The sequence below is a fragment of the Haliotis rubra genome, unplaced genomic scaffold, assembly GCF_003918875.1.
Source record: "Haliotis rubra isolate DU_JTF1 unplaced genomic scaffold, ASM391887v1 Scf32, whole genome shotgun sequence".
NCBI classification, from domain to species: domain Eukaryota; kingdom Metazoa; phylum Mollusca; class Gastropoda; order Lepetellida; family Haliotidae; genus Haliotis; species Haliotis rubra.
Genome location: NW_025766991.1, coordinates 851,153 through 995,331, shown reverse-complemented (window position 1 = coordinate 995,331; position 144,179 = coordinate 851,153). Strand labels below are relative to the sequence as shown.

Here is a 144,179-nt window from a genome sequence, read left to right as displayed (position 1 = left end):
CCCCTCGTGTACCGGTATCAACTGTTACCCACACAGTTTTCAGTGAGTGCCGAGAGTAGGAAGGTGTGAAGGTGCCATGGATGAAAGTGGAGAGTCATATTATTCATAATGTGAATATCCTTGTAAGTGTCATAACATTGGATGTCATTATGCTTTACGTTGACAAGTGACGAGTCATATTATTTTAAATACGAATCTCCTTGCAAGTGCCATAACATTGGATGTCATTATGCTTTACGTTGACAAGTGACGAGTCATATTATTTTAAATACGAATCTCCTTGCAAGTGCCATAACATTGGATGTCATTATGCTTTACGTTGACAAGTGACGAGTCATATTATTTTAAATACGAATCTCCTTGCAAGTGCCATAACATTGGATGTCATTATGCTTTACGTTGACAAGTGACGAGTCATATTATTTTAAATACGAATCTCCTTGCAAGTGCCATAGCATTGGATGTCATTATGCTTTACGTTGACAAGTGACGAGTCATATTATTTTAAATACGAATCTCCTTGCAAGTGCCATAACATTGGATGTCATTATGCTTTACGTTGACAAGTGACGAGTCATATTATTTTAAATACGAATCTCCTTGCAAGTGCCATAACATTGGATGGCATTATGCTTTACGTTGACAAGTGACGTGTCATATTATTTTAAATACGAATCTCCTTGCAAGTGCCATAACATTGGATGACATTACGCTTTACGTTGACAAGTGACGTGTCATATTATTTTAAATACGAATCTCCTTGCAAGTGCCATAACATTGGATGGCATTACGCTTTACGTTGACAAGTGACGTGTCATATTATTTTAAATACGAATCTCCTTGCAAGTGCCATAACATTGGATGGCATTATGCTTTAGGGTGACAAGTGACGTGTCATGATATATAAAATGCTGATCTCCTTATAAGTGTCTCCTTGGCTCAGTGATTTCAAACATTTATGTCACGATCAGACATTAGTGATGGACGATTTGTACCACGTACGTCGAGCGGAGCATGCATTCAAAATTGTCCCCAATCCTCGAGGTGGTGGCACGTTTAAGGGCGCCTTGAACCAAAAGGAAGGCATCGATGGGGACGATTTGGAAACCAAAGTTTCAAATACATCTCTTGACTATATCCAATGGTCCTGGGTCCCGAGGTCTTAAGGTCAATGTTGTCGATGTCAACCCCAACGTTACATACCGGCAATTGCACCCATGTAAAATGTAGGGAAAATAACTGTAACACCATTTGGAGAAATATACCTGCGATATCTATGCGAGCCTATTTCAGTTCAACAGACACAAGTCAGGCATGCATAAGAGTTAGTTTTACTGGTCGTGCAAAACTGACTACCAACCATCTCTTTAAAGAACTTTCTCAACAACAAAATTCTGATCCAAACGGTGAGATGGCAAATTGTCTACGGTTAATGTAAACACGCGCCATCTTAGACAGGTGAGTTATGAATGGAGGTTAAGTCTGGAGTTAGGTAAATAATTTAGGAAATGAGAAACAAACAAGCAGCCAATCAAAGGATATTTCTATATTTTAGAAGATAAATAAAGTACTCGCCATCAATTTGTAAAAGCAAAAGATCAGGTAGGCCTGTGGTTAGAGTGTTCTCTTGTCCCGCCGAGACGATCAATTCTCAAATCTCTAAGAGGCCATAACGATCCTAAGGTATATAAATGAGTCTGGTGTATTGAGGCTTTGGACGATATTTCTATCTCATCACGGCTTTCCAGATGAATCAGAAAATCCCAAACTGTCGCAGGTGGTTGATGCTAAAGTCATTGGTAAGCCCCCTAGAGTGAGTGAGTGTGTGAGTTAGCTTTTACGCCGCTTTTAGCAATACTCCAGCAATATCACGGCGGGGAACAGCAGAAATGGGCTTCACACATTGTACCCATGTGGGGAATCGAACCCGGGTCTTCGGCGCGACGAGCGAACGCTTTAACCACTAGGCTACCCCACCGCCCAAGCCCCATAAGAAAGACTACCGTGCTGAAAACCAAACATTGTGATAGAGCAGTTGTGAAATTGGAAAGCCGGATCTAGGATCGTCAAAATGACCTCATTCTAGACATACACTCATAGCAGTCTTAAGCACAGTAAGTTCGTCCTGCAGAGTTGCGTCCCTTGGGCACGCCAGAAACCTGTGATCGTTTGAATCACGATGCGCCCCGAATATGTTTTAGTGTTTCCCAGTATCATATCCGCGCTCTGAAACCAGCCGTGATGTTACTGTAGCAGGGAGTCATCTCACAGATGGCTCCTTACCTTGTCAGCTTGATAACGCGGTTAACCTCCTTGGTCATGTTGACAATACGCCTGACTTCGGAACAGAGGGTCCGTGGTTCGAATCCCACCAGGGTCTCCGACATTATGTGGCCGCTTCCAATTAGTAAGAAAGGATGAACAAGTATCATAACGGATCAGTAAGAAAGGATGAGCAAGTATCATAACGGGTCAGTACGAAAGGATGAGCAAGTATCATCACGGGTCAGTACGAAAGGACGAGCAAGGGTCATAACGGGTCAGTAAGAAAGGATGAGCAAGTATCATAACGGATCAGTAAGAAAGGATGAGCAAGGGTCATAACGGATCAGTAAGAAAGGATGAGCAAGTATCATAACGGATCAATAAGAAAGGATGAACAAGGGTCATAACGGGTCAGTACGAAAGGATGAGCAAGTATCATAACGGATCAATAAGAAAGGATGAGTAAGGGTCATAACGGATCAGTACGAAAGGATGAACAAGGGTCATAACGGGTCAGTAAGAAAGGATGAGCAAGTATCATAACGGATCAGTAAGAAAGGATGAACAAGTATCATAACGGATCAGTAAGAAAGGACGAGAAAGGGTCATAACGGATCAGTAAGAAAGGATGAACAAGTATCATAACGGATCAGTAAGAAAGGATGAGCAAGTATCATAACGGATCAGTAAGAAAGGATGAGCAAGTATCATAACGGGTCAGTAAGAAAGGATGAGCAAGGGTCATAACGGGATCAGTAAGAAAGGATGAGCAAGTATCATAACGGATCAGTAAGAAAGGATGAGCAAGTATCATAACGGATCAGTAAGAAAGGATGAGCAAGGGTCATAACGGGTCAGTAAGAAAGGACGAGCAAGGGTCATAACGGGTCAGTAAGAAAGGATGAGCAAGTATCATAACGGATCAGTAAGAAAGGATGAGCAAGGGTCTAACGGGTCAGTATGAAAAGATCATAACGGAGCAAGAAAGGATCATAACATAACGGATCAGTACGAAAGGATGAGCAAGTATCATAACGGATCAATAAGAAAGGATGAGCAAGGGTCATAACGGGTCAGTACGAAAGGATGAGCAAGGTCAGTACGAAAGGATGAGCATCATAACGGGTCAGTAAGAAAGGATGAGCAAGGGTCATAACGGATCAGTAAGAAAGGATGAGCAAGGGTCATAACGGATCAGTAAGAAAGGATGAGCAAGTATCATAACGGATCAGTAAGAAAGGATGAGCAAGGGTCATAACGGATCAGTAACGGTCATAACGGGTCAATAAGAAAGGATGAGCAAGGGTCATAACGGATCAGTAAGAAAGGATGAGCAAGTATCATAACGGATCAGTAAGAAAGGATGAGCAAGTATCATAACGGGTCAGTAAGAAAGGACGAGCAAGGGTCATAACGGGTCAGTAAGAAAACATGAGCAAGTATCATAACGGATCAGTAAGAAAGGATGAGCAAGTATCATAACGGATCAGTAAGAAAGGATGAGCAAGGGTCATAACGGATCAGTAAGAAAGGATGAGCAAGTATCATAACGGGTCAGTAAGAAAGGACGAGCAAGGGTCATAACGGGTCAGTAAGAAAGGATGAGCAAGTATCATAACGGATCAGTAAGAAAGGATGAGCAAGGGTCATAACGGATCAGTAAGAAAGCATGAGCAAGTATCATAACGGATCAGTAAGAAAGTATGAGCAAGGGTCATAACGGGTCAGTACGAAAGGACGAGCAAGGGTCATAACGGATCAGTAAGAAAGGATGAGCAAGTATCATAACGGAACAATAAGAAAGGATGAACAAGTATCATAACGGATCAGTAAGAAAGGACGAGCAAGGATCATAACGGGTCAGTAAGAAAGGATGAGCAAGTATCATAACGGAACAATAAGAAAGGATGAACAAGTATCATAACGGATCAGTAAGAAAGGACGAGCAAGGGTCATAACGGATCAGTAAGAGAGGATGAGCAAGTATCATAACCTACATCGAAACGTCGCTCTCACTGCAATAAAGAAGTTGTTCATCCATATATTGTCATCTTCCTTATTCGATACTAATGGTACCTTGGCGGGTTTCACGTCCAATACCACCTGACATGGATTAAGCCATGAATACACACACCGGTAAGTAATAGGTGAGTTAGCTGCACAGCTCGTCCAGGATGGTTGATAGACGGTATACAATACAGTGGGGATTAACCACGGGATTATCTTCATATAAATAATGACAATTAATTGATCGAGACATATAAATGTCAGAGCTACTTTGTAATTAGCCTTTGGAAGGGCCCAGATGTCCATTCTGAGAATGGCTGTTCTGAATTATTACAATTACAGAAAGAACCCCATAGCAAGTGGCAATCACTAACACGTGTAGAGACAGGTGTAACTTGACGCTTTGCTCTAAAAACCACAAACCATTCTGGTGAAATGTCACGCCGAAGCTAAAACTGAACTGGTAAGAATTTTTTGACGTCAGAGTTCTTCCAGGTTAGACATTGACGTCATCGCCAGTCTCAACGTTGCCTAGCAAAATGAAATACGTCATGGCTCTGTTCGCGAATGCTATGAAATATTCATAAAAGACACAATCTATAACAATTCGCCAGTCATTTATCTCCGCAAGCTCTGAAAACCGTGACAGATGTAAGAACTACCTTATAGACAGGAGACGCCGATAGCTGTAGAAGTGTGTAGTTTAACTTGTACTTTCATCAACACATCGAAACAACACAATGTTATCACTAGAGTACGAGTTCATCCTGGCATTCCCCGACGTTGAGATTCACGGGCGAGATTTGTGCCCCGTTGAATGTAGCTCAGGTTAAATTAAATTAAAAAGTGATATTTTTAAACGAAAAATCAAGAAAAATATATCTATAAATGTATTAACTCGCGAAAATACAGGCAGTAATGGAAACATATTTATCACACTGAAGTTCAATAGTTATTATGACTAGTTTCAAATGATTTGCGGGTGGTGTGAGAAACATTGATTTTTATTTTAAAATATCTCAAAATACTTCTGATGTTACGACTACAAAAATCATCGTCAAGTATAATCAGGTCCAAGAGTATGCGTTTTGCGACATGGATGGTTGGCTGGTTGGTTGGTCAGTATTATTCCAGTTATAAGGCGCTGTCTATAAATGTTCGAGTCTGGACCAGACAATCCGTTGATCAACAGCATGCGCATCAATCTACGCAATAGTGATACGATGGCATGTGTCAACCACGTCAGCGAGTCTGACCACCCGATGCCGTCAGTAACCCCTTACGACAAGCATGGGTTACTGAAAATCAGTTCTAACCCCGATCTTCACGGTTCGACATGGGGGGTAGTACAGGATGGTGGACGGAAGACAAAAGTAGTGAAGGTTAAGACGACAGCAGCCAGGTCCATTCAGATGCGGAGAGATGGTCAGAATGGTACATCTTAACGGTAAACACGTGTTAGTACGCTCATCGGGACCCAGTGGCCAATGTTCCTGGTGCAAAGACCTGTGGGGGGTGAGGGTATATGATAGGAGGAGTTACACCGAATGTTTGCTGAATTGAACAAAGGAGATAGAATTTCGTTGCACATTGGAAGCAGTTCTTTTGAATCAGTGAGTGAGTGAGTGAGTGGCAATCCAGTGATCAACAGCATGAGCATCGATCTGCGTAATTGGGAACCGATGACATGTGTCAACCAAGTCAGCGAGCCTGACCACCCGATCCCGTTAGTCGCCTCTTACGACAAGCATGGGTTACTGAAGGTTCATTCTAACCCGGACCTTGACGGGTCAGTTCAGTTCCATAAGTTGTCTGTAGGATATTCGTAAAGAGCGCTCCAAGGGACATAACCCTATGGGGTTCGCATGAAATATTGTTCGGCGCGAGAGTCGATTTTAATGCAACGCGTACGTTGCGTTATTTCATTCGAACTTTTTAATTTAATATTGTTATCTAAATGCGTAATTTTTGGGGGGATGAATTATATGGTAGCGTCCTTTAGGGCTGATAGTTAGTATTATTGAGAGAAATGCATTACATATTTTTAGAGTGTTGTGTGAAATAGTGCCTTTAAAGACTAAATCACCCCCAGTTCGTCTGTGCTCACCTTATATTATCTTGATTTATCAACACCATCATCAGACATTATTAAGTCTGCAACATTATCGATTTACCTGGTTGTCATTTTCAATAATTTATTAACTGATTCACGAATAGACAATACAGAGTCTGGAAGAATCTTTTAAGTGAATTGTCCATGGTGAATGTATGGACAGCTATGTACCATCATTAATTACATTTCTGGACATCCAGGAAATGCAACAAACATCTGAATGTGTCAGGACAACAATGATTAGGTTCCAAAGGATATGCCGCTAAACATAAATGATATTGCCTTCGGTCGAAGCACTGATAACGCTTGTGTGAGTGAGACCTAATTGTTGTTTCTCGTTAGTTGATTCAGAGGTAATATCTGAGGCCGGGTAAAGATTGAAAACAACTAGCTTTATTGGCTGTTAACACCTTTTCCTTAATAATAGATATATAACACATGGTTATACGAATGAATACAATGAGCAAACCATACTTTACGCCGGAACTGAATTGACAAAAGTTGTTGTACTAAGGTAACCTGCTCGTCGCCTGAACACCAGAGTAGGTGTTCTCTGTCCACTTTTGGTGAAAATTGAGTTAGGAAGCGCAGGGTATGTTTTACTTTATATTCTTCTCCATGCACAATTTCACCGAGACATTTTGCCTAAAAGTGGTTCTCCATTGTTTTATCTCCATAAAATACGACTTGTTAGTTCCAGAGTATCCTAAGTGGTTATTGGACCAATCAGCAAATCCAGTTTCATCACGTGACATGGAGATGGAACAATCTGGAAGCTATTATTATCATTATATACATACAAATGAAACATTGTAACATTGCCCTTATTTATGATTTATTTAATGTAATTTGTTAGCTATGGAACTAAAGCAAGTTAAAACAACAAAAATACAAACTGGTACGGGCGAAACAAGCATACAATAATCGTACATTAATGATTCAGCGGCATTTCTGATGCACAGAACACTCTGTTACTGAACAAAATTACACATCTATTTGACCGAGCGTTCAATCTCCATGCGTTTTTTTTGTTAATATCTTATCTATTTCAAGAGCTTTAACATAAATTTGGTTATTTACCAGGTTTTTTTATGTAGCACATGTATGTGCACAATTCCAAAGAATTTGATCGAATAGTTTTGAAAATATTGTTTTTCTAAACTTCAAGATCGATATTCTAGCTTTTAGGACCTAGAACACTCTGGTTTTCAGGCGACGTACTTTTCATTCATTAGGTGTGTGATTGCACTCGCAGCTACATAGTGTCGTGATGCCGAGAAAGACCGAATATTATTGTGCGGCAAAATTAATAAAACAAAGCGAACAGAACTGGTAGTTGTGTAACTGATTTGGAATTGCTCAGGACATACAAGATCATGCATATACTTTCTCAGTTTCTGTTTCTCAGTTAAATGAATTGGTGCGCTATCGATCATTTTCTGTGTGTCATTGCGACCATTTTAGTGAGTGAGTGAGATCAGCGATCCTGACCACCCGATCCCGTTAGTCGCCGCTTCCTACGACAAGCATGGATTGAAGATAAATTCTAACCCGGATCTTCACGGGGGGAGACCATTTTAAGTTTACAATTGTCAGAATGGACATTAAGTTCCAAACGCTAATTACTCTGTAGATATGACGTGTATAACTCTACAATAACTAAGCTGTTTGGTCATTGGCCTTTTGGAAGAGTCACGGGCTGCTTAAGATCCTTTCTGGATCAGCAAGAAAACCATTGGAGATGTGGTGCCCGGTGATTTTTTTATTACATTTCAGGAGCTTCTGAGTCCAATTTATTGATAATATTTTCATTGCCAAGGTTCATGCGTTGAAGGTTTTGTGATAAGGGACATTTCTTTTCCTTTCTTCATGTCAAGGCCTTCTGAACGAGCAATACGAGGCTCAGTCATTCACCGGTCTGTCTTCACCAAATTATCGATAATTTCAAATGTTGTCCTTCTGGGACATGCTTTCCCTGTTCAAACTCCCCTGACCACCTTCTGCTTACGCTGGCATTGGAAAAGACACCATTTCCTAATGACCCCTATCTTAACAGAGTTTGGTGATGAGCCTTTGTCACTGAACGTTCCTCCGCCTTCGATATTCTCAAGACTAAAGTCACACTTAAACAATTCGCTTAACTTCATCAATTATTTTATGGTCACTTATGCCTCTGATACAATAGAAATTATTAACGAATCTCATAGAAATCGTTTCTGAGTATAGCAACAGACTGGAGCATAAACTACACAGCATATTTAGGGTTACCCACAGTTCTAACATTACAAGCAACCTACAGTGGTGTGGCTTATGGCCTATACTGGATTATCGAACTATCGTTAGCCATGTACAGCAACCCGACAGGAAAGTATAGCATTACCAATAGCGTGGTTTAGCTTTTCATACAGTGTAGTATAGGCTTGTAGAATTGCTCGCAGTGAGGTACATCACTGCATACAGTATATATATAACTAAACTGGTCTTTCTACAAATCACGAAATTACTGTACAGAGACTATGAGAGACTATACACATGGAAAAAAGTATCGCGACGCCTATGCTTATTAACCGCCATATAGCCATATATATACAAATTATAATTGTTTTTGTATCATTATATTGACCACCACCATGCATATATATATGGCATTACCTGCCCTATTGTGTCGACTTGGCTACACAGACCCATTGCATGATCTACATGATGTTATACTCATAATTATATTTGTGGTGGCATTTGGTCCTGTGCATGGAACCCAGGTCACAAATCATTTGAAGTTAAGCAGTGTTGGTCACGGAGAGTTCTTGGATGGGTGACCATGTTTGGCAGCTTGGCTCCTGAGAGTTTCTAGGACTTTAGTGCTGCCCACAACAAATCAAAATTTTGTTCCAAATTACCTCTGTTCAACCAGCAGAAAATGGGTACCCGATGGGATAAGCCATCAGACTGTTAACCTTCTAGCGCCTCACAGCATCTTGGGTTATCCGGGGTAATAATGTCCATCATATTGTATGCGATCAGAGCATGTCCCTGCGGTGTGGAGTTCAGCGATATATAAGTGGCCTTATTATATTATTATTATTATGATTTAGGCTACCTGTCCTCACGGTTGAGTACAGCATTATCCACGGCTGAGTATATCACCGCCTAAATCATTTATAGGCTACATTAAATGCTTTGTTGACTTAAACACACCCTGGTTATTGTTGGCACAAAAACAGCCACTCCACACTCCAGTGTTGGGTTTAAAACCTTTTCATTGATAAATCGAACAGTGCCTGATAACATTCGTATACATGACTCCGTGACCATGACCATGCATATTGTTTCGAGCACAAATTTCCTGGAACTTTTTTCTCCATTTAGTCATCTCAGTTTTCAATCCGCTGCTGATGCTGTTAAACCGAGCATTTCATCTCCACTATGATGCTGAGGGGGTAACCCGGCACAGCATCCTTTAGTGGAAGGAAACACGCCTGTCAGTTTTACCAAACCACCCGGATATGTAGCTCTTTGCTGTCGGAGGTACATTATAACTACCATTGTATAACCCTAACCAGGGCTCTATTTCGCTGTGAAGAGCCCTGAATATGGATTTCATTTCTTTCGTTGGCATTCCGGCTACAGTTATCGAATGCGACCAATCGTATCATATTCTAGTAATTTCATACACGAATACCTTGCTAAACTGGTCTGCGTAAAAATCATGAAATTACTGTATAGAGACTATGAGAGACTATACACATGGAAAAAAGTATCGCAACTCCTTTGATTATTAACCACCATTTAGCCAGATATATACAAATAATAATGGTTTTTGTATCATTATATTGACCTTCACCATGTATTGTTTTAGACATGGACGTGCAACAATCAAAAGCCTACATCACGTGCAACACGTACACCCGTTATAAAGCAAATATCAAGTTTCAGCAACAACTTGCTCCGTTACAAAATCAATTGAATCGTTGTTGCTAAGCAAATAGGAGGCTTCCTCAACAGTCAAATGCCCAAATTTGACAAGGTATTGGCATGCGGAATGATGGCATGTCGCAGAGTGCTGTTGCAAAGATCCAGCGACGGTCAGCCTTTTGGCCAGAATACATCAGCTATACAATGACGATAGGACCGTCAACGTTCAGGTCGACCACAAGCGACAACTCATAGGGAGGATATAGCTCTTCTCAGCATCATGATAATCGCTTCATGTCAAGTGGCGTGTTAAAGTGAGAGTGGCTTCAACATCGTCGTTTATCCAACAGAAGGTCCGAAATTGCCTAAAATCGGTTGAGTTAAGGGTCAGACGAGAAATCAGACGTCCGTTGTTATCCCCAGAGCACAAAGCAGCACGACTGGCTTGGTGTCAAACTCGACGTCACTGGAATTTAAGGTCAGGGGGTATGGTCCACTGGCAGCCTAATGGCCCATAATACAGTTACATAATATAAGGTACAGATGGACAGTGGTCATTCTCATTAATTGCATTGTAGCTTTATATCTGCAAGAGAGTATTTGGTGTATAAATAAAGCAGTAATGAATATAATACGTGGATGTTTAGAGCTTAAAATATTATGGAGTGAGAGTGGGCCCTTGTATACAATTCTAAGTTGGATGAGATATTTTTCGCGGAAGTGTTGGTACTGTTTACAGGAAAAGAAAATATGTTTTTCGTCTTCAGTTTGTGGGGAATTGCAGAATGTACAGTAGAGCTCTTCAATAGGCACATCCTGATGACAAAAGATGTTGACTTTAGAATCGTTGTGGGCAATCCGAAATTTGCAGAGGACGTATGAGATCTTTACTTTTTAGTTCTGTGATGTAAGGTCATAGAAACACTGCATACGCATAAAGGAATACGCAAGTAGCCTTTGGCGGAGTTTCATTGATGATGTAGGGGTGCCTCTCACATAACTGTAAACCTGACCTTGTGGCGATCGGACAAATTCTGCATGGACAACGGTACATCAATGACATCCCCGAGGGTCCATTAACCAGAGAGCAAGTTCAATTGAGGTTTGGATAAATTCCTTTGCTATGGGTAATGGTAGCATATTGACACTATGAAAAAATACGAGTGTTGCGGTATTTTTCCCCGTGTGTATATATAGAGACTATTGGAACCGTAGTTGGAACAAGAAAGAACAATTCAAAGATAAGCAACAAATGTCAATGATTTACTGAAAAGTTTCAACATTTCATCGATGTTTATTGCATCTCATTAAGACTGTACCAGCAACAAGTGAACATCCAATCGGTTAGAACACATAGTTTAATATGTTTCCCGGTGGAGCGTTATTTATTTTACTGACGACCTTAAGAGCAGGCGGACAATTGTCCAATATCACCCATCAGAGAAGGGAAATTGAACACAATTTATTTACACCAACATTTATTTCAAAGCGTACAGCTATTAAAAAAGCGGTCCATTCCAACGAATGGCCACTCGTACCGTTTGAAAGCATTGCATTCAGATTTTCAAATTACACTTCATACACCGATCCCGTTTTCTCGTACAGGTCCACAATTGCTTCCAACAGCCGCCCGTCGGTACTTAAGGCCAACTGCGGGGGAGTATCGATCAGATGGGCTGTGTGGCGGTAAAACAATTAGCCGCTCACGTCGTACACTACAGGGCTAGTCCCGCGAGAGGAATGGTGTAGAGCTCCAGTGGAACTGCTCAGCGCCAAAGGGTTCGATTAGCTGTGATCTGTCAAAGCGGCCAAAGCTTGTGGCAAACGGTGATTAATTGGAACTTGTCTCGTTGTCGCATTAAAATCTTCCAGGCTCCCTCCTGGAACGTCTATTTTGCAATTATTTTGATCACCTGTGTGTAATTAAGATTGACAGAGCGCTACAGAAGCGTTGGTGGTTGTGACGACCGCTTTTCATCACTTACGCACCTTTAACATGACAAGTCTCTGTAATTTGTTTAAACATTTAACCTTCCATGACATGAATTACGACTTCTATGGATCCCAATTTCATATCATGGTTAACTTGAAACAGAAAAATGGTACATTTGATAGCTTGAGTGAGTGAGTGAGTGAGTTGAATTTTACGCCGCTCTTGGTAATACTGCGGCGCGGGCTGCAGCCATGGGCTTCACACATTGTGCCTTCGGCCTGACTGTCGAATGCTCTAATCACCATGCAATTCACTGGCGCTTTAGGCAAAAATATACTTTTATATTAATAATGAGTGAGTGAATGAGTTTAGTTTTACGCCGCACTCAGCAATATTCAAGCTTTATGGCGGCGGTCTGTTAATAATCGAGTCTGGACTAGACAATCCAGTGATCAACGCATCCAGTGATGCATAAGCATCGATCTGCGCAATTGGGAACCGATGACATGTGTCAACCAAGCAAGCCAGCGAGCCTGACCACCCGATCCCGTTAGTCGCCACTTACGACAAGCATGGTTTACTGAAGGTTCATTTTAACCCGGACCTTCACGGGTCTAATAACGACACTTGAGAGGGACATGAGAACTGCATTGCGTCAAGACTCATATTCCTTCTTTTATCAAGGCGGAAGACCGACACATGGTTTGAAACGGGATCAATTCTAGCTTACTCACTCACTCACCCTTAATACACACCTCGCAGGATTAAATGACTACAACACAACTGTGTTTATATCCAACTTTGAATCAGCCAAGCCTAAAAGAGCCTGACTTAACGAAGAAGCGTTCACCGTTAATCTTCTGGATGAATTTGTCTCCAATGTTGAAAAACGTTGCGATTGGAACCTGTGGCAATATTTAAGTAGCTCTCACAAACTGACAACGTAACCAACCTTGACACAAGTGGATGATTCAGACTCTTCCTTTACAAACAATTCATTAGTAAATTGTTATTGATATGGATCATCTGATAAAAATTCATTTCGCAAACATCTGATAACGGTGCATACGTTTGATCCCAGACAACAGACGATTAAATAGATGGTACACGTTGATTGCGTGTCAGTAAGTTTGATGCCAAACCTTTTAACGTTCGTAGTCTTTTTTAGAATTGTGTAACGGAAATCTAATTTCCGGTGATCGGATTCGAACACGAACTTTCTGATCCCATGCCCACATGACGACAGAGGTTGACCCCGTCGACAAGCCAACAAGATAAGGGGGTCAATTTGTGGGAAAGTTCCACGCCCTGATACAACTGATTGTGTTTGGCTTATATTGTTTAACAGCTAATGCGTTCATCACTTACCGGGTGGATCTGTCGGGCTGTAGACGTGGCTTCAAATCCTCATCTCCCCATTCACCACAATATGTGACTATGTACAAGCCTACGCCGTAAGAGAGGCGTTATTTATGTGTGTGTTCAACAACGGTTTGGTTTGGTTTGGTTGGTTGTTTAACGCCGCACGTCAGTATACCAGGTATATGGCGGCAGTCTGTAAATAATCGAGTCTGGACCAGACAGTCCAGTGATCAACAGCATGACCATAGATTTACGCAATTGGGATACGATGACATGTGTCAACCAAGATCCCGTTAGTAGCCTCTTACGACAAGCATGGGTTGCTGAAGAAAAATTCTAACCCGGAATTTTACGGCTCCGCAAGAGAAGGTAACAATGGTGAGGCCGTTCATAGGCGCCCCAATTCGTTGTGAGGAATGGTCTCCATGACACAATGCTATGTTTGTCGATTAGCCTCTCAGATTCATCCTGATTATAAATGTAAGCTTGTTATCACCATATTCTATCATTAATTTTTGGTTTCACGGAAGTAATAAACATCTAAGACCTCTGTCACTTCCTCTTGGGGTCGACCCGTGAAGGTCCGGGTTAGAATTGGCTTTCAGTAACTCATGCTTGTCGTAAGAGGCGATTAACGGGATCGGGTGGTCAGGCTCGCTGACTGGGTTGGCACATGTCATCGGTTCTCAATTGCGCAGATCGATGCTCATGCTGTTGATCACTGGGTTGTCTGGTCCAGGCTCGATTATATACAGACCGCCGTCATATAATTCCAAAACAGAATTCATGACTATTAGCTTTTGAAAAGTACAGTCCAAAATCCGAGATGTGACTCTTGAGATTAGTGGCATATCAAGCCAAGCAATGACGTGCGAAATCTGGCAGTCAAGTTCGACAGAAACATGACAATGAAAAGCCATGTCAAGTCAACATGCAGATCTGCCTTCTTCCAGCTATTTAAGATCAGCAGGATCAAGAAATACCTTGACAATGACAGTCTGAGGACAGTAATCCATGCCTGTGTCACATCACGTCTTGACTATACCTCCTCAATGGGACTACTGCCACTAACATCAAACTACTGCAACAAGTACAGAACAGTGCTGCGAGGATGCTTACTGGTACCAAGAGAACTGACCATATCACCCCTGTCCTGAAATCACTCCATTGGCTACCCGTAGAGCACCGCATCACTTTCAAGACTCTTTCTATCACATATTTAGCACTAAATGATGAAAACTCCCCAACTTATATTAAGGACATGTTACATCACTACCAACCCACAAGAGCTTTAAGATCAGCCGATGATAAACTACTTCATGTTCCTAAAACTAAAACAAAGATGGGCGAAGTGGGTCCATGCTTTACAGCTCGAAAATTGTGGAATGCTCCACCACTGGAAATCAGAAACTGTCAAACAAAAGACTCTTTTCTAACTCATCTGAAGACATTTTTTTCCGCTCACTTCAACAAGCGCCGTTGAGCAGTCATGTTCAATCTGGAAACCAGGCGCTATACAAATCAATTATCATTCATTCATTATCATTCATAATTGGAAAATTATTGAGCGCGGCGTAAAAATAAACGCACTCACTCACTCCTCTTGGGGTTGCTCTCCCATAGCGAACAGATAACTGTCATTAATACAAAACAAAAAGTCCAGAGCGAAGTTAAATCCATCTTACTCTGCCCGAAAGAAGAATGGGTTGTTTCGTATGCCGCTTTTACAAAATTCCAGCTAAGACGACTCCAGGCATCAGTAAATGGACTTCGCACAATGTACTCAAATGCCGAACGGACATTTTAATTCCCCCGTCCCACTCCTTCAGTTCGTGCCACAGGTGTTGGCATTTGAGTCAGTATTCGGAAAACATAAAACAACCATCAACTGGACACTCAGGTGGTCCCGTGCACGTAGGTATCACCCTTTAAAGTAAACCTTCAATAAAATAAGTTTTACTAACTATTTGATAATGTTTTGAATTAAAGTAGTTTTACTCGAACAATGTTTGACTGTTTCCTTTATAATCGTTTACCTTAACTTTTGACGTCATAAGTCGTCTAATGTTCAGTAAGTCAATAGTAGATTCGTTCGTATTTTCTCTTTAGCATTTACGTTAATTTTTTATTAATTTTACAACATAAGAAACATGTACATGTATACCAATGACACTATTACCCATCTTTACAGCAATACCGAGCGTTAAACAAAAGGGCTCAGGTAATAATGTTTGGGTGTAATTTCATTGTTTCAGTCGGGCTAGGGATTTTGCACACGCCAATCCTCTCGACAGAATCTGAACTGAAACAAACTAACTGTCAAAATAATGAGTTCCGGAAGTATCTTCGAAGTTATAATCAATAACTTTTGGACATGTGATTCAAATTGTATGACCTCGTAAGAAATCACCAATATCTGCGATAAAAAAATAGTATAAATTTCATTGTATAACCTACTGTATGGTTCATGAAATTATTCTTTAACTGATATCCTATCAGGTTTTATAAAATAATTGAAAGACAACATGATAACCCAAATGTACATGTGTAACTTTAATGTATACTGTATTTTTGAACAATTGACTTGCCCATGCAAGTGTTTGTGGTGCCACCGGTTAGTCAAGGCTTAACTTTTTTTCGATCATCTCGTATCATCCCTATTTGATGCTGATACTTTTCCAGACGAAGAACCTGCTTTAGTCAAATAACACCGGATCTGAGGACAGTCATGCGTACGACAAAACCTACATGATTTTTCTTTTGTGTAAACAAATTCTATTTATATAACCGGATTAAATTCGGTTTCCACAATTTTATTTATGACCCAAGGCACTGTGAACCTGAGTATATTAAAACAGGTTCTGTCATATACGCGAATGCTTTGATATGAAATATTATACTGCAACAAGATAACAGCTACAAGAACAATAATCTGGACAGTTTCATAGAAAATTTGAAAAAGTCGTTAAGTTCTACGTTTCATTAATATATTCAGAATGGCAATACTGACCCTATAAAGATGCGCTGAGTGAATTGGCGTCACACGTTCTAAAGGACATGTGATAAAGAGCAACAACGTTTCTTATTCAGGTTTCGTCGACAGAGAATTCAAGGCGACAAGTGTTCTTCCAGGTTATTGGTAATACGACTGGTGCTACAGATACTTCAAGGCGACTGGTGCTACAGATACTTCAAAGCGACTGGTGCTACAGATACTTCAAAGCGACTGGTGCTACAGATACTTCAAAGCGACTGGTGCTACAGATACGTCAAGGCGACTAGTGCTACAGATACTTCAAGGTGACTGGTGCTACAGATACTTCAAGGCGACTGGTGCTACAGATACGTCAAGGCGACTAGTGCTACAGATGCTTCAAAGCGACTGGTGCTACAGATACTTCAAGGCGACTGGTGCTACAGATACGTCAAGGCGACTAGTGCTACAGATGCTTCAAAGCGACTGGTGCTACAGATACTTCAAGGCGACTGGTGCTACAGATACGTCAAGGCGATTGGTGCTACAGATGCTTCAAAGCGACTGGTGCTGCAGATACTTCAAGGCGACTGGTGCTACAGATGCTTCAAAGCGACTGGTGCTACAGATGCTTCAAAGCGACTGGTGCTACAGATGCTTCAAAGCGACTGGTGCTACAGATACTTCAAGGCGACTGGTGCTACAGGTACTTCAGAGTTTTTGGTGCAACAGGTTAAGTACCACCAAGTTATTGGTGATACAAGTACCTTCAGGTTTTAGTGCAACAGGCTAGGTACCACCAAGTTATTGGTGATACAAGTACCTTCAGGTTATTGGTGCAACAGGCTAGGTACCACCAAGTTATTGGTGATACAAGTACCTCCAGGTTATTGGCGCAACAGGCTAGGTACCACCAAGTTATTGGTGATACAAGTACCTCCAGGTTATTGGTGCAACAGGCTAGGTACCACCAAGTTATTGGTGATACAAGTACCTCCAGGTTATTGGTGCAACAGGCTAGGTACCACCAAGTTATTGGTGATACAAGTACCTCCAGGTTATTGGCGCACCAAGACGACTGGGTGTAACTAGAACTTCTACAGTACAACCAGAAATTATTGAGAATTTAAAGATTGTAATTTTATTTTATTTCACTCTTTACTCACGTATTAAATGTGAATATTAGCAGAACATAACTCCAGATTCAATGACGGGTGAACAGTTAGTATTTTGTCAAGTCACCATGGGCAGCAGGCGGGGCATACTACTGATCAAAGAAGTTAGAAAGTCGTGGTCCATGCTGTCTCAATATCGGACCACCTCTTCTTTTATTTCAGCAATATTTGTCAGATTTTACTTATTGACACTTTCCTTCATAAGTCCCCAAACATTTTCTATTGGATTTAGGTCAGGGCTATAGCTTGGCCGATCTAATAATGTCATATTTTGGGTCCGAAACCAGGCCTGTGAATGCTTTGAACGATGTTTTGGGTCGTTGTCCTGCTGGAAAATCTAAACATTTCCATAGAACACGTGAGCAGATGGAAGTAAATGTCCCTCGAGAATATCTGTGTACCGCTCACTGTTCATATTCCCTTCTAATACACAGAGGGGCGTTGCCCCTAACACAGATATGCCACCCCGCACGTTAAATTTCGGACTGTACTTTGGGCGCTGATACAAATGTTTTTCAGTTTGTTTGGTCCAGAATTTCAGTGTATTAGGAAACAGCCACACAGAAATTTCATCTGAGAAAATCACATTGTCCCAGTTAAAATTCCCATGCTGTAAGCACCAGTTCAACCTTCGCTCCTTTTGTTCAGGTTTCATGATCGGTGATGGAATTCCTCGACTTTTCTGCCAACCCATTGCATGCAGCTCAGTTCTAATTGTCTCCTTACCGACGGCCACACTTCCTCTATCAATCATATCCAGCCTTAAGTTTTCTAAACTCCTTCGTTTGTTTTTAGAAACAAGAATACCAAGCCGCCTCCTGTCACCGACAGTCAAGTTTCTGGGCCTACCTGCGCCTCCCTGGTGCTCAATGCCATATCCATTTGCAATATTTTTAAAAACACACGATAAACAGTGGACAAAGGGATGCCTGTTCTACTTGAAATCACTTTAGCTGATCTGATGTCCTTGTTATAGTACCCTAAAATCAACTTCCTCTTCTCTAAATCATCCATACCGAGGAACACTGAAAATGTCGTCTGCTAGCAAGTAAGCAAAGGGGGATAACTCTTCACAAACTATTGAAAAAGGATTAACGGAGTTGTCTCTCTTGAATGAAACTAAGCACTTGATAGCTGGTCAAAGTTGTTTATATTAGAAGTCCAATTTAACATATTCCTAAAATTCTCAATAATTTCTGGTCATACTTTAGGTCATTGGTAGTACATGTACAGGTATTTCGAACCCTGTGTTGCTACAGTTAATTTGGTGATACGTAAGTACTTCCAAGTGATTGGTAAAGCATAATGATGCTGGGGCGGTGGGGTAGCCTAGTGGTTAAAGCGTTGGCTCGTCACGCCGAAGACCCGGGTTCGAATCCCCATATGGGTACAATGTGTGAAGCCCATTTCTGGCGTCCCCCGCCGTGATGTTGCTGGAATATTGCTAAAAGCGGCGTAAATCCCAAACTCAGTCAGTCAGTCATAATGATGCTGTGTAAAATATTCCTGTAGAGATAAACTATTTCCTATGCAGACTTTTGTTGTTACCAGCATTATTTGTAATAATAATACATTTTTTCTTTAATCCTAATAAGAGGCCATTGTGCTATTCTGTCATGCAATTATGACACGTATATGTCAAATACTGATGATACCACACGAAGTAAAAACAGTGAATGATTACCAGTCATCAGTAGCTAATGAATGGGATCTTCAAATATTGTCTTTCTATGTATTGTATCTTTGAATTCATTAAGTTTGCAAGAAATAGACACGTAGCTATAATTTACATTAGAAAAGGAAAAGTATCTGATAGTGATGAATTTGTAATCTATAAAATGCTAAGGCCTCAGGAATTGTCAAATGCTCGTCTCGTATATATTCTTGTGTATTCCCTGACATAGGAGGCTCCAGATGGGTGGGTGTGTATAGGGAAGATTATAGGGCACGTATATTTTTGTTAGTTGTCTTGGGTCTAGTCTGTATAAATGCATTCTATATCATATTGCTACATGTTACATTTAATAACTGATTGATTATTCTGTATTTGATAAAGGATTGGGTATTTACATTGCATAACAGTATACATATTTACATTTCATAACGGATATTAATATATCACATCGGTTATTGTAAACTACATAATAAATGAGGCTATATGCATTAAATAACAAATTATATATTTTATAATATCTAACAGATCGGTTATTTTAATAATATAATACATTGGTTATTAACATTAAATAGAAGGGAAGATAGTTATTTACGCTAAATATCAATCTCGTTATTTTACATTAATCATCAACTTATTTATTATATATGATATAAAAAAAATGTTATTTTAATGTAATAAAAAGGTGGTTATTTTACATCAAATACCAGATTTTACTTCAATAGCATACTAGTAATTTAAGTTACTAGCTGACTGTATATCACACACACGTACATCTAGTGGTTAAAGCGTTCGCTCGTCACGCCAAAGACCTGGGTTCGATTCCCCACATGGGCACAATGTGTTAAGCCCATTTCTGGTGTCCCCCGCCGTGATATTGCTGGAATATTGCTAAAAGCGGCGTAAAACTAAACTCAGTCAGTCAGTCAGTCAGTTATTACAAATGTGATACTTAACAAGCTAAAAAAAAACCAACTCAGAAATCTAATATTAATGTGGGCTGTTGCCATGTAACTTAGATATATGTAACGTGAATATAAATATTTTTTTTTTCGCCAAAGCAAATACTGTTATGTCTTATAACAGTAAGTCCTGCTAACTGTTCATCCTCTATACAGGGCACGTCATATACACACTACCGCCGGTTCATTATAGATGCATTAACACCCATCCCTTCCAGCCGGCCGACTGAAAGGGACTGACCGGATATCAGTCATTAAAACCCGAGAGAAACGTGACATTTGTCTCATAATCTAAAATTGTCTTTGACATATATTTAAATACACTGACGTTGTTCACAACTGTCCTTATATCTAAGCATTAATTCCATCAATCACAATTTCCTCCACATCACCGTGAAAGAAAATGTTGAATATATTCAGAGGTACGTCTTCTATAGAGACCCGTAAAGATCCGGGTTCGAATTAGGGATGGGTATTGCAGAGAATTTTCATATTGCGATATATTGCGATGCGAAAGCATGTACTGCGATATGTATTGCAATATATTGCAAGTTTTTTTAACAAAAACTACTTAATGCTTGATTTATAAAGCAAAAACACAACAAAATCACTATGCTTGACTAGGCTTTGATAAAAACCATGTATGATGAAAAATTAAAAATGTAAATAATGTTTGGCACAAATGAAACAAGGAAAGGAACGATTTAAAAAACAAAAATATCCGAAGATTTCCGAGTGTTACGAAGTATTCCGAATGCATGTCAAAATGAGTTTAGTTTTACGCCGCACTCAGCAATATTCCAGCTATATGGCGGCGGTCTGTAAATAATCGAGTCTGGATCACAAAATCCAGCGATCAACAGCATGTGCATCGATCTGCGCAATTGGGAACCGATGACATGTGTCAACCAAGTCAGCGATCCTGACCACCCGATCCCGTTAGTCGCCTCTTACGACAAGCATGGGCTACTGAAAACCAATTCTAACCCGGATCTTCACAGGTTCCGGTTAGAGAGGTGCCGTCCCAGAGAACACACAACGTCTTCTGTTCCAATAATTTTATCAGTATGAAATTCGTAATAGGAAGTCATAAAACGTCATGCATTATGTTTCCAATAAAATGATGTACTTTTCCTGCATTGTACCCTCGATAATGTTATACAAATTCATTTCCATAACTATGCACACACTCCTTCCATTATGGGATTCATTTCAACAAGTGTCAAGTGTCAAGTTTTAGATATCTATATATCATTATAACCTGTGACGTGCAAACAGCTATTTATCCACAATTGGCAATGATATACATATAAATAGCTTACAAAACAAGTCGTTTATCTATTAATTTGAGCAATATGGAATCAAGTACATTGACATTTACCAACAGGTATAATGCCTGGAAAGGTATAGCGAAATGAATCTGCATGGCTTTGAAAGAACAGCCATACGGTCTGATAAATATTAACCTACTCAATTACATACTCAAACGGCACTCCGCCCACACATCTACCCTCACAGCCACCCACACACTCAGTCATAAAATACCCGTACAACTTGTAAACTGCCATGTATTACGAGTAGATCCACAGAAAAATTATAATGATAATTATAAGTCATCTTCTATAGCACACAGTCTCCAAACACCAAGTGATTGCTGGCGGCACTTTTTCAGAATCTGATTATTATTACCCCGGATAACCCAAGCTGCCTGTTAGGCACTAGACGGTTATAGTCACATGACTATTTCCAACCGGGTACCCATTTTGTGCTGGGTGAACAGAAGCAATTTTGAACAAACTCTCTTGCCTTAGGTGAGAGACCATTTGTATCACATGTACTTCGTTGTGGGCAAGGGCTTAAGTCCTAGAAGCTCCCAGGATTCAAGCTGCCAAACACGGTCACCCATCCAAGGACTCTCTGAGCTCGACGTTGCTTAACTTCAACTGATTCGTGACCTGAGCTCTACGCACAGGACCACACACCGCCACAAAATTATCCACTCATACCAACGAGAGATCACACAACAAAGAAATCTAGTTTTAATTGTGGCAGTCTATATACATGTACAAAGATGAAAGGCAAGTATAAGTGTAAATAAGTGTCTTACTTTGTGGTAAGATCTTCCTTGTTCCATATAGATCCTCAGAATAATAACAGACATAAATCCATCTTATGATGCAGCACAACGTGCTTAATTCACTCAATGTCGACGTGGCATATTAAGTTCAAACTTGCCGATATGGCTTGTCCTTTACTTACACTCCCAACCTGGGTCGGAGTTTGGGTGAATAGGTATTTTCGGAAAAATAAATATATTTGAAAATCACTTCAGTTTTATAAATATATTTACAGATTTTAAAGATATATACATGTAAGAGATTCTCACAACACAAGCAAAATACAGTATATATCCTCAAACACCGATGGTGGCTGGTAATGAAACAAACATTGAATGCATGGGCGGATCCAGGAATTTTGAAAGGAGGGTTCGAACCCCCTGAACCCCTGAACCCCCTGAACCCCCCATTGGCTCCGCCAACGCAAACAAAATATTCAATGTGATCTTAAGTCATTTTCAAAGGGGGTGGGGGGTGGGTTCGAACCCCCTGAACCCCCCTCTGGGTCCCCCACTGGAATGAACAAACAAAACTGGATGGTGGTGTATCTGGTGCTGGTATCAGATTTGTTTTGAACCAGCCGTTTTCACTGTTTCGGCGACTCTTTCGGCCTTGTAACGTTTTGACAACGTTTACAGTGCTCTAATAAAATCCAATTTTTAAACTCTACAACTCATTCTTACCCGGGTGGTTATTTTCAGCTGTAATCCTCTTCAAAAATACTCAACGTATTTACATACATGTTTCAGCGTAACCACAAACTACCAACTAATTAAAAAATAACAGGCAAAGCCGTGCTATAGTCAATTTGTATGATTCCGAGTTTGTCGCGAGCTGTCAAATAGTGATAATACCATGTTTTCGTGAAAAGGTGAGGGTAACCTTCTCCACCTGTTCTACTCGTCACGGAAACATGGCGAGGTAGGTTTTCACCTTCTAAAACACGGAAGTATTATTACGGCACTAGTCAAAATAGGGAATTGTTTACGTCACTTTTGTTATTGATGCGTCAAGTCTGGAAATATCCAGAGGTGTTTGTGATCAGCAAATTGTTTCGGCCTTGTATATGTTGTAACCTTGATCAAACATTTGAGCAAGAATTGTACGAGGCGTCTTGACCACTGAGCAGAAAAAGCAAACTCGAAGGTACTTTAATGTAGACACAGAATGTAGGTGATGCTGGAATTGTACTCGACATAAAGGAAGTTGAAGCATTAGTTATAAACTGAGTACGATGGGTTTTTTTAAAATATCCCGTATCTGAATATAGAGATGTAATTTGTGTATGGTCACCACGTTGAATAAAAAGTGTTTTGTAGGTGAAATAATAAAGCTAAAGTGTGGATAATGGTGTACAGAGTTAAAACGCAATGTAGTGCGTTTTGTTTGAGTTAAGACCAGGATTCGAGCCCACACACTAAGCGTGGGCACTTAATCGACAGCACACAAAGTTAGAGCTCTAACTTGCTCGGCTACCCAAGCTTCTATACCAGGTTAGAATCCTGGCTGGAACACAGACGTCTCCCCACTCCCACCCCCACCCCACCACCCCCGCGGAATATTTGTACTGTACTAAGAAAATGTAATACAAAATATAACATATGTTGTATTATATATTTACATATGTGGATAGGCTCAGCGTGACCTTTCGTATGTTCTTATCTCACTGACGTGGATTATTGGTCATGCTTTGTGCCTTCAGTTTGGCATACACGTCAAGACATCTAAAGGTCGTTTTGTTGGTTTTCGGACCATGCCATGTGCGTTGAATAGTATGTGAGCTCCGATCATTCATTCTCTGAATTGATGGAACCGTTTCAGTTCAAAGCATTTGTTTTAAAGCAAGGCTTTTGGTTTTGATGCCCTAATTGTTACTGCATATCTCTGATTGAACAAACAAATTTAAATGTCATAGTCGTACACTCATATTTACTTCAGACCCGTGGATCAATGCTCATGCTATCGACCACTCTATGGTCTGGTCCGAACTCAAATATTTACCAATCTGCGTCTCATAGCAGGAATATTACTGCAATATAACTTTTAAATATGGCCCGTGCAGTGAAATAAGATTGGTATTGTAACATATATTATTAATGTATTTGGGGTTACACTTTCTTAGTATAGAAGACCCGTGAAGATCCCGATTAGAATTGATCTTCAGTAACCCATGCTTGTCGAAAGAGGCGACTAACGGGATCGGGTGGCCAGGCTCGCTGACTGGATTGACACATGTCATCGTATCCCAGTTGCGTAGATCGATATTCATGCTGTTGATCCCTGGATTGTCTGGTCCAGAGTCGATTATTTACAGACATATAGCTGGAATATTGCTGAGTGCGGCCCAAACTAAACTCACTCACTCATTCTTAGTAAAGTACAGATTCTAGTACTTTTATTGGATTGAGTGCCACCCGGGATTCGAATCCAAACCCAAACCCTAAGAGTCAGGCACCAAATTGCCAGCACATAAGTCAGCCGCCTAACCCGCTAAGCCACAGGGGCTTCGACCAAAATGAAGTCGGACAAGTTGTAGTCTAGACTGCGGACTTTGTGTACCCCTCTGATATTAAGAATGATATTCAATGAATGATATCTGCACAGGAGAACAAGAATTAGTTTTATTTGGAATATGATCTAATTTGGAACAATAGTACATTCTAAATGAACCCAAACGCAACTCCCAGCACGTTACACGGTGTTCGTTGTCGTTGTTAATGCGATGTTTATGATCAATGAAAAGTGCTGAAGAAGAACAACTTCGTTTTTCGTGCATCTGCGCATTCGTTCATCTCTCTCTCTCTCTCTCTCTCTCTCTCTCTCTCTCTCTCTCTCTCTCTCTCTCTCTCTCTCTCTCTCTCTCTCTCTCTCTCTCTCTCACACACACACATACACGCACACACCCCTTACATGTATGTGAATATCAAAGGTTGCTGCTGGTGTTCATTTTTTGTGTTTATAAAATTGTAATTTGCTGCCATAATTGTCAATATCTGCGTCTATGGCCAGTGATCCACTAACTGTACGCTCCATTACCAGGTAAACGTAAATGCCAATAAGAATTTTTTTGTTAAAGGTCACATTCAGATTGTCTTGATCTGCAAACGTTGAATCCAGCCTTTATTTACCAACAAAACAGATAGATAAAGACAGACCTTAAGTGCTCATGGTTCGTGGTACATTGACATACCGTGTATATTCAATAAGTTGAACAAATGAAATTAGAAGTTGTTGGGATAAGCCCTGACATCCCAATATCTCATCTGAACAGTACATTGGGGAGCACGATATGTTCGAAAGGATGTTTTACCAAGGTGACACCTTCCCTCAAGCCTGTCATTTCTCCACTGTGACCTTTCGGGTAGAGCTTTCAGCATGAGTTTTCGCGAGAGTTTCTCTTTTGAATCGACGAGACGGGTACTCGGCAAGTTTTTGTATCAGAATTGGTCTTGTCTCAAGGTTGACAACCCACCCACGTGGCTTAAATGTCATTTTCGTCAGGCTGTGAAAGAGAACGATAACATTTGAATTATGTCACTTTGAAAGGCAGCATCCACAACACTGAAGGTCATGGAACGCTTTTATACCCGATATCCATACACATTAAGTCAACGAAATATGCATTAAAACGAAAATGGCAGTTTGCATAGCAAGAAGTGGCTGATAAGATGGTTACAGCCAAGAATTAGGAATCCATTATTCAATAGGATCTGAACAGATACTATACACAATGTTTCAGGTCCAGCTGATAAGACACATTAAAATGTATTATTCTTAAATGACCTCTTGTTATGCATAATTCATTTCAAAATTAACCTTGAGTGTGTTTGAGGGTTTAGGGGCTACGTTTACATTACGGATAAAGTGGCCTTTACACTCTGATTCGACCCTGTTCAGTCTGAAATGTCCCTTGGTTTGGGAACACTATCTTTTTTTACCTGTGATGAGGCATGAGTGAGTGAGTTTGGTCTTACCCCGCTTTTAGCAATATTCCAGCAATATCACGGCGGGGAATACCAGAAATGGGCTTCACACATTGTACACATGTGGGGAATCGAACCCATGTCTTCGGCGTTCGAACGCTTAAACCACTAAGCTACCACACAGCCCGATGAGACATGAATCGCATCGAGCATTCTTCCTATATTTGTCCTAAACCACAGCGTTACATGTAACTCATCAGTCATATCGCAGCGTTTTGATAGTTAATATACACTATCAGTTGCAGCAATTGCAACAATACACACTGTCTGTTGCAACTATAAATAGTTATAGCAAGTAAACAGTTAATTACAGCAATATCAATAAACACAGTTAGTTACAACATTATACACTGTCAGTTACAGAAATAAACATTGTAAGTTACAGTTGTTAATTCAGTTATTTATTGCAAAGAAACAGTCAACAACGGCAATCAATAAACACTGCTGGTTACAACATTGTACACTGTCAGTTACAGAAATAAACATTGTAAGTTACAGTTGTTAATTCAGTTATTTATAGCAAAGAAACAGTCAACAACGGCAATCAATAAACACTGCTGTCTATACTTAGTCATATATAGCTCTCGTGTGTTCAACAAATAGACTTTTCTAGTCACGATATGGCTGAAATACTGCCGATGTGACTCTAAATCGTAACTCACTCACTCATGAAACAAAGATGTAAGGTGGTAATGCTGAAATCGTGTCGCACGACTGCAATAATATATGTAATTGTGAGTTCACATCTCATGTTAGTATTGAGACCCTTGAGTTGAATAATTGTTAAACACTTCTGGATTTGATCATACGTGAATAATATTTAACGTAGTTATTTACGACGAAACTATAACAAAAATGGGAATAAAATCGTACTCAGTTGGTATTGTGTCCAAAATGAACAGAGATGGTTTATATTGGACAACTGCTTTCAAATCCAGTGAGTGAATGTGTGAGTATGTTTTTACGCCGCTTTTAGCAATATTTCAGCAATATCACGGCGGGGGACACCAGAAATGGGCTTCACACATTGTGCCCATGTGGGGAATCGAACCCGAGCGAAACGCGGCGTGACGAGCGAACGCTTTAGCCACTAGGCTACCCCACCGCCCCTTTCAAATCCAGAGGTAGTGTGCTTTTCAGAGATTTGACAATGGCAATGCACGACACGAGCAATGCAACTACTGAGTGTTCAAAGGGTTTGTTATTCTGAGCTTCAATTGAAAGAATAGTGAAATCCTTTTGTGGACGTTAAACGATGTCATAGTGTAGAAAACGTGTTTCAAAACGTCATTTCAGTATCAAGTCAGTAAACTAAGTTGGAACACAAATATAAGCACACACTTGGTACTTTGGGATTATTTTTACTTTGGAATAAATATTTCGAAAGGTGCTTGATTCTGGCTTAAAAGTCACAAACAGTGTAGACAATTGTCCCCCAAATCAGTTGTGTGTTTGTTTGCACGTCAGTTAAGTTGCAGATAGAGTAATCTAACTTCAAAGGCCATTCATGAACATATGAGTACAAAACTAAGGAAATCGTAAAGATGCATCCGTGAAGATCCGGGTTAGAATTGATCTTCAGCAACCCAGGCTTGTCGTATAGTAAGAGGCGACTAACGGGATCGGGTGGTCAGGATCGCTGACTTGGCTGACACATGTTATCGGTTCCCAATTGCGCAGATTGATGCTCATGCTGTTGATCACTGGATTGTCTGGTCCAGTCTCGATTATTTACAGACCGCCGCCATATAGCTGGAATATTGCTGAGTGCGGCGTAAAACTAAACCCACTCACTCACTCGCGGAAAGGATCACAGAGCGACTACCGAGCCCTGGAAGGTATGTCACGTCAACAACGCCAGAAATAACCCAAAGAATCCTGAGAATCAACCTTTTTAGTCGGCATTTCCCAGGAGGGAGAGGACATTCCATTGTCACAGAAACTTTGGAAGGCAGTACCATTTCGTTTGGGTCTAAAGTTTCAGTTGATCAAAAACTCAACAGGCATTACATATCTTGTTATAATTTAGCTTTGGTTGAAGCTGATCCAGAAAGGTTCTTGAAACCATTTGTGACTATGGACGAAACTTGGGTTCATAACTTCCAAACAAGATCAAAACAATTGAAGCATTTGTGTTCATCACCACCAAAGAAGACAAAAGATGTCCCATTAGCATCGTGGTTGCCTGTCATCCAAAACGTCAGACAACACGCTGCACTTTGAGGCAATTACAGGATGAAATCAGGGCTAAGATTGGATGAGTAAAGTTTTACGCCGCCTTTAGCAATATCCCAGAAATATCACGACTGGAGACACCAGAAATAGTTCACACAGTGTACCTACATATGCCGAGAATAGAACCCGGATGTTCGGATGATGGGCAAACGGTTTAGCCACTTCGTCACCCCACATCCCCTATGGAGTCTTTACTTGCTTTTAGCAATATCCCAGAAATATCACGACTTGAGACACCAGAAATAGTTCACACTGTGTACCTACATATGCCGAGAATAGAACCCGGATGTTCGGATGATGGGCAAACGGTTTAGCCACTTCGTCACCCCACATCCCCTGTGGAGTCTTTACTCAACAAGATGACGTCTTTTCTCCTCCACAAACATGAAGTCGGAGAACATTTAGGAAGAAAATAAAAGCATTGTTACTTTTTCTGCTACGTTCAATGGATTTTATGACAAAATAGTAGTCCTCTCCACACGTGATAAACCGACGTTAACGTTAACTTACGATGGGGAAGCCATCAGAACCCAAGCAATGTGATCAGAATACCTTTCATCGCTCACACTCAGTACAGTTACCTCACAGCACACGAAATTATGTTATGCCAGATCAAGCTCCTGAACAAACAACTGATACCACTGCGGCACCAGTCATCGCCTCCCTTCATATATAGCGAGATAACACCGAAACCGGTTTCATGACATCCTTGCCGATCTTACGTTACATGTCGTACTTAGAACCTGCCGATTATGTGAATACCGTAGTGAGAGTCCAACGTATCTAGGCAACCTTCGATATCTGGGGTTTTCCTTAAATATTATTCGTGACCTGTTCATAAAAGCTGAAGTTATATAATCACTGATTGGTTTGCTGTTGAACGCATCACTCAGCAATATTCCAACTATATGGCGGTGGTCTGTAAATAATCGTGTCTGGCCAGACAATCCAGTGATCAACAGCATGACCATCGATCTACGCAATTGGGAAACGATGACGTGTGTTAACCAAGTCAGCGAGCCTGACCACCCGATCTCGTTAGTCGTCTCTTAAGACAATCATGGCAATGGGTTGCTGAAGACCAATTCTAACCCAGATGTAATCACTCGAAAGGGAAGCGAAACGTATATGTGGTTATCAAAAGCGATACGATTGACGTTTCTGTGCAAGATTACAGCGTGAGAGAGAGTTAGGAGACGTCTTCGCATGTGCCAGTTGCACGCACGGTCGTCGTGAAAACTAATACTGTGGTTGTCCCCCCTGAACGCCCTCTAACCTAGATGGCTACGTACGTGACACTTTGTGGAACGACAGAGCTTTCTTCTTGAATTGTTTGACGTAATTACGACTGTCTAGCTCATCCCACAGATGCTCAACTGGATTTAGATCTGGTGACCTTGACAGTCACATCAGTTCGTTGATGTTCTGACCTCTCAGGAAATCGGTACAGACACGCCTGAGGACGACCATTGTCATTCTGTAAAATGGCGTCTGGTGCTTGCAGAGCCGGTAAAACTTAAGGGTGTAATGTTCGTGATGATAACTGACAACTGTTAACTTGCCCTGGATATGAACAAGATCTGTTAATCGCCGATTGGAGATGACTGCCCCCAACATGACAGTTTATCCAGTGAAATTGTCGACATCGGTACATCGCTCATACGGTCTCCGATACACTCGGATCCGCCCGTCTCTCCTTTGAAGGAGGGATTGGATTCGTAACTAAACCAAACGCTACGCCAACGCTGTCGAAACCGATGACGCTGAATCGACAATGTTGCAACCGCTGAAGGGAAATAACGTCAACATAACGCCTTCTTGTTCTTGTTGATTCCAACATCTAGGAGGATGCAGGCTAGGATATTGTGCTGCCGCGCACGTTGAAGTGAGTTACCGGATATGACGAAAGACTGACAAAATGTCGGTGCGACGTAAAAGCAAGGACCGTGGCTAGGGATATGGAGTCTCATTGGGGCCCTTCTGAATAAGGTGACAACTTACTGAATAGTATTTTTTTTTTTTCGTGGCACCTTCCTTGCACCCCTCATCCCACCCATTAACTTGTAGCACATGACAGGCTGCTGTCATCGGTTCCCAATTGCGCAGATCGATGCTCATGATGCTGATCACTGGATTGTCTGGTCCAGACTCGATTATTTACAGACCGCCGCCATATAGCTGGAATGCTGCTGGCGTTAAACAACACCCAACCAGCCAACCAACCACTCCATCTGGGCATTGTTGAAATGACTTGTCACTGGTGCTTGAGATTCATCAGGACACTTCCTCAGCCAATAGGATCAGGTAGAATTTATTAACAAGTAGAAATGCAATAAAAACCCTTTGAAAAAAATTGTTACCTTATACAGTAAATTACGGTTATGTCGAATCCAAAGTAATAATTAATTAACTATAGCTTGTTAAACGCAGTACGACTAGAATATTACACAACAAGTGGCACGGACCAAACAAACAGTTCCCTGCCATTGCACCATAAGCGTATTATTGTATGTTTCTATGTGTTTTGTTTTCTATTGTTTACACTGTACGTCAAACCGCCCCCGGGATAAGGCGCTGTAAGGCCTGTTTTACGTCATTATTAATACGTAAATGTTTAAAGCAGTTTTAAAGTCAACTCATTCGTTGATCCAGTGGCGTGCGTCATGTGGTTTCGCTGTATTCTGTGTTCCAAATTTCAACAGTCTCTCAAGACATCTTTGATGGACATTATCATCAGTCTGTTTGGTTTCATGTTGCATCGTGTTTTGGGCGGATTCTTTTAGTTGAACATTTAAGTAAACCAATTAAGGTGTTTCCCGGCGAGATATCGCTTGCTCAATTGTTTTAAGATGCGTAAAGCCTTATTCAGGGGCTAGTCGACAAGGAAACATTTTTCTCCCGAAACCATGAAAATCCATTTTTTGATGTCCAAACTATCAATCATTTGTTCATAGTGGGTTTAGGCTTATATTAAGCATTGTTGTGCACTGGTTTAACAGGTGAAATACGTTTGCACCACACACAGTTGAAATTGTCGTTTCGTTCTAACAGTGTCCAAGTCAACGCCCAGTTAGAGTTATGCCCCTTGGCACAGCACGAGAACGAATGTGTGACTGTACTTAGGCTTTCTTAACGTAAGGCCGTACAGACTAAATTGAACATCAGCTGAGAATATGAACAGCAGCAAGACAAGCTGTAAACAAGTATGTCACTGTCATTTCAGCATGTCGAAATGTTATTGATTAAATATGGAACGTCAGTGCAAAAGAATAAAAAGTCTTAACTAATTTTGGAAACAGCATTCCCGTTTAGTTTAAAGAAAAAATAACTATAAAACGTAAATGAATGGTTCACTGAAAATCATATCAGTGTATATCAGTGATGACACCAGGTGTTAGCGAGGGTAAGTATATCAGTGATGACACCAGGTGTTAGCGAGGGTAAGTATATCAGTGATGACACCAGGTGTTAGCGAGGGTAAAAATACCCGTGATGACACCAGGTGTTAGCGAGGTAAGTATATCAGTGATGACACCAGGTGTTAGGGAGGTAAGTTTATCAGTGATGACACCAGGTGTTAGCGAGGGTAAGTATATCAGTGATGACACCGGGTGTTAGCAAGGGTAAGTATATCGGTGATGACACCAGGTGTTAGCGAGGTAATATATATCGTGTTGACACCAGGTGTTAGCAAGGTAAGTATATCAGTGATGACACCAGGTGTTAGCAAGGTAAGTATATCGGTGATGACACCAGGTGTTAGCGAGGTAATATATATCAGTGATGACACCAGGTGTTAGCAAGGTAAGTATATCGGTGATGACACCAGGTGTTAGCAAGGTAATATATATCAGTGATGACACCAGGTGTTAGCAAGGTAAGTATATCAGTGATGACACCAGGTGTTAGCGAGGTAATATATATCAGTGATGACACCAGGTGTTAGCAAGGTAAGTATATCAGTGATGACACCAGGTGTTAGCAAGGGTAAGTATATCGGTGATGACACCAGGTGTTAGCAAGGTAAGTATATCGGTGATGACACCAGGTGTTAGCGAGGTAATATATATCAGTGATGACACCAGGTGTTAGCAAGGTAAGTATATGAGTGATGACACCAGGTGTTAGCAAGGGTAAGTATATCGGTGATGACACCAGGTGTTAGCGAGGTAAGTATATCAGTGATGACACCAGGTGTTAGCGAGGTAATATATATCAGTGATGACACCAGGTGTTAGCAAGGTAAGTATATCAGTGATGACACCAGGTGTTAGCGAGGTAAGTATATCGGTGATGACACCAGGTGTTAGCGAGGTAATATATATCAGTGATGACACCAGGTGTTAGCAAGGTAAGTATATGAGTGATGACACCAGGTGTTAGCAAGGGTAAGTATATCGGTGATGACACCAGGTGTTAGCGAGGTAATATATATCAGTGATGACACCAGGTGTTAGCAAGGGTAAGTATATCAGTGATGACACCAGGTGTTAGCGAGGTAATATATATCAGTGATGACACCAGGTGTTAGCAAGGTAAGTATATGAGTGATAACATCATATGTTAGCAAGGGTAAGTATATCAGTGATGACACCAGGTGTTAGCGAGGTAAGTATATTGCTGATGACACCAGGTTTTAGCGAGGGTATAATATATCTTGCCGGTACCTGCCATTCCCAAAATTGACCTAACAATTGAAGCAGTTTACCTGGCGCCGCACAGAAATACTCTTGCCTTGCGGCCTGTAAACAAACCAGACAATCAAGTGATCGATGGAACGGTAAATCCAGTTGGGTAATTTTGAATTACGACTGCTGTTTAGCAGTACACAGACTGAAACGACTGAACCTGACAATGGAAACATCCTATGTTGATGTAATGTTTTGGGAATGAATAGAATTAATGCAATGATTTACTCAAATAGGTTGGTGTATTCATAATGCATTTTAAACATGATATAGGGCCCCGTTTCACAAAGCTCTCGTAAGCCCAAGATCTCGTAACCTTTCTCGTAGTATTCGTACTTCCTATACTGTATTCTGGTGTCCCCCGCCGTGATATTGCTGGAATATTGCTAAAAACGGCGTAAAACTAAACTCAGTCAGTCAGTCCTATACTGTAACATAGGAGGTATGAATGTTACGAGAAAAGTTACGAGAGCTTTGTGAAACGGCGCCCAGGGACATTATTTTGAAGATTCAAGCCTCGGATTTTTTTTGACAAACTGTGACCGATGCGATGGTCAAGTAGACATAGCCGAATTTAAGAAACTTAACGTTTCTGTTTTCAATTTCAAAAAAACAAATGGTATCTATTCTTTAGTCTCCTATATCTGTTGTAGTTCTTGGACATACATAGGAAAACAAACGGGTTCGCTGTAAGTTGGTTGGATGTTTGATTGCTTAACACCGCAATATTCCAGCGATATGGCGGTGGTCTGTAAATATTTGAGTCTGGACCAGACAATCCAGTGATCCACAGTATGAGCATCGATCTATGCCATCGGGATACGATGACGTATGGCAACCAAGTCAGCGAGCCTGACCACCCGATCCCATTAGTCGCAACTTCCGACAAGCATGGGTTACTGAAGACCAATTCTAACCTGGATCTGCACGAGTGCAGTAAACCTTAACTATTGGATGACAACGGCCTCTTTTGTTCTTTAATGGATAGTTTGTCACTTGTAAAAATCCGTCGTCTACCCGTCCATCCTTCCATCTATTAGTCAGTCCGCATGTCCGTCCGTCCATTCATTCATTCATTCTACACATGAAACGGCGTATTCCTTTATGGACTGAGCCCAAATAATGCATTCATATATATTCACAGAAAGTAATTACGACAGCAAATGTGACTGAACATTACACATAATATAGTGTCAGGATCATTAACCAAAGTCATAATTAATGCGAAAACAAGATTCACTGAAATTTGTAACTGTAATCTGGTTAGTCCCAATCATTTCTAATTAACGAGGTATCACTGAATATGGAACCGATGTTTATTGAATCAAATTGTCGAAATCAGAATCTCTGATTTCAGTAAATGTAAAAAGATTACACAGTTTTAAAAGAGAAACAGGCCGCACAATTAAAATTTAAACGTCATGACAGAATAATTCGTTTGGATGATTTCATTCAGTATTAAACAGTATCGTTTGGATAAGCTCATTCCCTGTGAAATAAAATTGTCGATGATGATTTGTTGTCTGTCCTTAGCATAAAATGAAGAAGAGAGATCACATAGGACCAGCGTTGGAAGAGCCGTGTGGTGCTAATTGCCCAGATGTGTATTACAACATGCCACGTTTCAGTGCAACCATTGCTAATCGATAAAACGTGTTAGCGAAGTGTTTGAGTGTCTGTATACATGTATACATAATCATTTCACTGTACAAACTCCAGCCAAATATTCGAAAGAAACGTAAACATGCTCATGTATGTTTCACTGACATAGACGCATGTACATTTCACTGAAATAGGCGCACGTGCATTTCACTGAAATAGGCGCATGTGCATTTCACCGAAATAGACGCATGTACATTTCACCGGCTGAATGTCTACGGTAGCTCTGTCCCACGCCGGCCTCTATCGACCAGCAGTGTCACTATATCTACTCCTACAACTGTTGTCGGTGGAGAAAGCCAGCTCTATCAGTACCATTCGCTTGTTTACACTTCACATGAGCACCAATGAAGCTATGTTGGAGAGGGCGGGGCGAAACTTTACAGCATGTCAATCAAATAATGTTCCTTTTGTATGTTCTCGTAAAGTTAGGATAATATGTATGTGATAAACTACTATGTTATGATTACATTCTGTAGACGTGGTAGGTGTTTACAGTCTGATATTTTCCCACCTTTACATGCGAAAAAAAACAGAATCCGGGCGAAAATAATGTGAATGATAGATCCAGTGTTTATAACGAGTGTTGCACTAATAGTGAATGCAGTGGATCTACATGTTTTCAAACCTCATGGAGAAAAGCATCGTGGAAACTATGGTGAGTGGGCGATACGTGAAGCTCGCTATAAAAGTGGCAGCTCTCTCATATGCAGGTGACATATGACACGGTCGTCTTTGAGATAGCGAGTCTTTGGCCAACGGAGCAAGTTACTTCTTAATCTGTCTTTGAGCCCATACAGGCCAGTCTATCGTTCACGGGACATCGCCCTGTACTTGGATCTACATTTAAAAGACTTTAGCAAATATCTAGCGCCCGGTCTATCTCATGCACACAAGCCTTCCAAACGTGCTTGCCTTGTATTAATTGGTACCCGGAATAAAATTACCAGTTCCACAGGATTGCTCATCAGCGTTTGAAAGAGTCGCGCTTCCCCCGAGAGCGGGACGGTTAACAGTACCGGAGCTGGCCCGTGAGGCGTGTGCGATATCCACGCTGAGCGACGTTCATACTCTCGGGGAGTTTGGAAACCGGCGCCGGAGTGACAGCAAGGAGGCGGGGATAAACGGACGGAAATGGGCCAACATGGCCCCCTCACACACAAACGCGTTGCCGGCTACTACACAACACGGATATCATCGATATAGCTTTACAAAGCGTACATCACAAGATGCACTCATACCGACCATGGGTTGTACATTCTTTCTACCACTGTTACAGCTGATTGTTACACTCCTTGCTCTTAGCGAGTGTCTTCCCATCCCGACGGGAGGGACCACCCCGGGTATCACATCTCAGTACCCCGCCACCAATGCATTGCCCGTACCAATCACAGCTGATGCCACGAGGGCGGTCATTCAAAGCATGGAGAAACTTTGGATCCAAAGATTCGAGAATTCGGACTATTTTAAACAATTGCCGAAAGGTCTCCAAGAGGATGTGAAAGAATTTTTGAACTCAAGGACCCGAAATATTCTTCAGGGGGACCAAAGTTTGACTTCTCAGGAAAATAATTTAAGGAAAAATATCCCTCGCCCCCATGGAGGGGATTCGCTATCTGTAACGGACTCTCTTAAGTCGAACGAAATCACATTAGAAGCGAAACGTAATGGTCAAGATAGTTTGGACAAGTCTAAAAGTAATAACGTAACAGTGGTTGTTGGGCCGACGAGGCCTGGGCATCGGTCAAGGAGGAGCTATGGACGATCGTATCTGGACAATAGGATATCTCCGTACCTCTCTGGGGGCCCCATTGACATAACATACACCCATGTTGTGCCATGCGTGTATGCTGATCGGTACTACTGCCTAAACGGGGGAACATGCGTGTTTGTGGGAGCGCTGGACTTAAAAACCTGCAGGTGAGCCCATCGATGTTTTATGCTCGTAAACTTTACAAAGGTTCTCTAAGAAATTCATATTTACCACCAATCGTGTCCATTGACGCATTTTACCATCTATTGAAGTATCCTGGTTAAAATTCCGTGAATCGGTGTAGCGTTAAAATGCACCAAATATTACAAGTGGGATTTTGTAAGAAACCCGCAACACATACTCGCTGACGTGAAACACGATCCCTAGTTTTGCTTGAATACCAAACATATGTGCTTGGGAACAGGGTCAAGCTTACTGTTGTACCCGTTCAGTTAGTGCCGGGGGTGAACGGCTCTCAAACTGATGCCAGTTTGTTTCATTAACACACTGAGAACCGTTACGCGATACGCTTAGTGTTAATTGACTCTTCTACTCCTCGCAAAATACTGAGTTTAGGAACACCAGTTCCACGTCGCATTCGTTTATTAATTCAAAGATACACATGCAGGTGTTCTTCGGAGTTACATATGTTTCTGCAGCCTCCTTAACGCATCTTTGCATGTTGCATCTGACGTACGTGCCTTTGGGGTTATTTTTGAACCGAAAGATGCCATTTGAATATATACCTAGAAGGCCCTCTCACAGTGACTGTGGCTATTGATTTTAGGTACATTTCACCTCGTTTATGAAATATTTATCCGGGTGCATCATTCAGAAACTAATGTAGAAGGCGGGTGGATTTCCTTTTACCATCTTGCTGCGTGGAGCTTTCTGTGTCCATATACTTGTTAAATAATTAACTATCATTTGTGGTCGATCTTTACATTACATTTCAGTGTTATATATTGGGGAAATTGAACTGCGTTGAGTCGGTTGTGATTTTAGCTAACGATACGTGTTTTGGTTTTTTAAAGGTTTCAAAAGATATCATGTTACCCCTGAGACTTATAAGAGCGTATAATAGCCTCGAATACGTTTACGTCGGTGATAGTTGTTGGCCTTTCGGATAGACTGATGGAATATCTGTCTGTGATACTTCTCGGGAGACGAAAGATTCTTTCAGTTTTATAAATATTAGAAGCGCACGTATATCACAGAAGGATAATTGATCGATTTGTGAAACTGCGAACAGCTCACTTGTCGAAGTGCCTATGACACAATGGCAGAAGTGTGCTCCTTGAATGTTCCACAGTGCCATTCTACATCATTCTTTGCAATATAGTATACATCTTGTACCACCATACCTATATAGGGTACATATAGCTAACAGAAATATTTTTTGTAAAACAGATACTATTTAAACATATTTGTGTCAGTGTATTATTGATAATTATGATGCATCGGATTTATGTCGATTTCAATTTGATCTTAACTAGTTCGTCTTCGGGATGTGGTTGGGAGTTTACATGTATGTATGTATTACAGGTTACATATAATATGGAAGCCAGTGTAGATCGTACCTGAAATCCGTTAAGGGTCGTGTCACCTATTGACCTATTCACCTATTGAATTGATTTATGTTCATAAAATGCTTCCGCTGGAACCCCTTACTTGAATAACGTCAAGCTTGATGTGCGCTCTACCGACGCGCCAGCTCTCCTCGTTGCAACTGGCCGACCAGGCTTCGCGTCAAAGCCGAATACATTGCTTGGTTGAGTAGGTAACCTGGAATCATTAACTGCTTTTGGTAATAATGGCTGAGGTTGTGCTTCACGGTACAGATATGGTGCCATGATAGCATTATCACGTGGAGTAACTCATAGTCTCTCAAAGAATCCCCTTCAATAGCCAGCTTCCAGTCTAACTTAAAAACTTTCCTGTTCAAGAAGCACTATGACGTATAAATGAACTCCTGTTGTAAATATGTATATATGTCAGCGCCATGAGCAACCACTTAGTGATTGGATATAGGGCGCTATATAAATGGACTTATTATTATTATTTTTATTATTATAGCAAATGAGGAAAATCATGAGATCATAAGTATGTACCAAAGATTAACTTTGTTCTGATAGACCATTGCTAGGTCTGAATATCGGTTAACCTCAAGCTTTATGTAAGAATGGCCGCGCGCGTTCGTATTAGTGTGTGAGTGAGTGAGTGGGTGAATGAGTGAGTGGGGATGATGGGGGGGGGGGTGGGGGTGGGGGTCGGATTAATCTCCTTCGGAACAGGTATCGGGTAAAAAAACATCGGTTCCATAAGAAGAGGACTGGCTATCCAATATTCCAGCTGTATGACGGCCGTCTTCATGTATTCGAATCTGGACCAGACAAACCAGAGACTGACCTTATGAGCTCCGATATACGCAATTGGGATACAATGGCCTTCATCTGCTGAGTCAGCGAGCATGACTACTCGATCCGACCCGTGAAGATCCGGGGTAGAATAGGTCTTCAGCAACCCATGATTGCCACAAAAGGCGACTATGCTTGTCGTAAGAGGCGACTAACGGGATCGGGTGGTCAGGCTCGCTGACTTGGTTGACACATGACATCGGTTCCCATTGCGCAGATCTATGCTCATGCTGTTGATCACTAGACTGTCTGGTCCAGACTCGATTATTTACAGACCACCGCCATATAGCTGGAATATTGCTGAGTGCGGCGTAAAACTAAATTCACTCACTCACTACTCGATCCCGTTAGTGACTTCTTACAACAAGCATTTGTTGATGAACACCCATTGTCAACGATGTCTTCAGACATTCCGTGCAGGAAAGTGTGGCATGGATTAAGCATATCAGGGAAAACATGTTGGCATCTGTGTTTTCATTCACGTCTTAATCGAAGAGCGACGTTTATTCTAAGAAACCAACACAGTTCGTTCTATATGGAATCCAGAAAGACGACCAGAAACTATGGTACCAAATTATCGGCCCTATATAGAATCTGGAAAAACGACCAAAAACTATGGTACTAAATTAACGGCCCTATATAGAATCCAGAAAAACGACCAAAAACTATGGTACCAAATTAACGGCCCTATATAGAATCCGGAAGGACGACCAAAAACTATGGTACCAAATTAACGGCCCTATATAGAATCCGGAAGGACGACCAAAACTATGCTACCAAATTAACGGCCCTATATAGAATCCGGAAGGACGACCAAAAACTATGGTACCAAATTATCGGCCCTATATAGAATCCAGAAAAACGACCAAAAACTATGGTACCAAATTAACGGCCCTATATAGAATCCGGAAGGACGACCAAAACTATGCTACCAAATTAACGGCCTATGTGGAATCCGGAAAGACGACCATAAACTATGGTACCAAATTAACGGCCTATATGGAATCCAGAAAAACGACCAAAAACTATGGTACCAAATTAACGGCCCTATATAGAATCCGGAAGGACGACCAAAAACTATGGTACCAAATTAACGGCCCTATATAGAATCCGGAAGGACGACCAAAACTATGGTACCAAATTAACGGCTGTTAGTTCGTGTATCGGATATCGGATGAACAGATGGTAAGGACGATTTTAGTTCCTTGATAGTGGGTAAGGGTAGCTACACACAGTTCGTAATGGGCTCGATATGCTGAGGTCGAACCCTGGAATGACCATGTTAGTCATCGTAGAGGCGGTATAAAAGACGACATTTGGGAGGGTTGAGGGGTGTGGATTTCAGTGTCTAGGGGTAGCAGCCTCTGACACATACTACAGATCAAGTTGTATTGAATTAAGTTCATTGCCTCTATTGCCATAGCCTTAAAATCGATTTGTAAGATATCGCCTAACAGTGCAGGGCATGACAATGTTTGGAGTTTCTTGTGATCACATTTGTGAAAAGAATAGTTTAAGAGACTATTCATTCTAGCAGGCGCCTTGAACGTTAAGATTTCCTATTAGCTTGTCGGTACCGAATATATAGATTAACCGGACCAGTAATACGCCTTAAAACACGTTACTGCGGTCCTGCACCGGAACCGGAAAATCCAGGTCTTCATAAGGCATTCAGGTTTTCATAAGAATGTGGGTAACCAGTCACCTGAGCCGAGCAATTCTCCAGTCAGCTAATAATGTCATATTACTAACCATTTCAGTCACAACTGACATTAAATACACATACCGTATACATGATAAATAGTGGTGATACATACGCAAGAAAGATCCGAGTACTCCACACGTTGTATTGATAGCGGGGATACATAATGTATGACACTGAAGTTCTGGGATCTTGAATTTCGGCATTCAGTATCGAAATCTGCCGTTGAGGACATGATGATAAATCCTAACTTTACAATCAACGGTTTCATCTGACGCATTTGAACCAAATCTTAGACCGTTTAAGTTCAGGTTCAAGTTTGAGAGATTGTAAACACCATTATAGGTTTACCCAAATTGCAAAAATCAATCGAGAAATTTTCTGACATTTTAACACGATTTTAACAATCTGTAGCCCAAAGATCTGATCCTGTTGGTAGAACAGGGAAACTGTTCAGTTTATATATTACAGCGGGTTATTAATTGATGATAAATGAATAATATTTTCAAAACGTTTTATCAATTTGGTCTTTTGCAATAAACCATTCCTCTGTACTTCTCGCAGTGTATATGGACGCTTGGGTTAATTCAAAATTCAAAATAAATATTAAAACATTCCCAAATGTGAATTACTTACATTTGTCAAAAAGGGGTCCTTGAACGTAATCCTTGTTTTTCCAATATTGACGAAATTCAACTTCTTTTCTGCATTTCCTGTTGTGTTTTCACTTTACATCAAAGCGCAGATAACATGCTCTGGACTATTTTATTAAGGGTTACGAAAACGTTTTGAAAGGTTTTTCAGATTGCGTTACTTTGACCAAAAAAGAACATATCGGTCAGGAGCGGAAGGAGGTGAATTATTCATAACATACAAAGTTTTAACAAATTAATTATAACAGAAAAGTTAGTAGATTATTATCACTTCATTTCCAATCTGTATCCCTCTAGTGTACGTACCCGTGAAGGTCCGGGTTAGAATGACCCTTCAGTTACCATCGGTTCCCAAGTGCGCAGATCTATGCTCATGCTGTTGATCACTGGATTGTCTAGTTCAGACTCGATTATTTACAGACCGCCGCCATATAGCGGGAATATTGCTAAGTGCGGCGTAAAACTAAACTCACTCACTCACTCACTCACTCACTCACTCTCACTATAGTGTACGTTGTACGGTATCAGGGCCATTAGTATGGGGTGACGTTGACAGGCTTACCGTATGTATTTAGAGTTTAACGCCAGCGTTCGTGAGGGTTCAATATAATGTTAAAACGTCAATACAAAAGAACCCAGTTTTGACTTATCCTCAGAAATAGATTCTATTTGGAGTAAAGGGCAAAATAGCTTTGAAAGACATATTAATGTTTCAATGGTATGTCATTTCGCGAGATCAGCTTCATGTTTGAGGAGACTCGGGAATGAAGGTATTAAATGTTTACCACTGGTGAAACCCACTAGCACTGGTATGCTTCTGATAAAACTAGAAAACAGGGATTCGAACCCAAGATCATAGGTTTCTAGCATGAGCAGAAAAGGCGAAAACCAACTACAGCCCCGGAGGACTTGACCACTTTCCAAAATACAGCCTATGTTTCGTACTCTCCAGCCTAATATTGTTTAATTTCTGTTTGTTGCAAATATATTTTTTGTAATAATTTGATACGTACATTCGATAAGTAATTAACATGCATGAAAAGTGCCTTCTATTCATCCTGCCAGTGAAAACTGTGGCCTTGAGACACAGAAACGTCTATCAAAACGTTGTCTCTATATAATATATGGTTATCTATTTCTAAGGCAATCTCCATGTCCCAAGTATAACGTGGAATGCGAACAAGGAGACAATGAATTACTGTCACAAGGCTAGTGGACAATTTCGAGGATGTAAATTATTTGCACCGATAACACCGCGGCATTTTCATGTCTTTACCGACGACAGTTCACAGACTGTAGGGCTCGTGCTGGAACCGATCAGGAAATGAGGTTCAGATCATTATCGCAGAGTTCATGTTTTCCAACTTTTAGGATATTTTGTGGTACGTGGGTACGTGTTGCAAATGATTTTCCATTCGGAACTTTAACCGTCTGTGCATATGTACTTATTGTCATCAGTTTAACATTCATAGCTTGAGAGATTGTACACATACCGGTAAACTTGTTGCCATCAATTGAGCATTCACACCTTGAGGGATTGTAATGTAAACCTGTCATCACTTTTGTATTCACATTTTGAGGCATTGTACATGTCAACCTGTTGCTATCAGTTCTACATTCACACCTTGAGCGGCTGTGCCTGTGTACTGGCTTTCGTTCTTCTTTCACACCTTGAGGGCTTGTACATGTACACTTGTCATCACATCTGCTTTCACACAATTGTCATCACTTTGTCATGCTTTTCACACAATTAGGGTCATTGTCTGCTTTCACACTTTGACATTGTATATGTCAACCTATTGACATCACTTCAGTCATCACCTTGAGGCAGTGTTCATGTAAACTTGTCATCAGTTCTCCATTCACACCTCGAGGGATTGTACTTGTCATCAGTTGCATTCACACCTCGAGGGATTGTACATCTAAACCTGTTGTCATCATTTGTCATTCACTTGTGCATGTGTACTTTGAATCATTCGCAGCTTTGTGGTTCCATGTGTACTGGGGAGTTGTAAGGTAAACTTGTCATCACTTCTGCATTCTGCATTCATCACTTCTGCATTCACGCCTCAAGGGATTGTAAGGTAAACTTGTCATCAGTTCTGCATTCACGCCTCAAGGGATTGTAAGGTAAACTTGTCATCAGTTCTGCATTCACACGTCAAGGGACTGTAAGGTTAAATTGTCATCAGTTCTGCATTTACACCTCAAGGGATTGTACATGTGAATCTGCCGCCATCAATCTGCATTCACACTTTGAGCGGTTATGTATGTGTACTGGCTTTCGTGCTACATTCACACCTTGAGGATTGTACAAGTAAACCTGTTGGCATCTGTTCTACATTCACACATTGAGGGGTTCTACATGTATACCAGTTACCATCGGTTGAATATTTCAAGCTTAGCGGTCGTGCATATTAACTTTCCACAGGCTTTACATTAACAGCTTTGTCTAATCAGCATGTATACTTTGCATCGGTCGTACATTCTCAGCCTTGATGATAACGACAAGAAACACTTTGGTCAACATTGATTCTGTATTGACAGCTCTCGTTCAGTTCTGCTTTTGAACCCTGCGTCCACATACTTCGCGACCATACATGCCACAAGCACATGCTCGTAACTGACGCGACACATTGTTTGATATACGAAGATGCACTGATTCTTCGGGACGTCCCTTGACACCCGCCTTTTGTGTTTCACCACACTTCACTAATAGATAGAAATTATTTATGCTGCTGGAATTACGACCGGAAAGCAGTCACGATATTTCACGTTGCATTGTTGTGGTAATTAATAGATATTATTGCAGCAAATTGTTCCCCGAGGACAGAGCATTCCATTGTCAGAGAATCTGTTCTTCTGGATACGACAGAGCACGATTCTGAAATATTAATGTGACAAGATGCAGAGACAATGGCTGCATGGGGATTGATGGATTCATTGATAGGTGGTAGGGTAGTGGTGTGCAACGGGGTTGGGGAGTCGAATCGCGGTGGGGATGGGGTTGTTGCTGGAGATGAGGTCGTATGTCTCCGGTGTTCGTTAAAAACAAAGCAATCATTGCGTCAAGTCTGAGCAAGAACAGTCGGAGCGTCAGTGCCCCTTTTTAAACAGGATCAATTTGATTTCATCAGTAAATACCGGTCTGTGGTAAAGTCATCTGCTGAGATTCGTGGTGCGGGTTCGAATCCTGTACCAAACGTTAGCGCAATGGATATACCTTCCCATGATAACTACTGACCACTGATTATCATTTGATTATCAGATATACCCAAGTCAGAGCTCCGTGCCATAACACAATCTTCGCCATGACCATCATTAACTAAATACATAGCACAGACATGCGAAATACATGGGTCTACGATCCAAACAGGGGGGGGGGCGGTGGGGTAGCCTAGTAGTTAAAGTGTTGGCTCGTCTCGCCGAAGACCCGGGTTCGAATCCCCACATAGGTACAATGTGTGAAGCCCATTTCTGGTGTCCCCCGCCGTGATGTTGCTGGAATATTGCTAAAAGCGGCGTAAAACCAAACTCAGTCAGTCAGGGGGCTTTGGTTTACTAGACGTTAGCGCAATGTATATACCTTCGCATGATAACTCTTGACCTCAGATTATCATTTGATTATCAAGATGTACCCAAGACAGACCACAGTCCCATAAAACAAGACCATTTGCCAAGACCATTGTCAACAAAATACATAGCACAATCTACGATCGCTTAAAGGAACGTTGAAAGACAGACCGGAGAGATCATTAAGATTAATATTCTTCTCCATCTTCTCTTTCTGATACAAGACAATCGTTTATGTAATTGCCGCGATGCATGCTTTGATCACGAAATAATATACAAACATTCACAGATATCACTCTTTCACCGTCTATAGTAGGCGAGCCTCGCTTTCATACCACAACCCAATCTGTGGGCCATATCGCGATTCTGACAGCATATGGTTAGAAACCCACTAAGAACAATATTATCGTTACTCTATGTCAATGAACAAAAAGCCCCCCACATCTGATCCGGAATGTGGATTTTGTTTTGACCATCGCTGATGTGGTCTACTCCTGACCTCACCGCACGGCGTTTACAAACTAGTTGAATTTTTTTATATAAAAAGTGCAGAAACCTAGTCCCGTCACTCTAGGCTGTACCTATGTAAAATAGTTACAATAGCCCTTGTCTTACATAATGTTTCGGGGATTGTTTAAATGTTTATTTAAGAGTAACTGTTCCCTTCACTCCATTGAGAATGATAGAATGTCCTGGTTTCATGCACGCACAAGGCTTTCTAGACTTTGTGATATTATTCAATAAGAAAATAATATATATTTCTGCTTAAAACCAAGGCACTGCCACAACTAGAGATAAAATGGATTAATGTTTTGCATGTTTTTGCATATTTTAAGGCATCAGGTGATTACTTTCAACTCCATTGGTCAATTCCAAATTCCATGTATAAAAGAAGTTTACCACGGAGGTACGTGTGAGTTTTAAGCATAGCATCTTTGTTACTTGATTAGCATGCTTATCTGTACAGAATATTATTAACATCGCGATACGTCCACATCCGATCCGGGGCGGTGGGGTAGCCTAGTGGTTAATGCGTTCGCTCGTCACGCCGAAGACCTGTGTTCGATTCCCCACATAGGTACAATGTGTGAAACCATTTGTGGTTTCCCCCGCCGTAATATTGCTGGAATATTGCCAAAAGCGGCGTAAAACTAAACTCACTCACTCCACATCCGATCCAATCCTATGCGTCATTATCACGAAGAAATCTATAAACCTTCATTTACAATAGCAAACATGTTTGTTAAATTTATAGTCTGTTTGCAGTGAAAACGTACCGATGAATTTCAATTTAAACAAAAATGTAAATCAAATTAAGTGAAATTAAGATTGCGAATCCTCATAATTTTACCTTGCCATTTGAACGTTTAAATCTGATAATTTCATTCAACTTAGGATAAAAGTTGTTTAACAAACGATCATAGTTTCAAATCGTTATTATTGGTTTGTATAACACGGGGGTATGCACACTAAATGAAACACCGAGAACAAGAAAGTTGGTCTAAGTTAACTTCTGCGCTTACCCCTTTGTAATACAAACCAGTAATAGCGATTTGAAACTATGATCGTTCGTTAAACAACTTTTATCTTAAGTTGAAAAAAATTCTGAATTTTAAATGTTCAAATGGCAAGGTAAAATTATGAGGATTCGCAATCTTAATTTCACTTCTTTTGATTTACATTTTTGGTGAAAGTGAAATTCATCGGTACGTTTTCACTGCAAACAGACTATACATGGTTACAAACCGTTATATATGGTTTAGTATGTAATTCTCTGTAAAGAAGACGACATAAAACGCCTATATTAACTATATATGTATACAGGTTTATAGTGGTAATTGAAAGATAAGTAGAATTTCTAAGAATAAGAGTGATACTTTATATGATATTAAATATCTTGAGCGACAAAATCATCAAGATATTTGTAAAAGAGCCAAACGTGAAAGTCGATAAACTGGCTCGTCACATATCTTTGTAGTTAGTAAAAACAAGTCAGCAATTTATGTTTTATCGATTAGACTTTTGACGTCATGCATTCTCAATCTATTTCGGTGGCAGCAATATGTATGGTGTATAGGCGCATCAAATCTTGGCAAATCACTGTGCTTGTCTTCTTCTTGGCACGACTTCCAGACAATACCAGTGTAACCTTTCTTGACCATTCTCAATGACGTCATCTCGATGGCAGCCGAACACTGAGAAACTCTGATATTGTCACATTCCTGTGGATCCAAATACCAAGAGGCTATCGTTTCTAGTATTTAATTGCCCATTGTCACTGTTAAAATGTCCTTGGAGGACTGTAGGCCGAGGAGGAACGGCAAAAGTGATAATTAACAACTGATTAAAGAAAGCACATTGACACCTGTTATATTTCGGAGTCGATTTCAGAGGCTCCCACAACCAACTCCCAATGCGACCTCGTCCTATGCTGAACAATGACGGCATATTTGAAAATACATAACCCCTGCTATCAACTGGTAGAGACAAGGATTATGCTGTTTTGTATTGTATATTAATAAGTTATTAAACTAACATGATATTCAACATCGATTCCAAATGAACCATTTTATAGATCTTCGGCAAGGGATACACGTTAATAAATCTGGCCAACAAACCAGTGTTTTCATATTATTCTAAATTGATTAATTATACTAAATAGATTATAGTGGTAGCTATTATACAAATTGTGATATTTGCAAATTAGGGAAGGATGTTATTGTCATTTCAGAGATATCATGACATCAAATATCGTCCGATACCATTATTTTTTAGACCTAATAACGCGAACCCGAGCTGTAACTGTGCTCTGTCCCAGATAAAATCTTTATTCATATAGTTCCATTGTTTCTGAAACATTTCTGCAAAGCCATAACTAAAAGAGGACAGCATTAATGTAATTTCATGCATCTCGTGTAAGTTTTCATGGCAACAATTCCCGGAATTCTTCCATATGTCACCCTTGATATTATTCTTTACCTGTTGCCATGGCTACGGGGACTTAATAAATTATACCCTTTTTACATCAATTATTCAAAGTCCCTGCCATATTCTAAGCAAGTGTGTTAAGTTTCTCGGGCCGTTTGTTCCTGCAATTATTACATAAATCCGGACCCTGCTAATGTGATCTTAAGAATAGCTTTCGACGTAAGGAAAACGAGCAAAGGATAAGATGCATTAAGGACAGCGGAGACAGTGATGTTGTGTTTCTCGTTGCCGCGAATGAACGTTGCGGGGGTGGAGTCTTCTCGCTGGCTTTAGGCCGCTGTTTGTTGATCCATTGCACTACAAAACAGTTTGGTCGAATTTCAAAGCAACGAGGCTATAAATATATGTGCGCCAAATTTAGTTGTAAGTGTCATAAAGATGCAATCGAATTGCAGCAAGATGCAATGAGGGCTGAGTCATAGCACTGAAAATAAGAGGGAGGTTTGTAATACATGTGATCGTATATCAACCTCGATAAACGAGAGGTCGCTGTAATGTTGTCATATGCCATTTCGTTTTGGGAATCGTATACAGTTGCAAAATAAGGTCATCCCTATCGCCTTCTTCAGCCCATCAAGATGATGTGCTGTGAAAGAAATATGTTTTGATATACATAATTAATGTGGCGCAGGAAATCCAAATGGTAGCTGACAGTCCGTATTGATATTGACATTAATATTGGATTCAAAGTGATTTATTAAATAGTTGGTGTTAGATGATTATAGTTTAGAGCATGGGCGACTGTGTGAGCATGTGTGTGTACATGTGTGTATGTGTGTGTTAGATGTGTGTGTTAATGTATATGATGAATGAGTTACGCTTTTATACGTTCAATGTAACTGCAATTACTAATGCCTTTGTGAATTTTAAAAGCGTTGACATGTTATCCCGTTAGTGAGTGTGGTTTAGCGACACCTTGAGTGAGTGAGTGAGTTTGGTTTACGCCTCTTTTAGCAATATTCCAGCAATATCACGGCGTGGAACACCAGAAATGGGCTTCACACATTGTACCCATGTGTAGAATCGAACCCTGGTCATCGCCGTGACAAGCGAACGCTTTAACCACTTGGCTACCCCACCGCCCCAGCGCTACCTTAAACAGTTTTACCGTTTTATCAAAGCGTGTCAGCTTAATGATGTAGGAAGGTGAAAGTGATACAGGTCCTCCACCATTTTGCTTAAGCCCACAAGTACAGGCGTGATGTTGACGGACCAAGGATCATAATCGGAATGAATCATGATTAACCTAAAACCAACCCACGAGTAAAGGCGTGATGTTGACGGACCAAGGATCATAATCAGAATGAATCATTATCAACCTAAAAACAACCCACGAGTGAAGGCGTGATGTTGACGGACCAAGGATCATAATCGGAATGAATCATGGATCATAATCAGAATGAATCATTATCAACCTAAAACAACCCACGAGTGAAGGCGTGATGTTGACGGATCAAGGATCATAATCAGAATGAATCATGATCAACCTAAAAACAACCCACGAGTGAAGGCGTGATGTTGACGGACCAAGGATCATAATCAGAATGAATCATGATCAACCTAAAAACAACCCACGAGTGAAGGCGTGATGTTGACGGACCAAGGATCATAATCGGAATGAATCATGATCAACCTAAAAACAACCCACGAGTGAAGGCGTGATGTTGACGGACCAAGAGTGAAGGCGTGATGTTGACGGACCAAGGATCATAATCGGAATGAATCATGAAACCTAAAACAACCCACGAGTGATGATGTTGACGGACCAAATCATAATCAGTTCAAACAACCCACGAGTGAAGGCGTGATGTTGACGGACCAAGGATCATAATCAGAAGGAATCATGATCAACGTTAAAACAACCCACGAGTGAAGGCGTGATGTTGACGGACCAAGGATCATAATCAGAATGAATCATGATCAACGTTAAAACAACCCACGAGTGAAGGTGTGATGTTGACGGACCAAGGATCATAATCAGAAGGAATCATGATCAACGTGAAGCATGGTGAAGACAAACCAAGGATCATAATCGAATCATGATTAACGTATTGGAAATGCAACTCTGCAGAGAAAATCATGACGGTGTATACAACAGACAAATGACAGGTCTAAAGAGTCGAGAAGGTAGAGTCGAGAAGGTTAGGGCCAACTGTAAATAAAAGATGCTAAGGTCTCGTTATTTCTTTTCGATAATATAATGTGTACTTGGTGAGACGAAATCTCTTTGACCATCTTCAAACAGTGTCACGCTAACCTCTCCCAGGAACAATGTCTTTGGCACAACATCTCAACACCATAAAGTTTCCTTTCCTTCGAATATAGCTCAGGAGATTTGACAGGTACGGGTGGAAACATTTCCGAAAAAGTGAGTTTGAAGTAAACCAACCATATCCTTGTCTCGCACTTGTGAAGCAGTTACACAAACATATTCACCCATATCCATTGGACGGGCTCACGTATATAAATAGGCACCATGGTTAGAAATTAGTTCAATAAAAGTTCAGAAATAAAAGCGAAAAAATTTCCATAGTATACAGAATTGTCCGATTCCGACTATATAATGAGCACGTGATTATAAATCACTACCAAAGAGTGGTGATACCATGTGAGCGCATCCTGCTCTAGCGGTATCACCCATCACAAATACATGCAACGGCACGTCACACGTTCTCCTCTATAATAGGGAATGCACAATTCAGTATGTTTCTAATTTATCACACTAACCCAAGTGATTGGCATGCTAAATTGAATATCTGTTCTGATTAATGTTATTGGATAAAGTTTGGATTGTATTGCGCGTCTAGCCTTCAAATAGAATGACATGGTATAATTCGGTAATGTCGAAGCGACAAGATTCGTTTACCAGTTTGATGGAATCTGGGTTCTCAACATGGCGTCCCCAGACACAGAACCATTGTCGGACCGAAAATAGGATTCGTACACACGAGAAGCGGATCCTGGAACGACAAGGAACGCAATCCTGCTCAACACTTATTATTAGTTCGGGGCGGTGGGGTAGCCTAGTGGTTAAAGCGTTCGCTCGTCACGCCAAAGACCCGGGTTCGATTCCCCACAGGGGCGTGAACCCATTTTTGGTGTTCCTCGCCGTGATATTGCTGGAATATTGCTAAAAGCGGCGTAAAACAAACTCACTCACCAGTATTAGTTCATTGGGCCTCCTGTGTCTCTACAAGGCACCGAAGATGAGTGAAGGCCAGAAACTCATTTAACGAGGATATTAGTACCAGAGGCATTAAGCAGCCTCTGTTTGACACAACTGTCACACCCCTTCTCAATACGTCATGACTACACCCTTCGCTCATTGCATTCCGAGTATCTGATGTAAATGTTTGAAGAATGTGTGGCCAAATATTGCAAAAATTGAAAGTTTGGGTTGTTAGAGTGCCAGGCGTATTTCAGCATCAAAAATCAACAGCGTTTTTGTCGACTGACCTAGTTTGGTTCTTGTTGTTAATTATCTTCAAATGGTTGTCGTTATTGTAATCATGTTACAAACATGCGGTACGAAGCGATTACTCGTGGAGGTAATCGCCTGTGATAACATATGTACGCCAAGAGTGTATGACACGTGTCCCAAACAGCTGTGGGTGATGTCGTGAAGACGCTGTGTTGGGTCTCCACGGGGTGTTGTGTGTTGAACGCTGGGCCACCCCGGCTTCGCTTTAAGTAATCGAAGAATGCGGAAATTTAGTTGATCTGGTGACTGCCGCCATCTCAGTATCCTTCGAAACATGTGTGCTCATAACCTTGTAAAAATATACAGCACTGTGTAATTATTTCATCTAATTGATACACAACATCCATGCATAAATACATGGCGTCACTGCACCATGCATCACGGCACTACATCATACAGAACAGCAACACACCATACAGCACATCCATGCATAACTACACCATACAGCATATCATGAATAAGTACACCATACAGCACACCCATGCATAACTACACCATGCACAGCACATCCATGCATAACTACACCACACAGCACATCATGCATAACTACACCATGCATCACATCCATGCATAACTACACCATACAGCACATCATGCATAACTACACCATACAGAACATCATGCATAACTACACCATACAGAACATCCATGCATAACTACACCAACCAGCACATCCCTGCATAGCTACACCATACAGCACACCCATGCATAACTACACCACACAGCACATCATGCATAACTACACCATGCATCACATCCATGCATAACTACACCATACAGCACATCATGCATAACTACACCATACAGAACATCATGCATAACTACACCATAGAGTACATCCATGCATAACTACACCATACAGAACATCCATGCATAACTACACCAACCAGCACATCCCTGCATAGCTACACCATACAGCACATCCATGCATAACTACACCATACAGCACATCCATGCATAACTACACCATACAGAACATCCATGCATAACTACACCATACAGCACATCCATGCATAACTACACCAACCAGCACATCCATGCATAGCTACACCATACAACACATCAATGCATAACTACACCATACAGAACATCCATGCATAACTACACCATGCAGAACATCCATGCATAACTACACCATACTGTACATCAATGCATAACTACACCATACAGCACATCCATGCATAACTACACAACACAACACATCCATGCATAACTACACCATACAGAACAACCATGCATAACAACACCATACAGCACATCCATGCATAACTACTCAACAGCACTATCATATGTCACATTACCTCATCAGACAGCACAGCACAATATCATACAGCAGACCCGTGCATAACTACACAACACCACAACACCAAACCATCACATCAATGTATAACTACACAACACTACCATACATCACACCACATCACATCATCACATCATCACATCCATATATAACTACACAACAACACTACCACACATCACATCACCACATCCATACATAACTACACAACACTACCATACATCACATCACCACATCCTTACATAACTACACAACACTACCATACATCACATCACCACATCCATGCATAACTACACAACACTACCATACATCACATCACCACATCCATGCTTAACTACACAACACTACCATACATCACATCACCACATCCATACATAACTACACAACACTACCATACATCACATCATCACACCCATACATAACTACACAACACTACCATACATCACATCACCACATCCATACATAACTACACAACACTATCATATAATCACTTCACCACATCCTTACATAACTACACAACACTACCATACATCACATCACCACATCCATGCATAACTACACAACACTACCATACATCACATCATCACACCCATACATAACTACACAACACTACCAAACATCACATCATCACACCCATACATAACTACACAACACAACCATACATCACATCACCACATCCATGCATAACTACACAACACTACCATACATCACATCACCACATCCTTACATAACTACACAAAACTACCATGCATCACATCATCACATCCTTACATAACTACACAAAACTACCATGCATCACATCATCACACCCATGCTTAACTACACAACACTACCATACATCACATCATCACATCCATGCTTAACTACACAACACTATCATACATCACATCACCACATCCATGCTTAACTACACAAAACTACCATACATCACACCACATCACATCATCACATCACCACATCCATACATAACTACACAACACTACCATACATCACATCACCACATCCTTACATAACTACACAAAACTACCATGCATCACATCATCACATCCATGCTTAACTACACAACACTACCATACATCACATCATCACATCCATGCTTAACTACACAACACTATCATACATCACATCACCACATCATCACATCACCACATCCATACATAACTACACAACACTACCATACATCACATCACCACATCCTTACATAACTACACAACACTACCATACATCACATCACCACATCCTTACATAACTACACGACACTACCATACATGACATCACCACATCCATACATAACTACACAACACTACCATACATCACATCACCACATCCATACATAACTACACAACACTACCATACATCACATCACCACATCCTTACATAACTACACAAAACTACCATACATCACATCACCACATCATACAGCACATCCATGCATAACTACACAACAACACTAAACCATACCATCACAGTACCACACGACATCACACCATTCAAACACAGCACAGACGGTATCTGAACTAAAATATAATTTGTCCTCTGAGAAAGAGGCACACTTAAAATAAAGTTCACTACCTAGAACCGCGTCGGACCCCCTACATCCAAGACAACCGTCCACAGAAACACGGCAGATGATACACCCGCTTATCACCATCATCGTATCGGATCAGTTGCAAACATTAACGCAACTTCACTACAATATAACGTCTTCTACTTTCGAATCAACCCATTCTTAATAGTGTTGTTAAATCCATATATGAATCTAAACGTTGCACTTCCGCAAATGCAAGCTCTGAACACCAGTGGCCCTCTGTATATGTCGGGCGTAAATTCTAGTCCGGGCGTATTTAAAATATGCGCCTGGGCGTAACGCTAAACCGGTATGCATATCTTAGACGTAAGTTACGCCAGGCGTAGCGCTCTATATTTACGCCACCTACACAGCAGGCGTAAGCCAGGCGTAGCCTTGTAATGGCGGCTTCTACAGAAACCTTATATTTAGAGAAAGGTCAAACCCTTTAGAAATATACGACGACCTTGATGTGTACAGAATATTTAGATTCAGGAGAATTGACATTTTTCAAGATAGTGGATACAATCAGGGGAGGTATTGGTTATGGCTCCGAACGCAGTTCCACCCTTACAACAACAGAGATGTGGATTCAGAGTGTTCCATGTTATATATTCAAAACAATTTCTGTACGATGCAGCAATTGTGTTGAATATAACATTAAAGATGTTTTATTGTAATTAACTTGAATTCATACTCATTTCATACAAAACCTGACTGTAAAGTAAGGTTTAAATGCAGTTGAAACACATCAGATTAATGTCAAGTACAGTTTAGAATGCACATATTAATTAATCAGTTAAATTGGGTTTTCTCGTTTTCTTTGGCTTTCATGATTACGGCTGAAACGGGTGAGCCGCGAAGTTGTTTCGCGCCTTTTCCCGGTGGTTTAAAAATGTTCCAAAATCTAAAAATAGCACATTGCACATAGTAACGCCTCGGCTTAACCGACGTTGTGCATGACGTGTAAGAGCAGGGCGCTGACAACCCCGACGTAGTGTGTTACGCCTGACGTTAGCTACGCCCGACATGCGCATACGGCCACAGGATGCTATTGTACAAAGCGACCTTAACCCTCGGGTAACCCTAATACCATACCTTAACGCTCACTTTTGATAGTTTTAGCGCGAACGTTGTTTTTTTACAACCGCCTCCTTATGTAAGTTGGCCAATAACTGCGGTCAGTGATCCATTCGCATACTTTCATAACTAGTTTTCCTTTTACGCACATTAAAATCTGTTTGATCAGATAATGAAGATTGATATTTCTGTGGTGTTGACATTTTGGTACTAGACTAATTAGTGGAAGCCGATGTTCATTAAAATTAAAGAGCACTCATGTATGGTAAAGGTTAATTGCAATACGAATATTCCTCCCTACTTTGAAGAGTATAACGTTTAAATATATGGCCCGTACGTTAAGTTAATATTTGACTTGCCAAGTTCACCTGGAGAATCTAGTCTAGATCTTAACAGTTCTAAAGGTCTGACGTGGGCGTTTTTGACAGGAATTTTCTCATTAGAAACTAAAAGCGTAATTTAAATGTTACCTATTATGCTATCTTACTGCCATATTTCATTGCCCATAAAAATCCATGTAGCCTTTGACAAACTAAGAATAAGGAAAAGCATGTTCTCTTTACAACTTCTAAAATGTCTCTCAAAGAAATTAAACTCAGAACAGAATATGAGGCTATTATGGATAGTGATAAAGACGAACATTGATACTGATAAAGGTGGTGATGGGTACCAATACAGGCGGTTACAGGTACTGATAAATGGGGCGTTAGATGCTGATTATAGCTACAAATGTCCCTTAGATGCAGGAGTGTGTGAGTATGGAGAAGACTCGTGCCGATCACACGTTTGACCTCCTACCATCAGTTCCCTAATTTCGAATATCATCAACACCTGCCCCAACTCACCATTCGCAAACGGCTACCCCAGAACATCCATCTTTGAAGAAACTCACGAGAAAGAGACGTGAGAAGTATGTGTTTCGTAAAGCACAGAAAAGTGAGATGAAGTATGTGTTTCCTAACATATTTACGGCATGGACGGAACATGTATTTCCTAACACATAGACAAATGGGATAAAGTATATGTGTTTCCTAACATATTTACAGCATGGACGGAACATGTATTTCCTAACACATAGACAAATGGGATAAAGTATATGTGTTTCCTAGCAGATAAAATTGGGATGAAGTATGCGTTTTCTACCATATCTATGCATGGGATGACGTATGTTACCCAGCTGATAGACAAATGGGCTAAAGCATGTATTTCACTATACCACATGTAAAAATATTATGAGATATACGTTTACTAACCACATAGAAAATGTAATGAAGTATAATTATTTATTTGATAACATACAGAAAAGTGGGATGAAGTATGTGTTTCCTCACCACACAGACAAATGGGATGAAGCAAGCACTTCCTGACACATATGCAAATGGGATGAAAATTGTATTTCCTAACACATAGACAGTTGGGATGAAGTAAGCACTTCCTGACACATATGCAAATGGGATGAAAATTGTATTTCCTAATACATAGACAGATGGAATGAAGCAAGCACGTCCTGACACATATGCAAATAGGATGACATAAGTGTTTCCTAACACTTAGACAGATGGGATGACATAAGTGTTTCCTAACACATAGACAGATGGGATGGCATAAGTGTTTCCTAACACATAGACAGATGGGATGGCATAAGTGTTTCCTAACACATAGACAGATGGGATGACATAAGTGTTTCCTAACACATAGACAGATGGGATGACATAAGTGTTTCCTAACACATAGACAGATGGGATGTGGCATAAGTGTTTCCTAACACATAGACAGATGGGATGACATAAGTGTTTCCTAACACATAGACAGATGGGATGGCATAAGTGTTTCCTAACACATAGACAGATGGGATGACAGATGGGGTGGCATAAGTGTTTCCTAACACATAGACAGATGGGATGACATAAGTGTTTCCTAACACATAGACAGATGGGATGGCATAAGTGTTTCCTAACACATAGACAGATGGGGGCATGGCATAAGTGTTTCCTAACACATAGACAGATGGGATGACATAAGTGTTTCCTAACACATAGACAGATGGGATGACATAAGTGTTTCCCTAACACATAGACAGATGGGATGGCATAAGTGTTTCCTAACACATAGACAGATGGGATGGCATAAGTGTTTCCTAACACATAGACAGATGGGATGGCATAAGTGTTTCCTAACACATAGACAGATGGGATGGCATAAGTGTTTCCTAACACATAGACAGATGGGATGGCATAAGTGTTTCCTAACACATAGACAGATGGGATGGCATAAGTGTTTCCTAACACATAGACAGATGGGATGACATAAGTGTTTCCTAACACATAGACAGATGGGATGACATAAGTGTTTCCTAACACATAGACAGATGGGATGACATAAGTGTTTCCTAACACATAGACAGATGGGGTGGCATAAGTGTTTCCTAACACATAGACAGATGGGATGGCATAAGTGTTTCCTAACACATAGACAGATGGGATGGCATAAGTGTTTCCTAACACATAGACAGATGGGATGGCATAAGTGTTTCCTAACACATAGACAGATGGGATGGCATAAGTGTTTCCTAACACATAGACAGATGGGGTGGCATAAGTGTTTCCTAACACATAGACAGATGGGATGACATAAGTGTTTCCTAACACATAGACAGATGGGATGACATAAGTGTTTCCTAACACATAGACAGATGGGATGACATAGGTATATGTATTTAATGACATATAGACAAATGGGATGTGTTTCCTAACACATAGAAAGAAAAATGAGATGAAGTGTGTAGTTTTAGTATATGGAGACACAGGATGAAGTATCACATCACAAATCAGTTGCTATATTAAGAGCAAGGCCCAGTCCCAGACCCAATTCCAACCTCAAGGATGCAGCATTCTTCCCTGACGATCTGCCGTTTAATTCATCAGTTAGACGTTGTGTATCTGTGACCAATAATCGTCAGGATGACTTACAGGATAACGGCTTTTAGGAGGTCTATTAATATCAAGTTTCACATTAATCGCGGATGATTGCACTCGTTTGTAAGCGCCTCAGTATAGCGTGTATAATGTATTACTACGCGGGGTTACTTAGGACGCAATATGTTTCCGAGACACAAAGTAATACCAGTGCGAAACATACTCCTTGGTGCATTTTGATGCACTCATAGAGCACTCAGCAAGCGCTGGTATGTTATTGTTAATCAGGACTGATTTACAGCTTCTGTACATTCTCTGGTTCCTGGCAAATGAAATGATGCAGTGCAATATGCAGACATGGCCTAATGCCTTGATCTTATGTGAGCTGTTTCACTATGTGGTCCCAACGCCACAACAATGATCTAAGACCTAAGGACTAAGATCGTTTTTCAGAACGGGTCCTAGAGCCCTGTGATATTGTTGGGGGGGTTTCTATCCCTAATCAACGAATAGTTTTAAACTGTTTATTTTTTTAAATTAAATTCTGGAAGCCTTTTGATCATGCTGCAGGTTTAAATTTCTGGAGTGTTTAATATGTAATCATGTATTCTATTACTTCTCATTTCATAGAAAACAAATATATTGACTTAAAACACTTTCTGTATCACTTTACCATTGTATCCCCATGAGTGAGTGAGTTTAGTTTTACGCCGCTTTTAGCAATATTCCAACAATATCACGGCGGGGGACACCAGAAATGGACTTCACACATTGTGCCCATGTGGGGAATCGAACCCGGGTCTTCGGTCTTAACCTCTAGGCTACCCCACCGCCCGTATCCCCATGAAGAGCGAGGTAAGAAATGCTCTTCAGCATCCCAAACTTGTGGTAAGATTCCATCGGTTGGTCAGCTTCGCTGTTTTGTTTGATGATTGTAATCGTAACCCAAAAGACGTTGATCGATGCTCATGGTATTAATCACATGATTGTTTGGTCCAGACTCAATTATTTTTTAGATCCCTTCACGAAGCTTAAACGTGGTAAAATCTTTGGACCTGTTTCTGTTAATTGTTTTTTTAAGTCGGTGTCACCGACTGGAGAGTACGACTGTCGTTCCTGGAGACAAATCTCATAACCGATGCTGACGTGGAGTTTAGAAGGTCATTCTGAAACCGGACTCTAAATATGACACATTTCTAACGCGGAAAAGATTTTATAGATATATTTGTGTATGCAAAATGGAGGTCACAGCTGGCCTGACCACGCGGATTAAGTGTCTTTCATCTTCCGTTCGGGGTGTAGCGACGCTTTTTTTATAATTAGCCGTAAAATCTTTTAACTCGTGTGATCAAAGCCAGTTTCATTTACACGACTTACGTAAGATCATATAAAATTGGTCGTTGTCCTGTTTCAAGCGTGATGGTAAACATATTGAGAGACTTTCTCGTCCGTTTCCTAATACTCACAATGTATTAACAACCTAGGACCTAGCATCCTGGGTGGTCGATATCTGGGCTTGTGTTTATGTCATACGTATTCCCTTAAGTCTCGCAATAGTCTCGTAAGTGGCCGTATTTATAGTAAACTGTTTTCTAATTCATGCCGGTATCGTTACGGTTTATACTGTACGACAAAAGGCCGTGAATAATAGCGTGTTCGTTCCAAAGCCATCATGCGGACTGCTCAGGTGCAAAAAGAGTGTCAGTGAGTTAAATGTTGAAGAGTAGGTAACCTGATAGACTTGCATAAGTCTCTAAGGTAAAAATTAATAGTTTAAATGATTATTTCTAAAAAATAATAAACAACAGGCTGGAGTCTTATCTAGAATGACTATACCTCCATGGGCTCAGCATTCAGTACAGCCTTGAAGCAAGGCTAGTAACCTGACAATAGTAGCGAATGTGACAGGATCTCGTTGTAATACCAGCAGTATTAGACTAGTACTTGTATGTGCATCAGTAGGAGGACTTGTTGACACTGCAGCAGAAATAATAGCTTGCTATACTCAACAGTGAGTGAATTTAGTTTTACGCCGCCTTTAGCTTTTCAGCAGCAGTAGTACATGCAGCTGTAAAGTACTTGTAGTGCCTGCAGAAGTAGAAGTGAGTGAGTGAGTGAGAGAATTTAGTTTTACGCCGCTTTAGCAATATTCAAGCAATATCACGGCGGAGGACACCAGAAATGGGCTTCACACATTGTACCCATGTGAGAAATCGAACCCGGGTCTTCGGCGTGACGAGCGGAACCACTAGGCTACCCCACCGCTCCAAAAGTAGTAGTAGTAGCAGTCGAAGTAGTAGTAGTAGTAGTAGTAGTAGCAGTCGACTGACTGACTGACTGACTTTGGTTTTACGCCGCTTTTAGCAATATTCCAGCAACATCACGGCGGGGGACACCAGAAATGCGCTTCACACATTGTACCCATGTGGGGATTCGAACCCAGGACTTCGGCGTGACGGGCCAACGCTTTAACCATTAGGCTACCCCACCGCCCCGTAGGAGTAGTAGCCGAAGTAACATGTAGTATGTGAGAATTATTTGTAGCACTTGCAAGAATACTAGTATTTGTAGTACCAGAAGTAGTGGTAGTCGCAGTAATGGCAGCAGTAGTAGTAGTAGAAGTATCAGCAGTAGCAGATGTAACAGGTAGGGATGGCTAAAAGACCGATAACCGGAAATATCGTCGATGGAAACAGTTATGAACGATTTTCGATATGATAATATTATGGATAATATTTACAAAAACATATGTGATGAAAAATAGTTTAAATTTAGTATCACAAACTTAGGTCTTTATTCATGGGCTGCTTCTAAATTACAGTTAGGACGCTGTTTTTGTTAGTTAAAACACAGATATTACATCCGTATCAGATACATCTCGAATGAATTAACTTTTTTCACTGGAACAATGTTGAACATAGATGTGTGACATAGATTGATGGGCGTCATGAAATTTAGAAAAAAAATGGTTGTCAATTATTGAAGTGGAAGACTATTTCAAAAATGTTTAAACATTCACAGCCATGCCAAAACTAAACACTCGTTCATTAACTCTTATCTACATGTACAGAGATATCGTCTTTGATGACAAGGGCGGTAGTTTTGTGAACACATGTCTATTGCGCGTTTGTTGAAATGTACATGCAATTAACAACGTTGTACATTTCAGGGCACGTCTTCGAGGACGTGAGCATGTAGATGTTTCTGACAGATATTTCTGTGAACGTCATCTTTGCGCAATACTCTAGAGGTTAAAAAAGTGTTAAAACATTTGTGATAAAAATAAGAAGTTGATTACGCCTTGTTGTTTGTGCGTTTTTATGTAACTAAAGACTGTTGCAAATTATGGATGAAGTTTCGGCACATCTTGGCGTCAGAAAGCTTTACAATAGTACAACTGACTGTCAGTCTATACTATTCCCTCACGTTTAAGAAAGTCTTCCTTGGAGAATTGTTTTTAGTAGTCTCAGCTACAAAATTGTCACGAGGCCAAGAACGGGGCAGGATCCGCTCACCGTTCCACAAACACCTAGAATCATCGCTATTTGATAGCGGTTCGTTAACAACTGCATATGATATGATTTTATCGCTCATATTTATTTGAAAAACTGAAAGTTGAAGTCCCCCCGAGTTTGATGTTACGCTCATTGTCTGTGTTCGCAATATCCACAATGTTTTACGGAAGTGTCAACCAAAGTAAGACTGTGGTTCTGCGTTAGAACTAAAATAATAATACTAATAGGGACGGTGGGATAGCCTAGTGGTTAAAGCGTTCGCTCGTCACGCCGAAGACCTGGGTCCGATTCCCTACATGGGTACAATATGTGAAGCCCATTTCTGGTGTCCCCCGCCGTGATATTGATGGAATATTGTTAAAAGCTGCGTAAAACTAAACTCACTTACTCAATAACTAATGTTAACATCTGATCCGAACAGTAACTGTTTACGTGACCTCCGTCGGTTGAAACATAAGTAGCGAACCAGAGATACGATGTAGTACTGCTTGTGTATGTACATGTAACACCAACATTGATCTGGAAGTTGAGGTTCCATATTATTGGAATCCGGTTTCAGAGAATACTTTATAATTACTAGAAGGTTGAAACGGTCTCAGAATTTCCCGAAGAATTTCTTACAACCGAGGCGTCTTACACCACCATGCCCGTGATGATCCGGGTTAGAATTGATCTTCAGTAACCCATGCTTGTCGTAAGAGGCGACTAACGGGATCGGGTGGTCGGGCTCGCTGACTTGGTTGACACATGTCATCGGTTCCGATTTACGTAGATCGATGCTCATGCTGTTAATCACTGGATTGTCTGGTCCAGACCGCCGCCATATAGCTGGAATATTGCTGAGTGCAGCGGAAAACTAAACTCACTCACTCTTACCCCACCATCTTTTCTGCTACAAGTTTTGTTTTAAATCTATTCAGGTGATTTCTCAAGACACAGATAAATATGGTCTTCGACTTCAGATATTCTCAAAAATCCTAGAGTTTAAATCTGTTGTTAAGACAAAATATGGACTTTAATAATTGAGCATAACTTGAGCCTTCGGTACTTAATAGTTAATACCAAGAATACGTTATTTCCAGTGTGACAGACTTAACCGATAAATGGTATCAGTTATAGTAGATAATATCTGTGTACTTCAAGACAAACATGGTAGATATGAATTTCAGATGAATGGGAATACACTTTAAAGCGCACAGCCTTATGGAAACCTTTCTTTCTGCTCACGTTCAGTCAGGACAGGCAAACGGCCAAAATGCCTGACATGTTTGACAAAATTATGAAAGCATCCCATAGGTGTACATTTTATGCTAGTCTTCATATGCATATGTATTAAATCACGCCTAATACTCAACATCCCCCACCGCATTCAACCCCACTCCTATCCATTAGGACACTCATTTTTTAAAGGCATGGCCAGATGTTTACGTCACTTCAGACTTGTGTCCTTTACCCGATCCAGAATCCTGTAATTCTTAAGTGAAGCGCTGTTTGTACTGACAAACCAAGATACAGAATCGGGGGACACCGGGATTCGAACTAATCTCATAGGTTTCTGGCGTCCCCAAGAGGCACAGCTACAGCTAATTGCGGCGCCTTATACGACCTGGCTACCAGTGTTCCCGATTCCATATAAAACTATAACGAGACCATGTGTTTCCAGTATTCTGTCAAACCTTTTACATCTTTAGTGAGTGAGTGAGTTTGGTTTTACGCCGCTTTTAGCAATATTCCAGCATTATCATGGCGAGGGACACCAGAAATGAGCTTCACACATTGTACCCATGTGGGGAATCGAACCCGGGTCTCCGGCGTGACGAGCGAACGCCTAAACCACTAGGCTATCCAACCGACCCTACTGCTTTGGAACCCGTGAATGCGACATAGGAATATCATATGATACTGCAGATAATGGGATGACGAGTTCTTAAATGACTAGACGATGTCATTTGTCGCTAAGAACCTTCGTCAAGGTTGTTAAAAAGGTTGCCCTGTATATTGAGCCATAAATGATGGTTAACACAGGAGGATATTTTAGACAAGTACTACAACAATTTACTTTGAACCTAGAACATACTTGAACAAATTGTCAGCCAGGCACATTTGAATCAGGGGATTATATTTCTCTTTTTGGAAAAGAAAATGCTCAGTTTGGTAATACATTCTTAAAGTATCGCGATAGTATATAATATCATGGTTCGAAATACAGCATTCCATAACATTTACGACCGTCGAACTTAATGTCACCAACTACTCGTGTGAATATTTCATTACGGTGATATGCCGATGGTTAATATGGAAACTGTTTCCTTCTTGAGATACGAGAGACAGAGGTCAAAGTTTAAATGAATAATAAATACGAAACTACGTCTCCCGGGTTAAACTGCGTTGCTCCTAGCAACCGCGTGGGTGGTATTGTGTATTCACGTGTGGGTATGTCCCTGGATCGTCCCTGAGGTACAAGTCGATTATGCGTGCCCTCCCTTGTTGATTTCACGTCCGTCCCAGTTTGACGATTTTCAATAGATCGAATGTACGTCACCGTATGGTGATTCAATGCTGTTCTTATGTCAGGGTGGGGTGGGGTAGCCTAGTGGCTGAAGCGTTCGCTCGTCACGCCGAAGATCCGGGTTCGATTCCCCACATGGGTACAATGTGTGAAACCCATTTCTGGTGTCACCAGCCGTGATATTGCTGTAATATTGATAAAAGCGTAAACGCGGCGTAAAACTAAACTCACTCACACACTCTTATGTCAGTGTGCCATGTCACCAAGTGACTTGTGGTTAGATGTGGGGGAAATTGTTCTGGAGTTATCAGCATATATTTTCTTATTAAAGGACGGCATTGTAGCCCGTTGGTTAAAGCGTTAGTTCGCCATGCTGATTGTCACGGTTCGTTTCTCAATATGGGTACTCCATGTGAAGCATATATCCCGTGCACCCTACGTGAAAAATCTACGTAAACCCACTTTCACCTGCACATATGTGTAAGATTGTTGTGAAACTAAAATACGTTCGTGGATCATCCAACCAATTTCAACTCAACATTGACTCAACTTCACAGTATCTTCATCAGTATCCACCAACCCCACTAAAACCCAATACCCTGAGACCAACCCTACGTCTACCTTCAAACACAATGACACCCACCCTAAGTCTACCTTCAAATGCCACGAGACCCACCATACGCCTACACTCAAACACAATGACACCCACCCTAAGTCTACCTTCAAATACCCTGAGACCCACCATACGCCTACACTCAAACACAATGAGACCCACCTACGTCTACCTACAAATACCCGGAGACCCACCATACGTCTACCTACAAATACAATGAGACCCACCCTATACCTTCAAATACCCTGAGACCCACCATACGCCTACCTTCAAACACAATGAGACCCACCCTATGTCTACCTTGAAATACCCTGAGACCCACCATACGCCTACACTCAAACACAATGACACCCACCCTATGTCTACCTTCAAATACCTTGAGACCCAACATACGTCTACCTTCAAACACAATGAGACCCACCTACGACCCACCTTCAATTACCTTGAGACCCACCCTACGTCTACCTTTAAACACAATGAGACCCACCCTACGTCTACCTTCAAATACCTTGAGACCCACCATACGTCTACCTTCAAACACAATGAGACCAACCCTAAGTCTACCTTCAAATGCCATGAGACCCACCATACGTCTACTTTCAAACACAATGAGACCAACCCTACGTTTGCCTTCATATACCCTGAGACCCACCATACGTCTACCTTGTACAAACTTCAAACAAACACAGCCTCTAACCATCCGTGCGATCATCTGCAACCAATTACTACTTTCTTAAACAACGTCCATTCACCATCTACATTGCACCATGCCATATGCAACATGCATATAATTCTTCAACCATGGTCAAACAACCATCACTCGAACTAACTCTGGCCGGTTAACCAAACCTTCTCCGTGAATTCTTACAATCAGTAAGTGAAATCGGAAATGAATACTGGATTCACTGTGTTGAAATATCGGCATGAACCTTACCATTTTCAAATTGACGTAGTGTTGGGTATTTCTTAAATCAATGTAAACTAAAGAATATTAGATTCTGCTTGAATGTTCCATTTTCCTCCAGAGAGGTCCCATGTACAGTTTTTTCACCTTCACCCAAAAACAACATAAATATTAATGGCAAGTTCATTGCCAAACGGACTTCCAGGAATTCATTTCAACACCGCTACAATGAGTTCAAAATGCATATTTAGAATTGCAAAAACTCTCTGCAACAGAGCTGTGATTTGACGGCCAAAGATTGCTTCATAAACAGAAGGAAAATATGCCAAATTTATTAAAGGCTTTCAAATATGTTTCTAACAAAGAAAATTTAAATCATTGACAAAAAGTCCTGATTTATAGACTCGAGTCAGACCTTGAGAACAACGTAGATGCAGATATTCATCTCCACAGCAATCCCATCTGACAAAATGACAGAGCTTTTAGTTTGTCATGGGACATTAATTCCGCTGTTGTGAGTTTCTTAACAAATTCCTGCTAAATTCCTTCATGAGATCCTGTTTTGTAATAGAAATCCAAAGCTGGTGCTGGCTTGACATCCGCAAGTCTTTACAACGAGGTTGAACGATGTCATATGTAGCCCTGTGCTGAGCAGCACTTGTTGGGAGAACCCCAGCATTTCTCAGAGCCCGGACTTCGCATTACACTCTCTATCTCCCACTGCTCGAGCGCCCTCTAGTGGGGAAATGATAACCCTAATCTAGCGTGTCCAGCAGTAGTTGCTTGTGTTATTTCCTAGAAATATTTGCCAATAATTATGATAAATGCTTTACGTTTCTTTACATGTTGTTGTGATCTAAACAAGCCAGTCTCGTAGCGTAGCAAGACAGACTGGCATACCTAGACTACTACCACTTCGTGTTTCATTATGTTATCGCCCAAGCTGCTACAGTCATTCACAGAAGACACGTACCATTATTGTGGATTATTGAAATGATGTTTGCTCAGCAAAGTAGTCATCTTGCTAGCTAGGTAGTTTTTGGAATAGCTGGGATTGGTACGGATATGTAGCTGACTGGTGTGGTTATGATGGGGTTCAGGCGTGATGATGGGAGGTTAATGGGGTTCTAAAGGGGAAAGAGGTTAACCATGCTGAGAAGAAAAACATGGAGGATGGAGACAAATGAAGCAAGGATGTGGAATAATCGACCTGGAGGGTTCATCGTGAAAAAACCGTTTTGTTTTTCAAGAACTCAGGATGGGTTGCAAGCGTTGCAGTTTTCACTCTATGCACTGCATCTCACGGTTCAAATGCGTTTTTTGGACAATATGAAGATGTAGAGAATGTTTGCAATTTTCAATGTAGAATTGAGGAACTTTCGCATGGGAAAACAAACAAATAATGACATTTTCAAGGATCTTGAAACAGGGGTCTTAGAGGGTCATCGACGCGTGATGGTGGCATGATAAGCCTGTATTTGCGTAGACGTTGCTGTAACGCAATTTGAACATAGCTGGGCCTACCACAGAATACTGGTGCATGTTGTAAAAATCATCACCGTTTTAAAAAACACGCACTACACTGCCGTGCAAAAAATGTTTACTTTCGATGGCGAATCTGCCATTACAGTTTAAACAACACGTTAGACTGACGCGTCGTCGAGGCGAAATGTTCGCGTCATAATCGCGTCGATGGGACTCGCGTATGTAATCTAGCTTTGGAGTGTCTTAAGATAGAAATTGCACCGTTCTTGGAGTATCGGATGATTGTATATCAATCAATGTTTAATGTCGTTTCTCTTTCAGAAAGCCATCTATCGGTTCAATTCTTACTTAGCAGGACAGAGATTTGGAGACAATCAGTCTATTCTAAGATGATAAATATATTATTGAGAAGTTCATCCGTGTTAACATAAACATATGCAGTTCAGCCATCTTCGTTCACCTGCACCAGCGCACCTGCCTCAACTCAATGTAATACCCGCCTCCCTCTCAATGAGCTCCCGCTCTTGCTGAGTGCGGCGTTAAACAACAAACAAACAGTCAGCTCCCTCTCAATGCATATGTTTAATGTCTGTGAGGTAATACAAGCATTCTAGTTGCATGTGGGCTTGGGGTGAATCATGCTTTAAGCCAGTGAAGCCTCTACAAACAGTTATTCGTTCGTCGACATCGGCGTTGCAGCTACTCATTATTTTCCTAATTTCGGGGTTGAGGTTTTTCATGATAAACCTCACAGTAAATTATTGTTATAATTATCTCCAGGTGAACTCGATACCAAAGACGCATTACAAGCATACTTATATGAATGGAAATTGTCTTTTGACGTGAGAATGGTTGCCGTTGGTTACATCACTGTACATGGCTGATGAGTTACCTGACAGACTTTAATGTTATCTCAACACAATGAAAAGTTTGATCTTTTACCTGACAGACTTTAATGCTATCTCAACACAATGAAAAGATTGTTCTTTTACCTGACAGACTTTAATGTTATCTCAACACAATGAAAAGTTTGATCTTTTACCTGACAGACTTTAATGCTATCTCAACACAATGAATAGTTTGATCTTTTACCTGACAGACTTTAATGCTATCTCGACACAATGAATAGTTTGATCTTTTACCTGACAGACTTTAATGTTATCTCAACACAATGAAAAGTTTGATCTTTTACCTGACAGACTTTAATGCTATCTCAACACAATGAATAGTTTGATCTTTTACCTGACAGACTTTAATGCTATCTCAACACAATGAAAAGTTTGATCTTTTACCTGACAGACTTTAATGCTATCTCAACACAATGAATAGTTTGATCTTTTACCTGACAGACTTTAATGCTATCTCAACACAATGAAAAGTTTGATCTTTTACCTGACATACTTTAATGCTATCTCAACACAATGAAAAGTTTGATCTTTTACCTGACAGACTTTACTGCTATCTCAACACAATGAAAAGTTTGATCTTTTACCTGACAGACTTTAATGCTATCTCAACACAATGAATAGTTTGATCTTTTACCTGACAGACTTTAATGCTATCTCAACACAATGAATAGTTTGATCTTTTACCTGACAGACTTTACTGCTATCTCAACACAATGAAAAGTTTGATCTTTTACCTGACAGACTTTAATGTTATCTCAACACAATGCAAACGTTTGATCTTATATCTGACAGGTTTTAATGTTATCTCAAAACAATGAAAAGTTTGATCTTTTACCTGACAGACTTTAATGTTATCTCAAAACAATGAAAAGTTTGATCTTTTACCTGACGGACTTGTAATACGATGCAATGTAAATGGAAAGTTTACCTGAGAGTCTCATCAGTTACCACAATACATCGCAATAATTGGATCTTGAGAGTCTCATAACGTTACGATGCAGTGCAAATGGGACGTTTACATGACTGTCGAATGAGGTTTCCATTTGAATGTAAACTGTCTGTGACGTGGACTTCATTGCTATTGGTTACTACAGTGTACATGTTGGATAACTTACCTGACAGACACAATGCAAACGTTTGATCTTTTATCTGACAGTTTGATAACTGTACTATTCAGTGCAAATGGGAAATTTACCTGGCAGTTTGATTAGGTTTCCACAATACAATACAAATATTTTATGTTTGACCCAACAGTCTGATCACGTTACGATACCATGCAGTTGGGTCGTTTATCTGACAGTCTAACCAAATTACCATATTACAATCCAGATATTCTATTTATCTGACAGTCTGAAAAACTACAACAGTACATTACCAACCTATGATGTCTTACCTGTCAGACTTTAAATTCCACTGCCCTTCATGATAACTGAATAACCTAGTACACGCCACCTATTATACCGTAAGATGTTCCTAAATAAAAGACGTTACCTTTATGGCTTAAGGGTTGTCTTATCCTTCAGCTTGACTCTCCCTTTTCTATGTGCAATAGTCTCATTGTCTGTACTCGGTGTATATCACCGTGTATGTACAGACATACACATCCACAATCTTTGGTTTGGACAGGTTTCTTTAATAGCCTTTCCGCAAGCATTACAGTGTGGTAAAGACGTCATAATCCTATTTACAATAATGTAATACATGCATGTTAGTTTTGAATGCAAAATTTTAATTAATTTTAATCTAACAAAACATAAACCATGTCAATAAACCAACTGTTATCACCATGTAGTTTAGTTGATCTTGTTATTGTGATATTGCTTCATTTATGTCCAACACAATCCTCAAGACGTCAACCGTAACCTAAATCACCGGTTACATGTACCACTAAACAATTCTGTAATGGATATTGTTTCCATAAAAAAGTACATTTGGCCTCTTTCTAAATGACATAGTGTATTAATAAAACATGATATTGATGGAATTCCTTTGGCTTGACATTCGAACCCGTGTTTGGTTTTGGACACCAATTGATGTGCCTTTGTGACACTGCAGTCGGGTGTGATACGCTCACCCTTATTTAACATCTGGGTTCAACAATAGTTGACACCGATTCATATGAATCGGAATAGTACAAAATAGCTTAACATGAAAATAGTTGCGAAACATTGTCAGCAAAGATAACTGTTAGGTTACTATAGAGATATTAGCTAATTTGAAAAATATATTTCTATACTTTCACACTGCAACATGATGAAGTCAGATGTGAAGTCACAGTTACCCAAAACCTGAAGACTCCAAACGCATCATTTCAAGTTCTCTATGAGGTGGCTAATCTCCTGTATAGCATGAGGGAGGGGGTTTTCATTCGTTCGTTCGATCGTTTTTCCGTTCACCCATTCATTCATTCATTCATTCAAAAGTGGAGTCCTTTCCCCCTACCTGCAATATCAAATGGTCTATTTGTGCTGTATTTTGGTCGTTTCAATTCGTTTCCTTCTGAATATTTCTAATAAATACATTGTAGTCCCTAAATGTGTAAATTGGACCAATGAAGCTCCAGATGATCTTACAAAGTCCAGATAATAGATGGATACACCGAGGACAACTAATGGTCATCATTCTGTGAGGATGCCTTGTTGATTTGACCAACGAATGATTACTGTTTACAGAGCTGAACTTGAATGATTGTTAGGTTGACAAGAGTTGAGCTTAAATGACTGATAACTTGACAAGAGTTGAGGTTGTACTGGTTCTTCTGTATTATTCTCTGCGATGATATCGAGCCGAAGTTACTCTTACAGGTGCATACATTATATGACGGATCCAATGGTATCGTCGCCCTAATGGTAATTACGTCAATATTTTCTAACGTGTCTGTCATTACTCCTTATTCCATTTACTGGCTATAACGTTCGTATAGAATCATAATATTACAGCCATGCATTTTGTTACATGGTTGGTTACGCACATGCATAATTAACACACAGATAATGCAATTGTAACAATGTTACCGAATCGCTTTCACTTTAGTCCCTAGTCACAGATGACAATACACTCTTGCAAGTTTGATATGATGAAAATCGTTTACTAGGTTGAAAACGGTCGAGAAACATTGCAAACGTGTGGCCCACATCACAGCAACGATACCCGTGTCAAATAAATCCACCGGTGAATAGTCATTCCTGTTTGTTTTATATTTAGCCACTGTCAAACGTGTAGAAATCTTTGTTTTAAACATATTTTATTCATTCACGAAAAGGGCACAAGTTATCCAACTTAGAAAAGCCCTCTCCAGATAATTACACAATTCATCTTACAACACAGTACACAAGTGACAGACACAGGCTGAAATATTGCCGAGGTGACGTTAAATATTAACCCACACTTTTGTTTCGTAGTTTAGTGTTAGTGAAATTATTGTATTAGTACAGTTTGTTAAGCTTGCATTTACATGTAAGGAAATGATAATCTTCACCCTGGTTAACCCATTCAAATCCTGCATGATGAACACTCGCGCGTGTAAGGGTTACTTACGTGAATATTATTTTGTTTGTAGATTGACGTCGCATTTTACAACTACGTGACATCGATCTCTGAATAATCTGGCCTAGACCAGACAATCCAGTGATTGATATTGCCGTCGGAGTACCATGGCATTGCCACCTACAGCGTACAGTTCTGGGGCCCGTTTCACAAAGCTATCGTAGCGCTACGACTGTCGTAATTCCTATACTGTAACATAGACTTACGACAGTCGTAGCGTTACGATAGCTTTCTGAAACGGGGCCCTGGGGAGCAGTTCTATCCAGATATTCCCACGAGAATTGTATTGGCAATGTGCATTGTACTCTCAAATATTCACATCCATACAATTGGTTATATATTGTTGCAATAAACATTATATGAAATGTTGCAATGAAATTTATATGACTAGTAAGAGTGCCCTTGTCAGTAGTAACACTGTTGGTAACATTGGCATATAGTATGGATGTTATTGATCCTTCACGAAGTGATGTAAACCTATACCACGATGAAACTCACGAACATGGGCTTTATGTTGGTAAACCTGCAAATATTTTCAGGATCGGGATTTGAATCCACATTCACTCTGCACAGCGATTTCTGGTAACTGTGCATACTGTAACCGATATCAAACAAAATGTTATATGTGATATCTGTCTGGTATGCTCCAAGACAGCAGGGCAACTGGGGGAATTGCTTCCTGTTACAGGTGTCCAAATTGTAGCATAGTAGACTTACGTAGTAAGATGCCTTCACTTCCTGGTACCCGGTGAAACAAATACATGAAACTATATATAACTGATACGTTTACTTTTAGTGATATATTCGAATTGTTGGGATCATATGATACAGTATATAGCTGGTGATGTTCTGTGATCACACACATATATACTATGCATGCAAACAATGCTATCCCCTACAAACATGATAAGACAGACTGATGTAAGTATAAATAGATATGACGATAAGTTAATGCAATATGTGCCAGGTGCCCAGTGGGTAACATTCATACATGACGATATACCTATAAAACTGCCATTTGTTTCAGGTGCCCAACAGGTACCATTAAAATAATGACGATATACTTATAATACACCAACCTGTTACAGGTGCCCGACTGGTAACATTCAATTATATAACAGCATTAAACTTGAATAGCATATAACTCGAATCTGTTACAGGTGCCCAACTGGTAACATTCAAATGTGACAAAAACCTAATGGGACCAATCTGGTACAGGTGCCCGACTGGTAACATTCATTATATAACATCATTAAACTTTTATAACTCCAGCCTGTTACATGTGCCCGATTGGTAACATTAACAATTACACTATGTATAATCTGTTACAGTAGGTGAGTGAGTTGGGCTTTAAGCTGCTTTTATAGCAATATTCCAGCAATATCATCGCGGGGGACACCAGAAATGTGTTTCACACAATGTACCCATGTGGGGAATCGAACCCGGGTATTCGGCGTGACGCGCGAACGCTTTGAGCATTAGGCTACCCTCAGCCCCTACAATCTGTTACAGGTGCCCGATTGGTAACATTCAAAAGTGACAATAAACTAATTAGACTTTGTACAATCTGTTACAGGTGCCCGATGGGCTACACGGGTCTCCGCTGTGAAATGATTGACCAGGAGTACATTCTCAGCCTTCTCACCAATTCTATCATGTTCGACTGAAGCAACAAGTGGGTGAGTGACGTCATGGGTTCAGACAACAGGTCTTCGTTCCCCAATGCGATCTTAGTACCAAGGCAATCGTAAGTCTGTGTGACTGCATAGCAATTACGTTAGTAGCAGTAGTCAGGTTGTTCTGTTGCCTGGCCATTGTTCCACAAAACGATATCAACGTTACGACAATCGTCGTTACGACAAACTTACGAGTGGTCGTAAACCTACGATCGCTTTGTGCACGATGATCCATATGCCGTACAATGATCTCAGCGCTGCTGTTATAACTATTCAAGTAAGAAAGTTACGAACATGCGAAGATCGCTTCACGCGTAAGATCATGAGACGTCGGCTTCTTAGTAGCTCCGTTTCTTTTGATGAACACGTAAGTCCATCTCAAGAATGAAAAAGAAATATCCCCTTAAGGTAGCTTTTAAGCATGGAGAAGGTATGGGTGTTCTTTCTGAATTATGGTTTGATTCTTTAAAACTTAATTTTTATTTCATTCGTAACATAGTTATGACGTGCCAATTCATGTATAAATTCTAAAAGGAATATTCGGAATTGTATATTACACGTACTTGTAAGACATATGTGGATCTCAATGAAGTTGAACCCGTCGTGAACCATGGATTGCCTATTTCACATAATTGCCAACAAAGTACGTTCAGGTTTAAGGTTCGTTGACTCCGGGATGAGAAATGCTAGCTACCGCAATAAAATTGAGACCTTTTAGTTCAATGAAGCGTTGAGGCCCTGATATCCGAGAAGCTAGTAATGACTTCTGTAGTTCATTTGGTTCAAGACAAGTAAGAGATGGCAATATTTCACGGATCCAGTTACAACAAACAGAAGGTCCTTTTGGAGATCCCGTTTCTAAATCCTAAAAGTAACACTTGACGATACAGTGGGTTTGAAGATTATTCCAATTATGGCAAGGTGCGTATGTTAAATGTGGGAGGAAAACCCGGAATGATGAATACAAATAATTGCTACTTTGTTTAAACACACGGGTATGGTGCTGGCAAAACTAGAAACATTATCGAACCGAATCGGGATTGGAACCAATGATCATATGATCCTGGCGAGCCAAGGGGGCGCAACTCTTCTAAACGAACGGATGCTCCTTAGACGACTACGTCACGCGTGCCCAATTTTTGATGACATAAGGTTATATGTTCCCTATATCCATGACTATACAAAATCTGTGTCAAGAATCGCTTTGCAGAATGGCCCCTGATAGTTTCCTATCAAACTAAATCTAACAAGCCTAAGGATCTCCATGAATCCTTTCGTGAGTTATATATAGTTATATATAGAGAATATATGTAAACATTCGGTTCAGGATTCAATTGTCCCTTTTGTTTTCCTAAGAACTTGAATTATTGAAACGTAAAATCTAACAACGGTCAAATATGTGCACGCGTTTTCTTTTCCCCCTTTTTTCATACGTTTTTTATTAAGTTCATATGTTGTCATTTTGTCAGCTGACCGATTAATGACCATCTCTGTTGGCGTCACCTGGGAGCGGTTGCCGTTATTTGTCTACACGTGTTGCCAGTTTACGGTGTTTTGTCTGTCCGCCGTGAGTCCCCGCTCCTAATACTCACCCCTTCCCCTCCAGCCTTCCCGGCAGCCCCCTCCCCAGCCCTGTCGCTGGGATGCTTTCAGTATGAACCAGCCTCTTCCTATCAAGGCTACGGAAATTTGTAGCGCATTGTTACATCGTTGGTGGCAATGTATATGAAAACAAGTTCTAGAAAGCACCACAATTTGGCCATCCCAGGGAAACCGTCTCAGACAATACAACCGGATAGCGGAAGACGAGACTAAACCGCTTAACGTCTATAGAACAATTTCACAAATATTCTTAAAACAATTCCACAATTATTCTTAAAACAGTTTCACATATATTCTTTGGAAACCACAGTCTGGAGGACGTTAGTGAGCGGTCTTAACTCACACATTTGTACGTGTGTGTTTATCGATAAATAATTACCCTGCACAACTATGGCGTAATGGTTGCATGAAAAAAGTTAGAATCGGAAACATTTTGAAATTGTTATGTTTTGTTTATATTATGGCGGATATGTATGTAAGTAATGTTGTTTGGCTAGGGTCCGCCAGTTTTAAATATGCGCAATAATTGAGTCGCATACAAACAATGTAACCAGTTTAAACATGCATGAGCCGTGGAACGCGGCGCCTGAAATGACATTTTTCAATAGTAGGTCATGGTTAATTGGTGTGCGTAGCTTTCTTTGTTTGCCATTTTCAGTATTGGTGGTGGTAAGCCAAATTTAGGTTCTTATCAAAATACGCTTTCCCAGAGCATCAGGGATTGTACAATGAAACGTTTTTGTTAAGTCTCGAACACGGTCACATTTCTGAGAGGCAACCACGGTAGCCAATGGGCTCTGGCACTGCCCATAACATGCTGAAAAAGTGTTTTCATGAATATTTTTGAAATTGTTTATGACATTGCGTGTTTAGTCGCCATTACCAAAAAACATCCTCAAAATATGCATGATCACCAAATGTTTGTGTTGAATAAATAGAACTGGATCCCTTAAAAGTGGAAGACGCCGATCCACCGAGCGACCCCAGTTACACACTCTGAGTCCCATGCTTTAACAGTAACTTTAAGATCCTCTCCGTCCAAACCTCACTTTCCTTGTGTGGTCCTACAATATGAGGTCTCCGTACATGCATGCCCACATGTACATGCATGCCAACGTGAAATAACTAACCAGGATTTTTTGGGACTTAAAACGATGTGTATCCACCTTTCTGTGAGTGAGGGTTTAATGTGTTTCAGCACAATACATAATAATATTTAGTCACATAAGGAACCGGTACACAAGTCCAGATCCACATGATCTATTAGAATCGGACGTTCGACATGGCAACAACAAACGAACGCTTTAACACCGAAAAAACAAATCCCAAGATAAAAAGATATCTTTTTCCGTTTTTAGAATAAACATCATTAGGAATCATAACTAACTCCACAGAACGCGTTCAAGACATAGTCAGGCACACATTCTGTGGCTAATATCATGCGTCTGACGTTCACATAGTTCTATGTAGGCCACTGGTGCCATGAAACAGAAAATGGAGAAATGCTGCTATTTAAGCACGTGGCTCCCAACTTTACACATGTTTACGTAGAAAACAAAGTTCCTTTTAAACTGAATTTGCTAAATGGGTCTAGCAATTTCTAACCAAAGTCTTTAAATCTGCCAGCAACGGCACTACTTATTGTGTTCTTTTATCAGTCTTTGTTGTAGGATTTGGAGGAAAACAATGCCCCTCCTTGCGAGACGTAAATTATCGGGTTTTAAGTGCAATGTGCGTATTTTGTGAAGACCACAAAGTCAGATGATATTAGTATTCCTCAAAATGAAACGTTAGTTTTACATATTCTGATGAGTATCCATTTGTTTATCAGAGGCGAGGATAGTTTCAAGAAAAACATGATTTACTCCATGCACATCCCATTTGACATTTTCCAAACATACGCAATCAATTTAAAAACAAATGTTTCTTTAGTGTCGTGAGGCTTAAAGAGTCTTTATTTGAGTGTGCTGCTAAATTGATCAACACATTCCGGTACTTTGAGCATGCCGACTCAAATGCCTCTCAAATGCTTTTCTGTTTTCTGTGAAAACCTTACCCCACTTGAGAACAAATGCGACACAACAAACGCGAGGCCAACGGCGAGTTGAAGAAAAATCCAAAGACGTTTTGTAAATTATGATAATGGGGACTTTGTGTGTTTATCAATTGTGTTTACCACAATAACGTATGGCCACACATTCGTGTGACCTATCGCGGGGGGTACTGGTTGCCGGTTTAGACTGGATCTACTGAACACAAACAGAGCAAATATCCGTTTTTCGTTTATGGTTGGTACTTCAAACAGCGCCGCATGTGGGGAGCATCACAAAGTAAAAGCGAAATACATCTTCACTTGAAAAATAAACACCAAGGCCCCAGACAAAGCGGTCAGCGCCGTAGAGGGCAATCAACGACATCCGGACTACGGCAGTTATTATAGCCAAATTACAGCGTGGTTGGAGATGATAGTCAAACACAGTTTGCGCGTTCTTGAAACACCAGTTTAAGACCTACAATTTAGATATTAACCTTGAAGTTTGCTTCATTTTGGATTATCCCTTAATTATTGTGTTATACATGGAAGATTGGAAGTATGCAACCTGTTAACTTAGTGTTACCCATGCGAGGATGTTGGTATTTGTCTTCAGCAACCCATGCTTGTCGTTTAAGACGACTGATGGGTTAGGTACACAAGCTCGCTGACTTGGATAATGCATATCATCCTGTTTCAGATGCGCATGCGTAGATCGTTGCTCATGGTGTAAATCACTGAATTGTCCGGTTCAGTTTCGATTATTTACAGAGCCTTCATATAACTTGGATGTTGGTAATATTCAAGCAATATTCCAGTCATATGGCGGCGGTCTGTATAAAATCCAGTGATCAACAGCATGAGCATCGATCTATGCATTTGGGATACGATGGCGTGTGTCAACCAAGTCAGCGAGCTTGACCAGCCGTAAGTCGCCTTTTACGACAAACGTTGGTTACTGACGAACAATTCTACCCCGGATCTTCACAGGTCTGATGTGCCATTAAGACGGGGGATAAAAATTACTAACCCATCAGGTCAGATAGAGCTGATCACCAGATATCAGCCCAACCGAAGTCTCCGATCTGAAAATCTTGGTCTTCTTGTTGTCCCACACTTTATGTCCAGTACCAGGTTTGGGGATCGATCATTTCAGGTGGCAGGGCCCACTCTCTGGAATCAACTTCCACTGGAGTTAAGGACAATTAACAACCCGAAGACATACCTTTTTAAGAAAACATACAGTGTCTAACTTTTCATTCTCGAGTTGTTCGGAGAGCGCTACTAAGCAGTACTTTTGGACTGGAATTGGCGCTATATAAATGCTTTTATGATGATGAGGAGGAGAAGGATGATGATGATGATGATGATGATGATGATGATGATGATGATGATGATGATGATCTCCTGTGTCTGGATTAACGTCGCTCCTCGTGTCTGCGATGATGCACGTTGTGTCAGTGCATGACATGTCATCGTAGCGGGAGATCCGTATTTGCAGGGTTTGATACGGGCTACACACTATAGAACTATTACAGAGAATCTTGTAAGTTATGCAAGATAAGCATTTGTTGCGGAAGGCCAATTGTAACCAAGACATTCACATTATCAGCGTAATCTAACGTAACCGACTCGACGTATTGAGTCGTGAAGGTTTATTGAAATGCATCTTAATGTATTACATTAACTCAAGCAGTTTAAGTTACGTGACATTTAACGTATACATTACACAGGCAGCTGATTTTATCATAACAAACCATTATGTGGTTTCATGAAGTTCGTACATTTTCGTTCCATATGTAAGCATCATACAATATCAATAATTTAATACAAAGTGATGTGCCCTTATCGTTGATATATAGGAATATAGTGCATATTATGGGGTGGGTATTGCAGAGAATCTTCATATTGCGATATATTGCGATGCGAAAGCATATATTGCGATATGTATTGCAATATATTGCAAGAAGGTTTTTTTTTAACAAAACAAACTACTCATAATCGAGGTAATGCTTGATTTATATAGCAAAAAACAGAACAAAATCATTATGTTTGATTAAGCTTAATTAAAAACTTTTAATCGTCCCGCTTGAGCATTTCACTTTACCATTGCATATTTTACATACCGCGGTATACCGCATCCTATCAATAGTTCCAGTTACCGTGAAGTTTTTCAACCCCAAATGCTGCCATACTGAAGCTTTTGTCCTTGTATTTTGGCACCACAATAAATTGTTCGTTGTTAGGGGTCGCCAAAACTTCCGGTCTGAAAAACGGAAATATCCGAAGATTTCCGTACGAAGCTTTCCGAATGCATGTCAAAATACCGGTTTTCGATCAGTGTATCGCAATACGTATCGTTTTCATGTCTGAACTGGTAAATACCGGTAAACCGGTTATATTGCGCAGCCCTAGTGCATATAAGGCTTAAATAGCGGAATGTGCGGGTTTCTACTTTCTGAAAGGGTTTATACCCCCTGATACTATTACAGCCGTGTACATGAACATTCTAGTCTATGACATTTAGTACACCCCGCTGTTAACACGTGTAGCTTATTTATATATCTATAACATATGTTGTAACCATCATTAGAAGGTGATGTCACATAAAACAACATGACGTCATAATATCCGTAAAGACCGAACGGCGAACTGGGTTTTCACAAAGATCAGCGAGGCAGACAGATAGTGAGATTCTTTTAAAATTATGTTTGTGTCTGTCTCATCCTTAAAGTTACGAATTCTCACACCAAACTGGGACCCGTTCACTCACATACGACAAGGCTATTGAAATGTTGCGCTTAATAAACGTTCAAAAACTATTTTGGGTATCTGTATCTTTTGAACACGGGGGCGGTCGGGTAGCTAGTGGTTAAAGCGTTTGCTAGTCACGCCGAAGACCCGGGTTCGATTTCCCGCATGGGTACAATGTGTGAAGCCCATTTCTAATGTCCCCCGCCGTTATATTGCTGGAATATTGCTAAAAGCGGCGTAAAACTAAACTCACTCACTCACTAAATTTTGAAGACGCAAGTGCATTAATTACTACAGTAAGCGAAGGTGCGCCTGCAGCATCTATATATAGCACACTAGTCACCCAGACATATTAATGAGAATAAAGAATTATATTATTTTTTACCCTATTGCTAAGAATATATAAGTTCTTCCTATTCAACAGCTATTTAGACCCTGTAAGGAGCTCAGGTAGTTACAGATGACGTCATACCCAGTTAATTAGATATCCACCTGTAATTATTCCCACGTGATGCACGTGCTCACCCCAGTTTCCAAAGCTGATATGACCTTGTTAATCATGGAGGTTCCTTGTGTTTAACAAGTTACGCGCAAGTAGCTTCGGTTATTAGGAGTCACTACGTGTGGTTTCTTTTGTGATTCTTTACCAGCACTGTTGCTCAACAAATGTAATTGGTAAGGCGGTGTCGGGGTACGTTTGTATAGGGTGTGGTGTGAGACACGGAGATATCCTATGTCACTGCATTTTTGTTTTGTCTGCAGATGAATCAGAAACCCGATACAATTCCCTGTTCTTAGCTAAAGTTAAACTGTTTAATTTAGGAATTAGAACCCCTTTGCGTTTCGTATCCTGGGTGTATGCCCAATGACCAATTGCTTGTGAAGCTTAAAAGATCTGTATGATGAATATAATATAATGGCGTTTCATCTCAGGGCGATGGCGTGGTTGGTTTGAACAAGTCATATAATTTGCCATTGGATGTAAATTAAAAACTGTAATCATGGTCAACAAGCTTTATTTATCGTCTGGTTTTGTAAGAACCTCTTTAGAAGTTCATTCCGGATACATGATCCGAACACAAACAATTTGGCGTGGTCCTGATGGCTCCAATCTGGGATTTAGTGGTCAAGCTACCCTTGGAGTAGACAAAACAATGTCTGAAAGCGTGATTATCCCTTCTAGTTGCTTGGGATTCTTTGTACCCAAATCAAAGCTCATATTGAAACATACACCATGTGGTGCTACCTTGACTTCCAACCAATCACACGCTTCTTGCAAACGCCCAGTAACGACCCCTCATTTACGACTTCAAAGCGTTTCGACTGTTATATGTTTTGAATCTCTTTCCAGGTGACCGAACGGAAAACGCAGACGACTATTGGTTGGCATCAATTGTGGCGCCGTAGCCTGTCATTCGCCTCACTCGCTCCTTTGCTGTCTTTTGCCAGTCGGTCTGTTGTCCCTGGCAACAAGCTGGACCAGACCGGGCTGCCATCTTCTGGCGAAAACCTACAACTGATGGATGGCGGGCCGTCACTAGAAGACTCCGAGCTGAATGTCTTTGTGATGGGTATCTTTATTGCGACGGATCATGGATGTTGGGGCCTTCTTTTGAAGTGTGGTAATTGCAGCTTCAATCTCGCCACGGTTGGGGAACGCTTGCTGCTGTAACAGAATTTTCCTCATATAAGTCCCTCCCCTCTCGGTCCCCTCCCTTTATACTTAAGGCTGCAAATCGGTTGCATGTTTTGTGAGGAACGGTGATCGTAGTGGACTGAAAACGCCATACAATCAAGAGCGGCCATATTTTCACCAATAAATTTCCCGCCACTTGGCTCACGTGATATGGTGTCGTCTGATTCCCTCCCGATCCTTGCTCTTCCAACCACGTGATTTTCGTGCATCCTGTCTTATTTAATTTGCTGTAAATCAAGAAACTGACCGACCAGTCTTCATATAATTTCTCTAAGTCCACTGAGGAGTGTGTTTGTAGTGATGGAATGTGGGACGGGATCTGCACGTGCATATATACCCAGAGGACATGTTGTGCACGTGAGGAGAAGGAGGATGTCGAAAGGAAAAGGAACTATGGCGTCCTCTCACTGCCGTGGTCATATGGTGGATATATTGTGCGAAGGTGAGGAACTTCATCAATTCAACTTCGTTTTGTTTGAGACCTCAACAAGCATTGCGTGCATAATGACACGGAAGGTTGCTGATTGAGTGCTTCGAGGTGACTTCTTGGATGAACTTGGGCGGACCATTTCAAATGTTGACCCGCCCCAATTTATCACGTGATGTTTGTCACGTGGTTACGGGTAACGGGTACGGTTGTGAGCACACGTGACTCGGTTTGTCTAAGGAAAATGACAATGTCCCGTAGGCTTTTTTTAGGATTTCATAACATGGGACATTGTTCGTATTCACGGATAAGAGAGAGACAGTGCTCATATTGTTATTATTGAAATCTGTTGCTTTCTAAAGACAGAATCTGAACAGTTATGACAGAATCAGGAGGTTCCCTCATGGAATCCGAGACCCTACATCGTCTTTAATTGTATTGATGTCAGTTCTTTATGTTGAAATAACATCATTGGACTAAATGGCGACATTTAGGTCACCTTGACTGTCATATTGACCTGACCTTGACCTGAACTCTTTTAAATGACCAGCTAGGGTCAAGGTGACTTTTTGAGCGACACCTTTCACATGACACGACATCTCGCCTTTGGTGAGACAACAGGTAGATTTGCCTCAGGCTTTAGTCCTGGTTTGACCTTCGATCTGTATGTATATTTGGCTCTTGAGTATTATGATTATGACAAGGGGACGGAAACAATCTGATCTGAATACACTCGCATAGTTAGGTAGAATCATTTCAAAGAAACGGAGCGCACACGAATAAACAACTGTTATTAAAAGATATTACATTTGTGAACAGAAAATATCACATCTTAGGGATAGTCGTTATTTTGTATTAAGCAATACTCAACTTTTAAGTACACACAATCAATAACCACGAGTATCCCTCAGTTGAACATTTTAACATCTTTCAAAGCAAGCTGAAATAGGAAAAAATAATTGTTTGATTCGCTTGCGCTCCGTTTCGGTAGTCTCTGCACAAGATTGATAGTTTTGCAAACAATGGTTGTGACACTTAAGGTGTTAATGTATTGTCGTGAAAGTTATTGGAATAACAATTTACAACACGATATTTGCATATGGCAGTTTCTAGATTGGGTAGAGGACTGTAAATGGCCGAAGTACAAGAGAACCAAATGTGAGTCATATGTCTAAAGGTTATTTTTGTAGATTTAATTACATTGACACCCCCTCGTAAAACTCCCATTTCTTCTCCATACACATTTAACATTAGCTCAACAATGAATTAAGGGACCTACAACTACAACAATATGTTATCTACATGCACATACTGTTCAAAACAAAAGCCCAGTTGATCGCGACTGAATCGCGTCATTTTCGCGCCTCGGTTGCAACTTGGGATTTTTGTAATGGCTGGAAGTACAACCGCAAACGTTCCCACGTTCGCGACCGTGACGCGAAACATTCGCGCCCTGGTCGAGATCGAGAGAGCGTTTGTTTTCAACAGTGTATTCGTACCTGGCTGTAAAAAGTACTATGTTATATTTGTTGGTGTACTGTTTTCTAATATTCAGATTATTTGCCTTGAGCAAAGAGAAGTTGATTTTTTATGACGTAATTTGCTTGTTAAATGGTGTCCCGTCTTCTTGTAACGTCTGGTGTCTCTATCTCCCCCTAAAACAATCCATGTCAACAGCTCGCGCATAAAACTACAGAGGCACGTGCTGAAAACGCTATTTTCACCAACACAAACTGGCCTTTCTTTAGCCGTTTATTAAAATCAGATAAAATAGTATCCACGTTTCATAACATTTGCGATTTGGTATGCCATTTACTTCGCGGAATGTGTTTTTCAGGGCCTCGTTCCGTGAAGTGATTTTAACACTGTGGCTGAAGCATATCTATGATTACCATATGTGAATGTTATGTTAAAGGTAGGTTTCGGCAAGGTGTCAGTGAGAGGATCCGGTAGCATTGAAAGTTGGAATTTGGAGCTTTAGCATCTTAACATCTCGAGTGAAGTACAGTGCCACTGTAGGAATTGGCGTAATATCACAGCTGCTTGGATGAGCGATTCTAGTAGTTCGAAATATACCAGCGCAATTTCTTTCTTAATTTGTATTTATTTTTAAGCTAATGTATCTCTGCATGTTATGAAAATACTAACGATTTAAAAACTTATTGATTACGTTAAGACAAAATCACCTACTTTACTATATTGTCAGGATATGTTTTTTTGAATGTGGATAGGTTCTGAAATTGCTGATATTGCTGAAATTCGTCACCGGAGGGGAAATGTATTTTGGAAGGGGTTATGAGGATTGAATTTTAAACGCGCTGGGTTTGCAGTTGTACGCTTTATATTTTCATACCGAATGCTTTCTTCACAGGGAAATGTTTCTGTTGGTTACGGTTCATAGTATATACTTTATAAAAGTTATAACAATTTACGAATTGTTTAGGTCCTACGTTTGGTTCTGGGTTTATGAAAACGTTTATGCCTAGTGCTTACAAGGTCACAGAAGGGTGGTTGGTATTAAACTACGAAACGACCATCTGCCAAATTCACACCTGTCAACAGAAATATGTCGTTGTTGATGTTGAATCTGTCAGATGGTGCGTTCATACGGATATCTGCTGCTTTCCGATGCTTTCTTTTACTCTTTAGCAGGGATTATATAAACTGACATGCTTGTTCACTCGTGAATGAAAACATACCTGTCATGCGAGTTATCTCCCCTCGATTTGACCTCCAGCGCTCACTGTCAGTTGTCCACCAATTTTACATAGATATCTTAATGTACAAATATCTCACAAATATACAATCTATCGCTTTCATCTGTGTGCAGATAGTGCTGCCTTCCATATCATGATATTTCAGACAACTTTAGTGTGAAGATATTCAAGGGGAGATAACTGCGCTTTGTGCTTCTTATGAACTCTATATGACGAAGATTGACAGAGTGTCTCGTGCTAATGTGGATGTACAAAGTCTTTCTTATAAGGAAATTAAAGGACAGTTAATTTTCTATCTCATTGTATTTTTTCATTTCCACACAATTACCTTAACCGTTGAAAAGCTTCTACATCTAAAGCTTTTGATAGCTGACGCGGGGAAAATTACAATGCTGCTAGTGCTGCCGATGATGATGATGATGATGATGATGATGATGATGACCGCTGTATAATGTTAAAGACACACCACAATACAATAAGTTCCTAGTGAACAAGTGCTTTGAGTACCTGAAAAGTAAAATTCTATTCAAATTGAAGCACGGGTGTTCTCCGTGTTTCTGCTGATTTAAGCCCAATTAAGTTCAAATCAGAAATGCCTAGCAGGTGATTTTGATTTAAAGACAATGTTTCCACTTTGCTAACAACCCACAAACACGCAATCAAATCTGTAGCGCATGTTGAGCTATGCACCCACGTCCTACAAGACGGTTTGGCGGAACACTTATTTCACCCTCAGACTCACGTGTAAAGATCTGTAACCCTCTGAACGTTAACTGTTCTCTGGGAGATAGCACAGATGCTCTTACAAATGTGGCATGAAGCAATTTATCTATGGCTGTGTTGCACCCCATGGCGAGACTCAACCGGAGCAGTTCGTGTTATTATAACGTTTTAAGTCGACACGGCAAAAAAACATCCCTACATGAAATACAGAATATAATTAAGAGAGTCAGCACAGGCTGATAAACAACGTGTTTTCTGAAAGAAGACAGCTTACATAAATTTAAAATATTTGAAAAAACATGCCCAAACCTCTGGTTATGCTTCTGGTGTAATGACCTCGACAAGGCAAGGTCATCTTCGACGTTCCATAATGCGGGGGTGGGGTTGGAAAATGTTAATTATTAGGGAGGGCGGAAAACCAGGAAGTTCTTCGCGTCCATTAAAACGTGTCAATAAAAATGTTAAATATGAAAACAAGCACGAATGCATTGCTGCACAATGAGGAACCTTACCATATATGTAATGATATTTTAATCAGAGTGAGTTTCTCTCTGCTTTGATACTTCATTGAAATGGTACGATTGAATTTATCTGATTAAATGGACATCGTCCATTTGGAAAGATATGGCCCAGCCTGATCACTAAGGGGACGGGGTAGCCAAGTGGTTAATGCGTTTGCTCGTCACGCTGAAGACCCGGTTTCGATTCCCCACATGAGTACAATGTGTGAAGACCCATTCTGGTGTCGCCCGCCGTGATATTGCTGAAATATTGCTAAAAGCCGCGTAAAACTAAACTCACTCACTCACTTATCACTAAGGAGTAATCCTGCGCACGTCAGTCTGAATATTATTATTTTTACCGTTTTAGTCTGGAAATATCAGTTTAACCGTTTTAGTCTGGTAATTTTATTTTTCCCCGTTTGTCAGGATAATGATGTTGTTTATCAGGGTGGTATTCTTCCGTTAGTCTGTATAATTCTAATTAGTCTCCCTGTGTTAGTCTGAATAACGTTAGTGTAATCACCGAATCCGTTAGTCTTTCAGCGTGTATGTCAGTAATGCTTCCTTTTCCCTTGTACGTCTTACTTGGTCCCTGCCTGGCGCTCGGCATTTAATGGGTACAACAAGGACTGGTCGGCTCGGAGTCAGTATAATGTGTCTGTGTGGGGTATTCATGCTTCACTGCGGTATTGTATCTCAGTGGGCTAGCACTATAAAACCAGCTTAAGTCTGGGCTAGTACAAGCAGCTGCACATACACATACACATGCATGCACGTCGTCATATGAGCGAAATATTCTCAAGCACGACGTAAAACCCAAGTTCACCTCACCTCACCGTGTACGTCTACCCCGTTAGTCTCAATAATGCTGGTGTTTAGCGCGATATTTTAAATAATGTTGGGGCGGTGGGGTAGCCTAGTGGTCAAAGCTCAATAATATATGTGTCACCTCCGTAAGTCTAGTAGTAATTGTTAATGTAATTGTTAATTGTTATTATAGAAGGTATAGGTATCGATTTTAAGCCTCATCGATGTGTGGATATGTAAAGAGGAAGGTATGCATCTGTGTCAAATATTAAGCGCTAGAAGGTTGGAAGTCATATGACTTTTCACACCGGGTACCCATTTTCTGCTGAGTGAACAGAAGCAGTGGACAAGCGGCTAGCCGGAGACATGCACGTCGTTGTGTATATGCAATAATCTTCAACACCACGTGAACCCTCAATACACCCCATGGCCGTCTGCCAGTTGTACCCATTCCCCTTTCCATTGCCAAAATGAAATGTCTTGGGCCTATTCCAACTCGAATGCCTTATATAATCTGGTTTAAGTACATTGATATACATGTAGTCACTTTCATATAACTTCCACTCACGAATAACAGAACAACAACACACGGTGAAAAGAGTGGGTCCAGCCCAACGGGAACAAACCGAGTGAATGTCAAGGTCAGTACACAGGACCAAGGAACATTTGTTCTATGAACTGACCCGTTGAGAACGGGCACCGTTGAATCACCACATGACAAAGAACATCATCGCCTTGTGAACTTCAATATTTCTTAACTTCAGTGATTTACTCAGAGAACATTAGAGCAGAAAGACAGCAATATGCATATGGAGGGTAAATAATAGATGGTAAACCAGTGATCAATAACGCGAGCAACGATCCAAAACATCTGAACACGACATGTCACATGTGATACACTGTGACTTCCGGGTCCTTGTAACGTTGGGTCGGGGGTAGCTATTCTGCCCCGTATTCCCACAGAACAACTACGAGGGATAAATTGTGTTTCGTCTTGATTAACGTCATCCGCATCAGCATCAACTTCAGCATCAACTTCAGCATCAACTTCAGCACTGAGAACAACAGCACTACAGCAACGACCGTGAAGATATGACGTAACAAACTCAGGGCGACACAAATTTAGCTTGTTTTTGCAACTTAATCCTCCGAAAGTCGAGTGATCCCCTCTCAAAGCATATGCTGGAACACCACTCGTCTAAAACTCGGGCGGTTTTAACCGAGAAGGGAGAAATGTTTGTGGGTTTATTTCCCAAACAAACATGCTATGTTGAGAACTAACGATGGGGGTTGCTAGTATACAAACACTTAAAATGGGGATAGTGTTTCACATTTCGAGAATTCTTGAAATTTTAAGACCCAATGGGAGGAACGTGGGTTCGAGAAGAAAGTAAATATTAATCACCAGAAAAACGTTAAGCATGTAATACTGTAATGGCGTGCTATAGAAACCGGGACTTCAATAGGAGCGATGTCAACCCTTCAAACCTTTCCAGTGGAACTGTTGGCTTGGGTGAGTGAGTGCGTTTAGTTTTACGCCGCACTCAGCAATATTCCAGCTATATGGCGGCGGTCTGTAAATAATCGAGTCTGGACCATACAATCCAGTGATCAACAGCATGAGCATCGATCTGCGCAATTGGGATACGATGACATGTGTCAACCAAGTCAGCGAGCCTGACCACCCGATCCCGTTAGTCGCCTCTTACGACAAGCATGGGTTACTGAAGATCAATATTCTAACCCGGATCTTCACGGGTACTGTGGGCATGAACCAACATAGTAGACAATGTTACATTGGCATTGAAAAACGTCTTTGAGGCCTTTAGAAACTAGTAGGTCACAGAATATTTTTTGATGGAATATCATAAGCTGTACTATCAAAAATGCTATTGTTTAGTTACAGAATAAATACGTTGAAATCAATGGCAATTGTGTTCATTCAATCACTGAGAGGTGAAATGAGATAGGTTTAAGGTCCCGTTAAAGAATTTTACGTCTGGCGCATATAATAGTCTTGGCTAAGTTTATGGTGCCGCGTCTTGCCATTGGCACCCTACATCCAAACTTGGACATAGTATACCGAATCAGATCCGACAAGTCCTTCAAATATACCTCTTAACCCCGATTCCCAAATTTAGAAATTACCGCTTTTTAATGAGATTTTTTGGTAACACGTGGCTGGGAATCGAACCTGCTCTCTTGGCATACACTCTACCCAGTAGACCACGTTCACGACCAGTGTAAGATATGGATTAAAGCTTATGTTACATTTAAACATCGTTCTGGGTCAACACCTATATCCTAAGTGCAATTCACCTGAAGAATATAATCTCCTCACCATGATATAACTTCATCAGAAACTGACGAAGGGGAAAGAAAGAAAGAAACTCGATAAGTATGCAGAATACACAAGATGTGTCGATATCGAAGGAGAAAGTTTTGTTGTTGTTTTTCTGAAATAACCCGTGAGATGATATTTATATAATAGTTCATGGTGAGGCGGTGAGTGGGAGGAGGAGTGCTGGAAAAAAACAATCAGGAGTAACAGAGACTTCTCCCGGGGGGTTGCATAAAATCGCTTATTGGTCAAGACAACCAGTGGTTGATAACATGAGCAACGGTTAATGTTGATCCACATCAGCTTGGGCATTGTGACAGTCGATGAATCTGAAGACTCATTCTTCCCAGGAATCCGGTAACTATATAAGACAACACAATCAGCCATGTCTAACATCGGATGAACCTATCCTCCTTCCAGTCACATCACGTTGCTACAGTAACGGGTCGTGAAGTCATACTCTTTTCAGGTTATCCCCACGGGTTAATATCTGTCAGTGTTGGGATAGGTATTTTCCAGCTGGTGTTACCAAAGGCGAAAGAGTGAATGATGTTTTACGCTAAGCCAACATTCCCTTGACACATCAGGACGGACTGTTTGCCTGCGCCAGACAATCCAAAGGTTGACATTCGTAACGTTCAGAGTATTTGGGGCGACGATTCAATACAGCTCTCTGTTAAACAAGGACAGACTGCTGAGGATGTATTTAGCGGGATCCCACGGAGCTGTGGAAAGAAAGATCCTGCTTCTTATCTTCTGTCTCTAACATTGAGCAGTAGAGTTGTAAACAACGGCTCGTTTATTGACGGAACTAATACACCACAGATCCGTGACACAATTGTAACATTTTTTGGTACATGTGTATAGAAATTACTCTTAAATATTCAGTTCCAAGAACTGTTGCTTTCCTGACACTGTGATTCTAAGAAAGACAGGAACGATGAGGATGTTCAGAGCCATTTCACCATCCATCCATGATGCATGCTGGGTGAGTCCTCTACTCCACTTAGTCTCACGGGAAAGATAAATTAGAAATTTATTTTACACATTATGTTAACAATAGTACACTCATGGGAACTTTTGCTCGTTTTTATCCTTGGTTTAAATCTTATAAAGTCAATTGTATTTATTCTCAGCAAACAGGTGCATTTATACGTTGGTTGAAACAAGGAATTAGAAGTACTGATTAGAAGTACGCATTGTTCACCAAGGATTCTGTGTTTGTGTCCAACACTAGTGAATGAAACTAGTAACATCCAAATTTAAATATGTTCTTTACATGACATCTGGACGTCTTACACACTTAGTTGTTTGTTTGGTGTTGTTCTGTTGTTTTGATTTTGGTTTTTTGGTAGATTGTCATTGTTTTTAATTTGTTTGGTTTTTGTTGTTGGTTTGCTTGTGGTTTTGGGGTTTTTTTGTGGGTTTCTTTTGTGTGTGTGTGTGTTTGTTGATTTGTTTGGTTTGTTTATTTTGTTTTGATTTTTGTTGTTTTGGTTTTTTTGTTTTGCTGTTTTTTTTGTTTTTATTTGTTTTTATTTGTTTTTTGTTTTGTTTCTTGTTGTTTTTCTTGTTTTTTATGTTGTTTTTGATGTTGTTGGTGGTGGTCTGTTTTGTCTTTTTTTTTTTTTTTGGGGGGGGGCTGTATTATTAGTGACAAGGCAGACATTTTTACACTTTGAAAATGTATGAGTGGCTGCTTGTGCAAAGCCCGGTTTTATTGATAAAACTATAATAATGCCAGATGTTCGATGCTCTCGCACTGAGATGCCCCCGATTCTCCGGACAGACGCTTGTCCACTTGATCACGAGGTGGTCAGTACCAGACACAGCTATGCATATATTGCATATTCACATAATCTTTAGGTTTATTATCGACATGCATGGTTTCTATGGCAGCACATTAACAACATGATGATGCACTAATGTAGGTAACAAGTATAGTGTTCAAAATAACTCGGAGAGACATAAATCCCTACATCATTCAAAACATCGGGGTAAACACAGCAACAGTATTGAGACTTACGTAGTAGCCATGGTATAGAAGGGGAAATGGAAGCATTATTCACACAAACGCAAAAGGACTAACGGATTAGGCGACAACACTTACATTAGTCAGACTAACTAATAAAGATTAGACTAACATTATCTGAAGAGAAACTAACTAAATTAATTCAGGCTAGTAGTGGGGAGACCAACCCTCATAAACACCATCATTAGCCTAACATATGGGGAAGACCAACATTATCAAAACCGAAGGAGAAGACTAACATTAGTCAGGTTACGAATGCAGACTAAGTCCTAACTGATGTGGCGAGATCAGATTAGTGATGGGTCATTTTAATCACGTATCAAAGCGAAGAGGAATTCTACTGACTCAAAAACTGACTGACTGACTGACTCACTCACTCACTCACCCACCCACCCGTTCACTCACTCACTCACATATACTGAACAGCAAAAGAACGCAAGTCTGGCTTTTTGTCAAGTTTTTTAATAGAAGACAACCAAAATTATGTCTAATCATTTATTTTATAAAAAAACTGTCAATTTAACAGCTAATAGTTGCTGTTGACATTGAATTGCAATAAGTTCAAATTGATCACAGTCCGTCAAATGGAGATACCCCTGAACACGAAAAGTGACAGTATGTTTAGTAGCGCGTATAGACACCTTGAGCTTGCTCACAGACTGTTCAACGTGGCCTCATTTAGTTCACTAGAGTCTGAAAGAATGCCTTAGGCAACCGGTTCCGCTCAAACACCAATCTCTATTCCAATTATGCAAGTGTGTGTGTTCGTCAACCTGCAGCTATCCTCCGTCCAATTTCTTCACAAAATGCTCAATGGGAGCCATATCCGGGGAAAGAGACGTTAATGTTGTTCTGAGCCAGATAATCCATCGACACCCTTGCTGTGTGAGGGCTGCAAACGTCGCTGGCGTTGTTGACGTGCCAAAATTGGCCCCACATATGGCCTTCGGCAGTGGATTCCAGCAGCCCGAAGACGACGCCTAATCGTATCGCTTGGCACTGCTTCCTTTGACCCAAGAACAAAGGCTGTTGTTACCGTTGCTGCTTGAGTTCGGTTCCTTAGATGAGTGACCCGGATGAACCTATCTTGCGCATGAGTTGCCGTCCGGTACGGCGACGATCAGCAGCAACTCGCTCTGCTGATGACGTTGAGCAAGTCGTGTAATGGTGGTAAGATGACAACCCAATTGTCTAGCTACAGCGGTTGCAGAGCTACCTCCGTGTACCTTTCCAATGGCCATTCCCCTCTGCTCAGTCGTTAGTCTAGGCATCGTTTGTGTGGCATGTACACCTCCTAGCGTCAATACTGAACTGTTTTTTGACACAAACCTTTATAAAGGATACCTCAGAGTGAAATGCATGCTTTTCATCCATAACCGTCGATGCACGTGCTAAAATTATGGTTTGGCTGCACTGTTGGTGTGTATGTGTGAATGGTTCGTATGGACGTCAAATTGCATGACACCATCTCATCTGGGATCATTACGTCACTTTACCATGAACGTTCCATAAACATGAACGCTTACCTTCATGAGATTTCAGTTTTTCGAAACTTGCGTTTCTTTTGCTGTTCAGTATATGAATGTCTGCTGTAGCACTCTCTGCTATGTAATCAACATTTAACAGATACGAAGACAGTCTTTTGCTACACAAGCAATACCTGTGTAGGCTGAGCAGGTGTTCTATCCTATCTTGGATTGCATACAATAACCTACTTCAACAGGTGCTCATTTGCAGAAGGAGTGTCCAGTTGATTTACCTTATCAAGTGTCTCAGAACAGATGGTCATTCCATTTATACAACTGTTTGCTAAAATAAGCACCTTAAGCGACAAGCGACATGAAATGTTTAAAGAAAATGAGAAAGTGGCAAAACTGAATACATGAAGAATACAGAATAATTAAAAAGTATATTCCTGTCTGTTGAACGTATTAGCAAACACGATGAAAATAAATTATATCATAGAAAATACTTTTGTTTCTTGTGAAAAGCAGTGAAGTTTATAAGGATTGGCACTTTGCAATGTTGGGCACGTTGCTGCATGAATGACACGACACGTCGTCAACACAAGTTAGTTCTTATCATTATAAACCCGTGAAGATCCGGGTTTGAATTGATCTTCAGTAACTTATGCTTGTCGCAAGAGGCGACTAACGGGATCGGGTGGTCAGGCTCGCTGACTTGGTTGACACATGTCATCGTATCCTAATTGCGCAGATTGATGCTCATGGTGTTGATCACTGGATTGTGTGATCCAGATTCGATTATTTATAGACCGTCGCCATATAGCTGGAATATTGCTGAGTGCGGCGTAAAACTAAACTTATTCACTCACTCACTCAATCAATCACTCGACCCTTTGGCTTCATATGTTAGCTGTATTTCCCTTACACCTTGAACTTGCTTCGGGTCTTCCATTTCTGGTGGATTATTTCAAAAAGCTTTGTAAGCTCCAACCATGGCTAGTGGCATAAACACACGTCATAAACACATGCAAAGGCCTGTCAACCGTTCGTATGAAACGGAACGTATGGTACAAGTCAAGGGAATTGCGTCGGATATCATTAACTGATGCATCAAATTTTGAAATGTCCTCCACATGTCTACCTTAAAACGTTTTGACAACTTTGCTAAGCATTTGAATATTGTAACCTTGATCGAACAACTTCTGAGCAAGTCGTATAACGTACATAAAACCTATTGTACCTCTAAATTTGTGAAATGTGGGAATATTGCTCGACATGAAGGGAAATTTGAAATCATCCCATTTGTCATACAACCTTTACAGATTTTAGTCATTCTGTATCTTTACGAATGGCTCTAATTGTTAAACACATGATGCAGTATCACTTGTCTCTTTTATTTCAGGGGCGGTGGGGTAGCCTAATGGTTAAAGCGTTGGCTCGTCACGCCGAAGACCCGGGTTCGAATCCCCACATGGGCACAATGTGTGAAGCCCATTTCTGGTGTCCCCCGCCGTGATGTTGCTGGAATATTGCTAAAAGCGCCGTAAAACCAAACTCAGTCAGTCAGTCAGTCTTTTATTTCATGTTAAGTGGGTAAATCAGAGGAAGGGAATTGGCCATGTGATAGTTATTAAACGCTCTTAGATTCTCGATATACATAAACCTAAAGTAAAACTTCTTGGCTACATTTTGAGTTTTCCCACACGAGCAGAAATTCGTATTCATATCCACAAGGAGGTGAGTCACTTGCCGGTGTCGCTTTTAACCATGAAGCAACAAAATATTTCAATTTATTTCTGACTAGCGAGCTTAACATCCTGTTCTTAGAATCCTTTTCTGTAAACAATGCTTTTGAAAAAAAATGTTCTGCTATGAATATCAAACCGGACGAAGGTGTGACATTGATGTCAAATTGATAAAGTGGATCCGTTGACTTAATAAAATCAAAATATCAACCTACCTATCAGGCTCCAGGATCAGTGACTAAAGCCACATTATGAAAGCAGCTATTTCCAAAAAATCCAAAACGGATTAAAAGAAAGAAAGAAGGCGTCGTATGATCTAATAGGATTGGGAATTGTCATATATATGTATACCGTGATGTTTGTATGACATTCTTACAGAACATGCTGGTGACGTTTCAGATTGTTCAGTTATTGTATCTTCCGTTTACGTTAACTTGAAACCTACATAATACATAGGGGAAACACTGCAGGGCATGGTTACACAGGATGGGATGGAGCAGACAATGTACTTAGTCTATCACTGGTTTTTCTGTGACACTAGTTGTATTTGGGATCACATTATTTGAGTTAAGTACAAATTCTAGTACTTTTGGGGTTGAGTCCTATCTGGTATCCGAACCCATAACTCTGCTTCAGGCACAGTACCGTAAATCAGTACCGTCCAAAATGGAAGCCTGGCATCTGGTGGTCTTAATCACGTAATTTGTGTACACCTCTCACAAGTGAAACTTGACACGGCACCAAGGTATAAATACACGATGTTGTGAAAGAGTGAGGATGTCCTTACTGACGTGAAACACTAACATAATTCGGAACAACGGTTTGGTTTGATTTGGTTGTTGTTTTACGCCGCACGCAGCAATTATCCTTCTATATGGCGGCGGTCTGCAAATACTCGAGTCTGGATCAGACAATCCGGTGATCAACAGCATGAATATCGATCTACGCAACTGGCATTCGATGACATGTGTCAACCAAGCCAGCGAGCCTGACCACCTGGTCCCGTTGGTCGCCTCTTACAACAAGCATGGGTTGCTGAAGACTCATTCTAACCTTGGTCTTCACACAAACTGGGTAAGACTAACATTATTCAGACCAACGGAGTGAGACTAACATTATTCACACCAACGGGGTAAGACTAACATTTTTCAGACCAACGGTGTGAGACTAACATTATTCACACCAACGGGGTAAGACTAACATTTTTCAGACCAACGGGGTAAGACTAACATTATTCACACCAACGGGGTAAGACTAACATTATTCAGACCAACGGTGTGAGACTAACATTATTCACACCAACGGGGTAAGACTAACATTATTCAGACCAACGGAGTAAGACTAACATTATTCAGACCAACGGAGTGAGACTAACATTATTCACACCAACGGGGTAAGACTAACATTTTTCAGACCAACGGGGTAAGACTAATATTATTTTAGCCAATGGGTAAGACTAACATTATTCAGACCAACGGAGTGAGACTAACATTATTCCTGTTCATGAATGCAGACAATATCGCTTCACATACTTTGCAGACCGCCTCCGTGGTGTAGCGGTTAGAGCGTCCGCCCGGAGAGCGGAAGGTCGCGGGTTCGATCCCCGACCGCGTCATACCAAAAAGACGTTAAAATAAGGTACTTGTTGGTCCCTGACTGGCGCTCGGCATTAATGGGTACAACTAGGACTGGTCGGCTCGGAGTCAGTATAATGTGTCTGAGTGGGGTATTAATGCTTCACTGCAGCATGGTATCTCAGTGGGCTAGCACTATAAAACCAGCTTAAGTCTGGGCTAGTACAAGCAGCTGCACCTACACATACACACGCATGCACGTCGTCATATGAGCGAAATATTCTCCAGCACGACGTTAAACCCAATTTCACCTCACCTCACATACTTTGCAATCGTGTGTGGAATCAAGCCCAGTCGTCGGTTGACAAAGATAAGACGTCTTGTATCATATCTTGTCAAAATATTCTCGTTTACATCGAGTGTCACCTTGATGATTGTGTTCGATTTTTTTGTTTTTATATTTTGTATTGGTTATTTTTCCAGAGACTTTATTACAACAAAACCTGCGTATTCTGTGACGCCCATGTTACGATTAATTTACAAATGCAAAAAGTACTTATAATCATTAGTGTATTATACTTTAGCATACTAATACATCGCGCATGTATCTATATGCTGTACTTGACGTCTTTAGCCCATGCTCCTCAATCCAGCGAACATGTCACACGCGAGTTTTACAGATCTGCGTGGGTGTAGAGAAATACCAGTCAAACATATTTTCAGTGAACGATTCTTTCCGAATGCAGCCTTGCCGCCATGATGTTAAACCGCTTAAAATATCTTACTCAGGGAATGACATTTCTGAAAATAAATTGTTTACATGTTAGAATATTATGAATAGGTTTATTTACACTAATCCCACGAATATAAAAACCGGATTCAGATTGTACTGCGGTTCGAATCAAAGCAGATGGTTAGGTGTTCAATCCGCACTTACTCGGCGTGTTATCATCAAAGAGCGACCTCGGACCCCCTCGGAGCTCGGGTCTCCCGGAGGAGATGGGCATACTTATAGCTCGGGAACGTTACATCAATGTTTGTACAGGAATATTTCCATGTTTGATAGTGTCGGGTGCATGTGCAATGAGGACCAGTGACGCCACAATCTTATGATGAAGTCGTTTATGGTGATCCAAAAAACTTTGAGAAGTGTAGGGAGCAGTTTTGATACTCTAAAAGTTTACACACATAAACTCAGATTACTAAATGAGTGTTTCAAATGCCTTAATCTACCTCCTGGAAAACCGCTCTTGAAATCTTGCGTTACGCAAACCCATATAAATATGCATAAGCATTGTTTATTTGTAGTGTGATCCCTATAACAGGTCTGGATGTTTAACATGCCGTTTCGTAAAGAACATTCTAAACATTTGTAAAATCTCAAGTGCTTATCCATCCTTTTAACCACCATGCTGCTATATTGTATTTGCATCGCAAGGACTACCCACCTTATTATTAATATATGTAACGATGTAATATACTCTTTAAAAAGGTAGGGGAACCCGAACTTTCAATTTGGATAGGAAGTATAAGCTTTAACAAACTTTTCAAAGACAGACAGCTTATGAACACACCACCATTTCTCTTGGGATGCACGTGCACAACGCAGTAGCCCCCATACACGTGCATGGGGTGTCATTCTTGATTTTGACGGTTTTCAAAAAGGTCGATAAATCACTGTAGATAATTAATTTTGACAATCATCTTGCATCACACAGTTGTTAATGTTTGTTTCTAGCAGTATTTTTATGTTTGAAAATGGAAATCGTACACATGCAAATTTCACCTCATACGCCAATCATCTTTCAAGAGCGATTACTGTACAAACAACTATGGTCATAAGGAAGTTCAAGTCGTGATGCACTCTCAAAACATTCATTATTATCATATCAACATTGATTGACTTCGACATATCTCCCATTTGTTTTCAACCGTAAATTAAAAATGAAGTTCCCCTACTTTTTTTACGAGTATTCATCAGGCATCGTCACGAAATGGCCAGTCTATGATTGGACGCGAGACATAGGAAAGACAGGGATATGGGAGAAAAAAGGTTGACGGGTGGATAACATCCAGGACACAGGAGAAAAAACATTAGTGTGAGAGAGGAGACGTATGTCGAGAGTAAAGGACAGATGTAAGAATGACAGAGATAAGTGATTTGATGGAGAGATGGAAGATAGTGGAATGAAAGATGGAAGAGATGGGATGAATAGGGATAAGAGATGTGATGTAAAAGGAGAAGTGATGTGATGTGGAGGGGAAGTGATGTGATATATGTGTGTGTGTGTGGGGGGGGGGTGTGTAAGTGATGTGAGGAGCAGATGGAAGAGATACGTTGTGGAAAGGGAAGGGATGTCACGAACAGATGGAAGAGATACGTTGTGGAGAGGGAACGGATGTCACGAACAGATGGAAGAGATGCGATGTAGAGGGGGAAGGGATGTCACGAACAGATGGAAGAGATGCGATGTGGAGGGGAAGGGATGTCACGAACAGATGGAAGAGATGCGATGTAGAGGGGGAAGGGATGTCACGAACAGATGGAAGAGATGCGATGTAGAGGGGGAAGGGATGTCACGAACAGATGGAAGAGATGCGATGTGGAGGGGAAGGATGTCACGAACAGATGGAAGAGATGCGATGTGGAGAGGGAAGGGATGTCACGAACAGATGGAAGAGATACGTTGTGGAGAGGGAAGGGATGTCACGAACAGATGGAAGAGATGCGATGTGGAGGGGGAAGGGATGTCACGAACAGATGGAAGAGATGCGATGTGGAGAGGGAAGAGATGTCACGAACAGATGGAAGAGATGCGATGTAGAGGGGAAAGGGATGTCACGAACAGATGGAAGAGATGCGATGTAGAGGGGGAAGGGATGTCACGAACAGATGGAAGAGATGCGATGTGGAGGGGGAAGGGATGTCACGAACAGATGGAAGAGATGCGATGTGGAGAGGGAAGGGATGTCACGAACAGATGGAAGAGATACGTTGTGGAGAGGGAAGGGATGTCACGAACAGATGGAAGAGATACGTTGTGGAGTGGGATGGGATGTGAGGAACAGATGGAAGAGATACGATGTGGAGAGGGAAGGGATGTCACAAACTGATAGAAGAGATGCGATGTGGAGGGGGAAGTGATGTCACGAACAGATGGAAGAGATGTTATGTGGCGAGGGAAGAGATGTCACGAACAGATGGAAGAGATGTGATGTGGAGAGAGAAGAGATGTCACGAACAGATGGAAGAGATGTAGTGTGGAGAGGGAAGAGATGTCACGAACAGATGGAAGAGATGTTATGTGGCGAGGGAAGAGATGTCACGAACAGATGGAAGAGATGCTATGGGGAGAGGGAAGAGATGTCACGAACAGATGGAAGAGATGCTATGGGGAGAGGGAAGAGATGTCTCGAACAGATGGAAGAGATGTGATGTGGAGGGGTAAGTGATGTCACGAACAGATGGAAGAGATGTGGTGTGGAGAGGGAAGAGATGTCACGAACAGATGGAAGAAATGCTATGTGGAAAGGGAAGAGATGTCACGAACAGATGGAAGAGATGCATTGTGGAGAGGGAAGAGATGTCACGAACAGATGGAAGAAATGTTATGGGGAGAGGGAAGGGATGTCACGAACAGATGGAAGAGATGCTATGGGGAGAGGGAAGGGATGTCACGAACAGATGGAAGAGATGTGATGTGGAGAGGGAAGAGATGTCACGAACAGATGGAAGAGATGTTATGTGGAGAGGGAAGGGATGTCACGAACAGATGGAAGAGATGTGATGTGGAGAGGGAAGGGATGTCACGAACAGATGAAAGAGATGCATTGTGGAGAGGGAAGAGATGTCACGAACAGATGGAAGAGATGCTATGGGGAGAGGGAAGAGATGTCACGAACAGATGGAAGACATGCTATGTGGAGAGGAAGAGTATGGATACACTGGGAAATGAATTAGGGAAGTGGGTGGAGACACATATTACACAACTATATGGTACTATGTTTAGATTCCAGATGCTTCTGCCATTCATGTTACAAAAACACCGTGTGCTAATCTCATAGCATAACGGAAGCCTCAATTACAATCCCTAAAAACTTTCAGTTCAGATTAAAGGGGGAAACACTGATTACAGCAGCATAAATAATTTATCTCATGTGCTAAATCAGTTGACCCTTTTGGCTTATTCATAAATGTCTCCACACTCCAGTACAGACTGCGGGGGTGAGGCCCTCAGGAGGACACTCAACCATCACGTGATGTGATCCTAACATAGCACACATGACATTTCCCTGTTAGCTGGTATTTCCTTTGCATCTCCCCATCTGCTGCATCGACCAAAGCGGTTCAAGATAATCGCCGAGGACACTGTAAATATTTACTATGCAAAAGCATTTTACTTACAGAACTAATTCTTCTCCGTCTATGATGGAAAGTCAAATCGCCCACACCATCTTTTTATTTCATTTCTGTTAACGAGATAATGCACTTTTTCATACACACATTATCGGTTTATATCTAAATGAGCAATAACCTTTTTGCTCGTGCCCTAGTGGAACACCTACATATCAGCGTTATCCAACACAAGATTATCTTCAAGTTGCCCTACCTCCCTAAATCTAACTACCTGATAAGTGTTTTAATTCGTAACTCGATAGACTTAGCCTTTTATAATATTATTTATTAGAAGCTAGATGCAATGAGTGGAGCATTCAACATCTAAAGTAACTTAACCGCTTGCTATAAACCTTCGCAAATGAATGCATGTTTAACTATGAAAAGTGAAATCATTAGCCTCGTGTTTAACGCCATGGTTATACCAAAGTGTTCAGCATTGTTTGATTAGCAAACGATGTAGATTATTGAAATAAATCTTTGCAGTATTTGGATCCAGGACAATGTTTGATTCTGAAAGATATATAACCTTTGTCATTTAACAGGCACTATTACTAAATTTGTTGAGCATAGATATAGTTGCATCTCTGTTTTCGAAGATTCAAGACAATTTGTCAAAATTGATTTCCTCAAATATCATCGGAAATGTACCGTGAAAATATGTGAAATGTTTGACCTCTTCACAGATAACATATATATATATATTTGGGGGAATGAGTCATTTGGACAATAAGCAGGCATCCCATTGGCACCAACTGTGCCCCTCCTAATGAGGACATTTAAATTTAGGCAAGAAATTTGACTTAAGCTTAACGAAACCAAAGGTGTATCGATGATCTGATATTGTCCAATAACCATAAAACGGGGTATTCCCTTCCACTGATCTCCACACCTGAACTTGAAATAAAGATCGCCCCTTCTGTTTCAATTTTAGACCAATGCATAAAGATTTCGAGTGGTATAGGACTTTCCACAAGGTTCTACCGAAGAAGCAGTGAGTGAAAGGCTTGACATCTATGTTAAATTGGGAAGACCTTCAGGCAAGAGGTAAGCATCCCCAAGGACACCAATGGTGCTCCCCTTCTTACGGATCTGTTTCTTTATTTAATATCCCCCCGCCGTGATATTAAAATCCAAACAAGGAATTCGCCAAGATGATTAACTTAAGCTTCAGATACATCGAGATCAACTTTCGTTCGAAACGGTCAAGTCGTTAATTCCCCTGCTGATTTATTGATCTTACCTGGCAATCGTTCCGATGGCCTGTAGGATACAATCGGGCATGCTATTTCGATAAAGATATCAAAAGACGTCATATGACTCTTGCTCAAAAGTTGTGTTGATGTGGTTACAACATTCAGGGCCTTCGTATAACTTTCAAAACGTTTCATGGTAGACATGTGGGAGGCGTTTCCAAGTTTCACTCATCGGTGACAGAACTGATGACAGATGCAGTTCCCAATTAGGACAGGAACCATGTTTTCTTGTATTTGCCTGCTTTTTGGGAAGGATGACATCTTGAGGTCTTATAATAATAAAAATGGAACCAACACCATATGCAATGCATCAGTACATCGATAAATGCATGCAATACAGCAGTATATTGTTAACTACATTAATGTATCAGTACATCGATAAACATCAAGAGAGGATGGTGATACTGGAACTGTATACAGAGACCAACAGGAATAGAGGACATCAAGAGAGGATGGTGATACTGGAACCGTATAACAGAAACCAACAGGAATAGAGGACATCAAGAGAGGATGGTGATACTGGAACTGTATATAGAGACCAACAGGAATAGAGGACATCAAGAGAGGATGGTGATACTGGAACTGTATATAGAGACCAACAGGAATAGAGGATAAAAGAGAGGATATGGGTACTGGAACCGTATAACAGAAACCAACAGGAATAGAGGACATCAAGAGAGATGTTGATACTGGAACTGGAGACCAACAGGAATATAGGACATCAAGAGAATGGTGATACAACAGTGATATAACTGAGACCAACAGGAATAGAGGACATCAAGAGAGGATGTTGATACTGGAACTGTATACAGAGACCAACAGAAATAGAGGACTTCAAGAGAGGATGGTGATACTGGAACTGTATACAGAGACCAACAGGAATAGAGGACATCAAGAGAGGATGGTGATGGTGAGATACATCAAGGATCTGTATACAGAGACCAACAGGAATTGAGGACATCAAGAGAGGATGGTGATACTGGATCTGTATACAGAGACCAACAGGAATAGAGGACATCAAGAGAGGATGGTGATACTGGAACTGTATACAGAGACCAACAGGAATAGAGGACATCAAGAGAGGATGGTGATACTGTAACTGTATACAGAGACCAACAGGAATAGAAGACATCAAGAGAGGCTATGGGTACTGGAACCGTATAACAGAAACCAACAGGAATAGAGGACATCAAGAGAAAATAGGGATACTAGAACGATATGACAGAAACCAACAGGAATAAAGGACATCAAGAGAGGAATGGGGATACTGGAACCGTATAAAGGATATCAAGAGAGGACCAAACAGAGCCGCAGGCGTCTTCACTGGATCCACATTATTCGATCACACTTCACCGGTACCTTCTTAACTGAACTGGCTACCAATACCACTACGGAAAACATTAGTCAGCTACTGGTTTGACGGGTTAACAGCTGCTTTGGGAGGGACAGTTTACTGACGATGGGAGGGATGGCTAGCACAGAGATACCAAATATATATATTAGAATGTCTTGTTTCCTGTTTGTAGCCTTTTAACCGGAGCATGAAGCCTTTAAACAACTTGAGTATATAAAACCATCACATAGACGTCCAATGACGTGTAAACCCGATTCCTAAAGCGCCGCGCCTACATCAAGGAATGTTAAGATGGAGAAAGTTAAAGACAAAGTTCGAAAAGTGTGCACCGATCGTATGCTGACGACCGTTTGTATTACAGAATATAAAACTCGCTGGAGTGTACTCGTCAGCCTGAGATTGCTGAAGGAATAAACCTTTGACGAACAAGAGGTGAAGAGTTATTTAGTTTGACAAGTGATATTTCAGGCAACACGTGCTCATAATATATAACTTATTTGTAGTAGTCAAATACTTCATTAAGCTAATTCAAAATACGAACCACTGTTGACTTTGAAAGCAAAGAAAGCTCGTGTCTACGCTATGTTGATTTTGTATTACGAAGTACATAAAACCACTTTCATATTTAATAAGACTCTTGCCTTATGTGCCGATCTATTTTGTTAATTATCTGTTTGCTTTCTCTGTGTATGTAAAACTCACTCACTCACTCACTCACTCACTCACTCACTCACTCTATCACTCACTCGCTATGTCACTCACTCACAATATCACTCACTCACTCTCTAACTCACTTTATCACTGCTACAGTGGCACTGTCTGAGAAATAGTTGTCATTCTTGGTTTATTTATGTAAGAATTGGCTTCAATGTATATTAGCGTTTATTGACGTAAAACTGCGATCACAACAATTCATGTATGTCTGTAGCAGCTAATCAGGAAACAATGTTTATGGAACGCACATATCAACGCCTTGGTTAGCAACATATTTATTACAATATGGCGGAATAACGAAAACGGTTCAACCATAACATGTCAACAGAAATAATAAAGGTTTCATCTACAAAAGAGTTTCAAACAATTTATAGACAAGAAAACGTTGATAAGATTTGTTATTTTTCATTGTTTTTAGCGTGCTTCAGTCTTACTGAGTGAAAATAGTAAACTGAACATAGATGCTAAGAATTTCGTGAAGGCATCGCTGGATTCACTCATGCATAGTTTAGGCTTCAAAATGTCCCAGTGTTTACTGACAATAAAAGTAAAATATCGATAAATCATTATTGATAACGTTGACATATTTAATCAATAAAAATAAAGGAAACAAAATATTTCCATGACGGTTCACAAGTTCAAGGAATGGTATCGACCTAATATCTCACTGTATGTATTTAAACGTAATATAAGGTGTAGTTTCCGGATAACACTATTTATAACTGGATATCAAGTCTGAACAAACAGTAAATAAACATGCTATATTATGTTCCGAGTCAAGATTTTATATAACCTTCAAGGTTATGTGTAATGTCTGACTGATAACAAAATCCTCTGTGACTTTTAAAAGCTCAGAAATTCATCCTGATGTCCATCGATATTTTAGTATCAACAATTCAATTGTCGAGAAATCGAACCCAGATCCCAGACGTGACAAACGACCGTAATAATGACTATGCTATCCCACCGCCCCTTATATGGAATCATATAATAATGATCAAATATAAGGCGCTCGTGTCTAAGTTCTACTTGGTACCCAGTGGCTGCTGAGGAAACGATCGGGCACATTTCGAACAGTCATTTTCCAAAGCAGGCACCTAAACATATGACTCAGATGTGGCCAGAGAGGGGTGCACCTTAGTTTGAGTTAACATAGTTTAAGTGGCTGTTCTTTATATCTAATCAATCATTCCCTGATAGTTATCTTTATGTTAAGCGTTTTCGAACTGCATATTAATTTAGGTATCATCTTTGATGTGTGACGTGGTGTTGTTCAAATCAGCCATCTGCAAAAAGACTCAAGTTATTGAATGAAAGTTGTTTGGTGCTACTTTCAGCATATTCCACATTCACAAATAATGAAGATGACCAGATGGACGAGAGGCATGGTATGTACCCAGGTAATACGTAAGTAGGGTAAACAAAGGGGACAAAACGTTTCCATGTTCTTGAAAAATCGTCATTCATAAGAAACCAACCGATCCACTCTCCTACCCAGGGTTCCATGCGGCAAGCCAGCATAGTACCTCTGGCACAGGCCAGAAAAATGTGACGATTCGTCACATCTTGCAACGCCCATTCAATATTATGTACAGATTTCTTTTAGTCTTTTATTTTTGACGAGTCTACACATCTAACTAAACATCTTTAATAGAATGGTTTAGTTTCACTGAGAAAATATCCAAAAACATGTACCACTATTTCGATTTGCGTAGCGATCCTTTGTTTACACAGGTTGTACGGCTCTACGTGCTGTCATCGAAGCCGACGGAGAGCAAACGATGCAGCCAGTTTGATATCTAAATATGTACTGTCATAGACCTAACTGTCGCAGTTGTGGAAGAATATATATGTAACAATGTAAAACATTATGAAGAGAGCGCCGAAAAGCTTTCGTGAGTCCAGTCTCTTCTTATTATGAATATGCGCGTTTGATTACAAACAAGAGAAAAGTCCGGTCACGTGATATGCAAATTAGCCTGTGGCAGTGATGTTATGTCATCGCTGTGCCGGAGTGTGCAACCGATCCCCATTAGTTGACTGGAACACCGGGGTCTGCTACCCCCACGAGCTTCTACAGGTCTCCCCCACGAGCTTCTATAGGGCTCCCCACGACCTTCTTTAGGACTCCCCACGAGCTTCAACAGGCTCCACACGACCTTCTACAGGCCTCCACACGACCTTCTACAGGGCTCCACACGACCTTCTACAGGGCTCCACACGACCTTCTACAGGGCTACCCACGACCTTCTACAGGGCTACCCACGACCTTCTACAGGTCCCCCCACGAGCTTCTACAGGGCTCCACACGTCCTTCTACAGGGCTCCACACGACCTTCTACAGGGCTCCCGTCGAGCTTCTACAGGGCTCCACACGACCTTCTACAGGGCTCCACACGACCTTCTACAGGGCTCCACACGACCTTCTACAGGGCTCCCCACGACCTTCTACAGGGCTCCACACGTCCTTCTACATGGCTCCACACGACCTTCTACAGGGTTCCACACGACCTTCTACAGGGCTCCCCACCAGCTTCTACAGGGCTCCACACGACCTTCTACAGGGCTCCCGTCGAGCTTCTACAGGGCTCCACACGACCTTCTACAGGGCTCCCCACGAGCTTCTACAGGGCTCCCCTCGACCTTCTACAGGGCTCCGCACGACCTTCTACAGGGCTCCACACGAGCTTCTACAGGGCTTTGTCCCAATGCGACAGCTGGAACAATCCTTAAACATATGCTATTGCTGATCCGAAAATAAACGCATTTAAAAATGATGTTTACGGTATAAGCCACGAAACCACACCATGCACCGATTACATCTTGTCTTGTCAGACGAAAGGTGTTGCTCAGGTGCTGAAACTGATCCCCTTCTCATAAATCATTTCTAGACAAGCTCAATGAAAACTCCGAATCACACGACTCATAGTTTCGGTGTTAAAACAACAGACGCTCAACAGCTACGGAAGTTGTGTTTTGATGGGAAATTCATGTAAATAAGGTATTTTTAGTGGGTAGTCAAAGTCTTCAACATAGCTAGGTGGCTCTGATATGGTTCCGCTTCAGAACGAGGCTGATGATTGAGGCGCAGAAGTCCGATGACTGACGGCAGGGGGCGCTCGCGCACGTTTTACACGTGTAATACCTGCTTGAACAAGTGGAGCTGTCAAAATATACGAGCAGGCGATTACAGCTTTTAACATCACACAACACTGCACGTCGAAAAAACATCCAAACATGTTAACAAACTAAATACCACCGTTAAGCTCTTCAATCATCTACCCTGTGCGGAGCTTAGCGGCCGGAAGTGCATGCAGATCTGACGTCATAACGATTGGTTCTCATTCACAAATGGATCCTGCTAGTAGCTGAAGACCGTTTCAGCGCCAGTAATACTCAGGTGTTAAACATTGAGAAAACATAATTTGTAATATTAAACAGATTTGTTTGTTTTGGCCGGAGTTGGCCTCCATCCGTGATGCTGGGCAAGCGGGATATTTCTGTTAAAAAACAGCAGAAAAAGATTCAACTAATTAATTTACTAAAATAAGAAATACCTCAAATGCAAAGACAGAAGTTAACAAATATGTAACTTGGTCTTTACAATCAAAGTTCGCCACGGAACGTTGTTTAGCTAGCAGTGATAAACGTAATCGTGTTTTTCATTGCAGCAATCAATCCCATAACATACTGCACACTTAACAAATCGAACCTGGACCAGGCACACCATGAACAACGATCTACGATGTTAGGATTTTTTTCACTGATTTAGAAAATGTATTCCAATACAAGGCTGGACAATTTATCTGATTGCCATCGAAACATCGCATTTAAAGTATAATAATGTTGCAGTAAATATTACGAATTATGTCTCGCGGTTCAATTAGTTTATGAAAAACATGTGCACACAATCCCTGTTTTCGCTCCGACATTTTTCTTTGGGAATATGTTGCATCATATTATATGCGGTGATTTAGACGTCACATATATTTGCCGCATGGGGAACTTTCCATTAAAGACGCGGGTTTTAGGACCCTTAAGATTTGAAATTCGTAACCCTGCAGGCAATCTATCCCAGCCGTCGTCCTGATCTGCACACACCTGAGAGTATTCAGAATTTCGAACATAGTATTGGGAATAAGATGAATGGCTGTGGCCGCATGGTCGTCTCGTTAGCAGGTAAAAAGTCCGCCCAAAATAAACTTCATTCAGAAGTTTATTTCCATCAGTGTTATCAGTATGTTGAACGATGGCCAATGCTAACAGTGCAGGTTGCTGATGCAGAGGACCGTATTCTCATTGGCATACGAACATCCAGACGCGGTGTCCCGTCCTGGCCATGGAAACCAGTTGTAGCAGGACCCGGATGATTTTATTCCTGATAGGCTGCCATCTCACCTAGGAGAAAGTCGGGTGAGGCTGGAAGACTGTACAACTGGGATAATGGAGAAAGCAGACATGTGACAACCTAGCATGAGGAGGAGGTGATGAACGTTGTGACAGACGAACGAGGATGTGAGGAAGTAGGAAGGGATAGACTGACTGTGGAAGTAGCAGCATTTGTATGTTTCGCTATATTCAAAAAGGTTAATCCATGACTTATTTCTTGAGAAGAAGATTTAAACTAGCTATATACGAGGAGAAGAAGGTTTAAGCTAGCTATAGGCGAGGAGGTTAATACATGCCCTGTCCATGAAGAAGAAGATTTAAACTAACTATTTCCCAGGAGAAGAAGGTTTAAGCTAGCTGTAGGCGAGAAGGTTAATCCATGCCCTGTCCATGAAGAAGAAGATTTAAACTAACTATTTCCCAGGAGAAGAAGGTTTAAGCTAGCTATAGGCGAGAAGGTCAATTAATGCCCTATCCTGGAGAAGAAGATTTATACAAGCTATATTCGAGGAGAAGAAGGTTGAAGCTGGTTATATACGAGGTGACCAAAGTTGAACCTTGGTATATACGAGGCAAAGAAGGTTAAGTATTTCTATGAACGACTTGAGAAGGTTGAACTAGCTCCACAGGGGTGAACATGCCTATGTCCACGGTTAAAAGAGTTGAATCTAGCAATAAAGGAAACTTCAGACATATATACGTGTTCCTCTGTACATACGAAGAGAAGTAAACGCATCTGCCAGGGAAGTATAGGGAACATTAACAGTATATCTGCAAGGGGAGTAGAGATGAATCCATCTAAAAATGAAAGCAACACTTTCTATCTCCGAGGAGGGGATTAGGTGAATATATATCCATATGCGGGTTGGAAAGGTTAAGGTGCTACGTACTGAGATGAATAATACATCTGACAATCTGACTAAATATGTGGGGATATGCTATTAAGTAGGGAAGGCGACTAAGATTGGGCCCATATTCGAGACATAATAGTGTAATATATTTGAGTAGGAAGAGTGGGTATGGCAATATATGTAGAGAAGAAGAGTGGACCTTCATTAAAAATAAGGGAAGAAGGGTCCATCTTGCCATATATACTATTCAAAAACAAACGCATAACCGAGAAATCCGTTGCGAAAATGTTGTATTTTCAAACATGTATAACTCGTCTACAAATAGACTTCAGTACATGAATTTTTACATCAGTTTAGAAAAAGGAAATGTCTATACAACCAAGGGGGTAATTTTAGATAACGAACATTTTCAACTGGAAAGTGGTTGGTGTTGCGTTGTGGCGATGCCTTTTCAATCCTTGTAAGAAATCTCATAAAAATCACCATTTTCTGGTAAAGTCGATTTTTACTTGAGCAATTGTGTAAAATCATTGTTATCAACACTTTTGTCACATATTTTGACGATTGTCTGAACACAACAGGTAATTAATAGACTTTTAAAAATACAAAACGCATATGCGTTTCTTTTGTGGGATAGTATAGCTGGGTATTAGAAGGGGAAGAGGAGTGAATTTTGCTGTATGTGTTGGGAAGGCGATAGAGCCTAGAATTATCGGATGGAAGGTTCAAGTACCTTGCCTTTAATAAGTGAAAGATGGTAAAATGTGACCATATCCGATGGGAAGAAGGGTAAGTCTTGTTGTGTATCCAGTGGGATGCATCTGCTTATATTCTTACAGAAGGTACACTAGCCTATCTCCATCGGGGAAGACGATACCTTGCTATATTCGAGGGGGGGAAGGTTTGCAGTTGCAATAGAGGAATACATCTTTAATCTTTTATCTTTTATCCCCATTAACAAGGAAATATACCCCATTCAGTTTATCCCAGAGGGAAATGACTAATCATTGTTAGTAAATACTTATGTTATGATGAATAAGACTGAAGGGAAAGAAGGACCAGCCAAGACGTATGATCCCCCAGGCAATACTGGATTTGCCGACCTGCGAGGAAGAGCTGGCAACAAGCACACTGTCTGTTCCGCACTATGCAAGCAGATGCTCGCAAACAGATGTTAAGGGCACGAATGAATGATAATTTCTTTTACTTCCGTTGACATTTCTTATGTACACAATGTAAACAAAATTATTTCCATGTCGCGACGATCTGTGTTTACTTTATCAACTATTAAGGAACTGGTTGATGATACAGTCTACAGACGGTACATCCATGCCGATATTTATTGACTCCTGTGGGACAGACTAGAAAATGTTCAGCTCTTCAAATTATTCACTACGCGGTGGCTCTTCCGAGACAGGCGAGGCAAAGCCGTTCAAGGCGACTGAAATATGAATGAGTGGGTGAGTTCAGTTTTACGCCCCTTTTAGCAATATCCAGCATTATCACGGAGGGGGACACCAAAAATGGGGATTGAAATATGAAAAGAACGTGTCTCGGTGACAAGTCAGGGATATGGTCTTGTGCCTGGCTGTTTTAGTGTGGCATCGGACCCCAGGTAAATGACACGATTTCAGTTGATGTGGTGTATGTTATATACTTCCCATCAAAAGTTTAGACTCACTACTTTAAATATAGCCACTTACTTCAGGCAACTGTTCTAAACTAAATTTTGCAAAATATTCCGGACTGTTTACAGTTACTGTTTACACATGAACTGATGTATTGTAAAACAAATTCGTAACGTTGAAAAGATCATTGACGTTGAAATGATCATGAGTTCAATAAATGATACAAATCAGTGAAAATTGGCGAATTCTGAACAAAACTTAACACCAAAACGCAGCTGTTCACATGCACAATATTTGCACATGCTTTTCAGCAATTTGATGCATGGTCCTCATACAATTTATCCGTAGAAGGTTTGCAGTTGGTTTCCTCAAGTTAGTGGAGAAATCAGTCTTCGATGTAACCATGTATATATATGCATAACATATAGAGAGTGTTTTCAGTGAGTCTAAACTTTTGATGGGAAGTATATTTCAGAAATCATTGACTGTAATCTGTAATAGTAATAGTCCGCTTATATGGCGCTCATATCCAGGCGCATTGCCCGCTCACGGCGCTACGTACATCTGTCTTAAATTCGACTACCATTTTGTGTGTTTGAATTTGGATACTCAAAAAAGACCTACGGTAAAGGGTGTATGAGTGCGTGAGTACATAATGTTCACAGCTGACAACGAATGAAGTTTTCACGGTTAAGAATATAGTCTTCTCGAATGACTGAGAATATATGTGTCACGCCTGACAAATTCTGAACCAGACAAACGAGTGGTTGATATGATGGGCAATGTCCATACAGTCGGGTACAATGACACTCAGACCATGAAGTGACCCAGCCTGGCTAATCGATCCACTACAATCGGCGTTATGGCTACCAATCATTTCTAACCCGGAACTTGAACCTCAACTGGCATATACATAATCCACACATTGATTGATTATTCTATACATCGTCATAGCTGAAATTATGGAATTTGAGGATTTGCCTACCCTCCTTCCCTACACACGCACACGCACGCACACACACACTCACAAGCACACACTCCCACTTGCTTGTACATGCGGGACAGGTACTGTATTCATTTATAGATTCAGAGAGGGAAATCGAGAAATAGTCTCTGATTGTCTTTAAATCCTTCAAGACTGAACGTCTGGATATGCTTTCAGTATTGAGCCTCTTCGTACGCACGCACGCGCACGCGCACACACACACACATTTGCGTGTAAATAAGACAGGTATTCATTTATGTATTCATGGAGAGAATATCGAAAAATAGCCTCTGATTGTCTTCAAATCCTTCAAGATTGAACGTCTGTATATGCTTTCGTTGAGCCTCTTCGTACGCACGCACGCGCACACACACACACACACACACATTTGCGTGTAAATGAGACAGGTATTCATTTATGTATTCATGGAGAGAATATCGAAAAATAGCCTCTGATTGTCTTCAAATCCTTCAAGACTGAACGTCTGTATATGCTTTCGTTGAGCCTCTTCGTTCAGGTAAAAGTTTCGTTTTATGTTTAACATATGTAATTGCGTTTCAACTCCCCTGTTTCAAGAAACACACTGAGACATACTACAATAATCAAATCCTTGCAGTGAAAGTATCTTCCCACCATGAATGATGCTTTAGCACTTATCAAACATACCACCTCTGACACAAACAGCACTAAACCTTCACCCCAAGCGCACTATGAACCACCCATATGTTACTTGTTGTTGGGAAAGTAGTATCAACCCACGTCTGTTGATTAACTGCTTCCTATTCTTCAGTGCGCAGACGGCACTCAACTCATTTGTAGACAGCAGCCTAGTTTAGTGTGTATATAAGTCGAGAAGACCGAATGAACTATGGATGCCGTAATTTGGCAGATTCAGTTGCAACAACTAGGTCAATTTGTTCAGAGTAATGGGATGGTGCTGATTAACGGTGATTTAAACTGGCCCAGAAATTACTCGAGCTTATGACTAGTTTCAAGTTCTGTTGTGTTACCCTAATGACTAATGATAGGTGTGACTCGAATTCTTTTGAAATTAAAGCAACAGTCCATATGAGATGAGTATAAATGAATTCTTGTTTCATAGGGTTTTATTAATGATATACAAGTAATTATAACCAGATTAATTGTTCTTTACTAGCTGCATCTTCGCTGGAATACATCTTCCAACTGATGTCATGACCGCCAGCCATGTCATGACTTGGGAAGGTACATAGCAATGTGGTAAGACATTAACATTGTTCCAGCTCAGAACGTATAAACAAGATTGCTATTTCCAACCTCGCGAACACGTCAGTATAAGCCCCTCCAGGTACACATTAGACACACTATGGGTTCATTGGTAGATATAGAAAATAGCATGTTTGTTGTAAGAAAATAAACGTCCGTTTGACAACAAAGATGTTTACCAGACCTGGTTTGTTTGTTTGTGGATCGTTGCCAGGGAGACAGGGAGGGGAGGTAGAGAGAGAGAAGGAGTGAGAGGAAGAAGGGGAGAGGGGGGTGAGGTTAGGTGAAATGGGTTTTGGGTCGAACCACCGAAAATTCCGCTCTTCCTGCAAGAGTGTGGCTTCTTTCAGAATGACCTGATCCATTGACATTTGAAATGTGCTCCCTCAACAATCGTCACTCATCACGTTTTACAATTGGTGATATATTCTAGCAAGGAATATCACGAGGCATAAGACAATGGAATAAATACTGACAAAGTAATCGGTCTCATTTTAATTAGTTATTAGTCAAGCAATTCTGCATTCTGATTTCTGCATATTAATAACCAGCCTAAGTAAACCTAGGCTCAGTATTATTCGTTCTACCCAGTGTAGCAGTGTAACGAATAATACTGAGCCTAAGTTTACTTAGATTGATTGATAACGAACATTGTTTATATTCTCTGCCTAGCTCTACCAATTCTCTACCCAACTCTTTCCATTATCTATCCCTCTCTTCCTTTTCTGTACCCAACTCTTTCCATTCTCCATCAGGTGAAGTGAGAAGAAATGGGTTTTTGAATCGAACCAAATTCCGCTCTTGAGCAATTATATACCTGGGGATTCGAACCCGGACCAGGTGGTTGTAAGCAAAATAACTATGCACCTGAAAAGAGCGGATTAAAACAACTGGTTTCAGCATATGCAGTCTCAGCCAAAGGACATATAAACTTGTTAAATCAGATTTATCAACATACACTCTTCCAAAAAAGAAACGCATAGGGGATTGAGATTTTTCTATTGCATTTTCATTTCGGCAATCGATCTATAGACTATGTTTATGGTTGAATGATGTGATGTATGTGATTTTTAATGGTTATGTCGTGCAAACACAACCCAAAAAAATGAATGTTACCGTCGTCAGCAATTGTAAAGAAATTGCATGAAATTCGCGCGCAACGCACATGTTGATCACAATGCACGTGAATTAATCAGTAGAGACAATGACTATAAAAGTCCGATGCATTTACTCCATTGTATCACAAATATTGATGAGGAATGAACGACGCAAAATGCCAAGAATGAATGCCGCTGACCGGAACATTGCTATTGGACGTCTGGAAGCTGGAGAAAGCAAGTCTGCCGTTGCACGTCATTATAACGTCCACCAAAGCACAATATCTTGTCTGTGGGCCCGTTATACAGCATTCAATTCGATGGGAGATCGCCCAAGAAGTGGACGACCACGAGTGACCAACCCTGCTCAGGATAGGTACATCCGGGTGTTCCACCTACGTAAACGTCATCGGCAAGCCACAGCCACGGATAGAGCAGGACATGTGCCAGGTGTACTTCGAGTATCCGACCAAACGATCCGCAACCGTCTGAGAGAGGCGGGACTTCGAGCGAGACGCCCTATGGTTGGGTCGTTGGTGCACCACCGTACAGCCCTGGATTCTGGCTAACTGGAGAAGAATCTGGTTCAGTGATGAATCACGTTTTCTCCTGCAACACCACGATGGAAGACAACGTGTGTACCGACGTAGGAATGAACGTTACGCGCCCAACTGCGTACGAAAGGTCGATCGCTTCGGTGGGGGGAGTGTTATGAAGTGGGGCGCCATATCATACACCGATAGGACCGACTTAATGCTGGTTCAGGGGAACCTAACTGCAAACCGGTACATCAACCAGATTCTTCGTCCACACGTCCGTCTCATTATAAACCGCCAGCCAGAGATCTTACAGCAAGATAACGCCCGACCCCATACAGCACATGTGACAATGGCCTACCTAGCCAATGAGAACATTTATGTCTTGCCATGGCCGTCCAGGTCCCCAGACTTGAACCCCTTAGAACATCTTTGGGATCAGCTGGATCGACGTGTACGTCAACGTCAACGGGTTCCACAGACGCTTGGAGAACTTGCAGTGGCGTTACAGGCGGAGGCAAGAATTCAACGTCTCATCCGGTCTGTACCGAGGAGGTGTCGAGCAGTGATAGCCGCTCTAGGTGCTCACACTAGGTACTGACTATAACGGCCCCTGGGGTCACACCTTGTGCAGTGACTATTATGACAACGTAATGACACTATTCAGAATACAGTTGTCAATCTGTGTACGAAATGTTGGCTCTCAAGGTTCATTCTGCAATGAGATATGCTTGTTTGAATAAACACAATATATATCCTGATTTCTTCCCTATGCGTTTCTCTTTTTGGAGAGTGTAGTTTACTGGACAACCCCCATGTATCAAGGGCGTAGCAAGCCATGTTTCCGTGTTAGACCGATAGGTTGCAAAGCTTTATATTGAGATAGTATCGAAGGCTTGCCCGGCCTTTTCAGCAACAATCATGTGTAAGCCCGGGCTTTTTTTATAATGGTAGCAACGTCCCTGGTAGTAGTACTTTAGCTGCTCTTCGTCGTGATTTTCTTAAACTAAACATAGAAACGGATGAATTTATTAATCCTCTACCTCCCCTACAGAAACATTTCGTAAATCCTGTACAAACTGTGTCTAAGACCAGAAGCATTTTCTACTGTATTATCCTTTTTATAATCATATTTGCCTCAATGAATTACCCCGAATATTTAATGACCCTGCATTTGTAAATAATACTTCACAGCTATCGCCGACTTGGGTGAAATTTGTTTTGTAATGTGTATCCGTCGTAAACAATGCAAACGTGTAACCAATTAATTGTACCAAACTTATACATTTTGCAATTCATGCACATTTTAATTAAGTCAAAACAGGTAATACATGTTTTAGTGTATGTGCCTCTCCGACCTTTTACGGGCCTTGAATAAAAATAGAAACATATTTTGTTTTATGAATATAACTCCATGTCAAAACATTGATTACACAACAGTCTCGTTTCCTGCTTGAGCAACTTAGTACAATAACCAGTCCAGAACTTTTAGACCAATTCATTCAACTTGATATATAAATATTGATCAGTATTATTTGATACATCTAAGCGCTTGTAAATTGCAATACTACACTCCTTCTAATCCTTGCAAACACGTCGTGCAGCGTGCCCTGTCGTACAGCGTGCTCTGAGAAACGGAAATCTGGAAATCGTGGAAATCTCAAAACGAGGCTCGAAAAGTTTGTCGGTCTGGTACGGACATGATATTATATCAATCACATTTTACTTTAGACAAATACACCGAATAAGCGCAAAGAACACATAACAGGTGTAACCAGTGAGCCAGATGAATTGTGAATCATTTTACGAGCCCATCAAACAGGGGCAATCTTCGACGTTTCAGTTAAGGACATGCTGCCTAAACCTCGCCATAAAATATAAAAATACGATTTCATAAAAGTTTAAAATTAAAATTTATTTGTAAATACCTTTTTCTTATGACATAAGGAATTGGAATTCACTGTAACCATAGTTGTTTGTAGTGTCTCTTTTCACACGATAAAATTCGGATCGGCTGAAAAGTAGGTCATTGTTCTGAATTGGTTAATGAGACTCGTGTTTCGGTTTGTTGATTTTATGTGTGACACTTACAAATATTAAAAACAATCAACAACAACTAATGGACGGCTAGGCTTGTATAGATCACAATAAAACAAATACTTTGAGTCAGCAGATCGATCGATAGGACAATCACAGTTGGGTAGATATGTGTAAAGACACATCACTCTCAACATAGTGGGCGTAACTAGCTCTATATAGAAGACATTACTTGAATCAGCGTATATTGCTCCTCGTTAACCCGTAATGTAACACTGTATGCTGACGTCACATTTTCGTCTCCACACGTCAATACACCAATCACCGAGCATGCGCAACGGTTGATGTAAATTGGCTTATATGCAACTTTAATTTCGTAGAAGAACACGAAAAAATAAACAAATTAGCGCAGCTTCAAGGAATTTAATCAAACCTCTTAATGGGACCCATGTCATTTCTAACGATGTTCTTGTAACGATTTGGTATTTGTGTTAAATAGAATCAATTGTTTGTCCATTTCTTTCAATTACATTTTTCATTTTGCCAATGTGGCAAAGATTCGGGGAGGTGTCTTGTACAAAGATGGACTAGGAGCATGACAAGAAGAGATAACTCTGCTCGGACTAATTATAATAATGGCCTTCTGGATAGTTCCTCATTATAACCAACTCAGGAATGTGCATTGGGTTACGAGTTTACGACTTACATCTATGACGTATGACGTCATAAGGGTCACTGGCTGCAGATTACAAAGAGCTGCTTTCTAATTACAAAGGTATCACACTGAACACTGGCGTAGAAATCGCGTGTTAACCGTCAGTCTTTTGAGAGAGCATTGACTGTTAACACCAAAATACACACATGGGAGAAAAGTGTGTCAGTATTTCAGAAAGGTTCTTGCTTACTCGTGATGTTGATAAAGTCAGCATCCCCTCCCCAACCCCGATCCCCACGAAGCACTCCCCGCAATATATTAACCTATATACGAGCTGTGTATTTACTGCCATTCGGAATCATACCATGTTGGATTTTCCATGTCGACATTCACTGAGCACTGCCACTCTCAAATCAAGGACAGTATCAATTTGCGCCAAACACAATAACAATGTGTGATGAGTTTATATATATTTAAAGCTGTTGTCAGCTGAATCGGTCATTTTCCTTGTGAAATAAGCCAACGTATTTATTGTATTCTGTTCATTTGACTTCACTGTGACAAGCGTTCTTTCTAATCCTGTCGTGAAATAGCTGTCCTCATCGTACAAACAAACACGAACTAGCTTATTTTAGTCACACAGTTTATTATTTATAGTCACAACTACTTCTTTGTAATTTGATAATTAGAGAATTAGCGTCTGTATATTAAAATTTCATTGCATAAATATTTTTCTTTCATGCATCATGACATGGAAAGGGCAAGGAATAGATTTTCTTTATGGTTAGAATTGCATTATGAACATCACTGAGCGATGAATGGCGGCATTGTGTATTTTTCAACACAAGCATACCTTGTGGGTGGGTGTAGGCAGTGCATTGGATGGGCACAAGGTAGAAAGAGGATCAGATGGGCAGAGGGAGGACAGTGGTGGGAGTGGTGCAGGATGAGGAGAGGTAAGAAATGGGGATGAGACATGGGAGAGGATAGGGAAATGTGAGCAGATAATGAGGGATTATGGTAGAAATGGTTCGGGAAATGGAAAAAAGGACAGGAAGTGATGAGTACAGGATGGGTAGAACAAAGAAGGAGATGGGCTGAGAATGAGAAGAGTCGGATAGATAATGGAAAGAGATGGGTACGGAATAGGAAGAGCTGGGTAGAGAATGGAAAGGGTTGGATGGATAATGGAAAGAGTTGGGTACAGAATGAAAATAGTTGGGTACAGAATAGGTAGGGCTGGGTACAGAATAGGAAGAGCTGGGTAGAGAATGGAAATAGTTGGGTACAGAATAGGAAGAGCTGGGTAGAGAGTGGAAAGAGTTTGATAGATAATGGAAAGAGTTGGGTACAGAATGACAAGAGTTGGGTTCAGAATAGGAAGGGCTGGGTACAGAATAGGAAGAGCTGGGTAAAGAAAGGAAAGATTTGGGTACAGAATAGGAAGAGCTGGGTAGACAGTGGAAAGAGTTTGATAGATAATGGAAAGAGTTGGGTAGAGAATTAAAAGAGTTGAGTACAGAATAGGAAGAGCTGGGTACAGAATAGGAAGGGCTGGGTAGAGAATGGAAAGAGTTTGATAGATAATGGAAAGAGTTGGGTACAGAATGAAAAGAGTTGAGTACAGAATAGGAAGAGCTGAGTAGAGAGTGGAAAGAGTTTGATAGATAATGGAAAGAGTTATGTAGAGAATGGAAAGAGGTTGTTAGAGATGTATATTTATGCTCTGTGTGCCTCAAGTAGTTTCCTTCGTGCAGTATTATGTGTGCATCGGTTGGATGTTTGAATGAAAACAAGGATGTCTGCTTAAGTCAACAATGATGACTGCATTTCAACAAAGGTGATTGCCTCAGGGCAACAGCGGTGACTGTTAAACGTCAACAACAATGACTGCATTGCAATAACGATGGTGACTTCATAACGTCAACAATGATGACTGCATTAATTTCCGTCAAGAATGACTGTGCATTACGTCAACAATGTTGATTACGTAAACAATTACTTCTGATTTACGTCAAATATAGTCCTGACTAACATCCACAAAGTTGTCGATGTAGAGTTGTCCTTTAGGCCTGTTTCCTTTCCACCAAATAATTAAAATAAGAAATTTTAAAATAACCTACTTCCATCTTCAGATTAAGGATTATAGTGAGTGAGTGAGTTTAGTTTTACGCCGCACTCTGTTTATGACGTGTGCCACTAGCCATGGTTGGAGCTTACAAAGCTTTTTGGAATAATCCACCAGAAATAGAAAAGACACGAAGCAAGTTCAAGGTGTAAGGGAAATACAGCTAACATATGAAGCCAAAGGGTCGAGTGAGTGATTGAGTGAGTTAATGAGTTTAGTTTTACGCTGCACTCCGCAATATTCCAGCTATATGGCAGCGGTCTGTAAATCATCGAGTCTGGATCACACAATCCAGTGATCAACAGCATGAGCATTGATCTACGCAATTGGGAACCGATGACATGGTCAACCAAGTCATCGAGCCTGACCACCCGATCCCGTTAGTCGCCTCTTACGACAAGCATGGGTTACTGAAGGCCTGAATTCCAGCCCGGACCTTCACGGGTCTAAGGATTATAAGTACCTCGTTAATGAAAACTGTAAGTTGAAATGTTGGTAAGTGCCCTCTCTACCAAGATCTAAGACTGGAACTAATAGCAGTGCTCGCTGCCATAGACCCACCAGCACCTTCTGCTGAAATTATTTCTTATTTTATTTACAAAATGTTCATGAAAAGAAAATATACGTCTCCTCTCTTGACTTAGACTAGCATTGTTTCTATGACTTTGTGGAATGAAATTTTATAACTTTATACCTATATCTACGTGTGTACCAATGCCCCCCGTGGGTGCTCATATAAAATAGGCTTCTTCTTCTTCTTCTTCTTCTTCTTCTTCTTCTTCTTCTTCTTCTTCTTCTTCTTCTTCTTCTTCTTCTTCTTCTTCTTCAATCAGTGTTAGATTAGACACTTCTAAATATTCATTAATTTGCTTGCCTTCATCATACTCTTTGGCTTGAGCTAGACTATAATCGAATGCGATATAGAAGTAAACAGCATGAGATATACGAGTTCGAACCTACAACCTTAACGACAAGAAGCCCAAAGTTCAAACGTCTCTTTCACAGAAGCTAACTTTACTCAATCAAGCCCAACATCTTGAAGACGTTCTGGCTTTTATGGCCGCAGAGCGATATCCCTGACAAGCATCTGATGTCGATATGTTGACACGTCATTTGAGCCATACTTAAGCCATTTAAGCAAACTCGAATGTCGAGACTTCCAAAATAAACCTGCAGAAAACAAGTTTGTAACATAACAGGTCGTTAACATATGGCTTTTGATGCTGGACCTCAGTACACCCAGGTTAGCCGATGACAATTAAACAACATCAAGTTGATGCTATTTGCAAGAACACACAAAGTTCATGGGTTAAGCGACGTATGCAAACACTATCAAGTTTCAAAATCTTAAAATAGCTACGATTTCATTGAAGCAGGAGTTACTTCGTTTCTTTGTTTACGCATGAAGTGCAAGACAGCTGGCTCAACTTAATGCTAACATCAATAAAAGTGACGGATAATTGTAACCTTGTGGTTATGATATTACAATTACATACACTCAGCCTTACAGGGTTATTTAACTTCACAATCTTGTGTGTAGAAATTTGAGAGGCAATAGAAATGTGATAATTACAGTTATATGAATTTTAAACAGCCCAAAGCGAATTTCATCATTTGTCGTCAATGTCGTGAAGAAAATCATAGCGGGTGAGTTGAGATTTGGGTGAACGAGTTTTTTGCCTGTTTAATGGTTCATGTTACATCGACAGTGTAATTATTACACAGCAAGCCTAGACCTCTACTTGATATAAGTCATTTCAACAACCGTCACACACTGACGTTTAGTCTCTGAATATGTTTAATTTTGATAGAAACCCGTTTAAATTTAATAGGAGCTATACTGAGATGGGAGATTCGGAACCTGTGGAAATCAAGACCTGGGCCCTTATTCTCGAAACGTTCGTAGCCCTATGAATTCTTAACTTTGATCGTAGCCAATGTGTTAAGAATGGGCTTAAGAAGTTCGTAGGGCTACGAACGTTTCGAGAATAACTAGCCAGCTTCATTTAGGACTTCGGCAATGCCGAAAGGTCTGAGTAGAAGGGAAAATAATGCGGTTCGACAACGGTGAGACAGACAACCGCCTCCATCCCTACCGTTATTGTGCATCTTCCATGGGCGACCGTTGGGATATTGGGAGTCTCAGCAGCCACGTTCACCCCCCTTTGAAGACTAAATGCTCCAGTTTATTGTTTTAAGACAGGATAATACATACAATAAATCTTGTTTATACTTGGATCCAAAGATCGTCTTTTCCCTTGAAGTAACATGTTAGAACCAGTATAACAGTGTTATTAGACGTAAGCATGTTATCGAGACAGAGGCGTGTTTTGAAGATGGAAGTTTAAAAAAAGAACAGGACACCGTATACATTTCACGTTGTATTAAATGTGTGAAAAATTTCTCCAAATACGAAAGAGGGTAATGGAGAAAGACATTTGAAAAGCTAGTTGTAAGAAATTTCTGGAAAAAATATTTCTAACATTCGCTAACCTCAAATAAGTTTTGTCCAAAACAGAATGAGATTTGAAACGAATTTCAGAACAAACACCTTTTAACCTCTCTATATGCGTTGATAATATAGTGTTTTCATAAAAGTATAAGTGTTATAAAATATATTTGATTTATTTTCAAGGGGATAATTTAACTAGCAAATTTATTTACCTTATTGTGATTGAAAGAGTGGTTAGGAAGACGTTACGAGTATTTAACGTAGCAATACAACAGCAGAGCACCCAGAATTGGTTTCACACGTTGTTAACTTCTTGGGATTCGAACCTTGGTTTTTGGATGTTTTACTTCACGTTACATCCTGGAGGTCGTTTGGTTGAGATTCTATATTGGTAACTAAACTATGTAGTTTAAGGGTTCCTCAGCTACGACAGTCGTAATTCTCATTGTAATATATTCACTACGAGTCAAGACAGTTTCTGCGATTTATTCGTTTTGTGGAACCCACCCAGGCTCTAGATTTTCGAAGCTCTCTTAGCGCTAAGAGAGTCATAAGTGCCATACATTAACATTAACTTACGACTATCTTAGCGCAAAGAGAGCTTCGTGGTGATTTTGGTGTTGAGATCATTGTTAACATCCAATGATTCTTAAGTCAGGGTGACTCAAGTGATGATCAAGTGGCAGTATGTCTCTTTTATCGACATGGTAACGACAAACAAAATCTTCATAGTGACCAGGGCCTTCTTTCACAAAGCACTAAGGTGGTCGTAAGTCACTAAGGTAACCTTAGTGCAATGTTAAAGAATGGGAGTTAAGGTTAACCTTAGTAAAGGTTGCTTCGTGAAAGGAGCCCCTGCTCATTCCACAAAATGATTTTAGGACGATCGTATGAGTATGTATCAGTAAAACAGATCCCTTCTGCCCGTGAAGATCCGGGTTAGAATTGGTCTTCAGCAACCCATGCTTGTCGTAAGAGGTGACTAACGGGATTGGGTGGTCAGACTGGCTGACTTGATTGACACATGTCATCGTATCCCAATTGCGCAGACTGATGCTCATGCTTACTGGATTGTCTTGTCCAGACTCCATTATTTACAGACAGCCGCCATATACAGTCGAGCACCGTTGTCTCGATATTCATGGGACCAAGAAAAAAAATCGAGTTATCCGAACTTCGAGACATCCGACCAGGCCATATCATCACATATCACTATGAAAGAAAAAAAAGTAGATTTCATGTATATTTATTTGTATATACATTTTTATTGGAATATTGGTGAGTGCGGCGTTAAACAACAAACAAGTCAACCAATCTAGATGATCCAGTGCATTACCGATCCTCTCTGATGAGAAGTGATGCTCTCATTAACATCCTCTGAGTTGTACCCCTGAAGGTCCGGGTTAGAATGAATCTTCAGTAACCCATGGCCATGCTTGTCGTAAGAGGCGACTAACGGGATCGGGTGGTCAGGCTCGCTGGCTTAGTTGACACATGTCATCGGTTCCCAATTACGCAGGTCGATGCTCATGCTGGTGATCACTGGATTGTCTGGTCCAGACTCGATTATTTACAGACCGCCGCCATATAGCTGGAATATTGCTGATTTCGGTTTAAAACCAAACTCACCCACTCACTCCGCTGAGTTGTCTGCTCCAGATGCGATAGCAATAAGCCCTTCCAAGACATCAGTCACTGTTAGTCATTTTTACGTTACGAATGCTTTGTGGATCGGGCCCAATACATTTGTTCATATTTTCAACATCATACATCTAAGCCCAAGACGACCGTAACTGCCATAGAGTTTGATCGTGGTCTAGGTTCGATTCCCCTCGTCGGTGTGCTGTGAAAAACTCATTCTTGGTGTGCTCCTGGAATATATGTGCTAAAATAAAGCAACCTTACTCACACTTGCTGGTGTCTGTTTGGATCGGGGCGGTGGGGTAGCCTAGTGGTAAAGCGTTCGATCGTCACGCTACAGACCCGGGTTCGATTCTCCACATGGGTACAATGTGTGAACCTGGTGTTCCCCGCCGTGATATTGGTGGAATATTGCTAAAAGCGGCGTAAAACTAAACTCACTCACTCACCGTTTGGATCAACCTAACCTTAGTTCCCCAATACCCTGACAGAGCCGTGTAGTTATAAGAGATGTAGTAAATAAATAAATTAATAGCATAAGGTCATAGCTGGAATTTAATCAGCTGGAGATTTGTCAATAGGTAAACATCCAAGTCGGTTTGTTCATATTGTTAAACAAATTTCTGGAATTTATAGTTTTTAACGTTCTATCGCTAACATACTTTTGATACTTACTCGTAAATAAGGAGTCACGGATATTATAAGCGATAAAGGGTTGCATTTTCAAGTCCTCTGTTATCTGGAGTGAACTATTTTTACCCCATTGACTGTTACTTCTCACGCTGGTTGCGTTCGAGTGTGTGTTTTGGGTAGTTTATATTTTATTCCATCACCTTGAATCTTGCATTATATTTTTAATAGCTGTTGTCATTGTTTCAGTCATAACATCTTCCAGTCGATGTGTTTGGGTAAACAACATGTTTATCACATTGTCAGCATACTCTGATGTTTTGATGTTTATTTTCAAGACTGCTTGAATTAATAACTTGCTATTGTAGCGAAATCTGAATGACATATTATGAGGAGAATGTTACCGTGAAATTTAAGCGAATTCTGGAACATTTATTTACACGAGTGTGGTAGAGTTCGGTTCAGCGTCGTTAGTATGCACACATTGTATACAAATTGCACAGACATCGTTTCTTGTCAAGAGGTTTGTTTCTAGGGTTTGTGTGGTCAGACGCGTGGTAGAACAGCAATCAATTAGTGCGCGCCTGGCGAGAGTGTTGGCATCCATTAAGACCTTAATCCCCACCAGATGGCAGAAGCCTCCCTTCCACGAACAAGGTAAGTGGGTAATTACTATCACAGGCAGTGCTGACTAAAGAGGTACGGAGAAAATACGGAAGCTGCTTGTGGGAACTTCAAATGACCGGTGGTCGGAATGGTCAAGGACCAAATAAAATCACGACGAAATCTGTTCAACGAGGCGATACTAGACAGGAGCCCAGGCTATAATTTCTTGTTCCTGGCTACGTGCGCCTGAGCGGCTGCGTGTAACAGCAGGAGTGCCAGTTTCAATGACATGCATCTTCTTTTCTAGTCGCGTTGAGATGACCGATGGACAAGCAATTTCACTCCAGTAGCGTCTTACTGCGTATAATTTTGGAGTGACCGACGGTCGAACGGTCAAAACACGGAGTGGTTCCACGGAACTCAGAGACTACAGGTCAACAGGTTTTGGTTCTCTTGGCCCGTTGCTTGGTTCGAATCTTTGGGTGTCTGGTATATGTGGTATTGGTGGTAATGGCTTGTATAACTCTTATGAACTGTATAGTAAAATACTGATCCTCTTCCAGGAATTCTTTGAAAACTTATAAAGTTTACCTTCCGGGACTGATATGTTCGGCACCTCACTCTGAAGGAATGGAGTATCAGTGAAATATTCTGTTGTAGACTTTGCCATATGTCATTTAAGCAAAGAAACATTGGCAAGATGAGCAAATTGTAAATAATCCTCAAATAAGCAGGAGCCTTTGACCTTTTGAAAATTTAAATTGCAGTGATCAAGTCACAGCAAAAACATCTGCTCTACTGACTCAAGTTTTCTGTGGATATCCGTCATTATGTGATATAATGTAAGATTAGATTTGCCTCTTATGCAATTTCTTCTATGTGATTATATTATTATCAGATCTCTTTTAATGTGTAGTTCCGCTTCATACAAGATACAATTGTTTTTCATATGTTGATAGTTTTATGGAATGCATAAAATATTCCTATCTATCAAAATGTTACACAGTAAGGGACAGGTGATTTCATCCTATGGGTTGAGGTAGGAATTGGGCTGATCTCCTAAGTTGAATGTTTCGAAGATTTTTTGAAGAATTCATCGAAACATAGTCTTTTATCCAACAAACTATCTTGCTCCACCCAACTCAACCCAAACCCCAACCCAAACCACCCCATCCTATCCCACCCCACACACCCAAATCCCATCCTTTGAACAATGCATGATCGTTCATATTTGATAAATATTTGAGTTATTTGACAAGAATTCTTTCAAATTCCGCTGCGATATTAACCTTGTTCGACGCATGTAGAAAGACCTCGACCTTCAAGGAATCGGTTTGTGACAGGCATCTCTGTAGAGCCTTTTATACACAAACGGAACAGGTATATACACTGACCGACGGTTTCTGCAGATGCTCGCATTGATAGTCTCTCATCTCGCGTTGTTTACCGAGGCTACAGCAGTTCCATTGATGCCAACATCTGCTACGACGGCCTGGCGAGCAAAGATGCATTGCACTGCTAATGTGTTAGGTCCGTATGCTCAAACGTGTTGCTCGTTTCCAGTAAAGGACGAATAAGAATATTTTTCTGAAGAAAAAAAATTGTTTCAGAAAATACTTGAAAAATATTCCAAAAGGATTTAAACAAGCAAGAAAGACATTCCCTTGATAGACGTTTGTGTTTCAGTGTCACTTACGACAATAATCAGAACACTGTACCAGGTTTAAATCTTGGTTGAAATCCATCTTTAATTATAAACTTCTGGGCAAACGAAAGTATATATACTTAAAATTGTAATTGACCAAAAGGTTCGAACGTTGTCAGTAACTCGCCAGGATGAAGACAGTTACAACACTGCAAACACTCGGTCTACATTGTGATACATAGTGAGTCAGTTTAGTTTTACGCCGCTCTCAGCAATATTCCAGCTATATGGCGGCAGTCTGTAAATATTCGAGTCTGGACCAGACAATCCAGTGATCAACAGCATGAGCATCGATCTGCGCAATTGGGAACCGATGACATGTGTCAACCAAGTCAGCGAGCCTGACCACCCGATCCCATTAGTCGCCTCATACGACAAGCATGGGTTACTGAAGATCCATATTCTAACCCGGATCTTCACGGGTCTTGTGATACATAACACAACAACGTATGGCATGGATTTACAACTTCTTTATTATTTACAACTTCTTTATTATTTACAACTTCTTTATTATTTACAACGCGGCGTTTCTGATGTCATATTTTCATAAGTGGCTTCCAATCAATGTATATTCTTTCCAACACTCTGTACTTACCAATTTATAATATAAACATACTACTATACATAATCTCTTTGTAATCTCAATCAAACATATCACTTAATCCCCTTGTTCTCTGTACACCTCAGTCTTTTATCCCATCTCACTGGCCTCCAGTACACACTATATATTTTGTTTTGTACATCATATTGTCATTCGTCTTAGGAAGGGGCAAGAGGTAGCCCAGAAACGTTATGTTGTAAATAGTAAAGTTGTAAATCCATACCATACGTTGTTGTGTCACCATCCAACTTCTAAATGCCCATCAAGCATCTGATTCAAATATATCACCATCGAATAAGCATGTGTTTGTTTCATATTTGGCCATCATCAAACATAGGTTTATACGTTCTTTTGAAAGGCAGTTTAAGCTCTGGCAAAGTCGTAAAGGCATAGTCGCATTTCAACATATTTAAATAAATACCAGTTAGCCTGGAATGTGTGAATAGATATATCTGTGTGAAAATTCAAAAAATATATTTGTACCGTTTGTTATACAAGTTCTTATTCTTGTGTGTTAATCCCGTGAAACCCTTTGTGATTACGGCTCATTCCAGATATAGTTCGTATAACGTTGAAAACATCGCGAGTAGCTGTGTATACTTAGAGGCTACGGTATTTACCCAGGGGTCACTGGCCCTCTTATAGATATTAGAGCCCGATCTAGCCTGTCAATATACAAACACAAGCCTGCATTGTAATAACATACTGACGAGAATCCCGCCGGCTCTCGCTACATCTGCGAGACTATGGAAATCCCCAACACCGTGTGGGCTGCTGAGCTTATCATAAAACTTATGAAAACAGACATCATGTACAGGTGATCTCTACTGAAATATATACTGTTACACACTAGGCTTGTATGTCATATATATTTCACATTAACTTCTTCAGGTCATCACAGTGGGACCCCATACTTCGAAAATCTTTATATCAGTTATCGATAATATTTTGGAACATATGTTTCCTATTTTCACATTTATAAGCACAACTGGGTTTCTGTGATTTAACACAGAGGTCAATAGCCTTAGCGGTGGGAGGGGTGTGTGTGTGTGTGTGTGTGTGTGTGGGGGCAGGTGATGGTGGTGGATTTCAGTTTTTAAATTTAAATTCTTAAAATAGACATGTGTGAGTCAGTTTCAGCTTTCAGATGTTTCATCTTTTGTCGACCGTATTATGTAGTTTGGCATTTGGCCTACACGGAATAAACATATAACGTATTCATCAAGAATTTAATAATACAGGTCATTTCACGGGGGGAGATAACGAAGATTAACGAAGGAAGGGTGGAGAGTGATATTAATTTCATTATCTAATTTCATCACTACACCGTCAGTTCATGAAATGGTCTGGTTTAATTACGTGACTTCATCTCATTCAACAACTGCACACGTCTCCGACAATTAACACGATTCATTCCAGTCATTCCATACATCAAAACATGTTGTGTTACCAAGGCTACATTAGATAACACATTACAAAAAAACCAGCATAACATTGTTAATTTCAATATATCCGTATTGCGTAACATTATGTTCAATCTGGCAATTGCATTAGTCTCATAATTTACGCATGTGTTGAGCATTATACGTCATGCCTATTTCAAATTATATGTGCATGTCAATTTCATGTCAATTTCATGTCAATTTCATTACAGAGACGTTAATTAATTTGTGTAAATTGTGAAATGAACACTCGGCATCTGATTGTTTAATGTTATATTTTACACCAAAATTTGAACAATGTGAAGTAAAATTAAAATATCTTGCCATCGAATTCATCAAAGCATTCGGAGACGATTGACATACCAAATAAGAATAAAATTGATTCCAGTAAAACCTTTTCATTTTTCTTCAGCTAAAAGCTGGATACTGGAACATGTACAATCAATCTGAAATACATCACCCACATATGTTCAACATGTACACTGAAAACATTGTATCCAATATCCGACGCATGTTTGCAGGAACTATTTTTAAAAACGCTCTCAAAGCCATGGTACAGTGACCGAGCACTCTGGGGACAAATAGGTCAAATATAAGAAATGTTTAAAGTTGACCTTCTTTTCACCGGAACATACTCAGTCGGTTTAAACAGGTGGTCGGGGATGTCAAAACATGGTATACGTCGAGATTGTTTATAAACCTGACTCACATCTGTTCATATCCCGCTCAGACTAATACCCTACCACTGGCTCTAAACGTCAAAGCAATACTCTCAAACCCGAGTTAAAACCGATTCTGCTTTTAACGACTGGGTCATAATTGTAGAACCAGCAACGCCATGTGCGCTTGGAGGCTCGTCTTGAACATACATCATCGTCGTGAACCCAACGCGTATGAAAGAAACGAAACGTGGAGTTAGACTGACGTTAATTTTGTCTAAACGTCAGTTAATCCATAAAGGTAACTCGTGTTGATAATACGGCGCGTGGTATGGATTTCAAATACGAGGTTCCTGTAGTGAACTGGGGCTACTGTTCCATGGTGAAGCGTTGCTAAGAAGGTTTGTTATGACATCTCCTGAATCTAACCACGGGAAAAACGTCTGTGTTTTGTTTGTTTGATGAAACTGCTATGGAATACGTTAAGTCTTCGGTCAAGGTCATTGCTGTAGATGAGCGCCAAACGTAGCAACGGCCGACCTGAAGGTCATTCATTTCTGAGAGTGTGCCAGTTAAAGGTATTAGATATTCTAACACAACATAAACACTGCTCGCCAATCTCGGAGTCGTTAAGAACATCGTCTGTTGTTTACATTGTTACGTCGCCACGAACCTCTCTCTGTATCTTTATATATCACAGCAACACTGTATACACAGCCCTTACACATTGTATACACATAAATATCTGTAATACCGTCAAACATTGTTGTAATAACGTTTTCATAATGCCATCTTGTCTATCGTCGTGATTGCTGGGCAGAGGGCCTATTGCATTCAATAACATGATATCACCATGCATACATATTAACGCCAACACATTTTTTTATCATAAGGGTGGTTTTGTGGTTAGTGCGTTGACTCGACACGACGTTGGACCATGTTCGACTCTGGTAACGTCCTGTTTCAACGGTTCAGGTATATGAGCGAACATACAGCAAAGGAATCAGCACGTCTTTGTCCCATAACTGTTCAACTCTTGTACAGTCAATTTCAAGTCAAGTTCATCTTTAGAAAGAAGATAATAGGTTTTAACTGAGATTTTAGAGAAAACTTTTAAAAGATGTTTATTTGAGAGATTGGCAGATCTAGGTGGCCCATACAACAAGTGTTGAGCACGAGTTTTAGTAAGTATTTGTCCTAATTATTATCAGTGGATTAGCACTATGAAACGGGCATTAATCCCGCCTAGTAGAATCAGTCACAACGCGTATGCACGCACACGCACAGGCTCACAATGCGCAACATCACACAAACACATGCCGTCACACATACACATAATATTCATACCGAAACACATGCACAAACATGCACACTACAAATACTCACCCACAATACATACAAACATACATACACATAATAAATGCACATGTATTGTATGTACCACACACACGACCACATTTTCAGTGTAACGTAAAACCAGATACCACCTTACCTCACCTAACCTCACCTCACCTCACCTCACACCACATCACACCACACCACACCACATCACACCACATCACATCACATCACATCACATCACATCGCCAAGCCTTACCTCCACATCACATCAAATCAAATCAAATCAAATCAATTCAAACATCGCACCGCACCGCACCCGCACCGCACCGCACCGCACCGCACCGCACCGCACCGCACCGCACCGCACCGCACCGCACCGCACCGCACCGCCAAGCCTTACCCCCATTGTCCAAATACATACTCATATGTAACGATGTAATAGTATGACACTGTAACGAATTGTCCTAGGAATATATGTTACCCCAATGAGTACAACACGTTGTAACGAATTGTCATTTAAAGAATGGAATGCTGTATGTTGGTCCTAATTCTTTAATGGCACTGGCGCAAGTTTTTTTTTAAATGTTTAGAACGTAGAACCCTCAATGTATGTGTTCGTGTAACGAATTGTCATTAATGGTCAATTATGTACCCTATTCCAAATTAGCAAGGGATATTACAGTGAGTTATTATTAATGGTAAATTATGTATCTTATACCACATTAAAAGGTTAAATGTATATGCCATTCCAAATTAGGATGGGATATTTCTGTGTGAATACACAATGCCATTTAGAAAGTTGTCAAATATAGCATATGTTATGTTTGGGATTAAACTTTCTAAGTAAAGTGCAGATTCTAGTACTTTTGTTACGTTGATTCCCATCAAGGATTCGAACCTTCGCTCTCAGTGTCAGGCACCTAATCGCCGGCTCACAAAGTCAGCGATCTAACGGTCTATTTGACTGAGAAGGTGTAACCCAAAATAGAACATATGCTAGATATTACAATGCTATGTCATTAGTGCTAACAGAGTTGTGAGGGGGTTGGGTTGCACGCCGCTTTTAACAATATTCCACCAATATCACATCGGGGAACACCAAAACAAAATAGGTTTTACTATTTGTACCCATGTTGAGAAACAAACCCGGGCCTTTAGCGTAACGAGCGAACACTTTAACCACTAGTCTAATTCACCGTTCCTTTAATGGTTAAAGAAGTGCATAACTTTGAATTACCATTTGGAATTATAGGGATTCCTCACTAAAAGACACAATAGAGAGAACATAGTAAGGCGTGAAAATATATTTCAGCATAATAAATAACATCCCTCTCTGTTGTAATAAATATCACCAAACTAATGAATAACTGTCAACACGACATATTATGTCTACATTGCAATCAAAACTTCTTACATACATGCAGTAAGCACTCTGAGACCCCATCGAAATCTCATCAAAACACAACCAGACCAAAAAACATGTTTACAGTGATAAAAACTCCAGCTATTTCGCCAAAACCGACAATACATGATACTTATGTTTTCTTTAAAAAGAGTGCCAGTGTCGTAAATATATTTTTGTTGCAACTTAGCGTAAAAGGGCGTAGAAAATAACGGTTGTCAGATTTTGAGGAGAAAACGGATAAACAGTTGTAAAGAAGAAACCCTGAGAGAGCCGTGTAATTTACTTTGATGTTCTCTCGACGGTAAAACGTGTAGTGTCTACGTACGCATAGCTCCTTCTCGCGCTCTACGAACCTCGAAAACATACAATCCACAAAGATGTGTTAAACAAAGATAAATCACGTAAATTGATGCATTATCTTACATCCGGTAACCGGCATAGGTGTAAATCATGAACAGTGCTTCAACTAAACGTAGAATATGCCACGTTGTTTGACGTAAAACGTCTGAAGCATGAAATCATTAACGTCCTCTTAACGCCCCTTTTAAGTCGTATTTTCTTAAATACGAATAATTGTATTTTTACGGTGTTGAACAAAATAGAAAGACAAGGTTAATTAATGTTTGTTTTGTTTATGAGAACATTGCGAAAGCCAATTGAGTCTGAACATTTTGCACGTTGAAGAGGAAGGAATGAACATACTGCTATTGATTGTTGCGCTGTCTGTTTGCTTTAAGACGTGGTGAAATATACATGTGTAAGTTAATCTGTTCTTGAAATTTGAGGTTTTAGTTTCAGTACTGTTTTGTTGTGGAATTTATGGAGATGAGTGTTATTATTTCAAAGAAAATGGTCGTGTGTTTGTTACATTGCAAACTGGTGCTCTATAATTTCATCAATGTTGCCGGATAGCACAGCGGTATGTATGACTGACTGACTGACTGAGTTTAGTTTTACGCCGCTTTTAGCAATATTCCAGCAATATCACGGCGGGGGGACACCAGAAATGGGCTTAAGACATTGTGTCCATGTGGGGAATCGAACCCGGGTCTTCGGCGTGACGAGCCAACGCTTTAACCACTAGGCTACCCCACCGCCCCGCGGTATGTATGAAATTAAATAAGCATGTCTTACCCTTTTCATGAATTTAAAAATACAATTATGACAACCTGTTTATGCGTTTTGGAAGTAGTGTATATTTACCATATTTTTCTTTATTACTTGTGTTATGGATCCATCTTGTTTTTCTTTATTACTTGTGTTATGGATCCGCCGTGTCTTTCTCTCTTCCATATTCTATGGATCTATGAATTATGGATCACCGTATACTTATTTACACATCCATATCCATATTATAGTACTCAATCATCAAAATAACTCGTACTTCACTCTCACGTACACATTAATACTGACACACCCACTTGAACTTCAATGTGCAAAGTTACTACACACTCACATGCACATATTAATACTGACACACCCACGAGCACATCAACAGAACACTCACACCCAAATATACACATTAATACTGACACACCCGCGTGCACATAAACATAATACTTACTTCACACTCACGTACACATTAATACTGACACACCCTCTTGAACTATCAATGTGCAAAATTGCTACACACTCACATTTACACATTAATATTGGCACACCCACATTCACATCAACATAAATACTTACTACACGCCCACATGTACACATTAATACTGGCATACCCACATTCACATCAACATAAATACTTACTACACGCCCACATGTACACATTAATACTGGTACACCCACATTCACATCAACATAAATACTTACTACACGCCCACATGTACACATTAATACTGACACACCCACATTCACATCAACATAAATACTTACTACACGCCCACATGTACACATTAATACTGACACACCCACATTCACATCAACATAAATACTTACTACACGCCCACATGCACACATTAATATTGGCACATTCACATCAACATAAAATTACTTACTACACGCCCACATGTACACATGAATACTGGCCCACCCACATTCACATCAACATAACACCCATATGTAAAACATTAATACTGACACAATCACATGCACATTAACACACACACTACCTACACGTCTACATGTACACATTGATACTGACACAATCACATGCACATCAACATAAACACTTACTACACACTCCCATGAACACATTAATATTGACACACCCACATGCAAATCTGCATAAATTATTGATTATCATGAAATCTGTTATTTTATGCCATTCACTATAACAGTATTGACATCAAAACACTTATGTTTGTCTTTATCGTGCTCTGTTGCATATTTTGAGATTGGTAAACTCCAGCTGCAGATCTGTCGAATGTACTTGAATATACATTTCTGATCTGTAGATACGACCGATCAGGATGACACACGAACGTTCTGTTCCTATACTTCACACCTATAATGTCCCCAACAAACACATTCACACTTCACCAAATACGTAGTTCCAAACCACCACTCAAACAGACGTCCATATCCACCTTCCCACACATATTATCACACACTACAAAACATCTCGCGGTTCGCTATTTCGACTTCTTTTATGTGGTAAGTGTATGTACAAGAGTGCATTAACGCCAAAGATGAGGATAGTCACATCAAAGAAAGCTTGCTGTTTGTTGGCTTGATTGGCATCTTTTGTTACTTCACAGTTTATAACTTCAATGTGGTTGAGATGAAAACCACAAAGGTCTCACTGGTCAATTAGATGAAAGCAGTACTCAATATAGGGCATTGAAGGAACGTCTATCTTAGGTTGTGGTGTAGTGGCTAAGTGTTAAAAGTGTTGGTTTGTATCGTCTCTTCTCAAGGTAGTGCATGCATGGCCTTGTATTAAAAGTGTTGGGTTGTTATGTCTCTTCTCAAGATAGTGCACGTATGGCCTTGTGTTAAAAGTGTTGGGTTGTTATGTCTCTTCTCAAGGTAGTGCACGTATGACCTTGTGTTAAAAGTGATGATTTGTATAGTCTCTTCTCAAGGTAGTGCACGTATGACCTTGTGTTAAAAGTGTTGGTTTGTATAGTCTCTTCTCAAGGTAGTGCACGTATGACCTTGTGTTAAAAGTGATGATTTGTATAGTCTTTTCTCAAGATAGTGCACGTATGACCTTGTGTTAAAAGTGTTGATTTGTATAGTCTCTTCTCAAGGTAGTGCACGTATGGCCTTGTGTTAAAAGTGTTGGGTTGTTATGTCTCTTCTCAAGGTAGTGCACGTATGACCTTGTGTTAAAAGTGATGATTTGTATAGTCTCTTCTCAAGGTAGTGCACGTATGACCTTGTGTTAAAAGTGATGATTTGTATAGTCTCTTCTCAAGGTAGTGCACGTATGACCTTGTGTTAAAAGTGATGATTTGTATAGTCTTTTCTCAAGGTAGTGCACGTATGACCTTGTGTTAAAAGTGATGATTTGTATAGTCTCTTCTCAAGGTAGTGCACGTATGGCCTTGTGTTAAAAGTGTTGGGTTGTTATGTCTCTTCTCAAGGTAGTGCATGTATGACCTTGTGTTAAAAGCGATGATTTGTATAGTCTCTTCTCAAGGTAGTGCACGTATGACCTTGTGTTAAAAGTGATGATTTGTATAGTCTCTTCTCAAGGTAGTGCACGTATGACCTTGTGTTAAAAGTGATGATTTGTATAGTCTCTTCTCAAGGTAGTGCACGTATGACCTTGTGTTAAAAGTGATGATTTGTATAGTCTCTTCTCAAGGTAGTGCACGTATGACCTTGTGTTAAAAGTGATGATTTGTATAGTCTCTTCTCAAGGTAGTGCACGTATGGCCTTGTGTTAAAAGTGATGATTTGTATAGTCTCTTCTCAAGGTAGTGCACGTATGACCTTGTGTTAAAAGTGATGATTTGTATAGTCTCTTCTCAAGGTAGTGCACGTATGACCTTGTGTTAAAAGTGATGATTTGTATAGTCTCTTCTCAAGGTAGTGCACGTATGGCCTTGTGTTAAAAGTGTTGGGTTGTTATGTCTCTTCTCAAGGTAGTGCACGTATGACCTTGTGTTAAAAGTGATGATTTGTATAGTCTCTTCTCAAGGTAGTGCACGTATGACCTTGTGTTAAAAGTGATGATTTGTATAGTCTTTTCTCAAGGTAGTGCACGTATGGCCTTGTGTTAAAAGTGATGATTTGTATAGTCTCTTCTCAAGGTAGTGCACGTATGGCCTTGTGTTAAAAGTGTTGGTTTGTATCGTCTCTTCTCAAGGTAGTGCACGTATGGCCTTGTGTTAAAAGTGTTGATTTGTTATAGTCTCTTCTCAAGGTAGTGCACGTATGGCCTTGTGTTAAAAGTGTTGGGTTGTTATGTCTCTTCTCAAGGTAGTGCACGTATGACCTTGTGTTAAAAGTGATGATTTGTATAGTCTTTTCTCAAGATAGTGCACGTATGACCTTGTGTTAAAAGTGTTGATTTGTATAGTCTCTTCTCAAGGTAGTGCACGTATGGCCTTGTGTTAAAAGTGTTGGGTTGTTATGTCTCTTCTCAAGGTAGTGCACGTATGACCTTGTGTTAAAAGTGATGATTTGTATAGTCTCTTCTCAAGGTAGTGCACGTATGGCCTTGTGTTAAAAGTGATGATTTGTATAGTCTCTTCTCAAGGTAGTGCACGTATGGCCTTGTGTTAATAGTGATGATTTGCATAGTCTCTTCTCAAGGTAGTGCACGTATGGCCTTGTGTTAAAAGTGTTGGTTTGTATCGTCTCTTCTCAAGGTAGTGCACGTATAACCTTGTGTTAAAAGTGTTGGTTTGTATAGTCTCTTCTCAAGGTAGTGCATGTATGGCTTCGTGTTAGAAGTGTTGGTTTGCATCGTCTTTTCTCAAGGTAGCGCATGTATGGCTTTGTGTTAAAAGTGTTGATTTGCATCGTCTCTTCACAAGGTAGTGCATGTATGGCCTTGTGTTAAAAGTGTTGGTTTGTATCGTCTCTTCTCAAGGTAGTGCACGTATGGCCTTGTGTTAAAAGTGTTGGTTTGCATCGTCTTTTCTCAAGGTAGTGCACGTATGGCCTTGTGTTAAAAGTGTTGGTTTGCATCGTCTCTTCTCAAGGTAGTGCACGTATGACCTTGTGTTAAAAGTGTTGGTTTGTATAGTCTCTTCTCAAGGTAGTGCACGTATGACCTTGCGTTAAAAGTGTTGATTTGTATAGTCTCTTCTCAAGGTAGTGCACGTATGACCTTGTGTTAAAAGTGATGATTTGTATAGTCTCTTCTCAAGGTAGTGCACGTATGGCCTTGTGTTAAAAGTGTGGGTTGTTATGTCTCTTCTCAAGGTAGTGCATGTATGACCTTGTGTTAAAAGTGATGATTTGTATAGTCTCTTCTCAAGGTAGTGCACGTATGGCCTTGTGTTAAAAGTGATGATTTGTATAGTCTCTTCTCAAGATAGTGCACGTATGACCTTGTGTTAAAAGTGATGATTTGTATAGTCTCTTCTCAAGGTAGTGCACGTATGACCTTGTGTTAAAAGTGATGATTTGTATAGTCTCTTCTCAAGGTAGTGCACGTATGACCTTGTGTTAAAAGTGATGATTTGTATAGTCTCTTCTCAAGGTAGTGCACGTATGACCTTGTGTTAAAAGTGATGATTTGTATAGTCTCTTCTCAAGGTAGTGCACGTATGACTTTGTGTTAAAAGTGATGATTTGTATAGTCTCTTCTCAAGGTAGTGCACGTATGACCTTGTGTTAAAAGTGATGATTTGTATAGTCTCTTCTCAAGGTAGTGCCCGTATGACTTTGTGTTAAAAGTGATGATTTGTATAGTCTCTTCTCAAGGTAGTGCACGTATGACCTTGTGTTAAAAGTGATGATTTGTATAGTCTCTTCTCAAGGTAGTGCACGTATGGCCTTGTGTTAAAAGTGATGATTTGTATAGTCTCTTCTCAAGGTAGTGCACGTATGGCCTTGTGTTAAAAGTGATGATTTGTATAGTCTCTTCTCAAGGTAGTGCACGTATGACCTTGTGTTAAAAGTGATGATTTGTATAGTCTCTTCTCAAGGTAGTGCACGTATGGCCTTGTGTTAAAAGTGATGATTTGTATAGTCTCTTCTCAAGGTAGTGCACGTATGGCCTTGTGTTAAAAGTGTTGGTTTGTATAGTCTCTTCTCAAGGTAGTGCACGTATGGCCTTGTATTAAAAGTGTTGGGTTGTTATGTCTCTTCTCAAGGTAGTGCACGTATGACCTTGTGTTAAAAGTGATGATTTGTATAGTCTCTTCTCAAGGTAGTGCACGTATGACCTTGTGTTAAAAGTGATGATTTGTATAGTCTTTTCTCAAGATAGTGCACGTATGACCTTGTGTTAAAAGTGTTGATTTGTATAGTCTCTTCTCAAGGTAGTGCACGTATGGCCTTGTGTTAAAAGTGTTGGGTTGTTATGTCTCTCCTCAAGGTAGTGCACGTATGACCTTGTGTTAAAAGTGATGATTTGTATAGTCTCTTCTCAAGGTAGTGCACGTATGGCCTTGTGTTAAAAGTGATGATTTGTATAGTCTCTTCTCAAGGTAGTGCACGTATGGCCTTGTGTTAATAGTGATGATTTGCATAGTCTCTTCTCAAGGTAGTGCACGTATGGCCTTGTGTTAAAAGTGTTGGTTTGTATCGTCTCTTCTCAAGGTAGTGCACGTATAACCTTGTGTTAAAAGTGTTGGTTTGCATAGTCTCTTCTCAAGGTAGTGCATGTATGGCTTCGTGTTAGAAGTGTTGGTTTGCATCGTCTTTTCTCAAGGTAGCGCATGTATGGCTTTGTGTTAAAAGTGTTGATTTGCATCGTCTCTTCACAAGGTAGTGCATGTATGGCCTTGTGTTAAAAGTGTTGGTTTGTATCGTCTCTTCACAAGGTAGTGCACGTATGGCCTTGTGTTAAAAGTGTTGGTTTGCATCGTCTTTTCTCAAGGTAGTGCATGTATGGCCTTGTGTTAAAAGTGTTGGTTTGCATCGTCTCTTCTCAAGGTAGTGCACGTATGACCTTGTGTTAAAAGTGTTGGTTTGTATAGTCTCTTCTCAAGGTAGTGCACGTATGACCTTGCGTTAAAAGTGTTGATTTGTATAGTCTCTTCTCAAGGTAGTGCACGTATGACCTTGTGTTAAAAGTGTTGGTTTGTATAGTCTCTTCTCAAGGTAGTGCACGTATGGCCTTGTGTTAAAAGTGTGGGTTGTTATGTCTCTTCTCAAGGTAGTGCATGTATGACCTTGTGTTAAAAGTGATGATTTGTATAGTCTCTTCTCAAGGTAGTGCACGTATGACCTTGTGTTAAAAGTGATGATTTGTATAGTCTCTTCTCAAGGTAGTGCACGTATGGCCTTGTGTTAAAAGTGATGATTTGTATAGTCTCTTCTCAAGGTAGTGCACGTATGGCCTTGTGTTAATAGTGATGATTTGCATAGTCTCTTCTGAAGGTAGTGCACGTATGGCCTTTTGTTAAAAGTGTTGGTTTGTATCGTCTCTTCTCAAGGTAGTGCACGTATAACCTTGTGTTAAAAGTGTTGGTTTGTATAGTCTCTTCTCAAGGTAGTGCATGTATGGCTTCGTGTTAGAAGTGTTGGTTTGCATCGTCTTTTCTCAAGGTAGCGCATGTATGGCTTTGTGTTAAAAGTGTTGATTTGCATTGTCTCTTCACAAGGTAGTGCATGTATGGCCTTGTGTTAAAAGTGTTGGTTTGCATCGTCTCTTCACAAGGTAGTGCACGTATGGCCTTGTGTTAAAAGTGTTGGTTTGCATCGTCTTTTCTCAAGGTAGTGCATGTATGGCCTTGTGTTAAAAGTGTTGGTTTGCATCGTCTCTTCTCAAGGTAGTGCACGTATGACCTTGTGTTAAAAGTGATGGTTTGTATAGTCTCTTCTCAAGGTAGTGCACGTATGACCTTGTGTTAAAAGTGTTGATTTGTATAGTCTCTTCTCAAGGTAGTGCACGTATGACCTTGTGTTAAAAGTGTTGATTTGTATAGTCTCTTCTCAAGGTAGTGCACGTATGGCCTTGTGTTAAAAGTGTTGGTTTGCATCGTCTTTTCTCAAGGTAGTGCATGTATGGCCTTGTGTTAAAAGTGTTGGTTTGCATCGTCTCTTCTCAAGGTAGTGCACGTATGACCTTGTGTTAAAAGTGATGGTTTGTATAGTCTCTTCTCAAGGTAGTGCACGTATGACCTTGTGTTAAAAGTGTTGATTTGTATAGTCTCTTCTCAAGGTAGTGCACGTATGACCTTGTGTTAAAAGTGTTGATTTGTATAGTCTCTTCTCAAGGTAGTGCACGTATGGCCTTGTGTTAAAAGTGTTGGGTTGTTATGTCTCTTCTCAAGGTAGTGCACGTATGACCTTGTGTTAAAAGTGATGATTTGTATAGTCTCTTTCTCAAGGTAATTCACGTATGACCTTGTGTTAAAAGTGATGATTTGTATAGTCTCTTCTCAAGGTAGTGCACGTATGACCTTGTGTTAAAGTGATGATTTGTATAGTCTCTTTCTCATAGTCTCTTCTCAGTGCACGTATGGCCTTGTGTTAAAGTGATGATTTGTATAGTCTCTTCTCAAGGTAGTGCACGTATGGCCTTGTGTTAATAGTGATGATTTGTATAGTCTCTTCTCAAGGTAGTGCACGTATGGCCTTGTGTTAAAAGTGATGATTTGTATAGTCTCTTCTCAAGGTAGTGCACGTATGGCCTTGTGTTAAAAGTGATGATTTGTATAGTCTCTTCTCAAGGTAGTGCACGTATGGCCTTGTGTTAAAAGTGATGATTTGTATAGTCTCTTCTCAAGGTAGTGCACGTATGGCCTTGTGTTAAAAGTGTTGATTTGTATAGTCTCTTCTCAAGGTAGTGCACGTATGGCCTTGTGTTAAAATCGTCTCTTCTCAAGGTAGTTATGTATGGCTTTGTGTTAAAAGTGATGATTTGTATAGTCTCTTCTCAAGGTAGTGCACGTATGGCCTTGTGTTAAAAGTGATGATTTGTATAGTCTCTTCTCAAGGTAGTGCACGTATGGCCTTGTGTTAAAAGTGTTGGTTTGTATCGTCTCTTCTCAAGGTAGTGCATGTATGGCCTTGTATTAAAAGTGTTGGGTTGTTATGTCTCTTCTCAAGGTAGTGCACGTATGGCCTTGTGTTAAAAGTGTTGGGTTGTTATGTCTCTTCTCAAGGTAGTGCACGTATGGCCTTGTGTTAAAAGTGTTGGGTTGTTATGTCTCTTCTCAAGGTAGTGCACGTATGACCTTGTGTTAAAAGTGATGATTTGTATAGTCTCTTCTCAAGGTAATGCACGTATGGCCTTGTGTTAAAAGTGATGATTTGTATAGTCTCTTCTCAAGGTAGTGCACGTATGGCCTTGTGTTAAAAGTGTTGGTTTGTATCGTCTCTTCTCAAGGTAGTGCATGCATGGCCTTGTATTAAAAGTGTTGGGTTGTTATGTCTCTTCTCAAGGTAGTGCACGTATGACCTTGTGTTAAAAGTGATGATTTGTATAGTCTCTTCTCAAGGTAGTGCACGTATGGCCTTGTGTTAAAAGTGATGATTTGTATAGTCTCTTCTCAAGGTAGTGCACGTATGGCCTTGTGTTAAAAGTGTTGGTTTGTATCGTCTCTTCTCAAGGTAGTGCACGTATAACCTTGTGTTAAAAGTGTTGGTTTGCATAGTCTCTTCTCAAGGTAGTGCATGTATGGCTTCGTGTTAGAAGTGTTGGTTTGCATCGTCTTTTCTCAAGGTAGCGCATGTATGGCTTTGTGTTAAAAGTGTTGATTTGCATCGTCTCTTCACAAGGTAGTGCATGTATGGCCTTGTGTTAAAAGTGTTGGTTTGTATCGTCTCTTCACAAGGTAGTGCATGTATGGCCCTGTGTTAAAAGTGTTGGTTTGCATCGTCTTTTCTCAAGGTAGTGCATGTATGGCCTTGTGTTAAAAGTGTTGGTTTGCATCGTCTTTTCTCAAGGTAGTGCATGTATCGCCTTGTGTTAAAAGTGTTGGTTTGCATCGTCTCTTCACAAGGTAGTGCACGGATGGCCTTGTATTGAAGTGTTGTATTGTCACGTCTCTTCACAAGGTAGCGCTGGGATGGCCTTATGTTGCAACTGTTGGTTTGTCACGTCTCTGTTCAAGGTAGAGCTGGGATGGCCTTATTTTGCAACTGTTGGTTTGTCACGTCTCTTCACAGGGCAGTTCCTGGATGACATTTTGTTGAAAGTGTTGGTTTATCTCTTCACAAGCGAGGTGCTGGAATTGCTTGTAAACAAAATCAAGCTTGTTTTGGGGGGGACAATCTGCTCTACTGTACATATTTTACGGTTTAAAAATGTGCTTATAGTGTAACTCATGTAGGGCAGTCATGCTTAGATTTAAACTACTAATTTGGAATATGTTTGAATCCTAACCGGAATACATATTTTGTGTCTTCATAAGTTCAGAGTGTAAAAGCATGAATTGAATTGCCGCTTCACAGCATAAACACCCATATCATGATTCAGAAATAAAACATGATTCGACTTTAAACATGTTTAGAATTTGAGCATGTTGATTAGAAATAAAACATGTTTAGAGTATAAACTTGTTTCAATAACATTCATCATTGACAAATATTTCAATAGTCTACATATGTTTAATTAAAGTGACCATCATTGGACATTAAATATGGACAAGATATATAATGTATATGAAACTAGATATTCAAATTAGAGACAACGGTACTTTGCATAATCCAGAACTTGCAGATTAGAAGAATAATACATCATGATATGCGGTTTCTCGTAAACATTTTTATAATCTAATCACGATGATCCATCGAAATTAAAAACATGTTTAAACTCTACATATGATTTTGAACATGTTTAGAACGTCCATGTATAAATGTTAACAGTTTGGTTTAACCCAAGTGATAAATGTGAGTCATTTTATGCTTTATATAAAACAACAGGCAATGGCATTGCTGAAATATTGTAGGCAAAGGAGCGCTTCACACCCACGGTTACCGTATGGCTGAACGCTCGCTTCGGATAAGACGTAATAATAGCATATCGAGTTACATATGTCTTCTTCATTTTGAGATGATATGATGTACAATGAAACAAATGTCCTCTCACGTCTTCCTTGATACACGTTCCTTGGAAATGTGAGCTTCATTTAGGAGATAAACATATCATGTGTTGGCCAATTTCCGGGTGTCATTGAGTATTTGAAGCACGGGAATTCATTTGAAACCTCCGGCTGATCCCGTGCTTCAAATACTCAATAACACCCGGAAATTGGCCAACAAATGATGTTTATCGACATTGTAAACACAAAAGTAAACCAAAAGGTCCACACACGTTTTTGTGTCTGCACTCATTGACATCGAGTACGGGTACAGCAGTGAAATGTCATCAGCCGGCCGTTTCGGCTGTCTCGCATGGTAGCATCTGGAACTGCTCATTTGTGACGTCATTCCGACTTTACGTCACAATATGATTTGAATGACGTCACCACTTCTGACGACGCAACAATACATAGAGGATACTAAACGACCTTCCGTGTAATACCATTTTTATTAAACAAGTTAATGACTTGGTATCAAACGAGCGAAAGCGAGGTTGATGCTAAATCTTTCACGAGTTTAATAAAAATGGTATTTCACAGAAGCGAGTTTAGTATTCTGTTTATTACTCTCCAACATAAACTGATAGAAACTGCCTACAGTGTGATGACTCTCAGCTTTCCGCGAGTCAAGCAAGGTCGAATACCATTGTGCCAGAGTTATCAGCGTGGTGACGTCATAACGGTAACTATTATGACGTAATACGTCTAGCGGCATTACACTAGTGTAATATTGCCGTACAAATATTACACTGCAGTATCTTCCTCGGGCGAGTAATAAAATGGTGTTTGCGATGTTTGTACGTATTAATACGCAGCGAACGGTCTTGCAATTTCCAGAATCGAATACCATTCGATCATGTTTTTGAACCAATCAGCTTAAAGAACACAGTGACTTACAATATGCCACTCTCCTACCCAGAGTTCCATGCGGCAAGCCAGCATAGTACCTCTGGCACAGGCCAGAAAAATGTGACTATTCGTCACATCTTGCAATGCCCATTCAATATAATGTACAGATTTCTTTTACTCTTATATTTTTGACGAGTCTACACATCTAACTAAACATCTTTAATAGAATGGTTTAGTTTCACTGAGAAAATATCCAAAAACATATAACACTATTTCGATTTGCGTAGCGATCCTTTGTTTACATAGGTTGTACGGCTCCACGTGCTGTCATCGAAGCTGATGTAGAACAAACGATGCAGCCAGTTTGATATCTAAATATGTACTGTCATAGACCTTACTGTCGCAGTTGTGGACGAA

At 40.5% G+C, this 144,179-nt stretch overlaps 1 protein-coding gene across 1 annotated transcript; it reads left to right on the top strand.

Annotated features, from left to right (window-relative positions):
* Positions 1-35,982: 35,982 nt before the first annotated feature.
* Positions 35,983-85,160, top strand: LOC124283664. Its single transcript, XM_046719655.1, has 3 exons — positions 35,983-36,977; positions 73,540-73,642; positions 81,379-85,160. The coding sequence occupies exons 1-2, from the start codon at positions 36,202-36,204 to the stop codon at positions 73,628-73,630; spliced, it is 867 nt and encodes a 288-aa protein (XP_046575611.1). The 5' UTR covers positions 35,983-36,201; the 3' UTR covers positions 73,631-73,642; positions 81,379-85,160.
* Positions 85,161-144,179: the final 59,019 nt, after the last annotated feature.

Excerpts from the sequence above, each read along its gene's own strand:
- LOC124283664 (XM_046719655.1), top strand. The coding sequence starts at position 36,202 with ATGGCCCCCTCACACACAAACGCGTTGCCGGCTACTACACAACACGGA. Across the intron at positions 36,978-73,539 it reads CTGGACTTAAAAACCTGCAG|GTGCCCGATGGGCTACACGG; the intron begins GTGAGCCCATCG and ends AATCTGTTACAG.